The sequence below is a fragment of the Opisthocomus hoazin genome, chromosome Z, assembly GCF_030867145.1.
Source record: "Opisthocomus hoazin isolate bOpiHoa1 chromosome Z, bOpiHoa1.hap1, whole genome shotgun sequence".
In the NCBI taxonomy this organism is placed as follows: Eukaryota; Metazoa; Chordata; class Aves; order Opisthocomiformes; family Opisthocomidae; genus Opisthocomus; species Opisthocomus hoazin.
This window is the reverse complement of record NC_134454.1, coordinates 53,950,180-54,066,343: the sequence shown is the minus strand read 5'-3', so window position 1 is coordinate 54,066,343 and position 116,164 is coordinate 53,950,180. Positions and strand designations below refer to the sequence as shown.

Sequence of the window (116,164 nt, the reverse complement as noted above, 5' to 3'; positions counted from 1 at the left end):
AGCCGAAGCAGAGTCACCTACAGCAGGCTGCACAGGACCTAGTCCAGGCGGGTCTTGAATATCTCCAGAGAAGGAGAATCCACAACATCTCTGGGCAACCTGTTCCAGGGCTCCATCACCCTCAGAGTGAAGAAGTGCTTTCCTCAGACGGAAATTTATATGCTTCAGTTTGTGCCCGTTGCCCCTTGTCCGGTTGCTGGGCACCACTGAAAAGAGTCTGGCCCCGTTCTCTTGACACCCACCCTTGAGATATTTGTAGGCATTTCTAAGGTCCCCTTTCAACCTTCTCTTCTTCAGGCTAAACAAGCCCAGCTCCTTCAGCCTTTCCTCATAGGAGAGATGCTCCAGTCCCCTCATCTTTTTTGTAGCCCTCCGCTGGACTCTCTCCGGTAGCTCCTCATCTTTCTTGAACGCGGGAGCCCAGAACTGCATGCAGTACTCCAGATGGGGCCTCACTAGGGCAGAGTAGAGGGGGAGCAGAACCTCTCTCGACCTACTGGCCACACTCTTCTTAATGCACCCCAGGATCCCACTGGCCTTCCTGGCAGCCAGGGCACACTGCTGGCTCATGGTTAACCTGTTATCCACCAGCACTCCCAGGTCCCTCTCCACAGAGCTGCTCTCTAGCAGGTCCACCCCAAGCCTGTACTGGTGCATGGGGTTGTTCCTTCCCAGGTGCAGGACCCTGCACTTGCCCTTGTTGAATTTCATCAGGGTCCTCTGCACCAAACTTTCCAGCCTATCCAGGTCATGCTGAATGGCAGCACAGCCTTCTGGTGTGTGAGCCACTCCTCACAGTTTTGTGTCATCAGCAAACTTGCTGAGGGTACACTCTAACTCTTCATCCAGGTCATTGATGAAGAAGTTGAACAAGACTGGGACAAGTACTGACCCCTGGGGGACAGCACACAGGCCTCCAACGTGCTTGACATTGCACTGTGGTAGCTGCAGTTAGGGTGATATTTGTCTTTTTCAGTGCAATGCTAGGAATTGTCTAGGGGTAGTATTGTTTGGCACTGTAAATTTCATTGTTGTAGTTAACTGAAATAGAAAGTGGGATTGGATATACCACTACTGTGCACAGAACCTGGCTGCCCCTCTTCCTGATCCTGAGTTGGAAATTAGATCCTTCCAGCACCTAAGTGGTGGTTTTGTTTTAAGGAACCAAAACAGATAATCTGTTCACCCATGATGTGGAAAAGAAGGGATGGGGACCTGTAACATCTTGCAATGGATATCTCAGATTTCTGCTTTTGAAGTTTTCGCAGTTTGTGTGAGGCAGGACCATTTCTCCCTCCACCCTATGCTGTTACAGCTTACGAAGGCAGTGGCTTTCTCTTTAATCATATCTCCACATGTGATCTCTCATTACTGTGGCATCTGGGCCATTACAGACACTCCACGATATGGAGTACTGCTGGATTCTTTGCAGAGCTTTTTGCTACCTGCACCGAGGGAATAAAAATTTACAGTTTGTCCAAACATCTTTGCTTTGCAAAATATTTGCAAAATGCTTGCAAAATGTTTCTTAAATTATTCTGGATAATGGCTGAAAAGAAAACTCACTTTGATAATTTTGCAGTTTGTCTTTTCGATGTACTTATAAATAATGTTTAAAGTTGGCTTTTTGAACAAGCGTTACATATTGTCTTGTCTGAAATGAGAGAATAGATGGACTATTTTCACCTGCAAAATACCTTTGGGTCAAGCAATTATACTACCTGTTATTCTATCTGAAAAACACACAGATGTTGGAAATATTATTTTTTTCACTGAATTTTCCCTTGCACTATTTCAGATAGCATGTTAAATGCTTTGTCTCTATTCCTTTTAGATAGCCATGGCACAGCAAAGCTTGTTATTGGCATTAGTCCAAACATTGCATCGGCAAACTTCTGGCATTCCCACAAATTCCCAGTTGATCTGAAACTCTGCTAGCAGCCTCAGTTCTGTCAACATTTAAGGGGTCAAATATTGACGATTTCGCCTTTCCTAAGGCAGTTGCTCACACGGATGCAGAGCAATATCTTATGTTGTTGTGACCTCTGCTGGAGAAAAGACCAAGGCACATGTATTTTTTGCCTTTTGGGGTTTTTTTTGGGGCAAATGGAAAGCAACAAGGTGCTTTTCACTACACTGTAAACTTTAAAATTAATTCTTGTTACACATTCAGGTAGAAGAGTTATTCATATCTGATGGCACATATCGATGTGAAACTAATGGTTAAGTACTCACACAACCAGGTGTTCGCTTTACTAGTAACACTCCAAGATCCTAGTCAGATTTGGAGCAGCTCTGCAGTGGGAGCCTCACAAACAGTTAAAAAAATCTAAGCTACCCCAAAGAGTTTACGTATGGCTTAGGACATGATGCAGTCAGTAAGTTTGGTGAAGTAAAATGGCTGAAAAGGAAATGGCTAGGCAGATGAAGGCAATAATAATAAAAACATTTTCTTTTCATGAGTAAACTTTAACTTAAATTCAGTAGTCATCAAAGTGAGTACACAAGGCTTCCTTCTGCAGTCACTGAAATATTTACTAAATTAATACTTAAATGCTGGATTATGATCTCTGTATCTATCGTTTGTAATGACAGAGTGAATAGGGTAGAAGCTAAACTACAAGCGAAGTCCACAGTTAGCAAGGAAGAAAGGCAAAGAGCACAATTTCACGAGAGTGTTGAAGGGACATAATTTCATTAAGTTCAGATACTGACAAGAAAAATGTGACATACTTGTCTTTCTTCAGTTACAGCTGATGAACTACAAAGATTAACTATCTCCTAGTTCAAACACTCTGGAATATACAAATGCAAAAGGGATTTTAGCAACCTAATTTTATTTGGCTGAAGGGCACCATCTAATAAAGAACCAAGCTAAAGGTGGGATTCAAAGAGTTAATGACTGCCTTTTAGAAAATATTAGAGTCGTGTCAGAGATATCATGTGATCTTTAAAAGTAAAGCTACCCAGCCTGGGCTTGCTCAGGTAAACACCTAAACATCCCTATGTATAACCAGTGGCTTTTATTTTAACGGTATTCTGCAAAATTGCAGCATGGAAGTGAGTATGGGAAGTATAAGGCAGTGAGGTAAACTCATACGTTAAGTAACCAAATATAATTTTTCCCTCTGACTCAAATGCTGCTCTGAGGTTTAAAGTGGCTACTGTGAGCTTTAAAGTGAAGCAGTAGAAAAAGTACAAGAACAAGAGTACTGGAACTTCTCTCAGATCTTCATCAAAACAGGAATGAAATGCTGGATTCCCGCACATGGGAATGACTTGGAGAAGATTACAAGCAAAGAAATCAGTATCTAGATATGGGTAAAAAAAAGAAAAGGTAATTGGAATTGTTAGGGTTCGTTCATTAAAATGCAGTTCAAAAGAATCTTCCTTGGTTGATTAAATTATACAAGTTGCATACAAACGAAGGAAAAAAAAAAAGAGACCTGCATGAAATGTGTGTGGCCAGTAGGTCAAGGGAGGTTCTTCTGCCCCTCTATTCTGCCCTAGTGAGGCCACATCTGGAGTACTCTGTCCAGTTTGGGCTCCCCAGTTCAAGAAAGATGAGGAGCTACTGGAGACAGTCCAGGAGAGGGCTATGAGGATGGTGAGGGGACTGGAGCATCTCTCCTATGAGGAAAGGCTGAAGGAGCTGGGCTTGTTTAGCCTGAAGAAGAGAAGGCTGAGAGGGGACCTTATAAATGCCTACAAATATCTTAAGGGTGGGTGTCAAGAGGATGGGGCCAGACTCTTTTCAGTGGTGCCCAGCAACAGGACAAGGGGCAACAGGCGCAAACTGAAGCACAGGAAGTTCCGTCTGAACATGAGGAAGCACTTCTTCCCTCTGAGGATGACGGAGCGCTGGAACAGGCTGCCCAGGGAGGTTGTGGATTCTCCTTCTCTGGAGATATTCAAGACCCGCTTAGACAAGATCCTGTGCAGCCTGCTGTAGGTGACCCTGCTTCGGCGGGTGGGTTGGACTAAATGATCCACAGAGGTCCCTTCCAACCCCTACCGTTCTGTGATTCTGTGTGATTCCGTAATTCTGTGAAATTATGTAAACAAGACACCAAGCCCTGAGAGCTCATCCCATGTGTAAAAGAACGAGGACCTGTGATGGCAGAAGACGACTGCCTGGCAGAGGTGCTCCTTCAACAGCACTGGTTAAACACAGGGCACCTTCCCTCCCGCGTCAGCCCCAGCATGACCATCCCAGCATATGCCACTACTGTTAATATACATAGCTTAACACACAGGTATTGGCAGACTCATGCCTCACAGAAAGCGGAGGGATATGTACCATGAATTGAGGAAATGTGAACATGCCTTCACTGTCCCAGGTATGGGCTGAGTTGTGGAGCAAGGGAGTAGCAGCTGCAACAAAAGCCTGGTGAGAAGCGAAATCAAACTGGAGACTAAGCAAAGGTTGGAGGTACTCTCTGCTGACAGTGGTGCGTCTGTGTTTTCACTGAACGAATCTGCCAGGAGACAGCCCAGCAATAAACAAAATAAAGTTCCTTGTGGCCTCCTTGTGGCTCAGCTTGTTTTTATTTATCTCCTCGTTCTTCTACAGATTAGTGTACAAAGCAGGAGAGGGAGATTTCCTATCTCGGTGCTCTATTTGCTGAATCAGACCAAGCACCCTTTCTGATTCAAGGCAATATTTAGAATATGGGGCCCCGCAAATCTGGTGACCAGGATTTCCAGTTCCATTAGCACCCTGATGTGGAGGGGATGGCTGGGGTAGAGGGCAGCTGCCTTTACAACCTGTGTTAATCACAGGAGATTTAGAAAACCCATAGGAGACAATACTGAAGCAGGAGGGGAAATCGGATGTTAACACATAATGTGCTTTGTGTTCTTTTTTATACCTGATGTCCCATTTTCGAAGCTGTCACAGAATCTAGAACACAATCTGTTTATAGGTAGGTAAATAGATAAATAGATAGACAGATCTATTCCTAGTCTTGCCTGGTGATGAAAGTAACCTCATATTATACACGCAGATCGTGGGCCCTCAGTTTCTCTGAAAACTGCTATTTATAGTAAATTGTCACCATGCCTCAGAGTATTCCACTTTCAGTGCATGTTATGCTACCTTCCTCTGTGAGTGGAAACGACAGAATATTTCCTTTCCACTGTGCAGCAAAGTTCATCTGGGGAGAGGAAATGCCGAGTGCCAAGGAGCTCATCTTAGCACACAAAATTAGGGAGAGCACAGTTTACAATCTGAGAATACCCATCTGCATGATGCTAATCCAGCACATGAGAGCAGCACTGGCATAAACAGAACTGTCTATCTGCTTTTCTACACTAAGTAGGACTGACAAGAAGAAACTGCTAATTTAAAAAAAATAAAAACACTTTCATATTTTTAATCTAGTTGCAGCCGGAAAATAAGCTGATTTATGGTCCACCAGCATCATTGCTATGTGTGGTCATCAGAGATACTTGAAGGTACCAGGCTAGTGCTATGCACTGGCAACAAGAACATGCCTTTAGAGTGGTGTAAGAGATTTTAGAGGCTTTCAGCCTTCGTTGTTCACAAGCAACCACAACGCTTACAAGGTGTTTGGAAAAATGTCATCAATGCTTTAAACACGATTCTTTTAAACTAATGAGTGTAGCTTGCAGACTTTCTGAAAATGTCCTTTATGCAAGGTATCCAGAGCTGTGGCTCTGTCTGCAGAGCAGTTGTTGAGTGACTTAAAAAAAAAAAAGGCAGAAAAAAAAAGGGGAAGGGAATGCTCTTGGGAAAAAGTAGTACAACACTGAGAATATATTTGCTTCATCCTTCTTGCAAAAAAGGAAGAGAGAAAGATAAAGAGTTTGAAATATCACATTTACCTTCATCTGGCAAGAAATTAATCTCATGTTGACTATAATGAAATCGTGCTTTATATTGTCACACTATAAGGATCGAATTGCTACTTTATAGAAGGTGTGCATTAGATTGATATCATCTTACATGGATATTGGAGTTTTGCTAAAGATTTGGCCTTCGTACTTTGGGAACCTCTGACGGTATTTTAGAAGACTTTTTTTCCCTACAATAATTCTATAACACTTTTCTCTTTCTTCTATTCATTTTTCCAGGTCTTAAAAAGATTTCTTCTAGTGGAAAAGACAAGACTCATCCCTCATCAGAGATGCAAACTAATGTTTTTGATAGTCCGTTAGCCATTTGACTCCCTTTCGGCTAATTTGTTACATTAAACTAGTTTTAGTTTGTGGAACCAATCACTTGGGACAAGCACAGGTACAGTTTTGTAGTCAGAAATTCCAAAATTTATAATTAATAGTTTTCATGAATAGAATTTACACTGATTGAAAACTATTTGCTCTAGGAACTATGCTGTTTAAATATTTCCAACATAATTGTTTTGTTTTCTGCTCCAGTATTTTGAGATACTGGGTTTTAACTATTATTGACTACAGATATCATACTGAATTTTTTTTTCTGATCTAATTCCAAGAAAGAGAGGGAAAGAATATTCTGGTTCACTTTTTAGGAAGTTCTTTACAATGGATTACGAATATGAAATACTAAAAACTTCCCCCACAGTTGTGGGGAGCTGGCAAGGACACAGACAAAAGAGTCAAAAGGTAAGTGATAAACATAATTTACTACAAAGCTCATTAGTGTGTGCTAGCAATGCACACATAATAAGAACTAATTTAAGAAAAAATCAACCACAAGTTTTGCAAATTCTCATTTCTTTTGCAATTTCAGAATTAAATAACCAATACTTTTCAAAATGTTGATAACTGTGACATGAACTTCTCAGAGCAGTTTATACAAATACACCAAACATCTCCCAACAGAAACTCAAAGACAAAAAAAAGCCTCAGATAGAGTTTGCAATACTCCTTTTTTAGTTATTTCTCTGACACTTCAGCAGACGTGGTTCATAGCTTTCTATGACTATGTACTGCAGCTGAGATGTTGTGTCTCAAAGGAAAGAAAAAAACTCTGATGTGGAATACAAGCTCCTTTCTTTAAATCTTCGTGCTGAGCAGAATAAAACGATCTGACCTTTGAAGTACCAATGAGTTATATTCAGGTGTTCCTCAGACATGTAGGAAGCTGATAGTTATTCCTACCTTGAATTATTATTAATGCAAAACATCTTTCAGCTCTTTACACTAGGCTAAACTCTTCTAATGATGTAAATACAAGTAAATACTCCACTGAGAACTTTTATACCCAAATATCATAGTAGTAGTACATTTGGGTCCTAACCTTAACAACACTTCTATTTACAAGCTGTTGACAGGATCTGTAATTTATGACAGAGTCTCCTCTCACAACATTCAGACAATAAGATAAAAACTTACTGCTATAAAAATATCTTGGTTCTGTAGCTTTTGTTAATACAGACACAAGTGAATTCCTTGGATAACCTTGCTATTCGGGGAAATGGCCACCTGTCATTTACACAGGAGCTGTACTTTCAGGCTTAGTGGCTGCATGGGATGGAGTATGGCCATGGAGAGACAGCTTCTTACTCATAGTACAGAGTGACAGAAGCTAAACTAAAAGGCGGCAAGAAAGAGGAGGGCAAGGCTGTGAATTGTTCCCTTTGTTGAGACCAAGGGAGAACACCTGGCTGGGACCAACATGTGGCAGCACGCATTCATGGCCCCTGCTCCCTGCCAAAGCAGTTACTGCAGCAGTCAAATCCCTGCAATTTCACAGAATCCAGTTTCACCCAGGGAAATATTTCAGTGAGTGTCTGACAAGCAACAATGCTGGCATTTCAGTCTCAGAAACCATTACCATGGCATCTTAGTGACTCTGACCTGGTCTCCTTTCCCTCACACACAGCCTTACCTTCCCTGCACGAGTCAGCTGTGTGAGGCAGAGCTCATCTGCACAAAAGTGTGGCCCAGGGAGCTGAGGGTCCCACCCCAGCGCTGCAGGGCAACATCGCTGAGCTGTCAGAGGAAGCTCTCCCAGTCTCCTGCTGCAGCTTGCAAAGCCCTCTGCACTAAGCATCTCTGGAAGAAGACTGGTGCTAAAATCACCCCCGTGTTCTTGAGCCAGCAGGCTGAAGCTCAGCTAGTCTACCAGGGACTCATAGAATCATAGAATCATTAAGGCTGGAAAAGACCTCTAAGATCATCAAGTTCAACCATCAACCCAACACTGCCACGCCTACTAAACCATGTCCTGAAGTGCAATATCTGCACGTTTTTTGAATGCCTCCTGTGATGGAGACTCCATCACTTCCCTGGGTAGCTTGTTCCAATGTTTCAAAACTCTTTCAGTAAAGAAATTATTCTTAATATCCAATCTAAACTTCCCCTGATGCAACTCAAGACCATTTCCTCTTGTCCTATTGCTAGTTACTTGTGACAAGAGACCAACACCTCCCTCACTACAACCTCCTTTCAGGTAGCTGTAGAGAGCAATAAGGTCTCCCCTCAGACTGCTCTTCTCCGGGGGAAGACTTGCACCCTTCCGCCTCGCTGTTTCCTCTGACACAATGCCCTGGAAACATCTTTATTTCCACTCACTGGGCAGAGCAATAAGAAGCAAAAAATTTTCTCCCAGTGGTAGCTGATGCCCCAAAGCGGTGTAAGGAGTGTCTCTCTGTGGACTACTACAGCCTCCCGGTATCAGGGGCACAACAACTACATCCTTTCACTCACATGCAGTATAGGCAGTGGGTGCTTACATGTTTTGCCTCTCCAAACTATGCTACAGTTACGTCCCACATCCATAAAGTAATCACAGACCTCAATGCTGAAAGCCACTTCCCAATTACCGGGTGTTAACTAGGCTTGTGAATGCATTAGAGATACCAGCTGGTCTGAAATAGAAGGAGAAAACAGAGAACGCACAGAAAAGTACGCACTCCATTATTAACATGACTTTAATCACCTGAAGGACAGCTACCATGGAGTATGCTTATAACTGGGCAGGTAACAATAGTTGTATAGCGCAATCACACAAAGACATTTTTATAGTCCCGTCTTTATACATCGTAAACAGCAGGTAAAGCAGAGTTTGCCGCTTTCATACAGCACCTTGTGTGATGACCCCCAGGTCATTTTTTAGTTTAGGGACATACTGTTTTTTGTAGCTTCTTTATAACCACTGGGCATGGGTGCTCCTTAAATTATAATGACCTTCTCTACAGGAAAATTTCTAGAGGAGAGTATTGTTTGTCTCACCATATTGCTATAAAATTTTGAAACTTTTTTTGTCCATTCAGTGATGTCACGGAATTAAGACAAATTGCTTATGTGACGTGGACAGCGTAACATTCATAGTGAACTCATATAGCCTCATTTCTCAACAAAGGACAAACAGAACAGATGTTACCTGCTTTTGAAGTTTGTCCTATACATAAGGAGTTGAACAGCCTGTTTATTCACTGAGCACTAGAAAGTGAAGCAAAACATTCATCACAGATAAAAACTTCATCTGATTTTCCAGTGAGCATTTTGTGGTTTTTTTTAAAACAATGTAGGGCAATAAAATGATTCCTTGCATTTAAACCTCTATAAGCTTTACAACAGCTCTAAATTGACGCAGACCTCCATAGATGTTATTATTGTGTGCATTAAACTTGTTATTTTCAGGTCCCAGCTATCACAAACCCAGTGTTAAAAGAATATGTTGTAAAAAGTTCTGTCTCTCCCTTGCTGTGAATTCAGTCAAGCCTGGACTTTGTTGTAGTCCTCTTTCTTCCTGTTCATCTGAGAGCATTGCACAATCGCAATGTAGGACTTTGTCATTGTGTAGGACTTTGTCATTGAGTAAAAACATTTAATTCAACTGCAGAAAAAAGACAAATAGGAGAACGGAGATGTATTCAATAACCATAATTTTACAGTAATTGTAATTTTCACAGATCAGTGAGAAATTGAATCTTTGTCAGGGACTGCAAAATATTTTCAAAGTCCCTCTGTACCAATACACTAATATAGTAAAGTGCACTTTTGTTATGTAGAAAATTATACAAAATACTCAGCCAATTGTTCTGCAGATAGCTTGTAAAACATTCAGAGGAAGATGTAGGGTATGGTAAGATGCACTGAGCCCTGACTTCACTGAAAGTAATTTGACAGTAGAGCTCCGAGGTATCCCTAGCATAATTTGCAGGTCTAACAACACAGAAGAGAGAAAATGGTATATGTGTCCCCAGTGAAAACAAAATATATTCTGTTTCTATAAGCAAGACCATTTGCCGTTATTTGAATCACAGTAAGTATTATTCCTGCTATCAAGACTATTTGTTACCTGTTCAGCACAGTACATGACTCTAGTCATGGAATGACTACATCCATGGACAAAGGGAGAGCTACAGATGTTGTCTATCCGGACTTCTATATGGCCTTTAACACAGTCCCCCAAAACTTCCTTCTCTCTAAATTGGATAGATATGGATCTGATGAGTGGACTGTTTAGTGGATGAGGAAATGGTTGGACGATTGCATCCAGAGGGTAATGGTTGATGACTTGATGTCCAGAAGGAGATAGGTGGTGCCCCTCAGGGGCTGGGACTGGGACTAGGACTGTCTAATATCATCATCAATGATGTAGACGGTGAGATTGAGTGCACCCTCAGCAAGTTTGCTGATGACATCAAACTGAGTAGTGCAATTGACACCCCTGAGGGATGAGACACCATCCAGAGGGACCTAGAAAGCTTGAGAAGTGGGCCCATGTGAACCTCATGAGGCTCAACAAGGCCAAGTGCAGGATCCTACACATGGGTCAGGACATTACCCTCAGTATCAATACAGGCTGGGGGATGAAGGGATTGAGAGCAGCCTTGCCAGGAAGGACTTGGGGATAATGGTGTATGGACATGAGCTGACAATGTGTGCTCACAGCATGGAAAGACAGCTGCATCAAAGGAATCGTGGCCAGCAGGAAAATGGAGGTGATTCTACCCTTCTTCTCCACCTTCATGAGACCTCACCTAGAGTCCCGTGTCCAGTTCTGGAACCCTCAGCACAAGAAGAACATGGAGCTGTTGGAGAGGGTCCAGAGGAGGGCCACAAAAATGATCAGAGGGATGGAACACTTCTGCTGTGAGGAAAGGCTGAGACGGTTGGGCATGTTCAGCCTGGAGAAGAGAAGGCTCTGCGGAGACCTTATTGCAAACTTCCAGTACCTAAAGGGAACTTAGAAGTAAGATGACGACAAAGTTTTTAGCAGGGGCTCTTGCAAAAGGACAAGGAGTCATTAATGGTCTTAAACTAAAAGAGGGTAGATTTAGACTGGATATAAGGAAGAAATTCTTACAATGAGGGTGGTGAAACACTGGGACAGGTTGCCCAGAGAGGTGTTAGACTCCCCACCCCTGGAACCTTTCAAGGTCAGGTTGGACGGGTCTTTGAGCAACCTGATCGAGTTGAAGATGTCACCGATCATTGCAGGGAGGGTGGACTAGTTGACCTTTAAAGATCCTCTCTAATCCAAACCATTCTATGATTCTAAGACTCAAACAGAGGAGTAGCTGTGTGGGTAAGTGGATGAAGGTTGCATGAGGTGCGTTTCTAAAAATAAAGAAGAGACAAAGAATTTGAGCTGAAAGTCTCAAAATATAGGAGTGATAGAAAAAAATTGTACAGAAAGGAAATGTGACTTGAAAACTGATCATGCAAAATTATTGTAAAAATCTCAAAATTACTTTTACCAAGTAACCAGCATGTTTTCTTAAATGTAGACTTAGTGTAGAACATTGGAAAGTATAATACCGCGTCTTGTCTGCTAAGTCAATGTTATGTTATGAAGAAGATGGCAGGCAACTAAACAGAACTAAGCTAGAAAGCATTGAAAACAGAGATTCATGAAACACAGTGATGAAAGACCTTTACTTAGAAGTACCAGAGAATAAAAATAAATATTTCATTTTCAGTCACATCAGCCTCGTGCTGATCACAGGACTTGAGCAACATCTAGTCTTGTTATTGTTGTTCATGTTGGCTAATACATGCTCATCACTGCATATACAGGTGCATTCTGAGAACACTTTTATTGTTGAAAATCAATACAGCATACGGATCTAACAGAAAGTTCCTCAGAATAATTTCAGCTGGTGGATTCCTTGCTGTGTCTCTCTCCTGTTCATGACATAAAGCAATTCCACAGAATTAAATACTAGGCCTGCTAACAATGAGAAAGCCTTTAATACCCACAGAAAATATTCACTACTAACAGAAAAAGGAGTCCTTATTAAGATCTGTGTAGGTAGCAAAAATTTTCCTTTACATTTCAGGGAACCAGACTGCATCAAAACCAGTTTATAACTTCCATTTATTCGAACACCCCTTGAAAAACTCAGATGGATCACCAAATCATAAATCATCTTTAAAATCAGTATTTTCCCTTGTTCTGTAACAAGTCTTCTTTTTTCTAAGGAACATCCAGTGTTTCCTTACTACAGAGCGTTAACAAACTGTGAGCTAAAACATCTAGACATACCAGTGCCTCGAGCAGATTAATCCCAGCTAGTAGGAAAAAGCTTGTCTTAAAAGCGTGGAAGCCCTAGAGCACTGGGGCCCATGCTTAATTTCTGTAAGACTACTGACAACCTTTTAAGTTTCTGGGCTAAAAACATATGTAGTTTAAAAATTAAGCATCTTCAAAGAAGATTTCAAATTAAAAGACAGTTTCAATTACTGTACTTTTTCCACATCTGAAGTCCATAGATTAGAAATCTTATCTACAAAAGCTGAAACAACTTAGACTGCACTTGGTGTACTTTCTCTAATTTAAAATACAAGATTTGCTGCACCCCAGATGCAGACATGTCTTGGGATCCAGTCTTAGGTAATTTGTCCTCTCCGTTAGTAAAAACTTTTTTACAGTCTTTTCTCTAGAAAAGACCCTCCATTGCAGTTATTGCATCATACTTATCTCTTGATTTGGTTGTCAATGCTTAGTGTTTACATGCAGAATAGCTATGCTGGTGCTCACCAAAGGTCTGATTGATATAATTTATTATCTCCAACTGATGGCAGGTCTTATGCAAGCAGTACAAATGTCAAGGCAAGTATAAAGTGAACTTTCCCTTGGTTTGTCCCTCCGGGTTCTGGCAATTGATGTAAAGACCGCTGGAAATTGTATATAGATTGTTGTGTTTTATGGGGACACATAGTCTATATGGAGGGGTTTTTTTATAAACCTTTTTCAATGAGTTCCACAATTTAATTACATGGAAGTTGTCTTGTGATGTCACAGGCTTGTTTTATACTGAGATACAGTTAAAGTTTTTCTACCATACAAAATGAACCTGAATTATACAGAAGACCCCCGATGGAGCTACATTTATTTTTTAGAAGACAGTCTGTTGACTAATTTTGTTGTTATTAGTCTTGTGAGTCTTAAAATAATTATCAAAGCCCAAATTCTGGACAAGGAAATAAAGTCCTAACATAAAACTAAAACTGTCTCACCGGAATAAATAACACCAGCTCACACATGGGCTTGCTTCTACACTGTGTTTCCACAAGACGTATCAGACTAAGGACCTGTTCCACCCTGGACTCTATAGAGATCAGTACAAGCACGCAATGATAAATCCATAAAGCAGGTTATAAAACACATATTCTTATGCAATAATAAGTGTCTCTGTGCCATAACACAATCCCGGTGAGTGTTTGCTGGAAATTATTGCGTAACTGACTTACCTCTATTGCTTATATATGTTTTTCTGCATCGGAGATATTTCTTCACCACTTTGGTTATTTAAATTTATTTATAGTCTTTCAGAATGTGATAAAACTATTATTACCTAGAAGTGGTACTGTAATACAAGTTAAATTTTCTTCATAGAAATAGGCAGAACATTGCTTTTCTTTTACCTTTTTAATACTTTCCCGAAGACTTTAGACATAATCATCCAGCTTTATAAAAGACCCTCGTTTTCCCATGTACAGTCTGATATCTTTGGGTAACCCTGTCCAGCTTGCAGAAGACTAGCTATATGCAGTATTTAAATATAACTGACTCATACACTTTGTAACAAGGCATGTTTTCAGTGAACTGTGCTTCTAAGAATAATGAAAACACGTTAGGGACACACTTTCAGACTTGTAAGAAAATAATGAAATGAATATAAAATGTTTTTCAGTCTTCTAATAAGTATCTTCCAATAAATATCCCTCAGTTTAGTAACCTATTGACACAGATAATGGATTTTGCAAAGCCTTTAAATGCAAGAAGACTTGCAGTGTTTTCTTCTGACACCTCCCATCCTGCAAAAACTGAAGCACACGGGTAACTTCTATGCACATGAAGATTTACAATGAACACAGCAGGGTTCTGCACTTGCAGGAATGTGTTTGGGGTTAGGACCACTCTCCTGTCCCTCAGCATCCTTCATCGTATCACAATGTGCTTGAAGCTCCTTATCTGTAGTTGGGAGGGCCCCTGGACATTCCTGGCTGAGCCCCCGGAAAGCGTGGGTTTCCAGGTGTATAGCCTGGCACTCCATACACCCTGGGCCCCGGTGGCCTCGTCACAGCTATGGTTGGAGGAGGAAGGTTTCCTCCTCTGCTCTGTGAGGGATAGTGGCCATTCAGACCAGGGCCTGGGTGCTGAGGTGCCTGAGAGGAGCCGGCTTCTTGTGGCTGGCCCGTCTTCTTCGCTTCATTGCCATCCTGTTTTTTCTTGTTGTCTGAAATGTGTTTGGAGAATAGAATTAAAAAATGAACATGCAAACCAGAAATTCCCTGAGAGCAAAACTCTGCAGCCTTCAGTTCACTCCATGGTGTGGTGGAAAAATCTGGGCCCTCCCCTAGCAACGACCTGAAATCTCGGGGGCAAAGCAGCTTCATGATCTTTGCACAGTATTTTCTCTCCAGTCCTTTCTGCAGAAACTGTTCCCAAGTAGCTAGATGCACTTGGATATCATCTATAAATAACAACAAAGGTAGCAATTTCAAAGATAAGTGGGCAGGTTTTGAGGCTGCAGACATGACTTGCATGTGATTCTTCCAAAGACAGCAATCTCTAATCTGGGTTTCTCTGCTAATCTTGAGCCTGTACAGGCTGCAGGGCATGTATGGTGATGGGGCAAGTCTAGCAGCGTCCAGGGCAAAGCAAACAGCCTGCAAAATCCTTCAGGACGGACTGAAACCTGCTTGATCAAGCTAGACTTTCTGATAAGGATTGCTACCATACTGCATTCTCACTATATGTTCTCCTAGTGAACTTGCCACAGAGGACAAATGCTGTTCTGTGCAGTTCTGGATCAAAGAAATATGCCAGGAGAGTGCAAGATTTGAACATGACTGGTTTGTGACGGGTAAGAGAGATTGCTGACATTCAGACCAGGCTTTACTTTTTCTTTGTTTTGATTTTTTTTTTTTTTTTTTTGTGGGGCTGGGATGTTGTGATTCTTTATACCTCTGTTATGGGTTTTCTTACTTTAGTATTGCCTGCTGTGGAATGATGTTACAGTGTTTCTTAAACGAGTTGAAGAAAGGAAAATAGACTGAAGATTAGGCTAATACTTATGATTTAGTGTTGTGAATATCTTTCAGGAGATTGTGGCAAAGGAAGCAGTCAAGACAGTGAGAAAGACTATAGTCTGGCACACATGAATTCCTCATCCTGAGGTGTTCAAAACAGTCTTTACCTTGGTTTGGAGTGGATTCGTCTTGCCTGCCTCCTTTATGCTTTGACTGTGGTGGTTCTGTCTCAAATGGATTTTCCTCTTGTTCATTTGATTTTTGGGCCTTCTGTTTATTTCTTCTCTTATTTTCTTCTGCTTGCTGATGGTGGGGAGAGAGAGAGGGCATCTTTCAGTGACATGAATGGCTTCTCTAACATTTAACAAAACTAAAAATCAGTAATTCTCTATTCCTTACACTTTGTAACTTCTTTTTCAGTTCCAGGTTAGCTTCCTTGTAGGATTTGGATGTAGCGTTGAGATAATAAATACTCAGGCTAAATTAAAAGAAAAATAATTTCTTGTTAGGTAATGATTTAAGTATAAATACTGTTACTACATTCCTGTAGCAGGAACTACAGTTGTGCTAATATAAAGTCCGTATCTTTTCCTCATCTATCGTCTCTCATCAGTAGCACTATTTTGACGACAAACAATGTGCTTCCTTATATTAAGACAAATGCACTGTTATTTCAGAGAAAAAAAAAAGCTGAAAGAATTTATTCTGTCTATTAATACTATACATTAAAACTTATAGGAGCTAAGGAAGATAGTCGACAGAGCTATGCATTAGTATGATGCATATTCTAAAGTATAGCTTATAAAAATAAATTAACTTGTATAACATACCTAAAAAATGAGTAAATCATCTTTCTAAAAGCTTTTGAACTAGTACTATAGGCAAATTCAAGTACTACCAAGACAACAGCCAAAAGCATAGGTATTCATTTTTGTTTTAAATTACGACCTTCTTTTCCTGCTAAACAAAAACACAGCTGCATAATGCAATTTTCATTTTTCAATGTATTACTTTTGTGATAACTCTACAAAATTAGTATTTTTCACCATCTTCATTTAATAAGAGAAATTCTGATATGAAGTTTTTTGTTGATGTAAATAATTGATCTACATTTGCTGTTTTCTCTGCTTTGCCTGAATTTGCCTTGTATTTTCCTTCTTTGTTTTTTTTCTTTGTTTATTATTTGTATCTTCACCCTGGACCATTCCAAGAAAGGAAAATCTGAAAAAAAAAATCATTAAGAGCTGACCATTTATTTCAGAGGACAGTCTGGATTCTTTGTTTTTCTAGCCAAGGGTTAAAATCGAATACAATGTTAAGTAAACCTTGGCAAAATTAAATCTCAGAATTTTATTTTGCTCATAGAACCATAGAATCATAGGTTGGAAAAGACCTTTAAGTTCATGAAGTCCAACCACCCACCCAACACCACCATGCGTACTAAACCATATCCCAAAGTGCCACATCTACGCGTTTTTTGAACACCTCCGAGGATGGGGACTCAACCACCTCCCCGGGCAGCCTATTCCAATGTCTGACCACTCTTTCAGTAAAGAACTTTTTCCTGATATCTAATCTAAACATCCCCTGACGCAAGCTGAGGCCATTGCCTCTCATCATATCATTAGTTACCTGGGAGACGAGACCAACACCTGCCTCACTACAGCCTCCTTTCAGGTAGTTGTAGAGAGCAATACGGTCCCCCTTCAGCCTCCTCTTCCCCATACTAAACAATCCTATCTCCCTCAGCTGCTGCTTGTAAGACTTGTTCTCTACACCCCTCACCAGCCTCGTTGCCTTTCTCTGGACATTCTCCAGCACCTCAATGTCCTTCTTGTAGTGAGGGGCCCAAAACTGGACATGATACTTGAGGTGTGGCCTCACCAGTGCTGAGTACATGGGCGCAATCACCTCCCTACTCCCACTGGCCACACTGTTCTGATACAAGCCAGGATGCCATTGGCCTCCTTGACCACCTGGGCACACTGCTGGCTCATGTTCAGCCGGCTGTCGACCAGCACCCCAAGATCCTTTCCCACTGGGCAGCTTTCCAGCCACTCCTCCCCAAGCCTGTATTGTTGCATGGGGTTGTTTTGACCGAATGTAAAATCCTTCTGCAATTTCTATTCTATTCTATAATCTTCTCTATATTTAATGGCAGTTCTATAATGCAAGGTTAAATCCCAGCTCGTCTCTACATAGAATTAACTTATAGTTCAGCAATGTGCTAAATAATCTGATATATATATACAGCAGTTCAAAATGCCTTTATGAAGCAGGGCTCTGGACAGTCTCTGAGAAAGACTATTCTGGGGTCATCAGGTACTGACTGACTTACAAAAAATGTGTAATAGCCCTATTTCATAGTGTCCAACACCCTATCTCACACTCCCTCCACAACAGCATAGAGTACATTTTTTGTCAAGCAAAGGCCAAGGCACTGAAAATGAGACTCACTGAAAGTTACTGAGAAATAACTCTGCTTCATGGTGGTCACGTTTCTATTGAAATTGAAAGGATTCATGATGTGCTGTTCTGCCTGGTGGACAAGCTGATCAAAGTCACAGCACTTCAGAACCCTTATAGACATTTGCCTTTTAATAGTTTTGCCATTATCATGGCAACAGCAGCATTTTTGAAAAGCAATAACAAAAACAAAAGGAAAGACATTGAAAGAATAAGAGATATTACCCGTTGTGCAAAGGCACATTTATTATGAACAAATAAAATGCTCATGAATTCTTCAAGATCCTCACCATAGGGCAATCAGTGCTTTGTTTAATTAGATATTCAGACAGTGACGGTTCAGAGTGAAAGGAACTTAACAGACCTAGATTCAGCAAGCTTTGAGTTAATATTCTATACGTACACCATCAGCAATATAAAAGGTAGGATAAGTCCAGGGTTAGAGGCATAACCAAACACCTTCCCGAACCAGGAGGGGAAATCGTGCTCCAGAGTTTCTGATATGACTTCAAACATTCTAGTCTTCCCACTATCAAACAGAAAAGTTGACAATGTGTGACATAAAAATATGATGGCAATGTCAATGCAGTAGTATGAATATATAGGTTAATCAGATCAAATCAAACCTGGGAAAAGTACAATAAACTACATGTTAACGTTATTTAGATCTTGACAGTCTGAAAAGAATATTATTTAAAATAGTAATTCTGTATTTTAAGGGGTTAAATACACATCTGAATTTTTATTGTATGCTAATATATTTTGCCCACAGTTACCACCAAGATTACTCCTCAGAGAATCACTGTACTGAATTGTGAACTCCGTACTACTGAACAAAGAGTGAAGTGCAGTTTCTGCTCTATGAAATCCTGGTGAAAAATTCAAATTCCATCTTTGTATGGTTGATAAACAAAAAGCGGTCTGCTTGCAGTTGGTTTCTGTGCAGCACTGTTCAGCCTAATTCTCCTCTCTCTTTCTTGTGTACAAAAGCTGTAGAAGTCAGTGGCTGTGTTTTAGGAGATTTTATTATTGTTACAGCAATCTAATAATTTTAATGTGTAACTGTTCCATGGGCAGTTCATCCAGAACATATTTTCTCTCTAAACAATTAAGTTTTTCTTGTAGTAGCATTTTGATAGATGTTCCAAAAGGCCCTTCCTGCTTATTACGCTTTTGGTGGTCCCTTACCACTTAGGGTTGAAAGTTTTTTACCTGAACAAAACCAGCAAAACGCATCTTTGTGTGTATTGAGACTAACTGGCAGTTTTAATTTGTTAAAGGACTTGTCACCAAATTTCCACCTGATATTCCAATTACTGAGGTTTCCTGTCACCTATTTTCATTCTTGTAAAGCATTTCTGACAATCAGATCTTTTTCTTAACTCATTGTTCCCAACCTTTACCCTCTTCCTGGTAACGTAAAAAGATTGCAGGTAGAATTCTTCTTCTGACCAGTTCTTTTTCTCCACTTCCCTCACCCACCCATGGCAGATGAGAAATTCCATTCTGCAATTTTTATCACTTCCACAGCATACATACATCTTATTCTGTTGCAACTTTGCTAATTTTGTCCTGGCTTCCCTACTCCTGCCAGATATCTGTTGGGTTGTACACGTTGCCCTTAAAGAGGTATCAAAAAAACCAAAACAAAACAAAACATACAGAAACACAAAGAATCAGAAGTTTCATAATAGATGAGACACTGAGTAGCTAACAGGAAAATACGTGGGTTTTTTTTTTTAATATAGAGCTGCACTGGCTGCTCAACAGTAGTATTACGTATATTAGTGGGTTGAATGAACCTTCACCAGTTTAAAGTACACACCCACTAAAAGTTTCGTTGAATATTTCACATTTTTTATGAAGAACAAAGTATCTACAGTTGACAGAGAAAAAATTGCAGACACTATCATGTTTGTCATTTTGAACAGTAATCTCTCCTTTTCAATAATATTCAATTCAATAACTGCAGCTACTCATATCTGACTCCAGATGTTTCCCTGTGTACTCTCTTTGATATGACAAATAAAATAACTTACTTTGCCTCACTTTCTTTATTACCATTGCTTCCGTAAACTCAAGAAATTTTCATTCTTATCAGAATTTTTGGCATGTCATGCAATTCTCCCTCTTAGGCAAATGTGACTATTGCAGATGGTTAGGATCAATTTTCCACATATTTTGCCAAGATTTTGGCAAGATCTCTACTCCTTTACAAAGTGCGCTGGGGATTATGCAGTATCCCTTTACTCACAAAGGTAATTCATTATTCAAACCCTTCCTTGGAATCAGGATGTCTCTTTTACTGTTCTCCTATTCTTGCTTTGCTAATTCTTTGTTCAAAATCAAAGACTAAAATCTTGGAAAAATTTTAATTTCATATATTGACTGTTGTTGTGTACTCACTATAGTTGTATGTCATGCTACCAGGCAAGTAAAAATGGTGAAAATGATCCTGGACTTTCCAGGTAGCGTGCACAGAACGAGAAAGTGTGCCAAATTCTAAACTAGCTTGAATACAAGGCCTATGTTTGCAGAGGCAATGCAGGCCCAGGTTCTTAGACAGGAATAATGAACAAGAAGGTCTTGAAGACTTCAGAAACAGATTCAGCTTCACAGTGGTAATACAGATGCATGAAATACTGTGTCATTTGGAGACAGTCACAGCAGTCAAAGACTGCACCATCATACATTTAAGACACCACCATATGTTCTGATATGCCACTCCTACAGAGACATTACCTGAAAGCCATCACTCTCAAGCCAGCAGATCAGAGATGTGTAACAGGTCACTGCTCTACTCCTTCAGAATAATTTCTGTCTTAATTACAGTAGTAATGACATTTTCTTACATCAGAACTAACTAAAAGAGAAGATTTTCTGTTCTACATTCGAGATAAAACTTTCTAAATAATTACTCGGTTTTCTAGCTTCAGGAATTATCCACAATGAGAAATGTGACACTATTTAACACTCAGCCTGTCAGGTGTTAACACTGATTGTAGAAGCTCTTTCATTCCCGGATCATCCACCATGATGTGTTGAGGTGGTTCATTATGTCAATAGCAGAAGGATGTAAAATGCAAAAAAACCTGAAAGGACCGCAGTCAAAAGATGGTGGGATGGAGACAATGGTGTACACAGCAGGCAGGGTGGAGAGAAAGAGAATGAAAAGCAGCATGGCCATGTAAAAGTTATTGGATCTGGAAGCCTTGAAGACCCTCTCTTGGGGGACATTGCAGCACATCACTGCCCAGCACTGCAGGTACATGGAAGTATGGAGGCGGAACACGTTGATTGCTGGGAGACAAGGAGCATAAAAAGATCCCATCCTAGAAAAGAACCAAAGAAAAAAAAACCAAACACATTTTGTTGTTGGACTTCTGTCTTCCTAGATATGCCACTCATTCCCTGCATCAACGTGCTTTGCAGCCATGCACACTGTACACTCAGAAATCAAGTTCATAAAACCATCTTTATATGTTTTTTTACTGGTCCAATGTCTTTAGTCTTGCTTTAAGAAGAAGTGGAGGCGTATAGAGAGAAATCTCCATATGAACTTTTTGTTTCAAAGCTACAAAGACCTCTTTCTCTGCAAATTAAATGATCACTTGATGAAATGTTATCCACTCTTAGTTTGTCCCTTTAGTTCAGGTAGTGTGTCACTTTTGTTGTATAAAGAAGGGTAGCCCTAAAACTTGGTATTACCAAAATAATCTGATTTACTCTTTATTATTTTTCTTAATAAACTAGCATCATTTTAGGAAGGATATTTTTGCTCAGTTGACATTCATTTTACTTCTGTTACCATGGTTATTTAGTACTTCATTCCAACAAACTCTTTATTGATTCTTCTAAAAACTATTTTTTTCTTATTGTGTATGGTTGCATGTTTATGACACTGAAACAGTTGGGTCCATTTTATTTTCATCACAGGTTTCTTGTGCTATGCTGACTGAAGAGTAATTACTTTCATTTGCCTGGCAAAATGACACAGAATGTAAGAAGTCAACAATCTTCTTTTTGCTTAGTCATGTTCTGGGTTACCAGACCTGAGCTGATTTTCCTCTGAGTGCCTCAGTTTTTCTATTTAAAACATAAGAAATACATCTATGTGGTTGGAAAGACTTTCTGAGTACACAAATATTATGACAGAGTCTATTATACTAATATTTCTGCATCCTTTTTTCATATAGCTCAAATGAAAAGATACAGGATTTACTAGTCTACTCTTCAAGGGAGAGAGCCCATCTTGGCCTTTCTGTCATGGAAAGGCTAAGATTCACCTAAGCAGCTTTTTACTGGTTGGTCTTACCAGCTCATTGCAAAATCCTGATGCATTTTGTCCCATAATCTTAGCCTAGAACTAGTTTAGAAGTGGTCCCACTGATTGTACTGTACCAGAGCTTGTTAGATAATTGCATTACAGTTCCATCAAACTAAAGGAATGGGACTGGATCACCATTTCAGAGGAATCTTTCACAGATACAGCTAAATCCTACAGTCCTGCAGATACAGCATGCTTTGCCATACCTACCAGATCATGCCTTGGTTAAAGATCAGTCCCAGCACATTTCCACTTATATCAAACTCAGAGTATGATGGCTGAAAGAAATAATACAGATGCTTTCATTAGGCTTGCACAAAGGGTTTTAAGATGACTTACACTACATTAAAACTGTCAATTCCAACAGCAGCAGCATACTGGAAATGTGTTGTAAGGTCTCTTGTTGCACCTTACTGGTGAATCATGAAACAGATTAATATGACTCAAAGCCAACAGGCAGACTTCAATACAGCTTATGGTATTTTACTGAAAATCCTTCTGAGATTTGTTCAAAGGAAGGAGAATGAAAAATAGTTTTAGATATTGGGTAAATTTTAAAACAATCCATAATCTTTCAACTGGAATGACCAGTGGTGGTTATCTAATGTGTCCTCCAATACAGTACCAGCCTTGAGGCTGCTGTGATTTAATTCCTGTTTGAACTATGATGCTGTCTTTCACATTTTAAGTTTAACAGCTACACTGTTGAAGAAATTTTTTTAAGCATTGTTGCAAATTATTGCCTTCCCTTCTTAATATGAATATCTTACTTCTAATTTGAGTGTGTTTGATTCTATTTCTTCCTTCAAGATTCTGTCATGGGGTCTCATTATTGTCTGCTGAAGAAAGCACTGTATCATAAATTTTTGTTTCCAGTACTGACACATAAACACGTTAAACAATTCTTTAGTCTTATACTTCTATACTATTCATCTGACATTTTCATTCTATTTTTCCAAATCTTTAAGCATGTCCACATATCTTCTTTTACCCTATTTATTAGTCTCTAATGCATGAACACTTCCATCTGCAAACATGGAATACACTGCATTTGAGCAACTGAAATACACACATACATATTAGTTTGTGTGCATATCCACCAGAACAAAACTCTGATAGGAAATTGTGGTTGTAAACTTCTGTTTTACACCTAAATGTCTGATTCAAACACACTATTCACATGGGTTTGCATTGTCACATTTTGTTTAATCAACTTTCTCATAAAAGAGTTTTGCTACCGCATAGCTGGTGGCTTGCATGATTCACCATAGTGGGTGGACAAAAAGATCCTGAATAATGTGTACCTTCCAGGTATTAATTACACATATGACTGATAGAGGGAAGAAGGGACATGAAAGACAAAAATAACTATTCCCTTACGGCTGTATCAAGACAAAGTTATGCTATTAAAATCACCAATTGAAGTAATATTTTTTAATCGTACTATGATATATCATTGGAATATTTGGAGCCCCTACACTCTTTCTGTGTAGTTTGGTGTATGTGTACAGATATGTGTGTATATGTTTACAGCAAACTGCTATATTCATGTTGCATATATTTATGAATCTGCTTTCATATGAGATAAGATTAAATAGATTGGTGGTATTCAACATAGAAAACAATTGACTAAGTAGAGATGTAGAGAGGAGTAGAATATCACAAGTGACATGGAGAGATGAACAGGATCATACAGAACCAAATAATGTGTGACTGTTCTTCATGAAATAGGAGCAGGTATTAACAAATAAAGTAATTTGAAATTTAATTTTTAAAAAGAAAAAGGAAGTGTTTTTTCACACAACATGCAAGTTAATTTCCACTATTCATTGCTGAAGGACATTGCGGTTTTCAAAAATATTTAGGACTTTAAAAAAGTCTAAAAATTATTGGATAATAGGTATGTCAAGGCCACTAACCACAGAGACACGGGTATAGCTACTTCCTAGGGAAGACTTTGTGCCCAGACATTTCTAGAAATCCAGTGGTTTCCAGTTTGCACTTCCAATTCTGGCAGTTGTTTCATGCCGCTTTCTGGACCTGAGGACTTTAATGTTCCGGACAGTTATAGCCATTCTTACATACTGCCAAATAAAAATTTTAGCGATATGTTGGTTTCAGCATCCCCTGCTTGCAGATGCGTTGTTGACACGTTGAGAACATGGAAATAAGGTGTCCCGTCATTGCTGGGTTAATATGCCATAGCTTCCATCAACAGCATTGAAGCCCTTGTGTGTGGGCTGTGAGGCTCAATCTCACTGCTTATTGCCTCTCTTTATGTTCTTTACTCTGTATACAGATGAATGGCTAGAAAGAAGGATGGTATCTGTGTAGCTTTTTAGTCCAGACCCTTAATGAAACCTCCTCCTTTAGAGGCTCTGTTCTATTGATTGAATTACTCTATTATAGTCCATTAACATCTCTAATGGTAACAAAAAACAAAGGTCAAAAATTAAGTCTGAATTGTTAGTGAATGTATGTATTCATCTTCACTTGACAACTGGGACTCCAAGTTCAAGCCCACCTGTCCTACAGTTCACTGCGTGGCTCCAAACACAGGGACACTGCAGGCTTCTCACAAAAAATATATCATCTAGTAGCTCCATCCAGTTGTTCTGGATACCCAGGGTCATCTCACATAGCACTAGGCATATGTGTTTGGGTAGGCCATGCAACAAAAAATTCCTGCATAAAAAGCAGCTGATTCAGAGTAAATGGCAAGACAGAAGAGACTTCAGGAAGCCCAAATGGAAGCTAAATCATCCTAGGTAAAGAGTCTGCCCTACAGTCTTCAGAAGTGCTTTCAGTCTTGCATTCATTCAGACTCTTTCATTGATTGTGGAAATCCTGGCAGGGAAAAGGTCTAGACTATTACTTCATTCTCTTTGGAAAATATGATGCCTGATCTGTTTTCTGTCAGATGTAGCACTGGCTACAACGATTTATGTGTTCCCCACATCCAGTCTCAGCAATTTCAATGGCTGTAGAACATCTGAAAGCATGAGGAAGGTCCATATGCAATTTAAACATACGAAAATACACAGTTCCATAGGCTGCACTGGATCTCTGCCCATGTGGTATTCAAATTCCTGCATTTGATATTGAGATCATGAGGGTTATAATTTGTTTGTCCACAACCTGGCCAGCTGGTAGTCTTTGTCTCCAGCTTTACACCAGTCCTGTTTCAGACACACTATAGAATTAACAGGAAGAATCCTGAACCTTGCTATAAAGGCCAAAATTTCATGGAAGCCAGCCAATAACAATGAGATTGATATACCAGAAAACAGATTTTTCTATTGAAACTTTCTCTTCCTCTGGAAAATTATCATTTCCCAAGAGGTTGTTTTTAGTAAAACAAAAAATTTGTACATATATGAGAATAAAATTTTGAGGAAAGGAGGACAAAAGCATGGCAGAACAGCTACGATGGCTCTTCATGCATATGTACCCAAGATAGCTTTAAATGACAGCTCTTCTCTATACCTCTCAATAAGCACAAAATAGACTTCAGGATCTTCACAAGCTTTGCTAGTACTCTGACGACTACTTAACAGCTGAAAAAGCAGCATCAGACCTTATAGTGTCATGTCTTAGCTGGCTTATTTAACCTATCTCAGATCTGTGTAGAATAGTGAAAATCTCAGCTCCCAAGTGAAGAGCTCTACACCCACTTAGGTTATGAGACTTACTAATTTTATTTCAGCTAAACTAATTCTAGCAAAAAATATATATAATAAGATTTCTAGAACAAGTTCTTTCCTATTTTTCTTCACAGATACTGGATACCTCACTATGCCAGAAGACCTTATCCGAAGTCCCATAGAAATCATTGAGATTGTATTCTGTGGAACAGCATATTGGGAATGTGTGAAAAACGTGAATCCAGTTTTCTTACACAATTAAATGTAAGAAAACCCCCAACCATTTCCTAATGTTACCAAAGTCTAAAGAAGAAGACAAATAGACAAGGCATAAGCAAATTCTGAGAAAAAACTAACTTCATATTTTTCAGCAATTTTGAGGGTGATGTGTCTAGCCAACAGTCAACTCTGTAGGATTGAAAGGAAAATGTAATTTACTACAAAAATATGAAGAAATAATCTGACAAAGATGTTTAAAATAGCAAATCCGGTACTTACAAATCCATACTCCAAGTCCCAGCACCAGCAGTAATTGAAAAACCTAACAAAGACAGCTCTCAAGAAATCGCCAATTAGAATTGTGATGTATGTTGTCATTGTGTCAGATACTGTCAGCCGCACGAACTCCTGTTAGAGCAATATTTTCTTTAAGAATATACTTAAGCAATGAATAATTACAATAATATTGAAATACTGGACTAGATCCCTAATCATGCTTACCCAGCTTCAATGCGGAAAAAATCTCCTCCTCCTCTACATTCACCAAAACCAAAAAATGCTAGGAGAAAAACTGCCCCTCATTTGCTAGAAGTATCCATTGTTCTAATTTGTGCTCATATTATCAGATGATACTTCCAGAGTAAGATTAGGCTGGGAAAGGCTTCCAGCCAAGACTGCTGCTATAACAGAAATCTGAGCTGATGTCTTGATCCCTTTGACTTTGGGAAGACTAAAAAAAAACCAAGTGAATAGTTTTTTCCTCAAGAAGCACAAACTCCTACTGAATATGGAGAGGAAAGAGGAAAATCCTAATGAAAATCTTCGTTCCTCTTGTTCTATTTTAGTAAGTCCCACTAAACCCTATTGTAACAGGCCTTACCCCAACAGCCCAAAAGGCAATTACTCTCCTTGATCTGAAATTAAGGAAGAGATTAGTGCAACTATGAGCTCTTGGTGTTCTTACATTATTATTCAGCACCAGTGAAAAGAATAGAGGGGCTGTTTTTCCTGCCTATCTGCTCCCTCCTGGTGATTTATTCAGTCAGGAGTGGAAATAATCAGATGATGAGATTGTCAGAGTGATGGAGCAACAGCAAAAGTTGTGATTCAGTGGTGAATTCATTCTCATGCACAGAGTAACAACAGTGGGTTATGATCAAATAGAGGCAAGGGGGATGTTAGAAAATTCTTTGGAAATGACATTTTATATTAATATGTCAATAAGAATAAATGTTCAACTGAAGCAAATAAAATGACTGAGCAGATTTGACTATTGTTCTTTTGCATTATGTTCTTTGGCTGAAGGAAGAGATGTCTTTCCAAAAGCATGCTGTTGTAAGAGCTATCTTAAACATACTTCCTTGTTGTGCTACTCCCTTTTTTTATCCTTTTTATAGGTCTGTTGTAGTCAGAAACTGATTTTGCCTGACCAAAAATCCTAACCAGAATTACCGCATTTATTAGTGGTTGTAACAAATTCAACTTATCAGAATTGCTAAACAGATTTTGAAGACAAAGATGGGATGAAGAAAAGTACGGTAAATGAAAAGAACAGAGAAAAGGAGGGGAAAAATAAAAATGCTTTCAATACTGTCATCTACCAAAAGAAAGAATTCCCTACTAGACAGGGTCCAAAGAAACTCAAATAATTTCTTCTCAACTTTTCAGCTCAGAAAGAAGTTCCATATCTATTTTTCCTCGTAGTTTCCCACCTTAATGCAACTTATTATCAGAAATAAATAAGGTTTAGATATGATATCTTGTAACGGACTATGATATAGTTTCAAATATGAGCTCAAAGTAGTTACATTACCTGTCCTACCATTGTTTCCCAGCATGGCCCTCTGGGGACGTCTGCAGGGTCCACCTGTATTGGAGGAGCAGTTGAATTTTCTGGAATAGTACCATTGTACAGACTGGCTTCCCATATTGTCATGTTATGCTTGACTATCTTTTCTTCTTCCAACTAAGTAAGAAATTAATTGGGAGGAAAAAAAACACAAACATAAGCTTGTTATGAGCTCTCAATCTTTTCTACTCCAAGACTCCCATTACCAGCTCAGACATGGATGTGATAAAGAAAAGAACGTCTTTCACTGGTGCATCTGTGACTGGCTAGAAATCCTCATCCTTGCCCAGTCACAAGTTAAAAAATAATGAAGGGAATAAATAGCTTGCCTTGAGATTGATTTCATCCATTAGAGCAATAATGAAAGTGTAGAGATTGCCAAGAAAAAGAGCAAAGATCCGTCCCAGCTGCCATCTTAGAGCTATTCGAGGATGGTAGTTTTCCAGAGAGCTAATTACATCAAATAAAGTTGGACAGAACATTCCTAAAAGTGACATAACCATGTTCACCTGAGAGGGGAAAAAAGAAAAAAAGATTCACAGTGAAATATTAGTGGCAAGTACTTTTACTATTATTGCTTTGAGTGGAGGGTATATTTCATTATTATTTTTTATTTGTTTTTTATTTAATGAAAAAAAAATCCATTCTGGGAGTCACAAGATGTTTTCACAAAGGAAGAAAGGGATGAAAAGTCAGTTGTAATCTACCACTGATGGATGTATATTTTTTTTTCATTTTACACTTCACTTAAACTTACGAAATAATCAAATGTTAGTATTCTGACTAGAATCCATGTTTTAACCAAAATTCTATCAAAGAACTTACCAAAACCTATTGCCAGTACAGTTTTCTGCTACATCTCTACCACATCTTCCCAATAGACACATAGATGTTTTATAAAAAGCATTCCTATACAGATACTGCACTAAGTTAAATTTATCTGAGACTTCTCAAGTTAATTCCTGATGTCACAAAACCATAGAATCATAGAATATTTCAAGTTGGAAGGGTCCTATAAGAATCTTTGAGTCCAACTGCCTGCTCCTCATAGGACTACATAAAAGTAAACCATATGGCTAAGGGTATCATCCAAATGCTCCATGAACTCTGACAGGCTTGGTGCCATAACCACTTCCCTGTTCCAGTGACCAACAACCTTCTCAATGAAGAATCTTTTCCTAGTGTCCAACCTGAATTTTCCCTGATGCAGCTTCATTCTATTTTCTCATGCCGTATTGCTGGTCACCAGAGAGAGGAGATCAGCAGTTCTCCCTCCACTGCCCTCTGTGAGGGAGCTGTAGACTGCAATGAAGTCACTCCTCAGCCTTCTCTTCTCCAAGTTAAATAAGCCAAATGACCTCAGCTGCTCCTCATAAATCTTGCCCTTGAGGCCTTTCACCAGCTTGGTCACTCTATTTTGCACACACTCTAATAGTCTGATGTCCTTCTTACATTGAGGTACCCATAACTGTCCACAGTACTCGAGGTTGGGCCTCACCAGTGCAGTGTAGAGTGGGACCATCGCCTTCCAATGCTCTCCAGCTTCTCATCTCCCAGTTTGTAAGTATAACCAGAACCACCCTGTTCCAGGAGGAGGATCCGGCACTTGCCCTTGTCAAATTTCATATGGCTGGTGATAGCCCAGCTCTCTAGTCTATCTCAGATACTATGTCCTCACTGTATAAACAAATTCAAATAAATTCCTCTTCTTTCTGCCTGATTTTCTTAGAAACTTCTAATAAGATTAACTCATCACCTTAGCAGTATGTAAATGGAACAAGTTTACTGAAAGCAAACTGAGAAAAAAACATAACTAGCTTTTATAGAAAGTGTGAAAGACAACATAACTCAGAAATTATACAGACATTTAAATCATTCTGGTAAAGTAACATTCTTAAGTGACTGCTGAAAATAATTTCAAGTCTTCATGAGCATTTTGGTTGTAAATCATTGTGTCAGCCAAAAAGAAAACTAATTGAAAATGTTTAAGAGTGCAGTTATTCAATTTCAAATTAAAACAAAATTTTAAATGTATCTTTAAGCCACAGAAAATCCTAACAAGAAACAGAGAACATTGTCTCAATCTAAGTCACAGAGTTTGTTGGGAAACACAAAGATGGTTATCTGTGATGAATTATAATAAAATGATTAAGTAAAAACAACTTATTTAGTCACAAAAACCCTTAATTTTTCACAGAACTCTAGTACTCCAGTTGCTTTGAAACTAGCATTTCTCACCCATGCCGGAATACATTTTTCTAGACCTATTCTAAATGTTAATACATTTCTAACTTAGGACAGCTCTTGCTTCTCAGAAAAAAATATGGCAGCAGAAATGCACTATGCCAACAAAAATATTCACTTTCTTACATATATATACACTCCCTCTCTTTCAAAGATTCATTCATAAGGCTGTTGTTCTTAATGAAAAGAAGTAAATGGCTTTCTTTTTTCTGTTTTTCTATTCTTGTTTTTTAATGAATTCTGGAGTTAATTACTGGATTTTTGTATTTGTAGGCAATCAGTAGTGCAGTCTGCACATGGCTTGTGGAACTCTAGAAGAAGTATATAGACCTTTTTTAATGATTACAAGAATTCACTGATGTTTCTTATTTATTTAGATAGTGTTATATGCAGCTGGGATTACCTTGTTAAAATAACAAGAAGTCACTATTACCTCATAACAGTCAATAAAGAAACAACCAAACTAAAACTTGTAGCTATCATCTCTTGCAGCACTAGAGTTTACAACTGAAAAAAGGCAGAATACATATCTTAATGTCCTGCCACCTTTTACCTTACTATATTAACAGCTGTTTTGGGTCTCATACATTAACGCTTTTAATGAATTTTGTCTTACGACAATTGCAGATATTCCTATTTTTCAGTAGTTCTAGAACGTGATGAAAAGTTGGTGGTCAAAATATTTTTTCTTCATAATGAACTGTGTAAATTTTTTTGTCTTGAAGTTCTTAAAGTATACAACATTGTTTATAACACGTATTGTCTCAGTCACCATTTAACCAAAGACTTTTTACCCAGTATGGGCCAAGATGGCAAAGCTCAGGAGTCAATTACAGCCAACACAACCAGTTATGAATTCTGAAAATTCAAACCTTTTGTAACAGGCTGTGTACCCTGTTTATCAATGGAAATGTTCAGTGCTGTTGTGATCCTGATGAATCTCAAATCAGAATCACAGAATCACAGAATGGTAGGGGTTGGAAGCGACCTCTGTGGGTCATCTAGTCCAACCCTCCTGCCAAAGCAGGGTTACCTAGAACAGGCTGCACAGGACCTTGTCCAGGCGGGTCTTGAATATCTCCAGAGAAGGAGACTCCACAGCGTCCCTGGGCAGCCTGTTCCAGTGCTCCGTCATCCTCAGAGGGAAGAAGTTCTTCCTCATGTTCAGATGGAACTTCCTGTGCCTCAGTTTCTGCCCATTGCCCCTTGTCCTGTCGCTGGGCACTACTGAAAAGAGCTTGGCCCCATACTCCTGACATCCACCCTTCACATATTTGTAAGTATATATTAGGTCCCCTCGCAGCCTTCTCTTCTTCAGGCTGAACAAGCCCAGTTCCCTCAACCTCTCCTCATAGGAGAGATGCTCCAGTCCCCTCATCATCCTCGTAGCCCTCCGCTGGACTTTCTCCAGTAGCTCTTCATCTTTCTTGAACTGGGGAGCCCAGAATCCTCACTGACTCTGGTGTCTCGTATCCTCCTCTGGCAACAAGTTCCAGGGTCAAATGTGTGCATAAGAGGGGATGTCCTGGGTCACACAAAAGATTTGCCTAGCCCAAAAGATGCCCAGGGATGAGCAAGAACAGGGAAAAAAAATGTGAATAGTACACCCTAGACTCCAACTGCATTCAGTTTGGGTACGTGTTCAGTCAGGTGTGGGTTTTATGTATATAGTAACCCACAGAGGATTTCTCTTTGAAGCCTCAGATCAGTTTTCCCTCAGAAGGATGTGAATTTTGGTATTCATAGCATTGGCACCCATCACCTACCATTCCTTCTGCTGTGTTTTTTTCTGAATCTGGCTTCTACTCAGTTCTTTCAACGTCCCTTATTTCTCACACTGGAAGACATAGTGAACACATATGATGGAAGAAAACGTATGTCCTTTGGGTAGTTTCAAATGAAGTATCTGCTAACTTTATTGAAAGTTTCCTTGTTGCTGCATGGGAGAGGCAGGACAGAAGTCACTGCATCTCTTTCTCTTGAATATTCACTATTTTCTGCTTTTTTTATCACTTATCTGAAGTAAGTGTATTCTTTCTCATTTGCTTTCTATCTGCATTTGTCCGTGTCTTAACTATTCATGCTCCTCATCTCAAAAGCATTTCTAATTTTGGAGAAAAGACATTATTAAGATAAGAGGTGAAATGAGGCACAGAAACTTGTAAAGCTGAAAAGTGATAAATATTGCAAACAAAAAGTTTACTGAGACAAAATGTAGCACGTTGAGTTTTCAAAATCCAAAACTATGATGGGTTCTATAATTCAAAAGGATAAACATTTCTCATGCTGTTTCACAGATATATTATCATTATACCTTTCTAGTCTCTTGCACAGGATTTTGCTAAACAAAGAAGTTGTCCATTGAATTATCCATTAAATTTTAGTCACTGTAATCTAGTTTGATTTCAGAAAGGATCTGATTTACATTCCATACTTCTTGTTAACTTGAAGCTCAGGTGCTGTAGCAGTTTTTCTTCAGCTGTTTTTACCAGTAACAGTTTCACTGCTCTGTGTGACTTAAAAATTGTGGAATGGTATGCTAGAAGAGGGGCAGCATGCTAGCTTGCATACTTGGTAAGGTCATGGTTGATACCCTGTGCTGGGTGAATCTCAAAAGCCCTCTCTGCCCTACTGAGATAGAATTTTCCGTAAGAAAGGACCAACAACAAAGAGGTACCCACTAAATATTATGTCTAGTTCAAAACATAGTTTTTTATCTCTTTGTGACATAAACTACTCCAGACACCAAGCCCCTGTGTGACACCCAAAGCTAGAAAATTACTGCTTACACAAGCTTTTCCAACTGCTATGAATCTGGTAAGGAATCCTGTGACTGCAATCACATCTAAACACCAGCCCCCCTGAAATATTAAACTGTGCCAACACATTAAATATTGAACACTGACAGCTTGTTGGTTAAATGAGAAGTTCATTAAGAGTAAGCAGTCTGGCCAAAATAAATCATATCTTCCACTAACAATGATTGCAATAGTCATAGATCTGTCTAGCATCTGCTGCAGAAAGCACTAAAAAAGATCTATTTTTCTAGCAAATACTGTTTCATTTTTAAAAAATAAATTAGAATTAGAAATTACATTTCATACTAACAAACGTTCCCTGATGCTTTCTAGAATTAAACAGAGCATTGACAACATGGCTTAATAACTTAAGTATAAAAGTACTCCATATCCACCACGAGAAACATTAAAGTAAATAGCAGGATATTTCTGACAAAAGATCAACAGGGTTGTTTCAACTTGCAAGATCTAAAATTTTAAAGATATACTTTTTTGTTGCCGGAAAAAGTATTCACATGTAAAACTTATCTCCTTTTTGCCCAAATGTTGTTAATGATTCTGATTAAGAGAAATCACTCTGTCTCCTCACAAGTTTGCTCTGCTTTTAAGTGTCTTTATTTTTAAACAGTACAGGACTTTATTTGAGAAAACATGGTACCTCAGTACCAGGGAGATGCTCATACTACCTTCTAGCTCTGCAAACTATTTTCTATCAAATGAGAAATGTCATTTTTGTTCAGCAAATTTCACCCAATTTCAGAACACTTTACCAAGGGAATCAGTAGCATTATTCTCCATTTTACCAAAATTTGACAGTCATGGGGAAATTGACACATGGTGCTAAATCATCATTCATCCATGACAAACCACCAGGCCACAGCCATGTATGAAGAGTGATGCAAAGGCTGATGAAATCCCTTAGTAGTGCCCATCTGCCTGTTTCCACTAATTTCCTGCTCTATATGACACTCTATACAATTTTCTCTGAGCTGTGATCTGACAGAACTAGGTACTGCCAATATGAAGAGGGAATTGAAAAATTTACAAAATTATGACAGAGGAAGATAGTCAGAGAGAAAACGTTCTCATCCACAAAGTCACCAGTGCCATTTTGTTAGGCTGTGAGCCTCAGGAACACATGATACAAAATATATTCACCCTGGATTGCTTCAAGGACACCATAATTATGTGAAAACATTTTTTAATCCCTTAACATATCCAGTGTGATGTAATTTCTTACAAAACAAGCTTAATATTTTAATGAAGAATGTAAATTTTTATATATTGTTTCTTGAATTGTATGTAAGAGCTGCACTTTCATTTGCTCTAAGTAGTACATTAGGTGTTTATGGAGGGGTTTTTTGATCAAAATCTCAGTTCATTTGCTAATGATACAAACACAAGTAATCTTGATCTAGAAAACGAGAAAAAATTTTAAGTGGCTGTTACATAGAAGCCAAATATATCTATGTAACTACATATTAATATCCAATCAAGGGCGACATTTTGTACCTCACAAATACGTTCATTACCTGGCAATAGGAAAAATGCTTTAGTCAAATAATGGCAATGTTGCCTTATCCACTCTCCTTCAGACACACACCTGCTCCAGATTTTAGTTCTGTGATACAGTCTCCTTAGCAGTATTTTTTTGTAAAGCAAACAAAAGTAAAACAGTGAATGTAAACATACATATGTTTAACTGCTTTCCAGACTGCAGCATAAGCTAATGCAACAGCTTTCGGTAGCACAGTTCTTGTTAGTACAAATCTGTTATCACACCTTTCAAATGAGCAAAACCCAAATCACCCCTGAACTGACTTCATCTGTTGGTCTGTCACACTCAGATTTCATATTGCTTTAAGCCAAAAAAATTTTGTACATGACTTTTCTTTCACATCAGATCAAAAAATAATTTTTATCAAATAACTCAATCTCAACAGCCCAATTTCTCTGGATCCAGAGGTGGATTGCTGGAGTTTTTTATGTTACTTTATCAGTCAGGTTTTGGTGTTGAAAATTAGGGATTGACTTTCGTCATTCCATCGTCACCCATCCCAGCAGCTTTGTGAGGCTAGCAACTTTTTCCTTACCTTAAATCAGGTATCTACTTTACACCTCAGCTCAGAAGATGAGGTTGAAGTAACAAACAGCTAATTTCGCAGGATACAGAACAGTGTGTCTGCTAAGAAAGTAAAACCTGTCCAAGTTTTCACATAGTAACACACACTTCAGGTTCTTACTGCATGCTGTTACAGCAAATGTAATCGCTTTCACCATACACCTCTATCAGACAGGGCTGCATCTGCTCTTGAAGTAAGCAGATTAAGCACAAAAAAAATGGTATTGGGCTCTTGGACTGTGAAACTGGAACTGGAAGGCATGAGTTTCATCCTGTTGCTACTCTGCAGAATTGTATTCATGAAGCCCCAAATAACATCAGATATGCCCACACACCAGTCACTTTGCTTGGACCAGTCTCAGCAGGAAAGCAAAAGGAGAGCAGGCTCCTTGAAGAGTTCTTGTGAGTCCATAGAGTGGCTGGAAAACAAGCACTCAGAGGAGTAAAGGTGAATAAAAAATGAAAACTAATACAAAAGACAATTAAATACAAATGAAAACCAAATACAAAGGGACATTTCACAGAACCAACCGAAGAATAATCATTTTCATGAAGATGGAAGCAGAGAGACAGTAACAATCCCTTTGTTAGACATTTACCACCCACACTCAGAGTATTTAAATTCTCAGGGAAAAAAAAGCAACATGCATAGCAGAGGAACACAATTTCAAACCACATCTATTTCATAAATGTGCTAGCACGAACTTCATTTCTTTCCCACCACCCGTAGTTCTCCAGACCTTCCAGGGCAAATTTCTGGGATCTTCTGACAACAAAAAAGATGAGGTAGCCACTCCCAGCAAGTGTGCATAGGGCTAAGAAATTGGCAAGAACCCTCAGGAATCGAGTCAAGTGAATATTTTCCTCTTTCCGGCTCTCCTGCTCCTCCACGATAGCTTCCTACATGAGTTAGAAAAAGAATAATATTAGCAGTACTTAAATGGTCAGGACCCCACATCGCTTCCCTAGTTGTCAGAAGTCAGTTAAATAAATGATGAAGACGCGAACGCACACCTAGGCAACACATTTTGAGATGAGCTTATATGGTCTCATAAAATCTGTTCTGGACCCTGGCAAATCCTGGGGTTCTGTCTCTCCAGAGTTTACTTTACTTCTGTTGAGTGTGTCCCCACTGGGTTTCATTACACCTGCACTCGTGTCCCAGAAAGAAACCAGCATGTTCTGTCAGCTTGCGAGGTGCTTTTAGCTGAGTGACCCAGCAGAATAAATGTGTGATTAGTTGCCAGAAAAGGCTGTCACACTTTAAAAATGTGCATTTGTGATAAAAGAGCGAAAAGTTTTAATCTGAAAGTCAGCAATTTAGAAGGAATGAAAAGGCAGTTTAGATGTAGGAATCCCAAAAAAGGCAAACAGTGGACAGCTTCAGACTGCAGAGTAAAACGTTTGTTCCACATTCACCCTTGACCAGGACAAATAAATTTTAAGACTCTGGTGTAACCATAATCCTTAGCTCCTACTTTTGCCAGCAGAAACAGCTTTTACTCTAAAGTGTCCTTGTGAAAAGGGAGTTTGGTTACAGCTTCTCACTTTGGTATAGAGTGATATATATATATATATATCTTGCCCAGTATATACTTGCCCAGAGAGGAAGCTGAACTCTTGCATTATAATAATTACTCTGCATGGCTCTGCTTTTCTTACGACTTGTGCTTGTCATGTAAATGAAAGGAGATTGCAGCAGCTCTTGAGCAAAACTTCCATGACCTCACCCATGCTGAGACTTCATCCTTGCTTGTTTGCAAAGATCACAGTAAAGCTTCAGGAGTTCATTTATCAAAAATAAGCCCCTGTCTTAACAGGTTTTAATTCTTCTCCAAACAGCTTTCAGCAACTGACATGACTAGGCAGGCAGTATTTCTTTTTCCTGGGATCTTTTCTTTGTACTGACTTTGAGTACACATATCTTTTATGTCTTCTGTTGGGAGGGTGGGCAGGATGAGGTGGTATACTGGCTACATCACCACTGCAGAAAAGAAAGGTGTTGTGTGTGATTGGGTAGCGCAGCTAGTGCTTGGTCCTCCAGCTCCCATGCTATATGTTACCAATGTGAGTGTAAGTCTAGCTTCTTGCTCATTACCTGGCAGCACCTCGCCAGTGTGTTCCCTGTACATTATTACACTGAATATTCAATTTTCCTTTACATGCTGCACTGGTGCGTCCCAGTGACCCAAGTATAGAAACACGTTCTTTAACATTCAACAGACAGAAAACATCCCCCTCACTTTTCACAGCAGTGCATCTCACATCCCGTCCCAGGTTCCTCCCAAGGACTCTTGAAATTACCATACCCTATAAACTGAAAAAAGGCCTAAGAACGCCTTCTATTGCCTTGCAAACTGGGCTGTATTCCATAATTAATTTTAAAATAAAAACTTCATATTATGCAAGGAAAGTAACCTTTTTTTCTTACTGAAAAGCAAATACACTCTCAAAATTCTGAGACTAATTCTTCTGAAATGATGAATAGCCTTTCATAGATGATGTTATTGCTTTATCTTGAGGTATGTCTTCGGTGCAGCAAAAGGTGCTAATGTGAGGTTGGCAAAACGTCTCCAGCATTTTAAAAAGACAGTTTTTCAGACAAGAACCATAGAAACTGGAAGACATCAGAGACGAGTAAAAGGAAAAGTTTATTTTTACAGTAGAATCATTTTTCTAAAACCAGTACTGCAGTCACAGAGGACACATAAGATGCCATTAATGCTTTGTCTTCCACAATCAAAATGAAAAAATTAAGATGGTAAGGCACAAAGACCCAGACTTAGAATGGTATAGAGCTTCCCAAGTCTAATTTAAGATTCTAGGCCTGACACAGCTAATACTTGACCTTTGTTCCATCTGATTCACACCAGTGTGAAAGACAAACCAGGTTACCCCTCCTCAGTGAGGTCTATTTTACCTTAAAACTTGTTGTGATGGAGGCAAACTTATTATCTGCTGTCTCGGGATTGCCAATCAGGTAGTCCCAGCTTGTGAACATTTTCCAGCTGAAATTAAAACTAGTATCATCCCCGCCACCCTCTTCATTTGCATTTCTTGCCATTCTACAAAAGCCATAAAGACACAGGAAGACCCTGTTAGAACTAGTTCTTGCTATGTGAGGGTGATATTTAAATTGTTCCTAAATCCCAGCTTTTTTCTGGAAAAAAAATATTATTATTTCAGTCAACCATATTATAATAAATATGGAAACTGCAGCCTGAAAAAAGAAAGAAGCAGGGAGATTTTCATATTTAGATAATTTATGAACTCATCATGCACATTTTGATGGGAAAGAAATCATGTATTTCACTCACACCTCACAGAAACCCTGCATGACAGAAACTTGATAGGAAAACAATATCAAGATCTCTCAAACAGAAGGTTTCAGAGCATCCTGAGCTGCAATAGATTTGATTAGAGACTTCACAAAGAGAAAAAAATTATCTAAAACAACAAGCCATAACAAAAGCTGGTTATACCACACAAAAATATCACTAATACAGTTTTCTCCTTCCTTTCACCTCCTATGCACTTATAAGCAAGATTTATAACAGTATCCACAAACATCCAATTATTTCTTCAGTGATTTGACTTAATCTTGACTACTATCTTCTCTATTTCAAAGTGTTGTCATTCATGTAACAATAGTGCTCTTGCTTTTGTATGCTTTATCACATGAATCAAAACATTAAGCACAAGGATGGAGCATACTAGTAGTGAACAAACCATTTAGCCTTCAGTATTGTATTGACTTCTTGATCAGGAAAGGGCAATGCCTATTTGAAAGCTCACTAATGCAGCGGTTATGTTATTAATATCAATGCATTCTACATACCACATTTTTAACAGTCCAGTAAAACACATACCCTCAAATCTAGAAAGAGAAAAGTAAGCAAATAATACAGAAAATCCTTCTGAGCTGTCATAAATTAATACCAGGCTTGGGGTTTTTTTTTGTTTTACTGCTCATGTGCAGAAAGCATAGAGATCATGAAAGGTTCTCGGTAGGATGTGCCGTGCTGCTGGTTTCTAGACCAAGCTAATTCCTTCTCAAGAGTTCCTACTGAAATAGTGAACAGTCTTGTGGTTGGGATATCATTTCTTTGAGACCAGAAATGTTTCCATTTTATGTTATGCACTGGAAGAGCTGTGGAGAGGAGCCTTAAATCTTAATATTATCCCCAAATAGAATACTGGTGCTTGTAATCCTCACTACCTCTTTCACATAGACATTCCCTCTCCCAGATCTCAGGCAATAGCAGAAAAAGGTAGCACTTCCTGTTACCCAGCTTTCAGTTTCTGTGCCCACTGTGTTGTCTTCTGGAGAAACAGCAAAGAGCAGAAGACTCCAAGAACTGCTCGTAAGATTACCTACATATTAATCAGCATTAGAGTCATGTGGCCAGATGGAAAGTCAGCATGTACAATGTTTTTTTTCCACAAGGATATGCCTCTGTTTGGGCCGCAGAGATTTTCTGCTAGAACTAATTTTTTTTCTGGTCTGGGTGACAGTCATTGAAATACAATTGTCTGAAAGTAAAATTTTTCTAATCTTCACAGCTACATTATCAAAAAATATTTGAAAATGTATTTTTGACCTAAACTAATTATTTTTTTACTGTAGTAGTTTGTTCCTCCTCCAAAAATACATATATGTAACTCAACACATTCTTTTTTTCTTCTGAAATTCTTCTTGTCCTATGCAGGAAACCATGTAATAGTTGAAAAACAGAACATGAATTAATCTAGTGCTCATGCAAGTGAAAAATACTGGCTTCAGCACAAACCAATGGAAATAGATTAACTTCAGTTTTCTCTATATTCACAAGTGTCCTTGAATCTTGACCTGCAGTGCTCTGACTTTTTTCACGCTAGGCATCTTTTAAAGCCACCACTATAGCTAACTGTATTATTGTGGTAGATGGTCATCTGGTTTGAATCAAGACTATTAGAGATTATATTCATTAATAGCCTGTCTCCTTAGAAACTATCAGAATTATCACAGTTTATTCCAATAGTGAATTTGTCTGCAAAATAAGAATTTTATTTCATTTAAATTCTGATCCTAAGACAAAAGTCAAGTTGAGAGTTTGAAAGCCAAAAGGCTAATATATCACTAGTTGTACTGTCTAGGCCCTGTTTCACTTACGCTTATGCTTCCTGCTGTTTTAACTTTCTGGTCTTAACATCATATTAAGCACAGTTTTCACTATGCTAGACATTATTTTGTGTTCCATGGGACGTTAAACTCTTACTATGGCCAGTAGCATCAATTCTTCTACACCACTGTGCAAATGTGACTTGACCACTAGAGTCTTGCTGAGAATCATTTGCTGCTGACTGTGAGTTACACACAGAACTATTTGCTATATGTTTCTTTCTTTCTTGTCTTTTTTCTTAAAAGAATTTAACTCTTACAAGGTATCATTTAAGGTAGAACAACTGAATTTCCTGGATGTTAGCTGACATTCTGCTAGATGCAGAGTATTATGACAAGATGGGCTGACAGTTCTGTCCCTTGCTTTAGGCTTTCATTTTTCACACTGAAGTTGCAGGAGGGAAGTGTTATGTTATTTCAGTAAAGATTTTTCCCACTTCCACGACAATGGTTTTGCTTTCCCATTTCCATAGCTGCTGGGTCAGAGCAATAAATAAGTACAGGCTGAAGGAAACTTACACGACTTTGACTTTGCACTTGATCTTGGATAGTCTATTGTCTTTCCCTTAAAATTCTCTTTTTTCAAAGAAGATCATCTCAGTGGTCAACTGTGGAAATATCTGCCTCTTTGAATGTACTTTATTCCAGAGCCAAGGAGAACTTACGTTCGAATGACGATCATAAAGCTGTAGCCAATAGTCCCAACTCCAACAAGGAAATACGAAAGAGGCATCCTGAACTTGAGCCATCCAATTGTCCTCTGGTTATTGTAATAACCATAAAAGAGTACAGAATACTGTGCAAAGCCCTGAAAAGTCAGCAAACATTATAAAGTCACATCTGTTAAACATGCACATAATCAGAAATCATACCAATAGCAATGTACTGAAACATTCATTTCAATGCATTGAAAACTGTTGTAAGCATCACTATAATAGATCTCACATGATGGAGAAGCTCTCCTTTGATTTAGAAAGACTTAGAATACTTCAGGTCAACTTCCAAATCTTTTATCTTTAAAATTACTCATGGGCACTCCATCTACAGATTAATGAGTCAAAACTTTTTTATTCACATACATCTTGAAAAGACAAAAACCTTTCAGTTTACAAAATTTGTTTTATAAATCACTTGCAGATATAATGTCAGACTTTTAACTTAATTTTGATGTTTCATATATGTCATATAGTTTATTTGATATAAAATTCTCATATGCCTTCTCTGTATAGCAATGTTGTCTGTTATTCACTGGGTGATCGTTTGATATACATTAACCAATAGTTAGCTGTGCTTTATGGATGATTATTCAGTATGCAGAGTTTTATAACACTTTGACTCCAAGGCTGTAAAAATTGTGATGTAAGCATACCTTATTTCTCAGCAATTCTAAAAATCTTAATGAGAATGACCATCTCTTCTATGGGTTGGATTACTGATTTTTCAAAATAATTTACTAATACATGATTAACTATAAGCAATTGCTGCTATATGAAATGATCCAAATAGCTAAAGCTTCCTGATAATCCTCTGAATAGAGCAAGAACTCATCTCCTAGAAGAAGACTGTTTCCAGAGTCTTTACAAGTACAGCTCAGCACACACACAGCAGAGGAAAAGCCACAGCTGGATGTAGTGATTTCAAGCCGGAGTATTTGACCTGGTAATTGGTGGACAGACCATGCATTATTTTGACACCAATACAGTAAGCTGAGAGTTTTGTAAAATAGAAAACCATTTATTTCCTTTCTGCTTTTCAGTTGCTCATTTTACTTAAAATAAATAATATCCTTCTCATATATTATCGCAAAACATGCATTTAATTTATTGTAGCTCTTACTATGTAAACTGCATCAGAGTTATCTGGAAAACCTAATTCACAATTCTAAGCTGAAAATTAAATATTAATATATGACAAACAGAAATATTATTCAAAATGTCTTGATTTGGTAATCAACATATCTCATTTCTCTTCATATCAGACTAGCTTTGAGACATGCCTACACATCGCAGACAATAGTATGTTTTCTGATAAGGGAAATATTGTTATAGAACACATTTATTACAAATTACTAGTAAAATACCTACACCAGTCAAGACACATTCAAAATCAATAATATGTCTTCTGATTTTTTTTTCTTATTAAAGTGTCCTCTAATTCCATTTTAGCCCGGGTTTCAATACAGCCTAACATGGCTCTGGAGAGACTTTTGGATCACTCATAGTATTAAAATGCTTTCTAAGTCACTGTGTTCTGCAAAGTCAGATATAATTCCTCCACTGCGTGTCATTCAGCATGTTGTTTCCTGCGCTTTGCCTATTGTATTTCACCAGGAGACTTCAAATGTCATTAGCTGTGTATATCAAAACCCAAAACTGTTTCTCTTTGCCATGTCAGTAAAATGAGTACAATTTCAAGTGCAAAAAAGCAAAAGATAAGATGAGTTCATCTTTTCTTTACTGTCTTAAAGTTTGTGGGGGATTGGGAGGAGGTTTAGGATGAAATAATATTTGCTGGTATGGGATCACTTATTTGTAATTTACTTGATAACATAAAAGAACTGCTAGCAGATGAAAGGTACAGGCATTGAGCAATGAGCAACAGGATCCTGCTTCATATTTGCGTGTCACAATATCAGGGATCTCTCCTCATCTTAGCCGTACTAAAAACTGGCAATATTAATGAGGAGCATGGACAGTTTTATGTTTCTTTCAGGAGAGATCAGAACTGGGCTCCTGTTGGAAAGGGGATAAGTATGATTATCCGCCTGTTCCCCTCCTGGAATCACCTGTGTAGAGCTCCACAACGTGCACAGTTCTCCCCACCAGCACATCTGGAACCGGACCTCGCACGGGCTACATGGAGAGGCCACTTTTAGATGACTCATTCTGCAAACAGCTGGAGAGGCTAAGCAGTAAACTGGAGGAACCTGCGCCTGAAATAATTTTTCCGAGAAATGGGTCTCTTCCAACATCATATTCATGATTGCTGTTGCTAAAGCAACTCTAGTGCTAAAAAATATGTGTGCATAACTCTATAAAAGTCTTGGTACTTCTTACAGAAGGGAAAGAGTGCAGCAGATTGAGGGAGAAATTACACTTCGTTCATTGGATTCCGCTTCCATTAATCCGAAGGAAAATCTTAACTAGATGGTGGCATCCTTTCACAGGTGAACAGCACCTTTGGATTACATTGACTGCACGCCATAGAGAAACCTAACAGCCTTCTAGCAACATAATGTAATATAAAATTTATCACCAGCTGATTTTATGCTAAATTATATCATCTTTATATAAAGAGGCTGACTACAGAAACATGCCACTTACAGAATTAGATAAGACTGCCGTTTTCAGGAATAAAAAGCAGTATGACTTATTTAGGAATATAACATTATCTTGTTAGTACATGAGGTACAGATCCTCAGGCTAGACTGGGCATCACATTAACAATAAAGGATTAAGACATGCTTCTCAATTCAGCTAAAATATCTGTATATTCTAGAAGACTGAGAAAAACTAAAAATAGCATTCTTTGTTTTGGAAGAAGCCTACAGAGCATATTACTGGAATTTATTTTCTTTTTTCTAACTCACACTGCATCCTCAAATTTGGAACCTTAATCATATAAAATCAGAGGGCCAGATTCACCCATAAGAAATGGAAAGTCAGTACCCATGGATGTGGATCCAGCTTTGAGACTTTTTCTCTTGTGTCTTTGGATTGCTACATATACTGAAACGAGCATGTGGACTTTGACCTTCATTATATGTTTTGTCTGAAGGAAACGTCTATACTTAGAACTTGTGGAAGAAAAAACATGTAAATTAATTCTATTGCCATTTTCTCCTGAAATATTTTGTATTAAATGTCTGAATATTAAATGAAGCAAAAGCCCATAATAATCAAAGAGTCATGTTAATATGCAGTTTTGCAAGTTTATGCACTTACACTAAAATCCCAGAGTGTAGCGAAGTTCATAGCACTTGCTTCTTCAGCTCTTGGGACAGTTTTTCTAGGTAAAGAGCCATATGGCTTCCCCATCAAAGCCTGGAACCAAAAAATGCGATCAATTTATATTTTAAAATAAAATACCAACAAAGGGAAGGGACAGCGACCTCTAATTTCTTAGGAAGACTCATTTTATGCTCCTAAACTCCTTAGTGAGGATGACCTACTTCTCCAGTTCTTTTCACTGCTGCTCACATTAATGATTGAAACTATGTTTAAAGTATGCATTGATCATGTTTTCTGACTCTAAAGCAATGCTCCACTAGTATCAATGGATTGTCAAGCTATGCCACTTATATTCATAGGCAACACAGAAGTCTAGATTCCTCTGATGAGTGGTGTTTGTCTAATAGACAAGACCAGAAGATTAATTTTTCTTGCATTATGGTTTTTATTGGGTTTTAATTCAAATGTATGGGAAGATGCTAGGGTTAGTTTTTGGATTCTGAGAGTCCCACTGCTGGTGGCGAGAAGCTTGCTCAGCCACGGTATATGTCCTCATGAGGTCCTTTCCAGGATTTACCCTGGAAACTGTTGGGCATTTTCTCTGTTTTGGATTCAATGGAAGATGCATCATGCTATTGAAATTCTGTACTAGGAAGCTGTTCAAAATTCGTGCCTGACCCTTTCCCTTCTGCTTACTAGAAGATAAAATAAGTAAGATGACGAGAAACAGTGAAATCAGGGAGATGGCACAACACTTTTAATTCCATATAAGACGACTTCTTAGCAAGACAACACGGTGTCTCAAAGGAACTAGAAAAATATTACATTTCACAAAAGTGATTTCTGTCTGTATTACATCTGCTCTGAGCAGCATTACTAACAGTGATGCTGCACACAACGCAAAACATGAGGGGTCTGTCTGGTGACTTTACAGCCCTGTTGGGCTTTATCAGCATGTGAACATTAGGGTAACTGAAAAGGATCCATGCTGCCTCAGAGGCCTGGAATGTATCTTTCTACTGCAATGTGCATTGCAGTCAAGATACTCCACTTCACTGCTTCTTAGTCTCAGTTCCTCTCCTTAGCTCTCCATAGAAAATAAAGAAGTTTAGCACCATCCCAGACCATAGGAAAAGACTTTCAGGACACAAGTCTACATAAACTTTTCTGTAGTGTTTATTTCAAGACATGACTCTGCAGACAAAACTGTCCACAAAGAAAGTACATCTTTACAGCCTCAGTGCACCCTTATACATTTAAATGGAACATAAAGAGATTACAAATTTATTAAAAGGTCCAATTCTATGAAATGTCACTGCAAAAACAGAAATTCACATCACAATTCCCAATGATGATTTAAAAGATTCCCACCTCAGGCACCATTACAAGTCCAAAGGTCAGTCCAAAAAGAATCATGTTTATTCCATACATCCAGCGCAAGAATATGAAATAAGATGCCACTGATGAGCCAAAGTGACCTATGAAAACATGAGATGTCAAAAAGTGCAGATAAATTAGCCCTTATGTTATTTTACCTTATGGTGAAGTTGCTCAGAGTTTGTTTAAAATAAATAAAATCAGGGCTGTCTTTTCATTTTCTTTATTACCATAGTTCTAATAACTTTTTTCCAGATTACATACTAGCATTCACTGACCTGGCAGAGAAAACAGAAACAAAAAATATACAAGTATTATTTATACAGAGTATTTAGAGTCATACAGAAGCTGTCATATTTACTAAGTCATCTATCAGCAGGATTCAAAGAAAATCACACTTTTTTTATTTTGTGTGATGCGGATTGTAAGCATTCTTGACATGTTTAGCCAGCACCGCAGAGAATCAGCCAGTAGGCATAGTCTTTCCAAGAACACAAATTACTTCTACATGCTGTTATTGGAGTGTTTACCAGAGTTGTTCAATAGGGAAGAATAAAAACATCTGCAAATGTTTGTACCCCTTCTTTCCCTTACTTCGCTATTTACGTGCTCCACCTGCACCCAGGTGTGGAGGTAGTCCCATCACCAGGTGCACAGATGAAGCCTTGGGCTTCACCCACTTTAGACCCCTGACCTAGACCCATGTGGAAAATAAGAGGCTGCAGGGGAAGCAGTGAGCACTAAAGGTCTGCTTTGACCAACACTGCGCAAGTGAGGCCAAACAGAAATAACTGTTCAAATTCAACCCCAGCTACTGCAACACTGCTCTGCTGAATATAGAACAGCTGCAGTAGTGTTCATCTGTCTGTTAGAGTCAGCAAAATACCAGAGTTCAGTTCTGTTACCAGTCCTTCACAGGAAGAAAAGTGAGCTTTCAACAGTTTTTTTCACACAGAGTGTAGTTAAGGAACCTGATGTACTCTGACAGCAAAAAATGACAAGCAAATCTCTCTGTTCAGAGGAGTTTACATGAGTATTTCCACACTGTTTTGCAAACCTTATAGCAGATTCTTCCATTCTGTAAAAGGTTAACATGGCTGGTGCTATATGGGGTGTATATATATATGCACATTTTACTTTAACAACAAAATCAGCAGAAAATTTAATACAGTTAAACTGATAGAACCCCAGAGTATAAACAGAGACCGACTGGTATGGGGAATTTATCAGGGTTGTGCAAAGGAAGGAAGAAGCCATTCTGTCAAGGATTTCAGCATTTCAAAATTTGCTTTATTCACAGTTCAGAATCAAACCACAATTTTGAAATTTTGCATGAAGAAGTAGCCAGTCTTAACAGTGGCCTACATACTGGGAAGTCTGAGTAGAAACATAAAGCAAGAGACTTTAAGTTAGTCAATCTGGCTGTAATATGCTCATTACCCAATTGCAACCCAGCTGGAGCCTTTGGGGATGTTACAGGGTCAAACAAATGAAGTGCAGGAAATTGGGAAGATTTCTGATTTCAAGACACTTCTAATACTGTAGACCTCTCCATGCCACCTTATTTCTCATGCTTGAATCCTAATACCCCCTTTCTTTTGTGAATGGCTTCTTGTCACGCATTGAGTTATAGTTCTTGTATCAGTTATCCTGAGGAAATCACTGCCATGCATCCATCTGGAACATCTCCATGAAGGCACTACATTGGAATTACACGCATTAGTATAGTTATTGCAAATAACAACACACAGAACGTGTATGGGCTTTATTCGTTTTCACAAATGAGGCAAGAACTGCAAACTCTAAGTTAAAAGTTTAGCTGGACATAAGGATAATTTAGGTGTGAATGCCCTTAACTACATTTCCAGAGTGGATAGGTCCAAACGGGGAGCAACACAGAGCGTGGAAAATGGTACAGTCTGCAGCAGCTTTAAACAAAACCAGTCCACATTTCACCAGTGTTTTGAGCCTACTCAGGGGTGCAATATGTTCCAGCTATGCATGAAAGAGTAACACTTTAAAGTAGACTGTAGACATCTTTTCCTGCACCCACAGGAAAAATTGGCATTTAAAAAATTGGCATAAATCGGCATGCATAGTATAAATTTCAGCAGTGGAATGAAGAGGTTTGCCCTGTCCCAACACAGCAATATGTGTTTCCAATAAAGTCTTGTTGCACAGATATTACTGAATGTCTATAAAGAAAACAAGCGTCTCTTTTCTAAATAGAACACTTCATATACTTATTGACTTCTATTTCTCTTAAACATCAAAACCCCAGCAGCAGATTCACCTATTTCTGACACAAGGATGCAGCACAGCAGAGCTTCATGCCTGCTTTCTGAAGCTGGACTCCCTGTGCTAGAAAGGACTCTCATCTTGAAGAAGGGAGCCTACCTGAGATAGCCCAACACTTCATAGCGTTTCTAGATAGCTGGCGGCCTGGAAGAGTCAGACCCAGTTGAAGAGGGCTGTGATAAAAAGGGCCCTCTTGGTTCTAGAAAGAGCACTATGAAACTAAGGAGAGGTTAAAGAGGAGTTTTATTGTTAGGGCTTCAATGTAGTTAGTACTTTCCTTTTTTCTTCTTCATTACTCTCTGTATTTCTTTATTCTTTTATTTATTATTATCAAGTGACATTATTGATTACAATTATACAGAGAAAAAACGTCTTTCCAGAGTTTTAGTATCTGAATATTAACAATCACTCTGCTGCTGGTCTATAGGCCCACCAGAAACATTCCCTGTGAAAAGTTTAAATGAATGGCTAATGTAAGTTTGTAGTTTAGCACACAGTATGAAAAATCTAAAACAGGTGTATGTCTTCTCATGCCAATATTAATAGCGAATTGATAACGATTAACAGTGATTTTTTTTTAATATAGTCTTCTGTAGCACATTTAAGGCGCAGCAGTGTGACTGCTGAATTAGCTGGCTTGATATGGTAAAGGTGGTCATTGGGTATCTAAAAATGGTCTTGAAATAAAATCAGAATTGTTTCTTCAAAGCAGATGGGAGTGCTTAGATTTGCCTATAACATTAGCTGGCCGCCTTCTTAGATTTGTCTGACCTATGCGAAAGGAGCCCTTATTTTATCAAAAGTATCTTCCTGAAGTCTGTTTAAATTTTCCAATCAAACTGAAACAATGTTAACAAAAAAAGCTAGATAAAATTTCTGTCTTACACCTTGGGAGTTCCCAGGCATACCAACACAACTCCAGATACAGAAAGGTTGCTCACTATGAAGCATTTTTTCCCAGGTCTTTCTAGTGTAGAAAAAATGGCCCAGTAGCACTGCCAGGCACATGTGTGTCACTTGCCCCAGCCCAATACATTGTCCAGTAGACATCTTTTTTCCTAAAGCTATACTATTTCTACTGCCTTTATGTGCATTTGGCAGTTCTGTTGTTCTCATAAAGTGTGTTTATTTCATTGTTGTTTTTCCTGTGAAGTTTCCAGCCTCATTTGGCAGTGGTAGGGCAGCACAGCCCCCTATCCTTTTCAGTTTGTGTGTAAGAAAACATTCTGTGTCATCTAACATTGTCTTATCAGTACACTATTTCTTATTAAGTCAGAGAAATCTTCCCCAGTAGTACATAATTTATCTTTTTCCACTATACAAGACCTCAAATCATTTTGCATTTGAAATCTGTGTACAACCCTGTCTACTTTTGAGAATGGACCAGCACCCAAAAACACTACTGTATAAGGGTCAGGTTTTCTAAATAAAAGCCTCTATTACATGTTAACTCCTGAACTGCATTACAAAGAAGACAGATCTTTGACATTTTATCAATATTGGCTTGATCTTCTTTGCTTTGTTGATTGTCTAGTTTTCAAAGTACACATCATGATAGTCCCGCACTAGCGCTAATCTATAGGGAAAAGACTGTTAGTGCTCTGAAACTGTTTTCTTTTGAACAAGTCATGCTTGGTTGTTCAGATGTAGTTTTTTAGAAGGACTGAAGAATAATCCTTAGTGTTTCTCAGCTGTTAGAAACTTACATTTATTTTCCCCATTTTCTACTGTAAACTGTTACTGCCATGTTTGTTTGGGATTTTTTCTACGGAAAGAGAAATAAGAGCTTATTTAGAGATCAGAAAACACAAATCATCTTCTTGTAAGACCATAGAGATAATTTACGCCAAGATTACTGGTTGGAAGCTAAAAGCTGTAAAGGTTTGCTGAGCAGAAACAGTTCTCTCACACAAAGTTATTTAGACAAACGAAGAAATTATCTGTATAGACTAGTACGCACATAAGTGTCAGGTTTTTGTTTAATTCATGCTCTTGCTGCTTACACTTTCCTTTAGTTGGGATCACACAAGATTCAAACAGAGCTTGAAATTTCATAAATTCTTGCCTTCTTTTAGGTGTTATTGACGTGATCTCTCATATACTGTTAATACTTACACTTCTGTGCTTAGCGCCTGATTTTGGAAAAAAAATAGCTTATAGCATAGTGTTAGCACTGATCATGAAGGATTATGTAAAAGCTCTACCTCTAGTCTCTTCGGGCTAAGAAGCTGCTCATCTAACTATAATACTGTCAGTTGGAAGGAGCAAGAGCTACCCTCGAACACTTCATTTTCAAAGATGTTTAGCTGGAGGATGAGATATACCAGATACTTACCTATGCGTATGCATGTGTCCTGGTGGAAAAATTATCACAAAAGAAACATTAATTCAAAAATGCTAAACTGTGTAGTGGCATGAAAAGCAGTTGTACAGACCCAACTCTGTGGCGGATAACTGAGCCAACACATTTTGCATCACAAGATTTCTGAGAGTGGTCCAGACAGCCTGTTTTGCCTGTCACAATCTGATGTCATCTGCTGCTTGTTTCACTGTAATGTGTCCTCCAAAAATAAGCTGCCATGTATACAGTGCTCCCTCTGATTTCCTTTATGCAACCATATTTTGCCTCAGGAGACTGTCGTCAATGGGAACTAACATGACTAAGGACTCACCACAAACAATGCTGTCCAACAATAACATCTTTTTAAATATTGATCCTTGTGTCCAAGCCTAGTGTTTACCCATTTGCTTCAACCACTCCTCAGTATTTTGGGTGAGTGGGTTGAAGGATCCAGTGGCTACATGAGAGGGGTTGCCTGGGCCAGCAAAATTCTCTAAGGTGTTCAATGTTCTCCACTGAGCAAGCCTCATGGAAAGTCTTGAGCAACCAAAGACATTTTTCTGCCAAATTCATTATAAGCAGTATCAGACACATCCTGTTCATTGTCTGATGTCATGCTGAAGTTATTAGCATTGCTGTCATTTTATAAGGGACTGATGCGAGCACCAAAAGACAAAAACTTTGGTGCTAGGAGTCAAAGGGGAATCAGTTTGGAGCCATTTGGAAACCTGCCTCACCTTGCAGAGTTGCTTTGGCTGCTTCTTTAACACAACTACATGTCTGAAGACTGCAATTGTTAAGAACATTGAATTCCCTGGAGTTCATGCATACAAGCTTGAAGCTGGCTTGAAAAGGAGGCTGCTGCTGCAATATGTTCTGTATTTGATGTCTGATCAAGTCCGGATATTTTGTTCAGAACTTGCTATAATAAATGGTTTTACAAATGAGCTCGTGCTGACTTTGCTAAACTGATATTTGGAGAATGCAGGGTAATCCTTGTCTCAGCACCAACAGTTTGTTAAAACTGGCAAGACATAGAAAACTCTTTCCCCTTTACTAAACTTGATACAACATGACCAATGCAGTACACATCCCATGTACATATAAATTGACAAGACCATTAGGTTTCTAGGAAAAGTTGCAGTTTTTTGGTCTCTGTGACTCTGTATATCTTAATCTCTACTCTTACCTTATACACAGACTAGATTTCTTCCATTTCAGTTTCCCTCACTTCTCCTTTTTTAAGATTTAAGCCCCCTTTTTTTCCTCGGACTTGGCAGTTTTATCAGTGTCATCATTGAGATGATCTTCATCTTTGTACAACAGATGCGTTAATATGAAGTACAGGTTGAGCACTACTGCTTGGATTAACCAGATTCAAATAAGTTACAACTTAAAATTCTTTTCCTCAGCATGATTTCAGAGTTGTTCTCTTGAAATCAAGTCTTACTCTATAGAGTTTTGGACCAAACTGTGGTTTCAGTGTACTTCTTAAATTACTGATACTCAGAGAGAGGATTGTTTCTGCAAGTAAAAGCAATTGCAGCTTGCCTTAGAAATATGATGGACAGAAGAAAATTAAATGAAAAAGAGTAAATTTCACAATATTACCCCTTGAGATTATGAAAAGGTACTACCCCACTGTGATTTTGGACTTTCCAGGTGACAGCAAACTGTCACTCATTTCAAATGAAAAAATAAATAGATACAAAAGCAGGATTGGAAAAATGACCTTGTTCTTTTTTTGCATTCTGATTTTACAAGGGAAGCAATGTGTGTGTTGGAAGTTATTACCAGTAGAACAGCTTGTGCCAGGATTACTCCTTTACAGAATCTTGTAGAAACGTCATTCTCACAAATCCTCAAGCTGTGTATTATGTGTTCAGACCAGTAAGAGACCATGTACATCTTGCTGCTGAGTTTGATTTTAACTACACTTATGCAGCAGCTTCTTTGTAAACTCCTCCTCAAGTGAGTAGATAATCTGTTCAGCAGTCTGTAGATCATATGTTTAAGGACATTATATAAATTCTCCTCCAGGGCTATTTTGCAGTCCTAAACTCCATGAAATTCACAATTTATCTTTTTCCCGTCCTTCTGCTGTTCTGGTTATTGCCTTTTGATGCAATCCACAACTTTTTCCAAGGCATTTCCTCTAAAATCCGTTTCCACTGCACCTTCATCTGCATTTCATCAATGGTAAAGCCTCAGTCAGGTACACATGCAATTAAGCCAAATTTCCTTCAAGGAGAGGGCAGCAGTTTGAATTTAACACTGGAACTGAAACACAAAATTGACCTGTGCAAAAAATCTACTCTCAGACATACCTGTAGTGCTAACTACAGTGTTTTGGTTATATTTGTGCCTAATATCTGGGGACATCCAAGACCACTATTGTTTTCTCTGTTTTGTATTATATGGTTGAAGATGAGAGAAATAATGACAAAATATCTTCTACATAAGGCTCAAGATTATGAAAAAAAATCACAGAAATAATTATAATATAAATGCAGGCAAAATAAAGTGAAGATAAGGAATAACTAAATCCCAGTTCCACTTTTTCAGGATTAACTTCAACACTGGCTCCTAAACTGTGGCCTGTATATTGAAGTTTTTTACCTATAAGTTGACTAATGCTCTCTCCAGGAAATTTTCAACTAGCTACGATATCAAGATCAATAAATATTAATGAAAAATTAATATTCATTTTTTATACTATGTATTGAATACATACATATTTCTAAAGTATCAAAAAGTAATGTATCATTTTGACACTCATCAGGAATATGATACTAGGTACTATTCTTTGTTACCTTCCATAAATACTTACTTTCAATCTCCTTAATTTTCATTTCCCAGGGTATGCAGGCTGTCTTAAAATTCTCAAAATCTCTTTGAAATTTCATCCATTTCTGGAAAGGGTCACAGATAAATAAACCCACCATCATCTCAGTACCCAGATGTTCAGTTTTTCCTTGAGATAATATCACCCCTTAATCATCCAGAGCATCCTTTGACAGAACCCACTGCAACAGAAGCACTAGCTTATGAAGAAGCATCTCCTTTTGTTTGTTCTCAATATGTTTCCCACTGTCTTTGTGTGAAGGCCCTACTTCTTCCACAAGAAGAATGATTAAATAATCTACTCCTTTCATACCATTTGGGTTTTTTTAGAATTCTTTCTGAGAATTTGATTTGTTATTGCCTTTGCTATTCACAATTCAGATATGGAGCTCAAGCTGTGTCATTTAATTAATATTACTCTACCCAGTAGTTTATCTATTGGATAAGTATTACTTCCATAATTGAGCTTCCTGTGCCCAGCTGAGTTTGAAAGCCTAATTATTTTTTGTGAACATTAATGCTTATGAAATGTGACTACACAACTGCTTGCAGGAAATCCAGTCTAACTAAGTCTAACAAGTAGTCCTGCCAAATATTCTTAGTATCATTAGATGCAAACTCAGCATTTTAGTTTGGTGCAAGTGTGCTTTTGATGTGAATCTCCCAAACTATCCCAATGTACCACACTTATATTAGTTACATTTGCACTACAAAGCAGTATCAGAGCATAAAGCTAAGTCAAAAGATGTACTTGAGGAGTGTATTTGAGCAGCATGCTAATCTACATCCACTGCTACTGGGTGTTTAGGCCCTGGGACCACACGGCACTTGGCTCAAAGAAAGACCTGCCAGAATACGTATTGTGCGGACATTGCGTCCTCAGCAACCACTGCTTAGCCTTTCAGCCACAATCCTACAGAGCCATATTGCTTCCTAGGATGTATGTGGCCTTAGAGCCTTGGATCAGTGGCGATGCCTCCAGTATTTTTGCTGTGAGGCAAAAAAGACACTTTTTTGATCCCTGATGGAGGGCTGTTTCAAAGGAAAGATGGAGTTTTGGATTCTGTCCACAGAAAATCCTATTCACACCAAGAGTAATTAACTTTCACAAGAAGTGAAATTTTTTACAAACTCTTACAAGACAATTGTTTTTTGTTTTGATGACAAGTCCCACTCAAAACTTGAGCTTGCATTAGAAAGCTTTTCATGCGAAAGCAGTGGAAATAAAAGTGTTAAAATGCAAAACAATATAAGAAACTCTGTTTTGGTAGATGGGTACTTATGGCCGTAATCTGCAAAAGGTTCCCCATTTGCATTACATGAAGTTGGTGAAATAATAAATTTACCTTGGTCATCATCACTTTATATGCATAGAATTTTTTTCCTTTTCCTTTTCCAAGAGCACCTTCAAACTTTTCCACAAAAAGCTGGGCTTCCCTGGAAAATGTAGGCAAAAGAGAGATACAGATGATGTTATGGTACATGTGACATTGTCTCTACCATACTAATGTAGTTTTTACGTGTTCTGACTCCTCATAGAGTTTTGTATAATGTTGTTCTCTTAACAATGTTTGGAAAGAAAAGCCCTGAGATCTTGTATTTCACAGAAGACTAATCATACATGATGCAAACAGAACAAGCAACTTCAGTCATCTTCTTTAATCCAAAAGCATTTGGAGCTCTGAGATCTGCCTACATCTAGCTAATGTTAATCAAATATTTTTAGTCACAGTGACTTTCTTTCGCAGTTCAGCTGCTGCCCATTTGTGCCACTTACAAGATGTGATTCCTTCTGGTTCCAATAATAGGTATTATTTTCCAGCTACCTCAGGGAAATTTATTTTCATTTTTTATTTTGAAGATACATATACACTGGAGTATTTGTTCCCTTGTGTCTGCCCTTCTCAAGTCTAGATTTAATTCAACTCTTCAGAATTTCTCGCATATGTGATCTCTTACTATACCATTCTCTGAATTGTAGCTTAGAAGTGTAGATTCAGTGATCCCCAGAAGACTAAAATTTTGCTTTAAAAGATATGGAGGTTAAATAAATAATATCCTGGTGATACAAATACGAAAGGAAGATCTTTAAGCTGTTTTAAAAAGGCATAATGTCCATGGATTTAGGGGGCCTAATATATGCTTACAAATATCTGAAGGGTGGATGACAGGAGGATAGGGTCAAACTCTTTTCAGTGGTGCCCAGCAACAGGACAAGGGGCAATGGGCACAAACTGAGGCACAGGAAGTTCCATCTGAACATGAGGAAGAATTTCTTCCCTCTGAGGGTGACGGAGCACTGGAACAGGCTGCCCAGGGAGGTGGTGGAGTCTCTTTCTCTGGAGATATTCAAGACCCACCTGGACAAGGTCCTGTGCAGCCTGCTCTGGGTGACCCTCAGAGGTCCCTTCCAACCCCTAACATTCAGTGATTCTGTGATTCTGTGATTTAAACAATAAACAGATGAGATCAAGAACATACTAATATTTTCTCCTTTTCTTCCAATTTTCGTTTATAAGTATGACTTCCGTGTGTGTACCTGTTGAGAAAATGTGCCCTAAAGGGTAAATGTCCTGATCCAAGTCACTGGAAAACAGAATAAGAATTCTTAGCTGTCTGTGTATGCACAAGACTGTAGAACTATTTTATCATTGCACTAGATGATTGCAAAACGTTGTGTATTATATTAGGTATCACACTAAGCACTTGGGAAAAGCTGGGTTATTGGGAAAATATAAATTGTGATGTACTTCTCCCCAGAAGCGCTACAGATCAGCTCACTGAGTGAAATTAATTATCATGCTTATACATTCTGCTCACATTTTATGTAAACAAGCAAAAAGATTGTGTTCAACTGTAAAAAATCTGACAACGGCATTGGCAGAATAGTAGTGTCGCTGTGCTAAAAGAGAATTAAAGTGATGTGTGAAGAAGGTTATTAGCCGCATCTTAATTTCTCTTAGCTCATGGTTGAAATCCTCAACAGCTTTAAAAATACCATGTATTTTTAGTAGCTGAAAATACTTACAATGATCTTCATCCTATCAGCTGAAGACCTGTCAAAACTTTCCCCACTGTACCCACTGCATCAGTATCTATAGCTCACAGTATCAAGACTCCAAACAACCTTTTGTTTCCATACTTCACAAGATGGTGAAAAATGGAGCTACTGAGTTTAGCTTTCAGTCTTTGAGAGCTTTCCCTTTTCAAAACCCCTCTAAGCACTCTCACCTTCAGAGTCCTCACACCTAAACCCAGCTAGTGAGGCATCAGGACCAGTGCCTCTTCACCTGACCTCTCCCAGTCATTCAGTATGCCTGTTCCCACTATCTGAAATACTGTTTTGCCCTTCAAAGATACTAGTTAACAGAAGCAAAACGGTACACACAATGACATGAATCTTAATACAATCACTCTTTTTTTTTCTTTTCCTTGTGGCACAAGGCATGCACAGATTCAGATAAAATGCGCAGCCACACATCCCACCTATTCACCACTTCAGAGTGTCCCTTGGGGAACAAGTCAGCTTCTTTTTAAGACTGTAGACCCCTTACTCTCAATTCTGCGCTTATGGATCACATTTGTAATTCGGATTTTGCAGTCTGATCTTTCTGTACATTAGCTAAAGTGGACGCTGAATGACCCCTTTTTATTTTCCAAGACACTGTGTTCTTCAGAGATTTCATGGCTCAACGCTCACATCTCATTCTTTCATTCTGATTCTCAAGAAATTCTACTCTTGAATTTCGTACTTTCAGATAAGTCAGAGAAAAAATATTATTTCAGCTTCAGGAAACCAGTGTCTGAGAGTCCCTTTTAAATCTGTGTCCTCAGGACTGAAAATCTTTTTGCACTGTCAGGAGATATAAGGCAGTTCTAACAGCAGATAGCAACTTCCTCGTAAACTCAGCAGTCAGTGCAGGAGCAGTACCATAAAAGCAGCCAGAACTAGTAAACTGGACATGTACCAGTCTCCTAAGTCAGAATATTGTATTCTGGACTTCTGAGGAAAACTTTCTACCAACACTTCTATCACTAGGTAATTCAAGCATTGTAGCTTGTTCATGAAAAATTTCTGAAATCAGAACCCACAGAGCTGTAGAAAACCTGTGTTTTCAGTCACTAATTATATGAAGTTATGCTGCAGAGTATGAAGATTTCAGATTATAAATTATTTTTTTTTACAGCAAAGCAGTTAAGTTGGAAATTTAGGGTGGTAATAAGAAAACAAACATTAACGCATAAAACATCCTCCATAGTGAATACAAAGAGATTTTGCATCTGTAGTTGAACACAAAAGTTCTCCACAAACATGTCCTGCAATAAAACTAAACTAAGCCAAACCAAGAAAGAACTTTCCATAATGAAAGTTGCAAAAAGATTTATTTTAAACTCTTAATCCAAGCCTTCTGTTCATTTGTTTGAAATGTCTTTTTTACAAGGTTTTCTACAAAAAATAGTATTTCTTATCCCTTTCTGCCTCCTGAACTCTACATCAAGCTACCTTTCAAGTTAGACTGTGAACAGTATCTAAGCTTTTTCTCCAAGACTAACCAAAACATTGCTTTTTGAAGGCAGTGATCCAGATCTCCAGGTTTAATGCTGCTTCCTCACCTGAATGCTTCTCTGGCTTTTACTTTGCCAGCAGCTGAGCTTTTCTTTCTCCCTGCATCCCTTCTGCCCCGCTCCAGTGTGTGATGCTTTCAGAGCTGTTATAAACCACTCCTAAATATTACTGCTTTGTAATCTGTTTTTCTCAGGTTTTTTACTTCATTGGCCTGCGTTGGACTAAGTTCATCATTGCAACACAAACAACGCAGACATTGATCTGATACCAGATAAAATTATTGCTGAGTAGCTGCGCAGGCACTCAACTGAGTTATACATGCAAGATCAGAGCAAAAAAACAGTTGGATCCATGCATGCACAATATTTGTGAAGCTACTTTCATGTTTCACAAAAGAAATATTTGTTGTATAAGTCTTGAAAAAAATCAACCAAGTCCAAATGGTGGGCTTAGAGTATTATTTTAGTTTTCCATCCACAGTGTATTTGCATTCTAGTCTAGTTACAATACTCTGAATTTTTTGGAATTATTAGGACTTTGGCATTAGTGCATATTTCACACTGACCAGGACAATAAGATATTTCACATATGAATTAAAAATTTGGCTATTAGTATTTCCCATTCTTGTGAAGTAAATGTCAAAATTACTGCCTAGTTAATAAAAAAGTAGCACATGGCCCAGAGAGTTGTCGTGAATGGAGTGGTGTTCCCCAGGACTCAGTATTGGGCACAGTTCTGCTTAGTATCTTTATCAATGATCTGGACGAGGGAATTGGGCGCACCTTCAGTAAGTTTGCAGACTACACCAAGCTGGGCAGGAGTTTTGATGTGCCTGAGTGTAGGAAAGGTCTGGGTCTGCAGAGGGATCTGCACAGGCTGAATCAATGGGCCAAGGTCATTGTATGAGGTTCAATAAGAATAAGTGCCACGTCCTGCACTTGAGTCACAACAACCTCATGCAAAGATACAGGCTTGGGGAAGAGTGGCTGGAAAGCTGTCCAGTAGAAAGGGACCTGGGGGTCCTGGTCGACAGCTGGCTGAATACGAACCAGCAGTATACCCAGGTGGCCAAGAAGGCCAACCGCATCCTGGCTTGTATCAAGAATAGCATGGCCACTAGGAATAAGGAAGTGATTGTCCCTTTGTACCTGGCACTGGTGGGGCTGCACATCGAATACTGTCTTCACTTTTGTGCTTTTCACTACAAGAAAGACATTGAGGTGCCGGAGCGTGTCCAAAGAACAGCAACAAAGCTGGTGAAGGGTCTAGAAAACTAGTTCTACAAAGAGCAGCTGAGGGAATGGGGATTGTACCCCTGAAAGGACACTGTAGTGATGTGGCTGTCAGTCTCTTCTCCCAATGAACAAGTGATAGGAGGAGAGGAAATGGCCTCAGGTTGCACCAGGGAGGTTTGGAAGCATATTAGGTGAAATATCTTCACCAAAACGGTTGTCAAGCATTGGAACAGGCTGCCCAGGGAAGTGGTTGAGTCACCATCCCTGGAGGTATTTAAAACGTGTAGATGTGGCATTTAGGGACATGGTTTAGTGGTGGACTTGGCAGTCTTATGTTAATGGTTGGACTCGACAATCTTAAGGGTCATTTCCAATCTAAATGATTCAATAGAATCATAGAAATCATTCTATGCAGTTGAAAGAAATTATTTTCTTTTTTAAAAAATACATTGTTTTGTGAAAGAAAGGCATAAAAGTCTTCTTTCATTTTTGGAATAAACGAAATTAAGTGTCTTTGATGATCTATAAGCACGTCTTACTTTTTTGGTGTGTGGCGGATTTTGCCAATAACATTCTAAATAGCATTTTAATACCACTCATTTAGAGAGGCTAAATCTTACAAGGGAACCCCACCACATGCAAATATAAAGAGGAGTTACAAAGTGCCCCAGAGCAGCCTATCTGTTAACTGCATCCACAAGTATTTGCATGACTTCAAGTTCATATTTCATTGGGAGTTAAATGCAATTCTCAATAACAACTTGATTCTGTGAAAAATTCCCACCAGAGTTTTAGTGAAATATCTGAAAAGCAAAATCAGTACAGAAGCAGAGCTTGAAAGAGGGTCTGTGGGTAATTAGGAAGAAACATATGTGCAGTTATGTGAAGGAAGTAACACAAAACCATAACTACCAGATGATGCTGGAGCCATCAAAAGAACATGTTTTCCTTCTCCCTGTCAGCTTTTCTTCCCTTACCAGCTCTGCAGCAGGTTAGTCCCACTGGGTTACTCCTGACCTACGTGATTTGTAGGTTAAGGAGACCTTTCCCCTACTTCTACTTAGGTTTCCTGACTTTAAAAGTCCAGCAACTACTTGACACCTTTCAGTCAGGGAGTAGGCTTACAATGTCCTTTCCATGTCTGTGGCACATGTTCTTTTCTTTAAATATAATTCAAAATGTTACTCAGTTCAAGCTTCTATTTTGATGTCTAAATTATCTCACTGAAAGATCTCTACCTGTATATCCCTGCAGACTGTTGTCACACTTTGTCTTTTCCTCCATTTCTTTCATGCTAATAATAAAATGTGAAGTCAGAAAGAATGATGAAGCAGTAAAAAGTAGTTCTGAACCCTTAGAACTCCTTTAGAAACCACAAGAAGAATCAAAACCACATACATATATATGCACACCTACTTGGAAGTGATGGAACTTCACTAACATGAGGAAGTGTCAGAAACAACGTAGAGCGACAAAACTGAGCTTAGTAATCACTAGTATCATGTGTTATAGGTAAATTACCTATATCACAAGATAGGCCAAAGTGTGCCCCGTTAGCTAACTGTGAATTTAAAGAAGCTTCAGAGAAACCTTATTAATTGAATTACAGACACAAGAAACTACTAAATGTTGCATGAGACTGGGCATTATTGTCCCAGAGAAGACAGAGTTAATTATTAATACTAGGTGTGGAGTTACAGCTTCCAAAGTGCGAGGTGTACAGTACTTTGGGCGCTTCAGTGTTGCAGAGAGAGGATGAATTACAGCTCTCAGAGGCTGTTGCTGATGAATAGGCTTCAAGTGGATTGCTCACATTTTTCGGTAACAGTTCAGGAAGGTTCAAGATCTAAAAACTCATTAAAAATAAATGTCATATTAATATTGCACACCCAGGACTTCTCCAAGTCTTAAAAATATTTGCTAAAAACTGACAGCAAAAGAACTGTTGTCAGGCACAGCTCACTTGGAAAGCCGTTCATCAGTAATAATGGGCAAATTACAGTGTTATTTAATACCTAGCTGGCCTCCAGGACATCCAGGCTGGCCTCCAACGCTGCCAGTATGTCTATAGTAAGAGAGACGAAATACTGATTCATTGGAGTACAAAGAGCACATCCAAAAATGAGAAATTTCCACCATCCAACAGATGCACCTTATATATATTTGGGGTTTGTATACTTGTAAAATTTTCTTTTTCCAGTTCATCTGTCTTGATGGGTAATCAAGTCCTGTAATAAAACAAATGATGCTAAAAAGAATATTGAAAAATCTCCACATTATATTCTGTCCCTGGCAGATGAAGAAGAGACTGCTCTGCTCTGTTTTTCTTAGAAAAAACAGGAAATTTTCGTGTCTCTCTTTGTGGTCTGTATTTAACTGGAAGTTCTTTCAAAAGCCTAAGCTTGACAATTGACTGCCTTTTTTTTTTTCTAATCGTCATTTTACTTGTTTTGATAGTTTGCTAACTGGCTTGTGGTACAGCTTTAAAGTGAGATCACTGTTGGCACATTTCTGGATTCTTGTGCTCAGTTCTCTGATTGATCAGTACCATAATAGGCTTTATTGGTGGATATAAACCACAGAGCTGTTTCTAGTCTTTGCTATTTAATAGCACAAATCTTTGGCTGTCTAAAGTGTTGTGTGCACTAACAAGCAGAGTGATATTAGTATACAAGAGCCAAACATGGTAGCAGAGATTTTAAACCATCCCCTTTCCTTCATGTCTGTGCAAAACCCAGCCAGGAGAATCCACAGACAGGCAGGTAGTCCCCAAAAACAGACTTCCAGAGCTAAATTAGGATAGCTTTCCCTGGAGGTTTTCCAATTTGCAACACTGAAGATGTGGCCCATGAGTTTACTTGTTAGTACCTTTTTCTAACCCAAAAATCTATTCAATACCTTAACCCCCTCTGTAAACGTCAATGTTGTAAATAATGTTTGATGGTGATCACCATCTGATGGCTTTTTAGGTAATTTTGTGCTGACCTGAGTAAGCAGTGTCCAGGGGAAGTGTGCACAAATTATTATCTCCCATAGAAAAATCTTAACAACTGTACTCACAAATCATGAAAAACAGTGGAAGGAAAATTAAAATAACAAGAAAACCCTCTGAAGGAGAATATTTGTCTTGGAAATGAGAAAAACTCTGGAATCCAGCCACACTCACACTCTGAACAGCACAGACTACTATGTCCCCAGCCCACAGCCTGACACATCTATTGCTTAGGGCCTGGGAGAGTGGAGGTGCTGTTTCTAGCATAACATTTTTTTTGTTTCTCTTCATGGCTATTTCCTCAATTTTTTCACATCTCCAGACCTGTAAAGATCTGACCGTGATGTCTCAAGGAGAGGTGAGAGTTTGACAGTGCCAGTACAGATTAACCTCTAACTGCAGAGGGACACTCTATAGCAGAGCAGTATCCTCAGTCACGGTTCTTCAGAGAATAATCAGGAGCTGCTTGAAATGCATCTTTCTAGACACACAGATGTAAATTAGAAATTAGAGCTGATCTAATTTACCAGTATAGCTCTATTAAGAATGTCATTTTGACAGTGAGTACCTCAGGCAGGTTTTGATGGAAGGCATTTTCTAGAGAGCAACAGGTTCTGCATCTGTTTTCTAAAGTTATTGTTCATTTAGGCATTTTCAGAACAAAAGAATGAAGGAAAAGGTTAAGTATTTTACAAATAGAGCTAAGTAGAAATCTTTTTTCTCACCCTATATTTTTTTAAGGTATGAAAAAACTGGTTTTGAAACATGAAAATGCAGGAGCTTTTCAATCTTGAAATTGCTTAAACAAGACATTTCATCAGTATAAAATTTCTTATTGCTTTGTTAAAACACAAAATTTAGTGGAAATTAAATCTTTCCCCAAACATATTTTGTTCTGACAAATTAACACTTTTTTAAAAAAAATATTTAGACAGAAAAGTACTAAACTTTAATATTCACTTTTCAAAATAATATTGAAAAAGTACTTAATTTTGGTCTTATTTTGTCATGAATATGTAACAAATCCTTGAGCATTCCTGCAGAACATTTTGCTTGCTATCTTGGAAAAAGACAGGTGCTAATACAGAACAAACTTGGAAGTCCGGTTTGCATCCCAGTAAAGAACACTTCTCATAATTCTGACAAGAAAGCTCCAGTGAACTGTCTCTCTATTGTGGAAGCTGGAAAACAAAGAATAGGGAAATTTCTTCTGTCCTTAAGAACATAGGCTTATTTTTTTTTCCCCCATACATCCCATAACACTCTAAAACCTGCACAGGGGAAGAAGCAGATGACATAGGGAAACATTCACTAATAACAACTGCTGACAAAAACTTAAAAAGCGGGAGATGTTAGTATAAGAGTATTCAAAAGTCACTTGCTATTGATATACAAGTTTAAGGCACTTAAAGCCAGTGTGTGTCCATTTTCCACATGTACAAGAATAATGCTAATCTATCAGACTAATTATTCTGGTATAAATCTTAAATAACCTGCCAAAATACAAACCAAATACATGGATACCCCAAAATGGGCTGATATAGATACTCTGTATTGTTATAACTACAATCATCATAGAGCACCACTGATAAGATACAGCTTCTTATTTTAGGCAGCATAACAACACCAGGTTTTCCATTGCAACTCGGGTGAACTTAAATTCCAAAAAGCCAATTCAAAAAACAAGACTAAAAAATTTAGTCTATGACTGTATTTTGGTACGTAAATTATTTTGTTTGATTTTTTCAAAGGTACAGAGTGTTTCCAAATTCCATTGTTTTCATCAAAGATGCTAAACACAGATTTAGATACCTAATTCTCAGCTCATACATTTAAAAATGTGACCAAATATTAGTTTTCAGGTTTCCTTTTTTATTCCAGCTTTTTGCTGGATATATGTGCTTTGTCTGCTGAGATATGCGTGACTCTGTATAGAACTGTGAAAATCTGAATGAGATAGCCTGGAATAAAAGGTGACTATTTCTAGAATCTTGTTTGACAGAGTAAACTGATAAAAAAAATAATTCTTCAGTTAATAAAAGTAGATTCAAAATAAGTAAGCTAATCTGAAGACCTGTCATTTGCTCTTAGAATACAAATCCTAGGACAAATAAGCTGATAATGTGCTTCCAAGCTTACTTCAGAGAGGGCTGCAGCAAAGTACACTTTTAGGTAGAATTGTTGCCCAGGTTGAATGTATAGGGACCGCTTCACCCTGAATATTAATATAGAAATTGTTAAGAAAAAGACAGATAACAAGGGTGGGATTTTGAAAACTCACTATTGTTTTAATTCAGAAAGCCCACCTCAGAGAATAAAAAAAGTGCAGTAATTTAGCATTCACTGAGGATGACAAGAAGCACTCATCCAATTCAAACATTTCGTAGTAACATAAATTTTTAAGGCTGGAAAGGATTGATATTCCTACTCCCTCCGACCTGGAAAGGATGACACAATCTGAGGACGTTCATCAAGGAGTTGCAGATTCAAAAGCACAACTTGTGGCCGAATTAAAATGTATTATGCAAAAAATCACACATCTGATTTAGAGGCTTCTGTCTGTAGTTAATCACCACCTGCCCTCACTGCAAATACATTTGCCAGTTGTCTTCAAACAGATCTTTTTTACAATGTCGTATAAGCTGACTGAGAGAACCAGCTGACACTAGAATCATAGAATGGTTTGCAATGAGCAGGGACATCTTCAATTAGATCAGATTGCTCAGAGCCCCATCCAATCTAGCCTTGAATGTTTCCAGCGATGGGGCATCTACTACCTCTCTGGGCAACCTGTGTCAGTGTTTCATCATCCTCATCATAAAAGATCTTCCCAGGCAGAGGTGAGGCTGAGAAGTTGGTAGTTCCCAGCATCCTCCTCTCCACTGTTTAAAAATGGGTGCAAGATTTCTCCTTTTCCAGTCTCCAGGGACTTCACCTGACTGCCATTACTTTTCAAATATCACCAAGAGTGGCATGGCTGCTACATCAGACAGTTCGCTCAGGACTCTGGGATGCATCTCATCAGGTCCCATAGATTTCTGTATGTTCAGGTTCCTCAGGTGAACCTGATCTTCTCTTACGATGTGGGGGACCTTGCTCCCCCATTCCCTGCCTTGAGGTCCATCCACTCAAGAGGTGTGGAAGAGAGGTTGCCAGCAAAGACTGAGGCAAAAAAATTGTTGAGTACCTCAGCCTTCTTCTGCTTCATTGTTACCAATATGCCAGTCATGTTTGTTGGTGGGGTACACTTTCTTTGACCTTCATTTTCTAGCTGGCATACCTATACAAACTCTTCTTATTATTCTTTGTATCTCTTGCCAAGTTCAGCTCCAGCTGATCCTTGGCCTTCTTGACATGGTCCCTACACAACCAGGCAACATCCCTATACTCATCACAGGATACCTGTCCTTGCTTCCACTGCCTATGCATTTACTTCTTGTGCTTTAGTTTGACCAGCAGGTCTTGACTCATCCATGCCAGCCTCTTACTGTCTGTTTCTGATTTCTTACACCTGGGCATCAAGAGCTCTTGCACTCTACGGAAAGTGTCCTGAAAGATCTGCCAGCTCTGTTCTTCTCCCTTGTCCCTGAGGGCAGTTTCCCAGGGGGTCAACATTGACTAATTCCTTCAAGAGCTGGAAGCTGGCCTTCCTAAAATTCAGGGTCTTCACTTTACTTTTTGCTTGTCCCTTATTCCTCAAGACTAAAAAATTCACACATCCATGATCACTGCACCCCAGGCTGCCTTCAATCTTGACATCTCTGGTTAGCTCGCTCACATTGGTGACCAGCAGGTACAGGAATGAATCACCTCTGGTAGGGCTTTCTATTACCTGGTCAAAGACTTTATCCTCCTGGATTGCCCACAGCTCACCATGCTACTTTTCCAGCAGATGTCAGGGCAGTTGAGGTTCTCTAGCAGGAGGAGAGCCTGCAAGATGCCTCCTGCAGCTAGAGTAAGAAGGCTTTGTCAATCGGCTCCCCTTGATCAGGCAGTCTGAACTAAATGTTGACCACAAGGTTCCTTTTGTTGCCTCGGTCTCTAATTTCTATCTATAAGCTTTCAACCTGTTCATGGCTACGCTTCAGTGACAGCTCTTCACAATCTGTCCATTTCTTGAAGTAGAGGGTAACTCCTCCACCCCTTCTTCCTCGTCTGTCCCTTCTGAATAGCCTGTAGCCATCGATAGCCACAGTCAAGTCATGGGATACATCCCACCAAGTTTCAGTAATCGCAGCTAAATCCTGCTTTCTAGCAGCATGATGGCTTCCAGCTCTTCCTGTTTGTTGTCCACGCTGCATGGATTGGTTTAGAGGCACTGCAGCTGGGCTGTCGGCCATGCCAACATTTTAGAGGACCACACCTTACTTCTTTTGAGATGTTTCACTGGTGGGTCCTTTTTGGGTCCTATTACATCAGAAGCCCCTGGCTTCTCTCTGTAAGACTTCAAGTATGCTGCAGTGTAGCCAGCACATCTCAGAGCAACAGGCTGAGAGCAATCGCTAGCTCCCTGTCCCTCAAATCTTGGTGCTTCGCCCCATGTCTTGTTATGGGTGAGCCTGATGTTATCCCCTTCTCCCCGTAAGCTAGTTTAAAGCTCTGTGAATCAGTCCCACTAGCTCGTGAGCACAGACCCCCTTCCTCCTTTGAGAGAGAACAATCCCATCCAAAAGCAGCAGGCCTGGTGCTGTGTAGACCATCTCATTATTAAAAAATCCAGAATTCTGTTGGTGACACCAGCCATGGAGCCATGTGTTAATAGACTGGATCCATCTGTTTCTTCCAATATCACTGGCCACAAGTGGAATGATAGAAGAAAAAATTACCTCTGCTCCAGCTTCCCTTATGATGTGTCCCACGGCCTGGAAGTTTCTTTTGATTGCCCTTGGACTACATGTTGCATCTTCATCACCACCCACATGGAGGAGCAATAATGGGTAATAGTCCGAGGGCCATACCAGGCTAGGAAGTTTCCTAGGAACTAGGAGTTGCTAGAAATGCTGAGATAAAAGAATGGCTATAAAAATAGAAGCTCTGTTGATAGTAAGAATGCAATAAATTTTAACTTAATGTACGCGGGGATCCTACAATTATAGACTATGCAAAATAAAGTAATTGCTATCTGATTATCTAAGCTACTCATCTATTTTTTCTGAAATTTCTCTCATCTTCACAATACTTCCACTTTATGTCTCCTAGGTACTCTGTTCTCTTTTACCCCCCTTCCATGTCTCCTCCTTTCACAACATACCTACCATTTCCTCTTTGTAGCTGTATCTTTCCCAAAATGACCTTAACTTCCAGAAGGAAAAACCTGTAGAGCTTCCACACCATATTTCATATGCTCTCTCCTACCATTATGTCTGTGTTTTCTACCCATATCAAACACTGTCTGTGGGATACACCATCTTTTCTCTGTTAGATGTGACTAACAAAACATGACCATATGTTTTGCTGGTGTTTGGGCAGTACTGCAGTGAACAAGTTATGTAAAACAGAGGAGCGGAACAGTTTTGGTAAAAGAATAAAGTGTATTTACCCAGTTTCCTGTTCTTCAAGGAAATTTAACTGTAAATGAAAACTTTATTTTTAGCCTTAATGAAAATACAGTGGTAGGTCTGCTAGCGCAAAATACAGTTTTCTATGTCACATATCTAAAAATGCATGAAAAAGTAAGCTCAGTTTCCATTCAGTTTGCTTTTTCATAAGTTAAATAAAAATCTGTTTTTCTTTCCCAGAAGTTAGAATAGAAAGATAAATCCCCAGTCTCACCCCAGTAATCTTGAGGTATTCCTGGCACTACATCATTTTTCTTGAATGAGACATTAAACTTATCAATGGAAGAATTTACCAACATTAACCTAACTGAAGAAAATGAAATATTTTGTATGGAAATGTAATGGAAACTTAAAAATAATAAAAAGATCTAAGTTTTTCATATTTGATTTCAGGTCTACAGAGACAAGAAAGCAGTGATCTGCAATGCCATTTACCTCTACTTTCTGTGAAACCACATCCTGTGAAAAAGAGATTAGAGATGGCATGAAGTTAATTGTGTCAGCAGGTCTAGAAACAAAGTGAAACTTCAGAAAAACAGTGCAAAGTGCAAAGAAGGAAGACAAGTATTCATTTGGAAATTAAACCATACTTCAGCACAGACAACTTCTTTTTCATCTTCCATGGCTTGTTTCGTAGTGTGGCAATTAGTTTCTTTTTTTCTTCTACCTCTTCTTTCAGCTTGGCCAGTTCCTCCTCTGTAATCGGCTCCTCCTCAGAGTCAGAATCAGAGCTTCAAACAAAAGCAGGAACAAAAACCATCACCAAAACTCAGAAATGACAGAAGTTTTCACCGAATGACATACTTGGTGTTAATTCTCGTTAACTTTGAGACCAAGATAAACACCTTCATTGTTGCACAGAAGGGAGGACACAGTTCATTTAGACTTGTCATTAATTTTATTATGAAAGGCAAACCCTCTACACAAAGTGCAGAGCCACAGCTGAACCAGCACTACACCCAGAGCATCCCATCGACAGTGGGCAGCTCTCCTGGGGATGTGTCTGACAGGCACTAATTGTTCCTGCAGGAGTAACCAGCCTCCTAACAGTCCAACCCAAACTCACAACAGGCAAGTGAGGACACTGCAGCCATAACAATGAACGTGTTCACCCCACTTCAGCATGCCACAGGAGAGAGAAGAGACACCACAGCCACAGCCAAGAAAAGCTTAAACACCAGATGGCAGCTTGTCTGCTGATGAAGGTAGTTAACATTTCAGCGATGGAAATGATTCAAAGCCACATTGCAGCAAGGCTGTGCTGTGTCCTAGCACTCAGAGTAAGCAGATGCAATAGTAAAAGCATCTCCAGATGTGTTGTGTTTGTAGTCTGAACTTCTTTTCCCTGGACTGGTTTGTAGCATCTTTGGAAAGATTTCTGATTAAGGCAATGTCCACTTTCGTAAAACCCGCATAGATATCCTTTCTATGAGCTATTGTACATCTCATATAATGGCATATAGCAAATCATTCGCAACAGGTGTTTCCCCTTCTTAAACCAGCAAACAGGAAAATGATAAAAAGGAAATCATTAGACTCTGACTTCATGCCCTAAAAACCTGACAGTAATGACTGTCACGGAATTCTTGATAAAAGCAGTTTGATGCATTTCTGTTTGTTTCTTGTTGTGTTTTCTTTTGCCTTATTTTTTCTGCTTTCAGTGTTTGAAAATGGAGTGCGGGGTGTGGGGGTTAAAAAGTTTTCTAGTTTGTTTTGGGAACACTTCACTCAGACTTTATAAAGAAAGCAGTCTTCAGTCTGTTCTGCTTATAATTCACCTTTCTGGGAGTTTGATACTAAAAATACAATGTCAGAGTGTAGTGATTCATTACCTACGTCAGCCAATCATATAATTTCTATCTCCTGGATAATTAAAGAATTATAATTTTCTTCTTCTTCTCCCAAAACAGACAACACAGCTGTAGTTAAAGATTTGTGTGACATAAAGGTCAAAGAGTTTATTTGTGTGACATGAAGGATAAATGGTTTTTCAGCAAGAATAGGAAAAGTTTCTGAACGAACACACACAATAAAAGCAAAATTCTTTTTGCAATACAGCAAAATAAGAAATTCTCATTGGTCATCTACCTTCAGTTTTCATGAAATAAACATCTTTATAGCAAAAGCTACAAGGGATGAGTTTAAAAATTTCAGACACACGGGAGTAAGTCAGTGAAGGAAAGAAAGAGGCTCTCATAATTATTAGATGCCCTGCTATTGAAGACTCAAATACTATTTATTGAAAAGACTGTCATGTTAGAAAGTTGAACCTACCAGCCATAAAATTTCCAACTTCATGTGATAAAAACAAGTACCACCAAAAACATAAATCTACAGAAAGAAATACTGCTACTGAACACCAGACATGTTTATTGTCATTCTGGTATCGCATTGAGCAAGTGAAGAACTATATGAAAACTTAAGTCAAACAGATGAAGGCCAGTAAAAAAATATGTGCATAAAATTTTGAGGCATTATAATGCAAGAAGAGTCACATCTTTAAGAAGAACAGAAGGATTAAAGGAGAGAGCTTTAAATCCTTAGTGGTTAAATTCAGCTGTTTACATTTTACAAAGCAGACAGCAACAAGCCAAATATGAAGGATTTCCTTTGGCAGAATATTGCTGGGTTATACAAAATTGAAATATGCAGTTTTACAAAACTGCAGGGAGAGTGGTGGGAAGTATGAGTGGCAGGTGCTAATGCAGTGAGCTTACTGAGGAAAGGAAGCTGAGCAGAACACAAGAGGTAAACTAGGGATAGTATTTGCTCTTGTGCCTATTTCCTACTACTGCTTTATTTGTCTTTGCAAACATATCTCTTTTTTATTTTTTCATTTTTCTTTGGAACCAGGAAAGTAATAGAAATTCCAAATTTCTAAGCATCTTCTAAGAAAACAGTGTGTTCAGGAGTATTTACACTACACAATCGAAATTTATGCAGTTACAGCAGATTTTTCCTTTAGCTTGAGTGGTTGAACACTATGAGATTCAAGTCAGGAAATCAGAATTCTGTCTTTTGCAACCAAAAGTCTTAGCTTTTCATGAAAGGTTGTGATTCCTACATTTGAAAGACAGCAGGGTTCACTGTGACCTTCAGGCTAACACAGAGCACAAAGCATCACTAAATAATTTCGTATCAAGCTACCATATTCCTTGGCTCCAATTCCATGCACACAATGCAACTTTTCCTAAATCAGCAGAGTTCTTGAAATCAGTGGCACTTCCTTAAATCACACACATAATGAACTTGCTTGTACTATTAATCTGTGTTTTGGTTTTATGCCCATATTATACGACTGTGTCTTGGTTTTAGTTTCACCTCCTCTTTATGGATGTAATCTAATTTTCTCATGATTTTTGTAAAAGTCATTTTACAGAGGTAAAAAATTAAGATGAAAATGTTTCCTTGGGGACTGGAAGTTTTCAGGGAAAAAAATGGTAGGACTTTAAATAGTCTTGAGTGAATAAATTTGACTACATTTCCTCTTGATTGTTTGTGAAAATTCTATTGTTTATTGATAACCCCCAAAATATCCCTTAATGCTCTTCAGCAATCTTCCTCCTAGCAAAAAGATGCAGTGAATATACCGCCTCAATCTTCCGTGTACCCCTGGATTTTTGCATAAGCTTTATACTCTTGAGTAATCTTACTAAAAATCATTTGATTTGCTCACTTATAAACCTCTACAGTGGAAACAGAAATTGCACAGGCTAGGCAGTATATAAAGGATTTGTAGCTCACTTATAAACCTCCACAGTGGAAACAGAAATTGCACAGGCTAGGCAGTATATAAGGATTTGTAGCTCAAGTGACTGCGTACAGTTTGTAAGACCAATCAGTCACAATTAGGCAAGCCAACAAGAACAAAATATCTTTTCAAACTAGGAACATCACAGGTGTTCACAGTGAGAGTACAAGGAGCAATTTATCATGAATATTTTTGGGATGATGATTATGAACTGCGTAGAGCAGGCCCTTCTCACACCCTCATTAGCAGGTAAGAATCAACCAGATTAACATCAGCAGCATCTAAGTGCAGAAGATTTAAAACTCACCCAGAAATAATTCCTTTCACCATGGAATTACCCTGTGAAACTCACTATCACAAATTAGCTGAGATCAAAATAATCATGTTGTATATAAAAAAAAAAGAATCAACACAGAGCTCTGCTGGGTTCCTTTATATCCTTTATGTGGAATAATACAGGCATAAAGAGGTTTCTCTGATTTAGGTGAAAAGTAGGGAGGAAAAAGAGGGTAATAGCACTGGATTCTACTGATCTGTACTATGACCTAGCCAAAAAGGGCACTGGTCATAGAGTCTGGCAAAACTCACAACGACAGGAGCAAATACAATTTTATATTCTGTGGAATAACTTTAATTTTTAATCTTACTTTTCTTTTAGTTTTAAGATTTTTTTCTTCTTTTTTCTTTCTCAACTTCTTATTTTACTCTTGTCATGCTTCCCCATGCTGAAATGTCTTGGCCATTAAAAAAATATGTCAGCAAGATGTACTTTTAAACAGTACATAGCATTTGTTGTGATAGGTCTTCATGGACTTGCTAGACAGGCTAAATTTCTATGCTGCCACCCTTCTCTTCTGTCCTGAAGGTTTGAAAATCCTTTATCTGAATCACAACTGGATTGAAGCCCATTTTCCTTCATTCTTACATTATTTTTGCATTTATTTTAAAAATCTTTATGAACAATTTTATATTTATAACTCTGCTCTCTTGTCAGCTGGTCTTCTAAAAGTCTAAAATTACAATTTTCTTGAGGTGTCTTCTAGAGCATCCAGTTTTTCCTCAAATGTTACGCTTGTTTCTTCAAGAATGAAGTCTTGTTCCAGGTAGCAATTTCTAACTATTTAGCCTAAACATATGTGTTGTAATGTTAAGAACTTTGGACAACAATAAAAAACATTGTGCCCTCATTCAATTTTACATTTTCAGTGTTCTTTTTTTAATTAACATTAAATAAATATTTACAATGGAAGGCAATAATAAGCAAAGGAACATGGATTGACACCCTTGGTGCTGTTGCTATATGAGTACAGGAAATTGCACCAAGGGGTACAATTGGCACCACAGTGAAGAGCCAGTACAAGGAAAGATTTTTGCAGCTCTTGTGAGGAAAGGAAATGAAGTAAGAGTATATTGAAATGGGATCATAGATAAATTAATGCAATAGCATATCTCACTGTATTTTTTTCTTTCCTTTGACTCCTGCTGTGCTTTACAGCAATGCCATTGGGAACACAAACCGCTGTAGCAAGTGGGGAATGGGAGAAGGGGTGTCTCTCTCCCTCTCCACTGAGATAAGCATGCCTAGCTCTATTTGCTCTATTATACACCACTCCCAGGGGCTGTTTCCTTTCAATAGCACAAGAAGGGATAGGGAGAAAGAGAATGCCAGGATGGCAAAAACAAACCCCAAAATGATTGTCTGAAGTGCTCCATGTCAGTGGGGACTTCCAAAGCCCCCAGGTTGCATTAAATGCTTTGGAAAAGTGAAAGGTAGCATTTCAGAGGAAGTGAGTGGAAGACAGACTGGAAAATCCCATCTCAGTCCTTGGTTCTGGGTTCTTGAAATTTTGGCACTGAGCTTTTACAAAAAACTGGCTCAATCCTGGCTGAGAAACAAGAACCCACTCTTGTGAAAAGTGTCAAGATTTTAGTTCTGCATTGGAAATAAAACTAGACCTTGGGTTTCTGGAGGGTTATCAGCTTGGAGATTGGGGGGTTTTAGTTTTGGGGAAAGGAAGAAGCAGGAGACATGTCACCTGTTACATCACCTGACATGTCGCCGCTCTCTGTGATTTGCTCCCCTCCTCTGTCACTTTCACTCCCTTTCTCCAGAGAAAGGCTCATAAACTTAGTACATTTAACTACAAAAAGGGTGATGTCAGCCTGAGTTCCAGTTCTGCCTGACCAGATTTGACCAAATCCTCAGGGTATCAGCAGTCCTGGAAGGGCCTAGTTGGTCATTTCCCGAGGTCCCACCCTGGTCCTGCGACAAACCACTGACTCCCTTCCACTGAAGTGGGCATGGCTTTCTGCAAAGCGCACATTTCACTCAGTCAGAGCTTCCTCACTGCAGGAAAAACAAAGTCTGTCCAACCGGGCTGTAATGAGTAAAGGAGTCATAATGACTCTTGGTATTTCACAGCTATAAATGAAAGCAGGTTTTATGTAAGATAACCACGATTTTATATTAAAAAAAAAAATTAATTACCCAGATCCTGATTTCTTTTTGTCTTTTTTTTTCTTGTTGGCCTTCTCTTTTTTCCCTTTCTTATCAGGCTTTTTATCCTTTTTCTTCTCATTTTTGCCTTTCCCAGTTTTATCCTCCCCTTTCTCATCTTCCTCATCTTCATCATCTTCCTTGGATTTCTGATTTGCCTGGTTCTTCCTGGCTTTTGCAGGGTCCCCATCAGAATCACTGCCCTCATTTCCAGATGCTCGTCCCCGTCCTCTGCGGTTTCTGTGTCTGCGATGACCAGCTCTCCTCGTCCCATCTTCGTCATCCTCACCCTCATCACCACCACGCCTGGCTCTCCCTCTGGCATGTCCCCTTCTTATTCTTGGTGTTGTTCTCTTCCCCCCTTTATCTGTGATGGAGGAAAAAAAAACACATGAGAGAAGGCAGTATGTTACAGGTAGAACTTTCCTCCTCCTTCATTCATACAGATAACCAAAAATCATCTGAGTGTGTCCTCAAAGTAATCCACCCTACTGACCTGTTCTTTTGTCATTTTCTTCATTCTCAGATGCACTGCCTTCTTCATTGTCAACATTACTGTCATCTGTGGAGTGAACACAAAGGCCAGTACATGTGAAGTGTGGATCAGTCATTAGGGATGTAGGGGTTTTAAGAAATTCTTGGCAACTACTGCACTGTACTCCCTTACATGACTTCACAAACCCACTTTTTTGGAACACGGCAAAGAGTTTTCAAGAAATAAGATGAAGGCAGAAAAAAATAGTTACACTTCCCTTCAGCACCCAAATAAGCAAGCCGCAAGATGATACCGTGAAGAATTCCCTCTCATGGAAGAAATATGTAGGACAGGAGTACCTTCAAAAATAAACACGATAGCAATATCCTACAATTTGAGGAAAAGAACAATGAATATGAAAATGGTTCTCAGGCAGGTCTCAGAGATTTTCTTAGAGAAAGATAAGCACTGACTAATATTAAGGAAGATTAAGAGAAGCATTTTCTGATTTGACTGACTGGAGGGCATGAAGCTTCATAGCTGCAGCATGTGTGAAGAGCACAGTTCCAGAAGAAAGAGCAGGCAAAGAAAGTTCCAGCAAAAAAATCTCTAAGCACTGTGAAAGAGGTTGACCCAGCTCACTCTTGTACTGTACCACAACCCTCTTCTGCCACTCAGCAGATGATAAAAACATCGGTTACTCTAGAGAGAGAGCCTATTTACAAAAGCAAGTACTATTTCTTCTCAGAAACTCCTTTGATTTGGGGTGGATCTCTTGCTTAGATTTTTCAGTCTCAGGAAGTTCAGTAAGAGATGCTATGTCTGCTACCCATCAATAACCAGAAAAGTATCCAATTCATATATAGAGAAGGAAGATATTTCTCTCTTTCATACACATTATATCACAATATTTAATTCATATGTTTTCTGCAAATATTGGTATGAACTTCTTATTTAATGGGTCACTCCTGAAACTGCTAGTGATATTCACCAACAATGTTTCTTCAGAAGCAATCCAACTAATATCTGAGAAGCTAGGAGATAATAGGCTCTCCTGAAGTGTCTTTATGCTCGTACATGTGGGACAGCAGTTGAGGCACATCAGTGGAACATACGGAAATACATGTTAGCAGAACATTACTGAGAACACTAAGAAACATTACCATGAATGTAAATAGACAGCTGTCATTCCACTCCAAAAGACCATGTATGTTCCCGGTATATGTTATTTAATTTTCCCTCTGTACAGACAGGACAGGTGACATCATGATCACAGTTGCATTTTTTAGACAAGAAGGAACTACAGTTATCTTCCTTCATCACTCATCTGTAATGTTTTTGAATTTTCCTTTTTGTTCTGTCTTTCTCCACCCGTTCCCTAGTTCCTTAGTTCCTTTAATAAATCTTATTAAGCCACTAGTGTGATTCATCAAAAATTTACACACAAATTGATTAACCTAGGGACTGCCGTAGCTAACTATCAGGCACAACTTCTTAGCTTTACCTAGTACCAAGAAAAGCAGTAAAATATGGGAGGTTGCAAACAAGAAGGAATCTAGGCTCCTGTTTCACTGTGTGCAATAATGGGCAAAGCATTATTATCCAGAATTTGACAGGCATATTAAAACTGAGACATATGTAGGGAGTTTGAGTTCCCTCCACAAAATATTTCTCTCTAATTACATTTTCTACCATTTCCAGAGTATCTGCACAATAATTTTCTAAGACCATGCAAAAATGTTATCATTCAATATCATCAGTGGAATGTGAAAATAAGAGCTCCTTTGTTCTCTTTGGACATATGCCTTCTGCTGCTGACAGTAACAGGATCTCCATTTGACAAAGACCATTACGTTGCTATTGAAATCTTGCAAAGATGAAGACAGACACTTCTAAAGAGATACTTTGCATGCAACAATAGGGCATAGTCTTTTATTGCAACTAATGTTTTTGCTGATCTACCTCCAGCCAAACAGAAATTCCTAGGGAAGTACTTTAATGGTACAGGACTGGCTTCACTGCAGATGTGATGAGCACATACAACAAGCAAACAGCTGGAGGCTTCTCATATATACTGAAACATGCATTTGCAGTGAAAGTGTATTGTGCTTGAGTTGACATTATATTGTCTTAATATTGAAAGTGACAATGGACCATGCAACACAGAGGCTTAAGCAGGACAGAAGGTAGCTGTTGGGGTTTAATTAATTCTAATAGCATAAGGGTAACAAATGCACCAGTCTGAATTCAAAATTTCGGGTAAAATAAACTGTTAAACTAGTTAACAGATTCAGACTGCTTGAAGAACGTACGAAGAACACTACTAGAGAGCAGTGCATCTGAATAGTGACTTCTGCGTGTTTGTTGCTTTTTTCCTCTAAATGCTCAGAAACAGGAGGGATAAAGTTTTTAAAGAAATCAAGAAAAAGCATAAAAACAAACACAAGTATAAATTGCCACAAAACAAGCCCAGAAAAAATGGCCAATGATTACATGGAATCATGCAGCTAGAAGAGTATCGTGTACTACACTATACTCAACAAGCACAAGTGCAGATTCATAAGTCATTTCTGCAAAAATTTAAAATTATAGCTCCAAACTGAACTTCAGAACATCCCTGCCTCCACAGTCCCATGCTCATACAGAGAGGAAATGCGTTGATATAAAGAATGTTAGAGGTTTGTGCTTCTTATTCTGGTGTATCCACAGAATAAGAGATCTCTCCCAGATCGTGGGGTGGGATGCAGATAACATTGTTCTAGAACTTGTTTTTAAAGAAGCTATAAGCCAAGGGGCACTCTGCATTCCTCCAGTTTCCTCACACTCTATGTCACGAGCTGTGACATTAGCATAAAAAACGACGCTCAGGGTAGAACTAAAAGTTATTCCCTTGTGTCAGCTGTGACTGCAGGTGGTCCAATTTAGCAGGAAAAAAAACACTGAGGAGGGGGGATGAAGGAGATTTACCACCCAGACGTCTGTCCTGAACAACAAATATACGTGCATTCATGTGAGCTACACAGCCATCCCACACCACACCCACATTACAGCTATCCCTGGAGACTTGTAATTCAGCCAAGCTGTATAAATATTGTGTTTGGGGGTTTTGCACATGTCATTAAAAGACCAGTGTTATTAGTTGGTTGGGTGTTTGAGCAATCAGAGAGATAAATAATCATTACTATGTTTAACATTCTTATTATTAGAAAGCTATTTCAGGTCATTAACTGTAACACTTTTCAAAGAAGAAAGCAAAAGGCTAGGCAGCTCATAACTCAACACTTTAACTGCTTTAGGCAAACCCTGTCTTACTGAATTATTGGAGAAGCATTTCAGTGATACTCAAATAACATTTCATGGTGACATTAAATCTAAATACAGTTTAGCACTTAATTGAAATGTTCTATAAACCACAACACAGAGAAACAGTACAGTGCATACCTTAGGCACTGTATTATCATCCCATAGGAAAAACGAAGAGAATTTTTGATGCTCTGGTTTGTTAAAATATAAATGCATAGTCTTTGACACAGGAACAAAATCGTTACTATATGGGATCTTTTCAGGTCTTTATAGCTGTATTCTGCTTTTTTAAACAGGTCTTCATGTGATCCCACTTATGAAAAGTTCACTGAATCCTCCATTAAAACCAACTTAGTCTCAATAAAGCACTGTCTAGAATTATTCATTGTTCCAGAAAAGTGTTGATAGGACCTCAGTTCTTCACAATAGTCATATTCATAGGGCAAATATCAGGTTATAAGGCTTTAAGTTAGCTAACTTGAGTTTTTGTGACCCAGAGCAAACTATGTTCAGCTCTTGTATCTTCCAGGATGCACTATCCTTCCCTAATCACACATATATCATTAGCTATATTTGGAACTGTAGTCCATACCTTCTTATGCTCTGGGAAACCAAATCACTTTCTGACTTTTTTTTCTGTAGTAATGTAAGGGAAACTTTCTCATCTTTCTAGACTAAGGGCAGGTAAAGCATAATCTGAATAATCTATCATTTTACTTGAAGTCTTATTTATGTTTTAGGCTATAGCCACAAATGAACCAACAGGACTAAAAAGGGCATCCTAAACACTGGCTCAGACTAGCCTGCAAGTCAGATACTGCACTGAAAACAGAACACCAGACAGCTCAGGAGAGAGCTCCAAATGTTGACATGTTGGCTGGTGAGAAAATTAAGAACAGAAAGAAATGTATAAAACCATAGGAGTCCTTGCTGTATGACGTGGTCATTTAGCAGATTGTGGGGGCTGTTACATCCTTACCTTATCTTCCCAAGCTGTTTGTACACCACTTATCAGAGGGTACTACTCTGATTTCATGTTTTGGCGCTTTTTTTAAGCTTGTTTTATACTGACAAGATTTCCTTGATTTTTCACTGTGCAAGGGATAATGATTCTTGGAACTACCCCATAAAATATGGCCCCCTGCTGAAATATTACTGCTCACGTTACTACTATGTAAAACTGACTGCTACTAAGCAATTCTGCCTTCTGATGCCATAAAAAAAATTCAGTGATATGCAAAGAAATCTGTAGTTCAAAAAATGCTATAAGACTTTTTGTATGTTATAAAATAAATGACTACTTTGTTAACTAATTGCCATGCCAATGAAATGGATCATATGCAGACAGAGACTTGCAAGCAATTATTGTGTCTTCCTCTCAACTGCACTGTGCTGGATTATTTTCAATGCCAGAAAGACAGCAGCCTAGATAGAAAGCTAATAAACTGGGTGCCCAGCATGTAGAAATGTCAATGATGCAAGGTCATATTAGACAACAAACACGTGTGAAGTAGTAGTCAAAAAGGCTAGGAAGAGTAGTAGAATATTTGACTCTAGGTTTTTACATACTTTTCCATGCTATTCTTTCTTATCATGTAATACGACAATGTCTCACAACACTTCTGCGAGGACAGATATCACTTGAAGTAATGGCTGTGAAACACACCAGAAACAATATACCAAGATCTCACAGAAAGTCTAGGGCAAAAGTGAATTGGCGCAGACTTCAATATCCAAGATGTGATACCTTGATACTACAGATCCCATCCTCTTAGAGTATTTCCAAACACTGAGAAAAAAAGCTTGGCCCACCTTGGACACAGGAGAACGGGACACGTAACACAGAAATTACAAAGCAAAATTGCATTTACAGAACAATGAGAACACTTAGTATTTGAGACCTTTCTTGATTTTTCTTCTATGTTTTTCCCAGTTGGTGTTGCAATTTGTTCTTCCAATGAACTAAAATAAAAATCATAACCCATAAAAATATCCTGTCCAGCAATAGCCAGGAATCTATAAAGAAAATAATAATTCTTATGCAGTTACACTCACACTAGAAACTATAGTGCTTGTTTTTCTGCAGCTGAATTAGCAAGGTAGTAAATACTAAAATGGTAGATTATTTATACTACAATGTCATGAAACCACTAGTGTCTCCAGAGACTTATTAGTCTTAATGTATATGCTATGGCCTGCAGACTACCACACCCAAAGAATCTGCAGAAGTTGCCTGAGGGGCAATAGCTTTCCCACTCTTCAGATTGCCACTAAAGAAAATCTGTCCAACAAATTGTACTCCATCAACATTTGAAAATTACAAATGGGGACCATAGGCAGTAAATGGAATCCATTCAATTCATATCCTTAAATTGCTCATTTGTTCTTTCAGTGGTAAGGAGAAATTACAAATGTCCTACTAAAACAACAGAGACTGTGCTCACAGAGATCAGGTTGGCACTGTGGCTGGCATTGGGCACATCATCTGATTACACTCTCCTCTTCCCTGTTTCTTTCTGGGCTGTTCTTACACCCCATGAGGTCTGAGTGCTGTGTCTCAATTTGTGATTAAGGACTTCTCTTAGGTAAAGTTCCCCCTCAGAGAAAAATAACCTTATTTCTGACTTCAGTGCAAGAATTTTAGGCCAAAGTTGATTTTCCTAGTATAAAACCTATAGAAGGCAGAAAAGGAAGATAACTCAGTGAGAAAGCCCTCAGTATTTCACTCTCTGCAGGAGAGCACAGATAAAAGTTTCCAAGCCACTGTGACTTACAGTATCAAAGACCTAATCTTCTAGTCCTTTGTCCTACCCAAGACTAGAGATTGGACAAGCTTGCAGGACCCATTGGTTACTGTAATAAAACAGCAAGGAGAAGTCATATTTGCATTGCATCTTCATCACGCAGTTGGCTTAATCACTGGCAGTTTTTCATTTTCATTGCAGTCTTTATTGCAAGAATTAGGATCAGTATATTAATTGTCCAGTGCATTCTGGGAAGTGTGAGACTGCAGTAAATCATACCAATCTGAACTTTTTCAGGTTCTGAAATGTGATTTACTTAGCTTATTGTCATTCATCTGTAGTACTGTTAACACAGGAAGAATGCACGTTAATAAGAGAAAACAGTTTATGTTCAAGTTACAAATGTAGCATTCTTAGTGGATCTGAAATCAATCGTATTTTTGGTTACCTTGTGATAAGACAGTTCTTTTGAGGTTGACACCTATAACTGACCAGCTTGTCACATATTTTCTATTATCTTTAAAGGATAAAAAGCACTTTCTCCAATCTCTTTTAAACATCCACTCTGAATATTTTTGTGCCCTAAGTCTTCTTTTCCTGTATAAAAAACCTAGAACAATGCATTCACATTCATCAACTTCATGAAACACACATCTCCTACTATCATAGATTTTGCAGAAGACATGTTATGAACAAGAATGGCCAAACCAGGGCTTCCCTAGAGATAAAGATACCAAGAAGCAAAAACATATGGCCCTAGACTGCATTTTTTGCAGCTGTTGGGGTGGTCCATTCTTTGCAAGAATATTCCTGAGGACAGTCAGCAATGACAAAGCAAAGCCTCCTGTAAAGAAATTGCAATTAGATTAGTGTCTGAGCCCTGTGCTAACTCCAGCACTTGGAACAGTTTAAGTCAGAAGCGGACTCAGAACCACATTCTGAAATTGTCTCATAGTTACTTAGATTGGAGTTCCAGCTTTTTAAGTCTTCTGACACCATCTCATCTCCAAATATACTCAGAACTGCTATTAAGGTAGTTAGATTTTATTATAAACTATGAACAGGATACATTTTCATGCAAAATGTGTCAAGGAGTGATCATGATTCAGCAACCAAAAGATCTCATCTTTCTCCAGTTAAAAGATGTGTGGATTTTGTTCCCCATGGGAATGCTAACCTCTGTACTTTGAATGAATTGTAAAGTCACTGAATCAGAATATAAGTTAATTCATTCAAGTATCTGCAAGTAGAAGGCAGATGTTTACCATAAACTTCGAATTTTGATATTCTAAGAATATGTTAATTAGGAATGCTTACAAACATGTGTATGTTCTATGGTCATGCTCATTTTGTTTCTTCTTAAGATGAAAATTCTGCCTAAGCGAGTAAGTAATTTGAACCTAATTGGTCAGTAAAGGGACTTGTAGGAAAAGATGGAGAGAAAAAAAAATAATTAGGGTGCTCAGACAATAACAGGAAAGAAAATAGGATGGATGTTTAAAATGAACTATGTGTTATATTCTGCCAAAATGCTAAGCCATCCCTTCTGACATTTTCTGTGGAAGCAGAACCCATTTTATTACTATTGCACGTTACAAGCGTGGATGAAAAATACAGAAAGCATTAGTAGTGCCAGCACTGGTACTTAGCCAGACCTAATGAATTCATCCAGAAACCAGTCTAGAATAAGGTCTCTGGCAGTTTTCCTCCATGATGAAGATCAAAAATGTCACACCTGTTCCATACAAAAATTGCCCATGAGAACTGAAAGCTCTTCCCATACCAATAAATTACCCTGCACTTTGCCAAAATGAGCCATCAGGCATTGTCTTCCTAAAAAAGACATTTCTAACATCCAGAGCAGTGCAGTATCAGTATAGAAATATTGTTAATTTTAGTATGAAGAATGTTTGACATTTCATACCAAATACAGAAAGCAATAAGAAAAGGAGGCATTGCCTTTGTGCAGCTCACAGAAGGCACAAAACACCCTTGCTTTCTTATTTTTCTCTATAAAATATATATAAACATAAAACAAGTAATAGGACTGTGGTTGCCCTCTTTTGATTTATTAACCAGTGGAAAGCCACACTGCCACGCTACAGCTAGCCAATTTATACAGCAAAGCTCTTTTCAAAAGCCAAGTTAAACATATTTCTGAAAAAAAGATAATGAATTGTGACAAAGGAGATTTTGTATCGGAAAGAAGAAGAAAACAACACTTGCACACTGTTCAGCTACATGCAGAAAATCAGTATGTGCTTAAGATGCATAATTATAGTTGTATTTACCATTTCCTTCAATGGCGAGTGGCTTTTCATGTCTAGACATCGTAACTGTATTTTGCAGGGCTGCTCCAGCTGCTACATATATAAGAGACTGTCTGAAGGTTGAGTGGTTTAAGATGAAGTGTACCACATCAACATCATCCTGTCTGTCACTGAACGGATGGCGCTGGTGAAGTTTCACTGGCTGAAATATAAGAAGATACTAATTTCCTAAGGGATTAATCTTTCATGAATGTTTAGTTTACTATTTAGGGTTGGCATACTAGGGTCAAAAGAATGGAAGAAGTTGTTCACCTTCTTTATTATTATTACTGAAAAAACCCACCTCTCCTGCAATTTACTTACTTACGACTAACACTAATGTTTAAATGCCCAAGTGCCTTACTGAGCAAGGATGTTGCACACTGTCCACACAGGCACACTCTGATGCTGTATACACTTCAGCATGTCAAGGACGTTACATGGATTTTTTTTTTTCTCATGAAAGACAGCTTTTACCTTAGATATATTTAAATTGCACAGTTTTAACTGCTTGGCACTGATTTAAAACAGCTTAACAAATGGAGACAGAAGCTGATATATCTGCAAATTCATATTTGCATCTCCTTGCAGTTCTATTAAGACTCCTTACTTCTGCCTTCATGCAGTTATTACATCCTTAGTTTACCAGTTCTACCCTGATTCACCTTGTACCTATACCACCAGACAAGCTTAATGGTGAAAAAATGCAAAAATTTAATTAACAAGAGAGGTTAGGCTTGGAAGTAAAAGTTTTGAAACAACTTGCTTCAAATAAAACAACATTTTACAAATAAAACAACATAAAATACAATCCTTAGTCTGTATTTAACTAGATAATTCCTTAATAACCTCCCCCATATTCATCATCCGGAATTCTTTCAGTGTGACCCGGTTTGAAAAAAGGGGTAAGAATCTGCAGATTATCTGACATATTCAGATGCTCCTGAGTGGTTTCTGGATCTTCTTATCCACTTGACTATGAAAGCCATTTGTTTTTCTTTTGAGCTGTCATTCAGATGTCTGAAGCAAGTTTATCTGGAAGTTTCCCAGTGATGCTGCCTACGTTATCTTTTCATTTTCAAATTTTAACATCAGGGTTTTCTTTGAAATATTGAAAATGTTTGTAGGCCCTGTTTGGACTGACTTGAAATTCAGTTACAGACAAAACACAACCTGGTGTTTAGTCCTGTATCTGTTACAACATTAACATCCTATGTTTCAAATATTCCCAAAGAAATTAATTCTACATATACAACTACAAGAGGTCTTACATCTTTGTCAGTAAAACATGTTTTCTGAACAATTATTATTTTCTTTACTGCATTATTGTGTTACTCATTGTAGAATACCCTAGCTCCTGAGCTTTTACATACTTGGGAAAGGCTTCTAATGAAAAAAAAAGAAGCTAGAAAACATTCAAATTGTTTCTGAAAACCTATAGTTAGACCATGTCTAATAAGCCATGGTTTTAAGATCTCAGAAAAAGAATAATCATGTTCTAAAAATTCAGTTGGTATACTTCTGTACTTCTTTAATAACAGAAAGAACAGTATCTTGGGAGGAGTTAGAGCATGACATTCAAGTTCATGATTCTGCAAGTATGTACAAAAAAAAGCAGTGAAAACATTGTAAGGAGATGTTTCACAGTTGCAGTCAAATCAGGACCATAGTCTTGGTGGAATTGTATAAGCCCTCATCAGGAATTTAGATTAATAATACCTCACTTCCGTTTATTAGCCACATTGGAAATACTTGACTGGGTATACAAAAAGGAAAGGGACATGCATCGAGGGCTCATTTATAAATCTTACCAACAAAAATGATATTACATGAATATCAAAGATGCAAAGGTAGCATTCAGAAAGATGGGTAAATAAAAGAATTAAGGTCATAAATGCAGTCTGAATGTGGTCTCTCGGTGAACATTTGCTATGACACAGGTGAATTGCGCACTCCATTTTATTAGTTTCTGAAGGTCTCCTGACTCACATAGTGATCAGATTTAGTGAAGTGCTTTTACCACTGTGCAATTTTTTAGTGTAGACAAGCCAGATCCAGTCTGGTTTGTGGTTTACTTTTGTGGCTGAAGGAGCTAACTGTCTCCATGAGTTCCAGCACTTGCTGCCCTTGCCAGTGTACCACCAACACTTTCCATGGGGCTGCCCTGTAAAGTGGGTCACTAATCAAAACAAATCATCATTTTCTTAAGTCAACTTAGTGCAGTGATCCCATCCCACAAACAATTGTATGAGCACAGAAGGGAGTGTCAAATTGTGACACGATGTGGGAAAGAGCAGCCAGGGTCAGGAGTGAGAAAGAGGGTGCAAACCTTTGAAGACAGACTTGGCACTGGACATAACATAGTACAGAGCCACATCCTATGTTTCGGTTTACCCTTGGAGACCAAATACTCAGCAGAGATTGAGGACAAACTGTACCATTTTAACTTGATGGCATCCCACTGCTTCTCTAGCACAAATATAAGTGACCGCATAAAGAGCATGGACAGTTTTCATTTACACAAACTTATCTGTACAGCACACGAGTCTTGAAAGAAAAGGGCCTTTAATGTAACTTAGATCTATTCAACAACAACAGTAAAATCAGAACAACACAGAGTGGATTTAATGTATAATATATTATGAAAATGGTCCCAGTGCAGACAGGTTCAGAGAAGTGGGCTCATTCATAACGGAGCTTGGTGAACACTGCAAATATTTCTGTTGCTAGCAAATATGCCACTTCTTTGTTTCTTTGCACAAATACGTATCTCCTTGTCAGAGACATTTACTACACATTCGAAGTGCTGAAGCACGCATGGTACGCAACAGATAGGACAGAAATACACAGTTATCCCTTTACCACAGCTGAAACTCATGGAAAAAAACTGTAATGAAGAAGAAGTGGAAAGTACTGGTCTGCATACCCTTCCTCATACCGCTAAACTGATAACCCATTTGATAGCCATCTGCCAAACACATAAATACATGCAAGGGAAGTAAAGATGACACCAAAAAACAATGACATAACAATGTTTGGTACAAGCATTAGTGTCTCAGCAAAACTGCAAGCATCGCTTTTGCTTGTAATCAGCATTTAAGTTACAGTGCCACAACATATTCACTAAGAAATAACCACTGTAATTTCTTTCCTGCCACTTCTGCATATCAGCTGTGAACCCTTTCTACCACAAAGAAATGCCCTGAATGTTGATTTTTTCCATATTTCAAGTTACATTTTCTATCAGTTTCTAAACATGCTGCAAACCTTAGGGCAATAAATTATTTTCTGTCAGACTTTGTTGCTAAAGGCGACTCTTTTCGGGATGGTGACATGCGGAAAGCAGACTCCACAATCTGTAAGATTGTAAAGTAGGTATGTTTATTCAGTGCCGGGCAGCAAGGGGGGTAGTCCCACCAAAGTCGTGCACGCCAAGCAGCAACGTGTCTCTTCAATTTATACAATCAAATATTACATATGCATTAGATTTCCCAATACACCTATACATATACATCTATCCTCATTGCATATCAAAATCAGTTCTGAGAAATAATTTCCATATTATAATTAGTTCTGCGAAGTAATTTCCATAGACTCCTCCCAGTTGCACTTGCGCAGTGTCTCTTAGTGGTGGTCATCAGGGGTCCCGAGATGAAGGCCCATCCTCTTCATCACGGTGTCTGCTGATTGACCTTTGTTTCTGTGCAAACTCAGTTCTCCCCTGGCTCCCATCCATACAGCATGGTCAGTCTTGACCGGTTCTAGGCGACTCCCAGCCCCTATCAGGAACTGACCCCTTTGTATGGAGATGCAAGACTCTCTGCTTCAGTTAATTTAGACAATAGATAAGCACTATCAGTTTTTTAAATGCACAGCAACTATTAGTTAATGCCACTTCTATTAAAATCCCTTTTAACCCCTTCCTTCAATGGGATTTTAAAAGGCCGTCTTGTTTTGAAGCACACAAAAGGTATATTCTGCCCTGTTGAAGCAAAGGGTAAAATCAGGCAGTTCTGGAAACAGACAGGAAAACAAGCTGAAGTCATGGCATTGTAGCTGTACCAGTGAAAATGCTTTTTTTCTATGTAATGTAATACTTAACGTCGATCTTCCCCTAACGTGCTGCATCCAAATGAGTCAGATGAGCCTGAACAGCATTAACTGCGAAGTCTGTGCCTACCGTCCTCATTATCCCACATCTTTTCACAGCTGAGTGGATGATAATGCCGATCATGCCTGGGAGTAGTGGGAGGTAGAACGTGGGTCAAAACCTCCCCAAGGGGCAACATCCCACAGCGGTGCAAGCAGAGCAGAGTGGTGACAGTGGCACTGGGGGGACTCTGGCAAGGGTGGGAAGGCACAGTCAGATGACAAATCAGATTGATTAACTTCATGCAAGAAACTTTCAAAAGCTGACTTGCATCCTTTCTGAATATCAACTCCCAGATGAATATGTTCAGCTCTTGAACATTGATTAGGGAATGCTGTGCAACAGAAACACAAACAACTTTGTTCTGATGCCTCACTGGTATTCACAGAGAAAATAGCTACAGCTGGAATCTATTTGTAGACAAAACCTTATTTGGGTAGAGATCTCTGGACAGCTCATGAAGAAGAAATCTAACAGCTAAGTCAAAAACCTACATGAAACTGCAACAGACTTCTGCAATTATTTTTCTGAAGCCATTTGTAGCTTTTCTGACATTTCTGAAATACTATATTTCAAGTTTCTCTGAAAAAATGGAAGCTAAGCCAAAAGTACAGCAGGATGTATTTTTAATTATATGTAGGTTCTTTATACTGTCCTGGTAGACATGATCACCAGGTTCAGTGAAGAACATCAGAAGCCTCATGAAGAAACCATATTTACAAAAAAATAACTTAATTACTAATAAAAATTAATAAATTTGATTAATGTGGATCACAAAAGGTAAGAGTGATATATAGGATTTAGAGGAAATAATCCAAATTGCTTTGTATCATTGAATCTATCCTGCTCCACCATTAATCAGAATGTTTCATTAAAAGCTCAAAACCAGCTTTTAATTCCTAAACATTCATGGAATTTCTGCCAAATTATTTTTTTATTAGAAACTGAAATATTTAGCCGAGTATGTACACATCCATATGCTTTGTTTTTCAGACCACTTCTGAAAATTTGTAGCCGCAGGCACTGGGTAAGTTTGTCTGAAGATATGGATATATATACTTCCTCTAACAATAATGCTACTTAGAATTAGATAATTCTACCTAGAATTATATTCTTGTCTTTATCATAGCTAAAATGAATGGCTGACTTAATGGCTATTACTACAGCTGCTTTCTTTAATAACATCCGTTATCACACACTGCCAGCTATGTCTGACCGCTTGCAGCACCTGCTATGAGGACAAATGGGCACACGGCTCAGATAATTGCATTTGCTGCTTAGCTGTGGCTGCACTCAACAGAGGGACTCCAGATTTACTTCTTGGTGCAGTCCTTTATTGCTTTTTTGTTCTAAAATGAGATTTTTAAAAAACACTATTTGTTACATGACTTGAAGTACTTATTTTGTGTAGTAAATGCAGCTGGAGCAGCCAGAAAGGGGTGAACAGAAGTCTTAGCCTGCACAGACTGGTTGAGGCAGGATGTACTTGGGAGCACTAAAATCCTGAGACTCTGTGACTCCACAGCCCCGATGCCCCATGTGAATCGTAAAACAGTATCTCCTAAACGCCATATTCACTTCAATGTATTCTACTACACCAGATAACGCTTGTACAAGCCATTATCACTCACAGAACTTAACATTCAATAGTGACTACTTTCCACTCCAAGGTTTGATTGCATTTTTCAAGCAGCATGTTTGCAAAGGACTTTAGTAGACACAGGTGGCACAGCCCAAAATTCTCCTTACCACTGCACAGAGGAAGTGGAACGGTTGTAATCATCTGCAGGGGCTCCTTTCTTTCTACTTCAATCGTTGTATGTGCTTGGAGCAGACCTGCCTACATCTTAGGAAGGCACTAGGATCATAACAAGCTCCACATATTCTCTAGCTAGCATCTGTACCCCACTCTAGTTCCTCTGATGTCATGGAAAGTGGCAAATGCTACAAAACCATCGAGGCCTCTTTTTTTTTCCCCCCCCAGAGAAATAATAGATCAAAGAGCACCAGAACCAGGTTTCATCATGGTCAGGAGTTACAAAGTAAAACCTTGAATGTGAAGCTTCAGCAAAACAACAAAACCCTGAGGTAAAAAAAATCAGGTTCTGCAGAAAGAATGAGGGCATGGTGCCCTTAGCCAGACAAACCAGTCTATTCTTACTTCTCTCTTTGACATTGCCTGTAAAATCAAATGAATACAATACAAATGAAAGACAGGAGTCCAGGGAAGAGCAGTGCAACAAGTAGTTGATTCAGTGAAAAATTCTTCATCCACTGAATGAAAGATTATTAATAATCTCTAGGCCTCCAATGCCTTCAGTCAGTGTCTGCTGCTAGGAGCTAAGAAGTATACTGAGAGGTCAAGGTCAAACAAGCTAAGCGCACCAGCAGTGTTTATTGTTGTACTAGGAAAAGCCTAGTACTAGATGAAAAGAAAAAAATTATTTCATGAAGTGGAAAAAAACCCAAAAACATACTACTTAGAGTCTTTTCAACTACTCATACAGCAAACGTCCCATAAAACCCATTTGCCTCAGGGCTATTATGAGAACATGAACATATGAGTGAAAAGTTATTTTTCAACTTCCATACAAATTCAGCCTTAATTCTATGAGCTGATGTCCCAGAACAGAGGACAGTCGGTGTCAATGCTAATATCAGTCTTTGATACATGGACACCGCTTCATTAGGAAAGATTTTGAAAGTGTTGATTCTTTCTTTACTGACCTCTTCAACAGCTGCTGAACATTGATAAATTTTATTATTTGGCTACTCTGGACAAACCCATAGAACAGGTTAAACTTTTAAAAAGTTAACTGCAGGCTACGGGTTTCCTAAACTATTAATGGTCTCTTGAGACACAAATCCAGAAATTCTGCTGATGAGGGAAATAAATATGCTTGCATCAAGTGAACACAGAACAAACAAAGGATAAAATAAGATTAAATGTTTTGAAAAGAAAACATGAAGGCCTGCAAAAATACACACTTATATACAAGAAACAATGACTGGGAAAATACTATTATGCTCCAACCTTGGACACACAAACTGAGGATTGAAATCTATGCTTGAAACCATAAAATCACATTCTTTAAAACCAAAGCTATAAAGTTAAGCACCCTTGGAAGAATGATTTGCAGCATCAAAGATCCTTTGAAAAAATATCAGTAAACGTAGCAGAGACTAAAGGTTGTCTTAAAATTACTATGGTTCGGGCAAAATGTAGATCATCAGCTACCAAACAAATTGCAGAAAACTACACCATTATGCTGTGCAAGTGAGATTTTGTTCACATAAGCTTTGGTAGTTGCTGAAAGACAAAGGCAATTTTGCAAGAGCTTTTTCAGAATACCCTTGTCCTTCTTCCTGAACACAGAAGCATTCTGTCATGATTTACTGAGGGAAGATCACAGCAAAAACACAGCCTTGCATTCCTGAGTAAAGACAACTCCAGCACTACCATGACACGATGCCACAACCAAAGGTTTAATACCAGTGATGATCCTGGTACTCCAAACCCTGAGTCAGCCTTCCAGCCATCCCAAAGAGGAGGTGAGGCAGCTGAGCATGAGGCATGGAAAAAGCTTTATTTTCTTTTCCCCCTAATGTTTCTTAATGTCTTGGAGGTTTCTGTACCCGTTTTCTGTGCCTCACATGCCATGTTGCACGGTCCTCGCCAAGGCCACCGGACCAAATTCTGGGAAAGAATATGACAGTTTTATTAGCACTTACTTGGTTTTACTGTGTGATGCAACACTCACCCCTTAATTTCATCTCTCCATAAACACAAAAGCCTATCTGGCAAATCATATTAATTGACTTAATACTTCTAACTTTTTCAGAAGTAGAGAAAGATCATCAGTTTATTATTTCTGTCATTCTGTGACTATCTCAATAGTGAAAAGTATCAGGAAAGAGCCTTCATACAACTTCAAAACATCACTGAGTTTACAAAAATGTGCAAAGCTAGAAACATATGCGGTGTTGGTGAATGGTATGTCTTATCTCTAGTTTCTAGATAGATGGATGTAGATACATTGATAGATAGACAGAGGTTTTGTTGAACTGTTTGGATTACAATTTGCTGTGAGAAACTCCAGGCTAGAAAGAAACTCCAAGACCACTCCTGAGAAGCTGCAGTTTCAGCTGCTATCAGTAGATGGCAATGCACGTGAGACAGTTGCACAGTAAAGCAAAGGCTCCATTCACAACAAAACCTGCAGTCAAAGGAAAAATCACTGTCTCATCACTCAAGAAAGCAGAGGCCCAACCAACAGAGGTTTTGCTTAGAAGCAGCAAAAAATAGAGCAAGAAATCAATTCACATTAATCTTGCGTCTTCTCAGTTATGTCCCTACTTTCCATGATTTTTTAAATCTAAACTGATTAACCATTTGGATGACAGAGATGAAATATGATTCTCAGTCAGTTTGGCAGTGACATAGACAAAGTCCTCTTCCATTTCAGCGTGTTTGTACGGCTTAAGCGGAGCAAGATCAGAACTACACTTGAACTGCAGTTAACTACATCAGTCCACTTTTAGTATTACACACACATGTCTTTTCTTTGGCTGTTGTTTCTAACAGTAAATGGATGCTGTCATGTACAAATTACATTTCCAGAAAATGTGAACTAGAAAGAAAAGCAAGAAGATACGTGTGCTTTATACCATTTCTTCTTCTATCTGGGAGAAAAATCAGGTTTAGAAATATAATTATATCTCCACATCTTCAGAAGGCACGTGAGTTAAAAAACTAAAGTTGGCTGTAAGACTTCAACACCTACAAATAATTTTGTGAACCTATCTGTCCTGGGTTCGGCCAGGACAGGGTTAATGTTCACCAGAATCCAGGAAGGGACACAGCCGGGTGGGCGGACCCAACCCCAACCTGGCCAAACAGAGACGGGTATTCCATACCATGTGCCGTCATACTGGGTTCTGGGGGGGTGGGGGGGACTGCAAGAACTCTCTCACGGCTCGGGAGCGCGCAGCTGTGGTGGTCCAGGAGAGCGGCTCTGTGGGTTGTGTGGTTTGTGTTGTGTTTTCTCCTTATCTGTATCATTGTTATTCCTGTTCCCTTTGTTTGCTGTTCTGTTAAACTGCCCTTATCCCGACCCACCAGTTTCTGCCTGTTTCTTTCCATTCTCCTCCGCACCCCGGCGGGGGGAGGGGCGGCCACGTGGCACTTTTATTGCCGGCCGCAGCCAAACCATAACACTGTCCCTACAGGAACAACATGTACCAACAATCTGATAGACAGAAACCAGACATAAATACAGAGACAGGCAGACAGCCAGGTGTAAGTATTTTCACATATACTGACCTTGCCATTCACCTGTCCCCTCTTCTTATATAAAGTCCAGCTTTCCTCTAATAATCATCCACATAAATTTATTTACTTGTATCATCCCTCCAAATCTGACTATTACTTCCATCCTCACCATCACATTCAAAGATTTCTATTCAAGTATTAAGGAATAAGCAAGAGCAGTTAGAACCTTTGGCCCAGCCCCAGACCTGCAACATCATTGGTGTAAGCAAAACCTGGTGGGAGAAGTCATGTGATTGGTGTGCCATTAGGAACAGTTATAGGCTCTGCAGGAGTGGTAGGCATAGGCAGGGCAGATGAGGTGGAAGGGCAGCATTGTGTGTAAGGGAGAGGCTGGATTGTCCCTGCCAGATGCAGCTGAGAAGGACACAGTTGAGATCCTCTGCGTAAGGATGAAGGGGAAAGCACATAAAATGGATGTTAGTGTTGGAGTCCACTATCCACCACTCAGTCAGGGCAATGACACTGAAAAATTATTCTACAAATAATTAAGGCATACCTCTAGATCCGCTGCACTTGTCCTGATTTTAACTTTCCAGACATCAACTGGGAATATCATGTAGCAGACAGAAATAGGTCCAGAAAAATTCTGAAGCATGTTGAAGATAACTTCTTGGTGCAGGAACTAAGGGACACTAGGAAAGATGCCTTTCTAGATTTGTTGTTTGTAAACAGAGGGAGACTCATGGATGAAGTAATGATTGTTGGCTGTCTTGGTTATAGTGACCATGAAGTAGGTGAGTTTCAAATCACTGGTGATAGCAGAAAAAGCACCAGCAAAACTTTGACCCTGAATATGGGGAGAGCAGACTTCTGGTTGCTGAAGGAGCTAGTTAGTAAGGTCCCCTGGGAATCTACTTTTGAAGGTATAAGCACAGAAGAAAGCAATTCCAAAGTGCCAGAAGTCAAGGAGATGGAACAGAAGGCCAGCTTGGCTGAGCAGGTATCTTCATCTAGAACTTAGGCAGAAAAGGAAAGTGTACAGACATTGAGAGCAAGGACAGGTGACATAGGAGGACTACAGAGATGATGTTAGCCACTGTAGGGAGAAAATGCATGCAGCCATAGCTCAATTAGAGCTCAAGCTGGCCAGCACTCTGAAGGGCAACAAAATGGGCATTTTAAATATGTTAGTAGCAACAGGAGAATCAGAGATAACATCCATTGCTTGACTAGGTCGGTCTCCTCACAAATAGGGATGTAGGGAAACCGGAGACATTTAATGCCTTCTTCACCTCTGTCTTCAACACCAGTGATGGGCTCTGGAGCCCCCCGGAGCCCTGTGTTGGAAAAGCATGACTGAGTAGATGATAAACTCCTACCCAACTCTGAATTTGTTCAAGACTTGCTGCTCCAGCTGGGTGCATGTGAATCTACGGGGCTCACGAGATTCATCCTAGGGTACCCAAAGGGCTGGCTGATGTCATCTTGGGACCTCTCTCCATTATTTTTCAGTGCTCATAGCAGTCTGCAGAGGTCCCATCTGATTGGAAGCTGGCAAACATTGTCCCATTTTTCAAGAGGGGAAAGAAGGAAGACCGTGATAACTACAGGCTTGTCTGTCTTATTTCAGTGCCTGGTAATATGACAGAAAAGGTTGTTCTGGGAGTTAATGAAAAACACTTGAGAGACAACACAGTCAATGATCATAGCCAGCATGGGTTCTCGAGGAGAAAGTCCTGCTTAACCAACTTAATTTCCTTTTATGACACGGTCACCCATCTAAGTTGACCAAGGTAAGTCACTAGATGTGGGGTTTTTTTGATCCTAGCAAAGTCTTTGATGTAGTCTCTCACAGTATCCTCCCACACAAAATGTCCAGCACACAGCTAGAGAAGGCCATAATACGTTGGGCAAGAAACTGGGTGACGGGTCGGGCTTAAAGTCTTAGAGCAAATCGAGATACATCAGGTTTGCGGGCAGTCCACAGTGGGATTCCCCGGGCCTTGATTTTAGGGGCAATTCTCTTCAATATTTCTACAAATGATCTGGACACAGGAAGCAAATGTTATTGTCCCACTCTACACTACACTGGTGAGGCCCTACCTCGAGAACTGTGGGCAGCTTTGGGTGCGTCAAAACAAGGGCATCAAACTATTAGAGCGTGTCCAGTAGAGGGCGACCAAGATCAAGAAATGTCTCGAGGGCAAGACTTCACGAGAAGCGGCGGAAGTCACTTGGCTTTAGCTTGTAGAAGAGAAGGTTGGTGGGTGACCTCATCACAGTCTACAACGTCCTCACTGGGGGCAGCGGAGGAGGAGCTGCTGATCTCCCCTCTCTGGTGACCAGCGATAGGACACGAGGAAACAGAACGAAGCTGCTTCAAGGGAAGTTCAGACTGGACATTAGGAAAAGGATCTTCACTGAGAGGGTGGTCAGTCACTGGGACAGGCTCCCCAGGGAAGTGGTCACAGCACCAACCTGTGAGAGTTCAAGGAGTGTCTGGATGATGCTCTCAGTCAAATGGTTTAGTTTTAGGTAGTCCTGCGAGGAGCAGGAATTTGGACTTCATGATCCTTATACGTCCCTTGCAACTGCAAATACTCTGTGATTCTATGATTGTTTTACCTTTAGCTAACTATGTGTATATTGTTTATATGCCTCAATGAAGGCACTTGAGCTTCTGTCCCAAGATACTGTCAAAGGCAGCAGTCAAAGCAGCCTTCCTCATTACTTCCCTGCATGCTCTGACAACATTCTTGTATTCCTCCCCAGTGGCCCATCCCTCTTTCCACACTCGATAGACCTTTCTCTTCTATTTGAGTTTTGCTAGAAGCTCCATGTTCATCCATGCAGGTCTCCTGCCTCCTTTGTTTGATTTCTTACTCATGGAGATGCACCAGTCTTGAGCATGGAGGAAGTGACGGAGGTGACAACAAAGGAAAATGTTTTAGAAAAATAACCAGCAGAGGATAGCTGTGCTTTTAATACACAGACCCTTCTTATCTTCTGACAGGATCCAACTTTTTGTAGCACTTCTTTAAAGGGTGTTCTTTTACCAGCAAATCAGTACAAAATTATAGATTACCATAGTTTTTTATTCCCTTGGGGCAACAATGGTCAGGCTGTACCAAAATAACTCAACGAGCAAAAGCAATGAGGATGCAGCCCCTGTACCTGGCCACATACCTACCTGGAGGTTGAGAGATAGCACCGGAGCAGCCCCACAGTTTACTGAATCCTTTCAAAGAACTCTGGAACCTTCAATGAAGAAATTGACACTAAAATGCTCATAAAATTCAAGTATTTCTTGAATTTTTTTCTTCCTGTGACAGCGAAGCACAAAAACTGGGGAGGGGATAAGTTTTTCTGTCAAGTATCATGTTTCTTCCATAAGCTCCTTTATAAACCATTTCATGCCTTGCCCTTTTTATTTTTTTTTTAATAATGAGGTCTTACTGAAAGCTTAAATGTCCTTTAAATTTTCATCTTGTTCTAATTACGAAGAATATTTTTCATTGTCTTCATGTAAACACAATACATGAATTTAAGATGGAGAAGCTGGGCGGTGGGAGGGAGACAAAGTGTTTTTCCAGAGCTTTCTGGAAAGGCTCTGTAAGTAAAGCAGACTTAAATTGTCCTCTCTTCTAACAAAGGGCAGAATATAAGTCATTTAAATGAGTCTGTGTTTGAAACAGGATCAAAGTCAGAGGGTCAAGGTATCAGATCTAGGGAATTTAATTTCTTTTTCACTGGTGTGAATCCTATGTACCCTAAAGAATATACCTAGTAAACTATGCAAATAAGATTAGATTTTTCTCATAGGAAGGAAAGACATGAAGTTCATTACCACATCAGAGCCTCACCAAATTTTTTATGAGGTTCAAATTCAGGATTTTCGTTTAAGTCTGCCTTGGGAATATGCAGGGATATTTATCGGCCATGTTCTGCTCTATCAGCACTACCCATATACAAAGCAGTCTTGAATTTCAGTACTGTAAATGAAAGCACATTTAACCCAGATGATGATGGTTTCACAGATGCTTTAATATAGACATTGACACCAACCAATAATCACAAAACACAGCTGATTCAAGTCAGTCTGCCAAACCCAACTTTTTTCACGCCTCATTGGCAACAGTCATGGTCAGAGTTGTAGGTGTTTGCAATTCACTTTCCAATCACTAGTTGAGGATATCCTCCTCGTGAATCACACAGGACCTTTTCTTTGTGGGATTTCTGCATATTTCTGTTTCTAACAGATTATGCCCAAGTTCTTCAAAAGTTGTGTTGAAAATTTAAAAAGATGCAGGTTTCGCTTGCCCCTTCTGCAGAACAGAATTGCAGACTGAAGCGAGATAACCAGGAGGCTCTGCCTCACTGGCATTAAAACCATAGAGACAACCTCTTTCACTTGCCCTTCTGTGGAAGGGGTTTGATTCCCAACAGACAGAGGCTGGCCAGTCACTGGAGTGCACACAGAGTGATGACTTTAAATGAAAACACCCATGTATAACCCTAATTTCAATCATGTTTTATGATGTCCCAGAGTGTTTCCGTTATCATATTTTAATTGCCACAGTAAATAGGGCTGCACCTTCCCCATTACGCACAAGCCTAAAGACCTGTGACAATATGAAAAAATGCAATTACCAGAAAACTATGTGGTTTTCCCACAGAATTAATGTCACACCTATCTCTGCATTGGTGGATATCATTTGTACAGCTGATGGAGAAAAAGGGGTAGCTTTCTTATATATACCTCTGCAAAGCAGTTGCATTTCAAATACTGTATCCTCCATATTATAAACTGACGTGATATCTGTAAACTTCTAAGTCATTTTGGTTCAATATTCAAACTCCACAGTAATGGTGAAGGACAGCAGTCCTGAACTGATGCCTTTTTTTAACTAAACAAGCCCCTTGCAGCAGCAAAGAAATCTTAAATGTTAGAAGAACAGATAAATTTATAAGATCTCCAAATCTTCAAGCCAGGCTAGAAAAACTGTGGTCTTATTTTCACTATATTAGAATTTCTTTGTCCTGATCAGGCAAAATTGGGAATGCAAACAAAACTGAACTGCAATTATGTATTTTGGAACTCAGAAGATATATATGTTTGACTAAATTTTGGCATAGGCACAAACTGGTTTTTGTTTTGTTCCTCTTCTTTCTTCAGTCCCTGCTTTTTAGGTAGTAGCCAACAATAGCATTGCTACACTGGCCACTTTGAAGTTTCACAGTATTCAGCATCTCTTCTTAAAATCTTTGGTCTTCTGTCATCTGAGTATAGCCGCTCTTTCAAAAGAATAGCCCTCATAATAAGTTTACACATATGTTCTTAAAACTGCAAGGGCTAGAAGCTATATGTCAACATTCTATATGTTGCGATTTAGACATTTCAGAGTACTTGTGCCTGGCATACATTAATGAGACAATGATGCTTACTTTTAATTGAGTGAGCATCAGACCCTGAGCTTCCAAACATTCTAGAGGTGTCTAAGTTATAACTTCTGCTTTTTTTCCAACGTGCTACCATTCACTGCTTCTTACTCTTTTTCTCATCCAGACAGAAACCCTACTAGATTATCTACCAGATTATCTATTTATATGTTATATATTACAGATTATAGATTATCTATTGTCTGGACAGATCTCTGAATCTATTTGGGAGTGACTCTGGCCTGCTGCGTGGAGAAGGGACTGCTACTGTCTCGGATCTAATATACAAATGCTTGGTGACTTTCAAAAAAACTTCTCACTTTTCTGCATTTTTACTTCCTCATCTTCTACAAGGGTCTCCCCACCTTTGAGACCTAGCAATAGAAAACTGCATCTGTACAAATCAGGTTGCAGTACACAAACTATAGCCAGCATTCCGCCTCCAGAGGAGGAGGCTGGCTACAGTGGTGCAGGGTGTGTAAGAGAATACTGCAGTGCTTTTGTTTTTTCTTTTATTTATACTTCTGCATCTTCTATTTATATTTCACAGTGTTTTTTCAGGAATTAACTGAAGCATACATTAATATAATTTTTTTTTTCTGAGACTCTATGAGCATGAAATGAAACCTTCAGAAAGTGTAGTCACCTTCTCATGGGCTATAGAGACATTGTCGATCAGAGTCAGCAGACAACTAGTGGAGACCTTGGTTCAGGTGAATATTGAAGCACATGCTTACCCTGTAGCATGTGAGCAGTCTCATCCAGGAAAACAATTAGCCATTAGATGTTCAAGTGACTATTCTTGTTCCTACTTACCAAACTGCATAAGCATGAGGTGTTTGATTCTAAGCAAAGCCAAAGGCAAACCACTCATGAAGGACAGACCACATCAAGGTCAGTGACTAGACACCAGCCACATGTTCCAAAGAGTGCCCAAATCAGACTGTGGAGGTTTGTGGGAGTCTTCTCACAGATGGCAGGGCACTGCTGCAATTCATCAGTTCCTTATTCCGGTTTCAGACATGTAACTCCAGTGAAAACCAGTTTCAAACCTACAAAAGTGACGTAACTCAGCAGTGAGCAAAACTCAAAAATTCTGGAGGAGTGATTTTATCTTTATTGTAACATTTTACTCGTGTCATGGTTTTGCATGGTTGGACTCCAGGTGCTCACCAAAGCCACTCTATCACTTCCCCTCCTTAACTGGACCAAAGATGAAAAATATAACGAAAGGCTCGTAGGTCCAGATGAGGACAGGGAGAGATCACTCAGCCATTACCATCACAGGCAAAACAGACTCGACTTTGGGAAATTAATTTAATTAATACCAATCAAAATCAGAGTAGGAGAATGAGAAAATAAAAACTAAATCTTAAAACACCTTCCCCTCACCTCTCCCTTCTTCCCAGGCTCTACTTCACTCCTGAATTTCTGTACCTCCTTCCCTGAGTTGTGCAGGGGGACAGGGAATGGGGGTTGTGGTCAGTTCATCACACGTTGTCTCTGCCTCTCCTTCCTCCTCACTCTCTTCTCCTGCTCCAGCATGGGGTCCCTCCCACGGGAGACAGTCCTTCACGAACTGCTCCAACATGAGTCCTTCCCACAGGCTGCACTTCTTCACAAACTGGTCCAGTGTGTGTCCCTTCCATGGGGTGCTGTCCTTCAGGTACAGGCTGTTCCAGCATGGGTACCCCATACGGTCACAAGCCCTGCCAGCAAACCTGCTCCAGTGTGGGCTTCTCTCTCCACAGGTCCTCCCAGGAGCCTGCTCCAGCACACGCTTCGCACAGGGTCGCAGTCTCCTTCAGACATCCACCTGCTCCAGCGTGAGTCTTCCATGGGCTGCAGGTGGAGATCTGCTCCATTGTGGACCTCCATGGGCTTCAGGGGCACAGCCTGCCTCACCATGGTCTTCACCAAGGGCTGCAGGGGAATCTCTGCTCTGGTGCCTGGAGCACCTCCTCCTCCCCTCCTGCTTCACTGACCTGGGTGTCTGCAGAACTTATTCACATACACACACCCTTTTCAAGGGTATCCACCTGGATTCTGCACCTCTCAGAGTAATTAAATCATTACTGTCAGTAAGTCAGTTAAGGCAGTGCAGGGAACACAGATAGTGTAATTTTGCCAGTGCTGACATTATACCAACCCTCAGTTGCTTTTATAGAGGGCATGCTCAAGAAAAGCACGGTCTTTCTAATTGGCATAAAGCACCAGCACAAAATTATCACCAGAGGTCATCATTTGTTCTCTGCTGTCGGTTTCTTACGATTTAGACAGCAAAGAATCTGACATGTAAGCTTTGTTTTGTTGCAACAAAAAATATGAATTTTATATCATGGGTCTCTTATTATTTGTCCTGATATATTGTGAGTGGATATAAAGAGCTCAATTATGGTAAAATGTGCTTCAGGCTAATTACCAGCTTGTGACATTATGCCAGTTACATGAATTAACTGCACTTACCAGTGTAAGCTATAAAAACTCACGTGTGCTCCTGTTTATACATTGCCCCATGATTTAAAGATGGAAGTCATCCTTCCTGGATTTAACCACACTGACCTGTCATGCGAGACTTGTGCCACTCTTGTAGATGGTGCCAAGTCTAGCTAGGTTTCTCATTGCCTCATGAGCTATGAAAACATTGTGCTGGACTACCAGTGCCCTCCCTAAATCAATTTTTGGTAAGTAGAAGTTATGGGGGGGTCTTCTAAGGACAGTTTCCATAGCAGAGGCATGTGTGAGGACAAATAAAGTCCACTAGACACCTTTGTTTGTCCCTGGCACAGAACACAGAACACAAAGGAAGATACTCATTAAAATGCAGAATAGCCAGTGAGATTCGCAAAGGATGTTTATGTAGTTGGGCACTTAACACCCACTGAAGCTAGTGTGAACTAGTCATTCAGAGGCAGTTCCTGATGACATCTTCATTTGAGCACCCAAACACTGAGCCATACTAAATCGGTGGGCTCTCATGAAAGCGCTGGCATTAACGATTAATGTCAGGCTCCATGGTGAGTCACAGGTCCTAAAATGTGTGTGGGAATGCTTGTTGCAAAAGCAGAGACTGCCTCTGGAAACAATTCCACCTACATTTCGTATTGCAATTTCCCTCTAACGCACGGAAATCCTAAAAAATATGTGACTATACACTTGTGACATGCTAAAAGCCTATACAAAAATTGTAACTTAAAATCTTTCCCCATGACAAAGAACAATCCCTACTCATGACAGATCCCCACAGCAATGTCGTTATTCCTCATCTGCATATGAATATTTTAGAAACATTTTAGAAGAGTAAGAAAGAAAATATTTTAAAAAATCATCAGGAGAATCAAGATTCTCTTTCATTTTCGTCTTGTTCAAAAATATTCCTAAGGCATTTTTGAAAATAACACTCCCCTCTTTAAATTGGCTTGTTATTTCAAAATAGGTTGTGTACTTTTGCATATACATATATAATAAGAACAGCTTTTCTGAACCAGGCCAAAGATCCATCTTGCCTGTAACAGTGGCCATACGCACAAGCTGTGGAAGACAGGCATCTCTGACTCTTCCCTCCAGTGCCCTCCTCACAGCCTCTAATCCTTTTCAGTTCACAGACCTTCTGAGCCTGACGTGGTTCCTGTGCATTAACAAGTCCTCAGGGGACTTCTCTTCGATGAATTTGTCCTTCAGCCGTGCATTATTTCAGCACCCTTCCACACCCTGACCCCTATCAACCTGACGAACCAGCGCCTTTGCTGGTGCCCAATCCAGCCCTCCTTTGGTTCCCCCAGCACTCATACTGGAAGAGACAGCAAAAAAATGACACTGTCCGATGCATTGCACTCATGATTTGTTAAATCCCTGAGGACAATCCACACCGGCTGAATATCTCCAACATGGTCAGACTCTGCCAGGTCCTACCACTTGCCAATGAAGTGCACAGGCCAGCTGAAGGCTTGCCATCAAGTTGCTGTGGAGCTCAGTGGCATCGCAGGCATGGCAGGGTGGTTTTCTATCCTCTTTGCAAACATAAGCTTTCCAAAAGCCTTTTACTTTCTAAGCGGCTTATTTAATTTGCATGTAGAACTGGTAAGAGCCAGATAATAGCCATCAGCATAAATGCGAAAGAATTTCAAACACTTTACTTTTAGAAGATTAATTTGAGCTAATTTTATGTGCTGGGCAGTGAATCAACAAGAAGATTTCATATCAGCAGAAGGAATATTCTGAATCCAGACTTTTTATTGGACTGATACCACTGGTATAGTGGCGTGGTACAAGGAGAAAGGAGCTACTGCTAGATTTTCCTGAGGCAGTAACCACAAAATCCTGTGGGGACACACTAGGACAAGTCACCAGTTACAGTCAGAGGTGCGTACTGAAAAGTGGAGCAGGGAGGATTTGGCTTCTCTGTGTGGAAGCAAGCATGATTCCCAGAGCAAAAGCCATGCGTTGCCACTGGGAATTAAGAGGCAGGCTCTTGGGCTTTTTTTCTTGCACTGATCACATTTCTCTAAAAAGAGAAGAAAAAAACCCCACAGTGTCTACTAAGCCTAATTAACAATGTTCTTTTCTTCTACAAGGGGCAAGGGGAAGTTTGGCTTTTTATATGCCAAAAAAATGACTAAAGCAATCTGCCTCACATTGCAACATTCATGTGTGCTGCCAATGTGATTTTTCAAAGCTCACTTCTAACGCCCTGAGTCGGAGCATACACGCTGGAAAAGCTCCTGCTGCCAGGGCCTCTGTTTGCAGTCCCACAGGGTTCCTCCCCCACCCACTCCTGTCCCTCTCTCTGAACCTTAGGTGGTCTACCTGGAGATTCAGTGGTGGAAATACAGAGGCTCTGGATTAATTCAGCATTTTGTGAAGTCTCATTGACTCCATGGAGTTAGACAGGTGTCCTCAGCTGAGACTCACTGGATGGGGATGGGGCTGAGCACCTCCCACCCCTGCAGGGTCATATTCCAGCGCTCCTGAGTATGGTATAATAGTACTCATGCTATGCATGATGCAGCATGGGGATGGAAATCAATGTCCTTATACAAGTGTTGTTACTGAAACATGGCCTCACCCTGTATCTCTTCTCGGTTTTGTCTCTCCAGTGTTCAACCACCCTGTACTCCATGGCTAAATCTTTACCTACCCTTTCCCCTCTTTTTCCCCCCCATTGGTTCCTCTCTCTCCTTTCCCTACCTTGCAATAAGCGATTCCTCTGTCACAGAGCTCTGATCTGCACAAGTCTCTACTCCAAGTTCAGCAAGCCTTTCTCACTCTTTTCTGTTCACTTAGCCAGCATTTTTTGTGTAACAGCCACAGGTCCACTCGGCGAAAGAGGCAGGAGACATTGATATTGCTTGATGCACTGAGGGAACATCTGCGATCACTTTCTTTAGGCAGCCCCTATGGGACAGTTGAATTCTTCAGTCCGGGGCTGTATTCCAGAAAATTTACTCACTCTCTGCTGGCAGATCAGAAAACCTTTCAAGACACAGCCCTGCAAACAGAAAGCAGAACCATGCAGTTTTAAACAGGGTCCCTACAGCCTTTCCGCCCATTCACCCATCCATGATAAACGCAGCACAGAGCACCAAAGCCCATGATTCATGGTGCTGCAGCATGCACTAGATCACTTTGCCTTCCTAAAGGAAGCTACAGCTACTTACGGCAGTAATTAGAAAGTAACAATTCACTGCAAGACAAATACAGGCAAAACCAAAGCAGCGACTACTTTTTCCTTGTGGTGCGAGCCAGATTTTGCCAAAGGGGCATAAACTGTGTTATGGCACAAGCCTCCAGCCCCTTCAGGGGCAGTTTTAGGAAACCACAGAGCTCGCCTCAGCCATCCTGGTCCTGAACAGCCACCCTTCAGCAGGAAGAAGCAGGCCTAGCAAGTTGAACAACACAACAAACCCTGCTGTGTTATTAATAGTCACAGACACCTGCCTTTCCTCTAATCTCCTTCCATCAGGCTGCCATGACTTGCTGCAGAGCACCGAAAAGAGGGCAGTGGCAGCTGTCCCGGCTCCCCACCCCCCAGGTCCACACAGGGCAGCATGTTGCAGATGCCAGACAGCTGTGTGGGCTGTCCTGAGCTGGACAAGTCAGCTTCTAGCATCCTGTGACTTTCACATCCATCATCTCATATCACCCACCAGTAGTGCAGGCAGAGGGGGGAGAGAAAGGGGAAGTAATCTGAGATGGAGTAGTCAGCTCAGAGAAAGCTCAGAAGACAGGCAGAAAAATGCTGGCTCTAATCTGCAGACTTTGAAACCATCTTTTGGTGGGTGCTGTTCCATTTTTATTACATCCTTTGCGCACAGTAGGTTGAACTCTGTTCCTGCTCTTGCTATGAGGAAGGTAGGTGGGTAGCCCTGAGGACTTGGGGTTTGAAACTTTGCAAGCCTTCCAAAATCATTTGCTGTGGCTTAACTATTTTAAGAAAGCACTTACTGTAACTGCACAAGTAGGTACATGTATGTGTATGAAAACAAGTTCCCTGCATGTTTGTATGCATGGGTGCTGTAAACCTCTGTGCCTGGAGGCCACAAAACTCTTATTTTTGAGACTCCAGCTAGAGCATCACTCCAGTGTGTGCTGCACCACACATAAAAAATCCTCAAGCTATCCCAGAGACTAACCCTACTCTCAAATACAGAGGCGTGTTCCTGTTTGAACAGAGCTGTTGCCTGTTTTAACTCCTTAAACCAACTGTTCAACAATTCTGCATTTGTTTTCAAAACCAAGTCATCATGGAAGAAGGAGTAGCTTGGCACTCAAATTTGCATCAGAATTTCAAAACAAATACTGAGCAATGTAAGAAGTGACTCTTTCATATTATTACAGGGTTTTTCACGGGTGCAGTTGGATGAAGTGAACAAAAATAGAAACAGAAGCACCAGCTGCTTTTGAAACAACTTTTTCAATGCAATAGGAGCGTCTGCTGTGTCACCCTCAAAACTGTCATTGAAGTCACACCTCACAGTATCTCCCCAGCCAGTAGGAAACCATCGTCTCCAACCAGCCACTTACCCTCTCTGCTCTGGATTATCCAAGAAATTAATCAGATGCTTACAACACTGTGGCTGCAAAGCCTGACAGTCATTCGCTCTTGGGAAAAAAAGAGAGCAGAAAGCTGAAACTGGTAAATGAGTTTAGCAGAGAAAGGAGTCCTAGCCCCTTTGACACTTTTTTTATTTCTCGTTCCAAGAAGGTATTCTGAGTAAGTCTGCCCAGACTGGCAAAGCACAGCAACCAGGTAGTCAAGGAAATGCCAGGTTTCCACTTGACCTATTTTCAAACAAGGGAAATATCTTTTCCCAGAGCTGATATCAGATGATGCTCCCAATTATTCTGCATAGTAACTAAAAATAGTGGGGGGCACTCCAAGCATCTGCTTTCCATGCTGCCACTCTGGCTTTTGAGGTATTGCCTAACAGCGAAAGCACTCATATTTACAAATGACTGCAAAAGCAATAAGCCAGTGCTCCTCACCAAAGCAGCTATATACCTTTATACAGAGTGGGCCTGACTCTCCAGTGCACCAGCTTTACATCTGTGTAGTTCTTCTGATTTCAGTAAAGGCAATGCAAGGATTCTTCACTTCAACCAGAAAAATAGCTCTGCAGTTTGGATGAACAGTGTTAAAATCGTGAGCCATTTGCAGTCTTTTGTTGTTTTTTAAGTCTTTGCAACCAAAATACATCTTCCCCTCTTCTAAATTACAAAAGCTGATCTCAGTGTTAACCTGAGAAAAAGCATGGAAACTGCTGACCCCCTCCCTCCCCCCCTACACAACCTCACGCTGCCAGACAAGGGAAGGCAAAACACCAGACTGGTCTCCCCACTTTGTATCAAGGGGTGAGCAGGAAGAAAAGCTGAACGATGAATGCAGAGCTCCCTCCAAAACAGTTTCTTGATTAGTAGCTGAAATAAGGGGAAAGGCTATGACACCATACTATACCACACAGACATGAGGAGGGCTCTGCTGAAGTCAATAATATTGGGGTGATTTAGATGAGCTGAAAAATAAGTCCAGCTGAATTTAGCAAAACTACGTCATTTTGCAGGAGCTGAAGATGCTGTGTGTACAGTTATATGTCACTCATTCCACTAAGCCTGGTTCCACTGGACAGGACACCATAAGCAACCAGGGCTCAGGCAGTAGTTCTCAGTCTCAATACAGCTGTGCCTGATGTTATAAATGATAATATGCCATTGGCATTATCTTTTTCTTTATTAATATTTAAGGCAATAAAAAGCAAGCAAACAGCGCTAGGTGCGCGGGGAGTCACTGCTCCACCAACACGCACACCTTCTAATGGCACTGGCGGTCTTTATATTCTCTCCGAGCTGTTCGTTTCCGTGAAGTGTCCTCCTTCTTTTGATTCTCTGTGCTTACGTGGCATCATTTATTGATGCATGCGTCTTATGATGTTGTCACCGAAAATCTGGAAATAAAACCTCGTAACACCAATGTAGGGTTAAAAGGCAGGCATTCTTTGTTGCAGCGCTGGATGCACGGGGGATAATTCCACCAAACGTGCATACCTCATACTTTCCTTATGCAGTTTATATAGATCAAAAATACACATATTCATTAGGTTTCCCAATCCACCTATACATATGTATATCCTATCCCTTTCATATTAAAATCAGTCCCAATAAGTCATTTCCATAGACTCCTCCCAGCTGCGCTTGCGCAGTGCCTCCTAGTGGTGGTCATCGGGAGTCCAAGATGAAGGCTCATCCTCTTTATCACAGTTTCTGCACAAACTCAGCTCTCTTCTGGCTCCCATCCACACAGTGGGGTGTGGGAACAGTCTTGACCTGTTCTAGGCAACTTCCAGTCCCTATCAAAAACTAACCCCTTTGTATGGAGATGCAAGACTCTCTGCTTCAGTTAATTTACACAATAGATAGGTACTATAAATGCACCTGCAACTATTAGGTAATGCTATTTCTATTAAAAATCCCCCTCACCACTCTTGTTTAACATTAATGGTTACCTAGGGACTAGACCCTCTGTTCCCAGACCTAATGTCCAGGTGGGTAGGGGTGTACAAGGGACATAGCAGCATTGTTCATGTTTATGGTTAACTGATTCTGTCTCCCTGGTTACAACGTTGGTGGTCTTTATAGTTCCTCTGGTGGTCTTCATGATGAAGAGTCTCTTCTTCCTCGGTGTCCTCTAAATGTCCTTTTCCTATAAGCGCATGCGCACTTGGTTTTTATCTTGCATAAACGATATAGTTAGCCCAGTCTCAAACCGCACTGGACTTCTATCTTCCATAAGCAATATACATTAGCCCAGTCTCAAACCGCACTAGACTTCTATCTTTTGTTCCATGCCTTATGTGGTTTTGTTATTTCACATTATGCTAGTTTCCACAGTTGCACAATATGTGCACTCGACACGAATCATCTTCTAGTCTATTACACTGAGAAGTCTACACTGTGAAAAGCCTGCTTTCAGTTTTTGAGTTCAGGCTGAACACAGCTAACACATCTGTGGTCATCTGCTGTATCTTTTGGTTCTTGTATCCTGTTTGGTGTGACATTTTTAGACTAGCAATTTTGGTATGGAGGCCTGACGTCATTTAAAATACAATTTTTATAATGCCTGAAGAACTCAAATGCTTTCAGTTTTATTCAGCACGTCTTCAGCTGTCTAATTTAGGCACTCTTTCTGCTAAGATAAAGGAGGGATAATAGTCTGTAATGTGCCCAATGTTAGGGCACAGAAAACTTCAGTTAAAAATCTGTCTGAAGCAAGCCTTCTGGTAATGTTCTTAAAATACCTTCTGCTTTCACTGAGATAAAGCGCTTAACTCTTAGGCAGAAGATTGAGTGCTCAGATGTTACACTGTAGTGTTCCATATCGAAAATCTCCCTAATTACACACTAGATACAAAAAAAAAAAAAAAAGGTGTGTGAGTGGAAAGCTGAGACCTTTACTATATTGTTGGGTTATTGTTGTGGTGGGGAGGATATAAATTGAAAAGTATAGCAAAATGGCATGTGGTGCTCAGGCACAGGCATGAAGGGCACACAGGTGCATGCTAGAGACCTGTATAACTCTGAATCCACCTTATCCTTCAGGCAGTTTCCAGCTGTCCCTTCTCAGTCATGTGGGAAAAGCTGACAGTGAGAACGGTGACTGGCATTCCTAAGCCTAGAAAATAGGATGTTAAGAGTTTCACCTGACACTGTCCTCAGCCTTCCCATTCAATAACAGCACGAAAATGTGGAAATTATCAAGCTATACTACATTGCAGTTTCAAATTAGTAAGCAGCTTCCACTGGTAAATAGGGTTAGGGTTCTGCTTTGCTTTCACTCACTCACATCAGCCTCCTGAGAAAAGTATTCCTCCTATTAGTCAAAACACTTTGTCTTTTTTATGTCATATCCTTCAATAAAATATTCTACCTGTACACTAAACTGTTCCACCCACTGACTCAAATATCCCAGACTAAAGCTTTATCTTTGTTTTCTTGTTTTCGACAAGTATGAGTTAATGCAGGAGAAATTGTCCCCAAAGTGTAAGCCTGTTTTAAAACCGGTTATAGCCACATCTCACAGAAGCCTCCACTGTGTGAAAATATCCATATAAACAATTTCTCAAATTTCCCTAAAGTGGATTTCACCACAATCACAGTAATCATGAAAGCTTTATCTGTTTCTTTATGCCATGCACACAACGCGCACTTCGTGAGGATGCTAGCAGCATTGGGAAGTGGTGCACATCTGATGTGCCTGAGGATTACTGCATGACTGCTCCAACTCACTGTGCCATAAACACACAACACAAGCCAGGAAGCCTTTCACACCTTCACAGTATATTTATTTAGTATCAGAGCACCTCACCTCTGCGCTACCATAGTCCCATTGCCAAAGCAGTCACAGCAAATGGGACCCAAAACTATGCATTTTATGTAACTGCATTTTAAAAATGAAACTTTTGCAGAATGTTTGTTTAGTGAAGAGCAGTGCTGGATGAGGATCTATACACTTTGCTATTCTTTTAAGCCAGCAGAGAAGAACAGCTAGAAACAAAAGATATCCTTGTGAATTAGAAAGCACAGCAAATTTCCCATCTTGCATTGTCAAGAGCCATCTGATATGCCTTTTCGTGAATATAGTTTCCAGAAAGAACAGCTTCAGAAAGCTTTTGATTCAAGAACAGGATGAAGTCATTCAGAGAAAGGGTTTTCAAATACTCTACAGGCTTTAGAATTGCTACATGATTGTGAGATTAAGAATCTGTTCACAGTTCCCTGAAACAGAAGACAGACTGTGATTCAGACTACTTGTATCCCTTGTATTGCTGGATGTTTATAAACTTTCATCTTACAAAAGGTTCCCTTATTTTTGTGTTTGGAAACACCAGAGATCACATTTCTAGTTGATTTTCACAGAATCACAGAATCACAGAATCACAGAATCACAGAATGGTAGGGGTTGGAAGGGACCTCTGTGGGTCATCTAGTCCAACCCTCCTGCCAAAGCAGGGTTACCTAGAACAGGCTGCACAGGACCTTGTCCAGGCGGGTCTTGAATATCACCAGAGAAGAAGACTCCACAGCCTCCCTGGGCAGCCTGTTCCAGTGCTCCGTCACCCTCAGGGCGAAGCAGTTCTTCCGCATGTTCAGATGGAACTTCTTGTGCTTCAGTTTGTGCCCATTGCCCCTTGTCCTGTCGTTGGGCACTACTGAAAAGACCTTGGCCCCATCCTCCTGACACCCACCCTTCAGATATTTGTAAGTATATACTAGGTCCCCTCGCAGCCTTCTCTTCTTCAGGCTGAACAAGCCCAGCTCCCTCAGCCTCTCCTCGTAGGAGAGATGTTCCAGTCCCCTCACCATCCTCGTAGCCCTCCGCTGGACTCTCTCCAGTAGCTCCTCATCTTTCTTGAAATGGGGAGCCCAGAACTGGACAGAGTACTCCAGAGAGGTGAAGTAAAATTCATTTGAAGTAGAAACAGAAATATTTGATAAATACTGTCCAAGCAGCTCATAGAAACAAAACCACAGGAGCAAGTGAACTACTACAAGATAAAGTTGTAACTTCTGAATACTGGACATTAGCCACCAAAACAGAAAAAACAAAAAAAACCAGAACTCTCTCAAAAAACTGTTTCTTCAGGTTTGTCCGCAAAAACGCTGGTGCTTCCCAGTACTCCTTTCCTACCCTGAGACTTCAGCTTGGGGGTTATAGCATAGCCAGTTCCCACACTTTGTGAACCCTGCCCAAAATCCAGAGTAGTCAAGCTAGAGACAGAAGAGACACTTTCGCAATCCAGGCTGAACTCTGTCTCAAGTAACTTTGCGTACTGAGTGGCAAACAGTTATGTACCATCTGTCTCTGTTACAAACAGAGCTAACAAAAACTCCATACTTTGATTTGCAACCTGAAGGCAGAGGTCGAGACCAATCACTGAAGTACTGGTTCAGAAAGGAGGGATTGCTGTCCACTTACAGGAACACAACTTTCTGGACATTGTTAATATCAGTAAGAGCCAAGGCAGAGATAAAAACTGCCTCAGCACCTCATTCCCACATCCTTCTCCCTGTAATTTCTGTACAGTAGTCAAGGTAAAAATTAATATAACAATGAGCTCCATTAATTCCTTCAAAACCTGTGCTGAACAGCTGCAGAGACGCTAATCGATGTCCAAAGCCATGTTGTCATGGTGGGTAGAGCATAGGCAGACAGGAAGCCGAGGAAGAAGATTTTAATTTGAACCTAGGAGGTCTTACTCAGCAAATCCTTAGTTCCTGCTGTGTTTGGAGGTTTCACCATCTGCCAATGTGGTATGACTCCCAGATGGCAGTTTGAGGCAACCTCCCCTGGTAGAACCACTCAGGACTTTCTCTGGACCTCAGAATGATTTCTGGTTATAACGGCTGGAATCACTTAGCAATCCTAGTTGCTAAAAACACAGACAGAGATTTGTGTGTCTCTCTCTGCATGCAGCAGAATGACCAAAAAATTTTCTCAAGGAGTTGTACACTGTGTCTGTGATGTGCAATGATCTCACTACCATATCTGAATAAATCCAGTCTGAATGCAATGCTGCATGACATCATATGCCTGCCAAAATAGACTTCTTAATCATGGAACAGAAGAATTCTTGGCAGGGTTTCAAAGCTACTTCAGAGATTTATTAGAATGAGGCATTAAGTCATGGAAGGGGGAAAAAGTCAGGGACAACAGCACTAGTCAGCTATGTTAATCATTGTTTCAGTATGTTACATAGAAGACCGAAATGGCAAAGAGGATAGGGTGAAATGAATGTGCTACAGGACTTCTGGTAGAGCAGGTCCCATTTTGTAGCTTGATGAGCATATATTAGAGTGGGTGCAACTTTTTTAGGCTTTATATTCCCTTGGAAAGGGAAAAGAAAGTTATGGAGATGCATTACAGAATGTTACAGTTTTCCTGGCATCGATAGTTTTCATCAATAAATGGAGAATAGCTACATTTTCTCTGTATTTCTTTAGTATCTTCCATCCAAGGATCACAAAACAAATCATAAAATGAGTATATTGATATATATAATTACAATCACTGAAGTGGATCGGTATAATATCCTTTGTCTCCATTATGTTAATCTGGCACACTATTTGCCTAGGCTTCTGGCACCAAGGAGTAACACCATTTTTCTTGGCCTAGATCAGCTTCAGGAGGACACAAACCACAAGGAAATCTGCAAGAGGCAGAATAGTAGGGGCATCCCACGCAGATAGGACTTTGTGCTCTCTCTGTCCTCTTCTCATGGACACGGATGTACTTGGGCCCCTGTGAAGGACACCTCCCTTCCAAAGACAACATGGAGGCAGCGGGACACATTGGGATGGGGTTTGGATAAGGTCCTGTTCACTCCTGCTCACACTGCAGTAGTTTGGTGAAATCTTGTGAACTGTGTGTTGTCTACTACTTTCACTGGGCAGACAAGCAAAAAAGCTGGCAAGGAAGTTACCTGACCACGTATGTCAAAACATCGTTAATCACTATTTCAACAGAAGCATGTTGAGCCTCTAGGCAGTATCTGATATCCATTAGGTATTCTTACCATACTTCACCAGGAAGCAGAAATTATCCCAGTCACTGTATGAAATGGGTTATTAATGCACTTGAACTCCCTTATTAAATTATTAAGGCAAAATTCAGCCACAGCGAAATTAACCTGCTGGAGAACCTTTAAAAAAATAACAATTTCTTCTGAAGCATCCCTGTTTCAGCTCTTCAGTTGTTATAGCTCATGAAGTTGATTTGCTGGTGGAATAATTTCTTTCTTCAAGTTTTTGTCCCAGATGAGCTCTCTAATCCAATCCACTCTACTGCCTCACAAACAGTTTGTATCTTTACAGTTGAGAATGTCTGTAACTATTTTGAGCTAAACCCATTCATAAAGGTACATTTGGGTTGGGTACTCTTTTCACTTGTGGCAACAAAGGTCAGAGTTAAGGTTATTCAGGTATAACAGGATAAGATAAATGCAAAGGGTAAGACCCTCTAACAACAGCACCACTGCTAAAAGAGATGCTTATCAAGCCACAGTTTGAGTTTCCTTATGAAAACTGCCTTTCATTAAATTATATTTTTTCTTTTATTTCCAAGGACTATTTATGAAAATTTTTTGCTATGCAAATGTAGTCATGATCAACTGGCTAAAGAACTACATTATTTTTTCCCTTATTGACTTGGGGTCTGTAACAGGTGGTATAAAATCAATAGAAAACTTGAAATATAATCTGATTACATACCACAAAACCACTCCAGTTATAATCATTTCCAATCAGCAACCATGAAAATTGTTCTGCATGTGTTCTGAAAATGTGTACAAGTTTTTCCATGTGGCAGAACTGAATATCCTCAAGGATTTCAAGAAAACGACTCTCTGAAAACCCAGATTGTTTTTTAAGTTTGAAGAAAGTATAAAGTTATCGAGAAGTTTAAGCTTCTTCTAAATATTACACATAAGACAGGGAGGGAAAACACAACCTCCAGATGATCTATTCTTTATTTACTCTGCAGTTAACAAAAAAGGCTGAAGATCACAGTTGGAAAGCAATAAAGCAATGAGTAGCACCTTAAAGAGGCAAAAAGCCACATAAACTGCCACTACAAATGGAGGGTTTGACCTCAATTACTGTCTGTCTGCTTCAGAATCACAGAATCACAGAATAGTAGGGGTTGGAAGGGACCTCTGTGGGTCATCTAGTCCAACCCTCCCTGCCGAAGCAGGGTCACCTACAGCAGGCTGCACAGGACCTTGTCCAGGCGGGTCTTGAATATCTCCAGAGAAGGAGACTCCACAACCTCCCTGGGCAGCCTGTTCCAGTGCTCCGTCACCCTCAGAGGGAAGAAGTTCTTCCTCATGTTCAGACGGAACTTCCCGTGCCTCAGTTTGTGCCCATTGATGTGGGCCTCAGCAGGGCCCCCAGCGCGGTGCAATTGATGAGGGAGGATGTGTTGGAACTTGTGGGCCATAAACCCTGGGAAGAAGGGAGTTAGTGCCCAGCCATCCTGACCCTGAGAAGAAGAGAGATAGTGCCGAGCCATCCTGAGGGAGGAAGCAAGGCCTTGGATAAGATAAGAAAAGAATGTGTCTGCATGGCCTTAGTTTAGATGAGCTTAGGAAAAGAATGTGTCTGTATTAGCAACTGTGTTAACCAATCAATAGGTGCCTAGTTTGAAACTTAACCAATCAGTTTAAAACACGCTACCTTCTGATCTGTATAAATATATGTGTGTAAGAACAATAAAACGATCATCCTGCTTGCATCAAGCGGTGTCCCGTCTCTCAATCGCGGCAAATTGGTGACCCCGACGTGATTCGGAGAAAAACCACCTATCTGCGTGGCATGCTGCGAGTCCCACAGGACGTTGAATGAGCTGCTGAAAGGAAGCAGGAGCCGGCTTAAACAATCCCTCTGGAGCTGAGAGGTGAGCTGTGGGAAACATGGGAAGTCAGACATCTTCCCCAGAGAGAGACGTATATGAGCTTATGAAAGCTCTCCTTAAAAAACATGGAAAGAATATTTCTGGGCATGATCTTAAACTAATGCTTAAATGGGTACAAATGAAGATGCCCACCGTAACTGCGTCTACTATCTTTACGCGGGAACTTTGGGACGATGTGGGGGTGAAACTATGGGACGCGGCAACAACAGGGAACGCTGAAGCGCAGCGTATGCTCCCCTGGTGGAGGAGTGTTTTTGAGACTTTAAAAGCGCAAGAGAAAAATCATAAAGACAAAGCAGGGGAGGAGGATAACTCTCCCACGGCGCCTCCGGTGCTGCCGGAGAACAAACCCTTAAGAGTGTGTGCTGCAGGATACCCCCCGGGGGGGGATCCTTTTGACCCGGGCCCGGTGGATCCTGAAAAAGAACTGGATCTCTACCCCCCTAACCCGCGCGATGTGTGGGCTAATATAAAACGCCAAGCCTTGAAGGAGGGGGAGTTAGAAATCGCTAAAACAATTATAGCCCCTGTGATCTATCAGGGTCGGGGGGCTCAGTGGGAGGCTTTATCTTTCTCGGTAATTAAGGAACTGCGTCGTACTGTTACTGAGCACGGGCTTTCGTCTCCGTATTTTGCAAGTTTACTGTCTTCTGTTTTTGACACTTATGTTATGACTCCGCATGATTTAAAATCTTTAGCGCAACTGTTACTGACTCCGACACAGTACTCCCTGTGGGAGTCACACTGGAGGGGGGGACTCCAGGCACTCTGTCACGACTTACGTGGGTCACGGCAATGCAGCTATAGCTGCGCTGACTATAGAGCACCTTACTGGCACGGGTCAGTATTCTGATCCGGTGGCTCAAGCCCGGGATATCCCACGGGAAACTCTTGAAGCGATTCGTGAAAAAGCTAAAAAAGCCCTTTTTAAGGTCCCTGACTCACAAAAACCGCTAAAAACCTTCACTATGATTACCCAGGACCCCCGGGAACCTTATATGCAGTTTATTGACAGGCTGAAGCAAGCTCTGGAGCGTCAGATAGACAACACGGAAGCGCGGGAGATTTTGTTGTTAAAATTGGCTGTAGAAAATGCTAATGTGGATTGTAAAAAGTTACTGAAATCTCTCCCAAATCCAAACCCCACACTGGTGGAAATGGTAGAGGCTTGTAATAGAATTGGCACTATGGATCATAAACTTGAAGCCATGGCTGCTGCTTTCGCGGCCATGCACAGCTCTGGGGGGCCCAGGAATTGTTATGGTTGCGGCAAACCAGGTCATTTGAAAAGGAACTGTTTGGCTACCAATGCTGGTGCCAGGCCCCAGGCCCTTGGGGTCTGCCCTAGATGCCGAAAAGGGCGTCATTATGCTAATCAATGTCGGTCTAAGTATGATTTCCAGGGTCAACCGATACAGGGAAACCGATCGCGGAGCGCGGGGCAGCGACGCGCGCAGACACAAGTACCGCAGCCGACGTTTCAACCCCTACGGAGGGAACCAGCAGTGTCTCAAGTCTCCACCCAACAGCAGCTGGTAGCGCCGGATTAGACCTGGCAACCTCCCACACAGTAACGTTGCTCGATTCCTCGGTTCACTTATTGTTAACAAACGTTTCGGGACCCCTACCCCCAAAAACTCAAGCGCTTTTGTTAGGAAGATCATCTACCACCTTGTCAGGACTTTTTGTACTACCAGAGGTTATTGATTCTGACAGTACTGATGAAATTAAAATCATGGCATGGACCCCGTTTCCTCCTTGCACGGTACCAGAAGGCAGCCGTATAGCACAATTGATATTGATTCCCACAGTGACGGACTCCCCAGTTCCTAACCAGCCTCAACAAAGGCAGAGAGGGTTTAAATCTATGGGGGACCCACAAATTTTATGGGTACAGTCTATTTCCCAAAAACGACCTGTGTACCAATGTACCCTTATTCGTGGGGGGCAACAAGTAATATTAAATGGGATTATTGATACTGGAGCTGATGTCACAGTAATATCCCAGGCCAAGTGGCCTCCACAATGGCCTCTGGCTAACGTTTCCCAGACATTAGCTGGAATTGGGGGAACTGGTAAAAGCCACCAAAGCGTAGAATTAATCCAAATCCAAGGTCCGGAAGGGCATACAGCTTCTGTTAAGCCTTTTGTGTTACCTGTTCCTATGGTCCTGTGGGGGCGCGACGTACTGTCTCAGTGGGGAATGTCTATTCGGACCCATTTTTAGGTGGGGCCATTGAAGTGCGCGACACCCTGAAATTAACTTGGAAAACCGATAACCCTATTTGGGTAGATCAATGGCCCCTCCCTCTGGAAAAGCTTCGCGCCCTCCAGGAATTAGTCACGGAGCAGTTAACAAAAGGGCACATCGTGCCCTCCACTAGCCCTTGGAATTCACCTGTCTTTGTCATCAAGAAACAAACTGGCAAGTGGCGCTTACTCCATGACCTTAGAAAAATTAATGACGCTATGGAAGATATGGGAGCCCTTCAACCAGGACTCCCGTCCCCTACTATGATCCCTCGAGATTGGAACTTGACTGTTATTGACCTCAAAGACTGCTTTTTTAATATCCCACTGCATCCAGACGATGCTCCTAAATTTGCCTTTTCAGTTCCAAGCGTCAACATGCAAGCCCCGTTGCAAAGATACCAGTGGGCTGTGCTGCCACAGGGAATGAAGAATAGTCCTACGATTTGTCAGTGGTACGTGGCTAAAGTACTTACCCCTGTTAGAACTACAATGCCTAGTGTCTTGTTGTATCACTATATGGATGACATCCTGGTGGCTGCACAACTCCATGGAGTCATGGAGGAAGCCGTAGCTCTTGTCA

General features: G+C 39.7%; 1 protein-coding gene across 1 annotated transcript; it reads right to left on the bottom strand.

Moving 5' to 3' along the window:
- Positions 1–14,373: 14,373 nt before the first annotated feature.
- Positions 14,374–82,531, bottom strand: TMC1 (transmembrane channel like 1). Its single transcript, XM_075447066.1, has 20 exons — positions 82,492–82,531; positions 74,175–74,240; positions 73,670–74,045; positions 68,021–68,161; positions 54,425–54,515; positions 53,065–53,146; positions 45,590–45,696; positions 44,213–44,311; positions 40,934–41,076; positions 38,028–38,172; positions 35,813–36,007; positions 28,273–28,452; positions 27,908–28,060; positions 26,374–26,502; positions 22,442–22,509; positions 20,997–21,236; positions 18,308–18,433; positions 15,838–15,916; positions 15,606–15,741; positions 14,374–14,642 (listed from the first exon to the last, which is right to left on the bottom strand). The coding sequence occupies exons 1-20, from the start codon at positions 82,529–82,531 to the stop codon at positions 14,374–14,376; spliced, it is 2,865 nt and encodes a 954-aa protein (XP_075303181.1).
- Positions 82,532–116,164: the final 33,633 nt, after the last annotated feature.

What these genes read in the sequence shown, in the direction of transcription:
- TMC1 (XM_075447066.1), bottom strand. Translation starts at nt 82,531, where the DNA reads ATGTCTAGACATGAAAAGCCACTCGCCATTGAAGGAAATG. An exon ending in ACTCGCCATTGAAGGAAATG is followed by an intron (nt 74,241 to 82,491) that starts GTAAATACAACT and finishes TTCACTCCACAG; the next exon opens with ATGACAGTAATGTTGACAAT. An exon ending in GACTTGTAATGGTGCCTGAG is followed by an intron (nt 44,312 to 45,589) that starts GTGGGAATCTTT and finishes TTTTGGTTCCAG; the next exon opens with GCTTTGATGGGGAAGCCATA.